This window comes from Gavia stellata, chromosome 7, assembly GCF_030936135.1.
Source record: "Gavia stellata isolate bGavSte3 chromosome 7, bGavSte3.hap2, whole genome shotgun sequence".
In the NCBI taxonomy this organism is placed as follows: domain Eukaryota; kingdom Metazoa; phylum Chordata; class Aves; order Gaviiformes; family Gaviidae; genus Gavia; species Gavia stellata.
The window spans coordinates 46,247,713-46,374,228 of NC_082600.1; the positions used below are offsets into that span (position 1 = coordinate 46,247,713).

At 47.6% G+C, this 126,516-nt stretch overlaps 1 protein-coding gene across 1 annotated transcript; it reads right to left on the reverse strand.

Moving 5' to 3' along the window:
• Positions 1–14,831: 14,831 nt before the first annotated feature.
• Positions 14,832–56,860, reverse strand: CD82 (CD82 molecule). Its single transcript, XM_059819497.1, has 9 exons — positions 56,826–56,860; positions 36,872–36,953; positions 31,242–31,314; positions 27,713–27,837; positions 26,457–26,531; positions 20,342–20,449; positions 17,881–18,066; positions 17,503–17,586; positions 14,832–17,000 (listed from the first exon to the last, which is right to left on the reverse strand). Exons 2-9 carry the CDS (start codon positions 36,932–36,934, stop codon positions 16,923–16,925), a joined length of 792 nt encoding a protein of 263 aa, XP_059675480.1. The 5' UTR covers positions 36,935–36,953; positions 56,826–56,860; the 3' UTR covers positions 14,832–16,922.
• Positions 56,861–126,516: the final 69,656 nt, after the last annotated feature.

The following is a 126,516-nucleotide window of genomic DNA, read 5'->3' on the forward strand; positions in this document are numbered from 1 at the left end:
AACATTCACCCCTCTTTTACCATCACGTGCTGGCTCTGTGCTCACCTCAGGGATGGGGAGAGCAGTGGCATGGCAGAGCCACCCACCACTCCCACCTTACGTATTATGACAGAAACTGCCCCTTAGATTTCCACTTGGAGCATCTAAGCTTTGAGACATCAGTGCTTATGTGACCTTGTGCCCACCCCTATCTTTCTGCTTCTCAGCAGTAAATTCTCATGGCTTTCTAACAGATTTCTCCAGTTTTAAACATGGCTAACAGCCTGCTTATTGCAAGGCATTCTGGAGTCACCTCACAATCATTACTTGATAGGGCTTGAAATAGCCTTTCCTGCCTGGTGTCAGGCATCACGGACATGACCGATGTTTTACCTGAGGTTCCTAGATCCAAGCCAACTATAGTGCAAAATAAAACAAAAAAAACCCCTAGTAGTCTGGGATCTGTTAGTTTCAGTGAAGTGGAAACAGCACATCTCTAGTACAGTCAGCAAAGCAAAAACATTTGCCAGATAATCCTGTAAATAGGGAAGATCTGCAGATCTTCAACAGTTTCATGGCACGCATTGCCGCTGTGGGAAGGATGTGACACCTCAGTAAGAGCAGGTTCTACGGAATGAGATGAGAACATTCCAGTTCAGCAGTCATTTCACTGCATGTCAGCTCTAAAGCGGGGGTTTAATGTGAATACTGTAGCTGAAAGCCATTAGGCTTTTCCCTCTTGCTAGCATCAACCACTTTTGGCAAGGCCCGTTAAATGGAATAACTTGCAGAGTGAGCCAGAAATAGGGCCTGGGGAACAGATTCTTCAGATCACAAACATTAAACTAAGGAGATGGATTGGTGACATGAGGGTGGAGTGGAGAGAGAAGTTTCCACATCCCATTTTTTCTCCCCCATCACCACCACAGATGTGGTCTACACCCCAACATATGTTTGCAATGAGTGTAGCCCAAGAGACATTCCAGATCTTACTCAAGAGTTAAAACTTGAAAGAATCAGCTAAGTTTGAGATTAATCAAAGGGCAGGGTAACCTGTGTGCTAAGGGTAGTGGAGTTGCCCATGTTCAGATTCTGCAGGCAACGGATAGAGATAGGAACGGCCCTGAGCAGTGCCTCTAACCTATAATCTGGGTCTCTCTCCAGCAGCTACAGAAGGGCTCAGCTCCCAGTTTAGGTTAGGTTTTCAACTGTGACTAGACCATCAATTTATGGTTGGACTTGATGATCTTACAGGTCTTTTCCAACCTTAGCGATTCTGTGATTCTGTAATTTAGGCACCTCAGGTATGTTCCCAAAGTTAGAGAGATGAAGCTTACTTTAGGGAACTCTTGGCTTTTGAAATAAGGTTCTTAAACAGTTCTTTGAATTTTTTGGCTCCTTCCTGTCTTGCCTCTACCTCCGCCTCTCTCTCCACTACCACTGAAGTCAGACCCCAAGAGAACCATTTTGGTTTACCAATTTTCACAGAAACTCCCTGAGCATAAAAGAAAATGCCTCCTCATTTAGCTAAATCCAAAGTATGCTGGGATAATTGGTTGCTGAAGAGTGAATACCATGTCAGGTCAGGTCAGCTCAGAAGTAAGGAAGCTAAATGTTATTAGCAAAAAAGAAATTAAATACAGCAAGCAGCCCACAGTATTTCATAGAGTTCTGCTAAAAATTGAACTTATATGTATATGTTCAATGGACAGATTTTGGAAAAATATTTTTGTAATTTGGTAGACTTGGAGACTTATAATTTCTTTAAAATTCCTGAAGAGATATTACAGAAAAGCAGGAATGCAGATCCATGTACTAACACATTACTCTGGTAATATAGGCTAATTTAGGGAACACCCACTAGGAGAATGAGATAGTTTATATAAATACATACGTTTATTTATCACAAATGTTTGTGTACTAGATTTAAAAGACAGCTAAATATTTACTGGGACCTGGGATATAGGCTGGGGATTTTTATAGTGCTGTAAATGAAGAGGGAGTAGAAAGACAGGAGAAACACACTTCAAATTTATATACCCCGTACTGAGACTTGAACTACATACAGAGCAACAGAACAATGTTCCCAACCAGCCACAGCTCTGTCACATGGGGGCCTGGTAGGTAACACCTCCGATATCACTACAGAAATGTTAGCTGGGAAATGACCCACCAATTTTTGGCTTAAGTAGATTTTTTTCTCAATGGAGTAAGTGCAGTAACTAAATAAAAATTTGTGGAATGAGCTGAATGCTGCAGGTTCATATCTTATCAGAGTTTGCGCCTATGTTCAAATGATGAATTAGTTTTGGCAACTGAATTTAGAAATTTATAGCCTTAGTACTGTGACTCTATTTATTGCTGTTTTTATTTTTCTTCAGTGGAGGAAAGGCTAGCAGCTGGGAAGGAAGCCTATAAATCTTAACATTAGAGAGGGGAAAGGGTAAGGTGTTTTACATAAACACAGGGGCTAGACAAGAAATTAGGTTTTTTAGAGACGAAGGGCAATGTGTGACAGATTTCTTTTGAAGACTTTCAGTTGTTGAAAAATAGAAAAAATCTGCAGTGCACATCCCCTTCATTCTTCTCATTCCAGATTTTATTAATTTTCACTAAAAAGTTGTAGGCGTTTCAACAAGAAACAAAAACATTGTTTCTTTTAAACAAAAAAGGGATTGCAGATTATTGCCAGAAAGAAGAAATGACAAAAGAAAGCAAGCCTGTTTATCTCTTTGGAAGATGATATAACCTTTGAGTTTTTCTGGGATGAGAAGAGTTAGAGAATCACCTCACCTTTAGATGAGGTATCTGACCCAAACAGTTGTTTGCCACTCTCCACTATGGATCACCTGTGGGAAATACACAGTCCCCATGGGGAAACAGCCAAGTATGTGGCACAAGGCTGCTGAAGGGATGATGGGAGCAGCGCTTGCAAATGACAAAAAAGCCTGGCATCGGTTGAAAGCAGTCTGAAGAGCTCCAACCTGCGTGGGAAAGCGCAGGAAGTAGCAGCAGATATTTAACTGTTCTCATAAAAACTTTCCATTGGCTATTTACAGGGATTCCTCCTATCCCTGGGTGAGATGAACAAAATTGCCTAATTAAGTCCGCATCTTTGGATGTCCCAATTAAACCAGCTTCTCATCTCCTCTTGCTGAAAGGCACCCCACATTCTCTGATTGAAGCTGGTGGCAGCATTTAATGTAATATGCTGAGAGCTTATGGCTAAAGTCTGAAGCTCTCTCCCATGCCCTTGCATTTGGGATGGAGCCGGTAAGCAGCGGGCTCTAGAAGGAACACGGATACTCTATTTTGAAATGAGCCATGGAGGAATTCATAAACTCTCTGGTGATAGCAGGTGACGACAAGAAGCACTCGAGGGTAATATGGGCTGGCAGTAGCTTCAGAAGAGGATTGCCTCTTACCATGGCAAGCACAAGGGAAACTCCCGCCGCCTCCTCCTCCTTCCCTTAAACCAAAACAACCCCCCTTGGAGTATTTTGGAAAGGAGTATTACTGTACTAAGACAACAACGTGGTCTGCCACATGGGTCTGAGGAACTGGTTCCAAGAAAGAAGTCCTCGTACACACAGATCACACAACTCGGGCCCCTTTTGTATCGAAGCAACTTCCCTAAAGGCCTTCAAAGTTAATTCTCCTTTCCAAGGCCTAATGAAGTTGGAGACCTTCAAGGGAAAAGACGGATTCCTGCCCAAGTGCCCCACTCCCTGGATTTTTAAGAGATCAGAACATTTCAAGCTGCTAGTTCTGCAACTAAATACTCCTTCAAGTCCCTAGTTTGAGAAGGGTTGAGGGTAGGGGGAGGTGAGGAAAGGAGAAAAATTTCTGAAAGGAGAAAAACTGCTAAAAGGCAATGCAATGACATTTTAAATAACAGAAAACTGATTTATCCTGAAATATCATTGTATCATTGGAATGAGGCAAGATCAAATACATTCGTGAGTTATTACCTAGCATGCCTCTTGATTTCCAAGGAGTAGAATCAGCGCTTTGATAAGTTGTGTGACTCACAAAAGAACGGTTTCAGGTCCCAGCTGTAGGACAATGGTGACAGCAAGATCAGCAGCTGATGACTCTGCAGCACCCCATCTAAGCTGTTCTGGTGTGATTTCCACACAAAGATCAGATCAGCTTGTGGCTGAGGTGAAACCTTGGATCACGACAAGCTTTGCTCTGGTGAGTATTTCATGGGAATCACTTAGGAGCAGGCAGGAAGGGCTCTTTAATGGTTAAACATAAGATGAGAAATGTGTGGGATTCTGGGATGAGGTGCTAAGAGTGCAGTACTCAGCTGAGATCTTGGTCCTTATGGAAATGAATACTATGAAGTTTATTGAAAGAGAATTTTTCAGACATTAGGATTCATTTCAACACAAAGAGTATACTGAAGGTCTCATGAGGACTCTAGATTGCCTGCTGTCTCTTCTCTCGAGGGTAATGCTACTGGTCCAAGTCTTGATCCAAACACTGCATATCCTACAGAGCTCGCTGATAAGTCCATCCCTAATAACCATTCCTTCCTGATTTTAGTTTTAAACCTAGTCCAGTGACTGCTTTGCACATTAAGCCTCATGCATTTGCCAAGGCCTTCACCAGTCTTTCTCTTAATAGATCACCAAAACCCCTTTTAGTCCCCAGCTCTCCTGAATGCTGCCCCACCCTAGCCTCACCTCAAGCTGTCCTGACCAGGACTTAAACATCCATTGGCCCCCTCTTGGAACCAACTCTTATTCTTGCCCTGCAGACAAGGCAGGACAGAACAATAAATCTTAATCCCAGCCCAAATCCTGGCCTTGGCTCTGGTGGCAAGACACCAAGCACTTCTGTTTAGGGTCCTGTCGCTTGTGACAAACTTCAAAGCAGCCTGATGACTCCGTGCTCACACTAAAAGATAAGAGTTAGGAATAGAGTTACTCAACGCTGAGTTGCGTTCACGGGCACATCCCAAAGGGCAGGCATCAGCAACATCCTAGGAACTACCACTGCTCTGAGACCACTGGGCTTTAGCAGACCACGGTTTAGCTTAGCATTAGGAGGTAGTAATAAACAGCTTTTACTGCAATAGCAGAAGCCTTGCAGACATAATGAGGCTGTTGTGGCAAAGACCCCATGACTCCTCCTGAGCTTGCAGGGAGGCCTATTTCAGTGCTAAGTGAACTCCAGGGTTCAGATTGGATTTATACTTCTTTTTCCAAAATATAAGCATCAAAGAGTTTCAGTCTGTCTCCTGCATGTACGTTTCCAAAAGTAAGTGTGACCGCATGCCAGAAAGCTCCTCCAAGCCTTGATTACTTTCAGGGACACAGTGCCTCAGCAGCCTTTTATTACAGTTACGATTATGGATAGGAAGTAACTAGGAGCTCCTTTTGTTGATGAATCCCAGAAATTTGCACAAGTGGACAAGAACTGTTGCATGTAGGGCTCCTGGGCTTGTGCTTTATTTGTGGCTGAGCCTGCTAGTGATCTTGATCACTAGAGGTATAGCTGGGGTTAGGCTTTGCTTTTGGAAAAGATGTATGGGCCATGACCAGTTATTATTATGCCCTCAAGGCTTGCAGAAGTAGAACAAGAAAACAGCAGCATTCAAAGGTGTCATTTAGAAGACACAGGGTCTCAGCAGTTATGAAGCAGTGTCAGGGTTTGCAAGAAAAATGAGGAGAATGAGAGTTGGTTTTACATATTAAAGACTTCCATGGATAGTTTATAGAACTACATTCAGTAGGATCTTATAGCTTGCAGTTACTTCACTGACCCCACGCAGTGGCAAAGCCTAGGCCTAGGAAGGAATCAGACGGAACTTTTGTCTCCCCTGACCAAGTCACAAAGTACTGGTAGCAGGTTGAGCACAGCTGCTGGTTATTCTGGGCACAGTCCCGAAGCATTGCTGTACCATGGGTGCTGAGATCACAGCCCAAGGTTGTTCTAGGACCTTGCACCCAGCTGGCATCAGGGTGTTTTATATTTATGTCTAGACCTAAGCCAATCAATAGCTTGACCCTCTCAACCCACTTCACCCCAAACTAAAACATTCTTTTTCCAGTGTTAGTTTTTTAGAATTCTGCACTAAGGTGTTCTTCAATCTATCCCATCCCAAAGCTTACCCTAAATTTACCTGTATATTAACAAGAATTTCCAGTACCAGAAGTTTTCCTAAACTAGAACCTCCTCGCACGGCTACTCATCCTTCATTCTTAACTCATGTCTCATTTCATTCCCATGAACAAGAAGTTACTGAAGCCACAGAATCCTATCAACACCAGCCTTCATCCATTCCTGAGGACTGGGCAAACACCAGCTTCAGTCTTTCTTGCCCCAACCTTCACTGCACTTAACTAACTCCACAGAAGAAGAAGGAAAAAAAAAAGTTGGCTGTTAGACTTTGCATCCACACTTTTAAGTCATCACTGTGCTCTTCAAACACTTCCTGCCCAAATTCTGGATAACCCTAAACCTGACGCAGCATGCCGGGCTGCTCCCCCCAGCAAGTCTCACAGCAGCAGCGTTATCTGGTCAGGCTTAGGCTCAATGACACAAATATACTGCCCCACCACCACCAGATTATCAAGACATTCTCTGCTTCTGTCACCAGTTAGTCCATTATAAACAGGTGAGCTTTACAGTTTTAACAAGCTTTTATTGGTCCTTGCGTGGATCCTAACCATAATCTTTTCTTTCCAGTGAATTAGGTTTTGCCGTACCAATGGAATCTGACAACAGCAGCCGTAAGCACCACAAGCCTTCCAGGATCCTGAAACATGCCATACTCTCAAACCGTCTGGTCCTGGGCTCTCATCCTTATGTGAAACATCTCTGCATATTATAAACCAATTGCATCCCTCAACTGTAATAGTCCTCTCCCTGCAAACAACGGTTAGCTAGTTTTAATGCTGAATTCTAGCATGACCACGCACACAGGAGGACAGGCAGGTAGAGATTGCCACATTAAAGACAGGGTTGGGATTGCGTTTACATGGCGCAGAACTGCTGGTAGTACTAAAGTCCTTACAAGGTCCTGATGGCACTAACAGGAGCACATGACAAAAGTTCTCTTAGTTGGGGAGAACAAAGGGTTGAGTGGGAAGCAGTTATCCTTAGAGATTTCACCATTAAGACAGGAGCTAGCAGACTACCCTTTCCGACCAAGCTGATTTCAGGGTAGAAACAAAGAGACTGCTTTACTCTTCTCTTTGCTATTGGAGCACAGAGGTCCTCCACATGGCTTGTGATGAATTCAAGAGGAGAGGAGAAGAGAAGATCTCATTACCATTTCGCTGCCTATCAAAGAGTGAGACAATCTAGCTGTGGTAAAAAATAAATAGCTGTATGCAATTATGAGAATCGCCAGACATCTCGTTTTGTGTCGGAAGACTACTGTCTTCCTATTAAGCAATGTAATCCTACTGTTGCCTTGCTCAGGCAAGACGGACCTTGAGAGAGAGACAAGAGACAGCCTTGAGCCAATTAGCTTCCACTATAGCCAGCCGTGAAATAGCCAACTTTATGATAGCCATCTGGTCAACGATGTGCTCTCTGCATCTTCTCATCACATAAAAGCTGGCGTAACCGGCTTCTTCACTGCTCTAACAAAGCGCAAGCTCCTCACTAATGACCACTGGGATACTGAGAGAAATTTAAGAGAAAACAAGAGAGGGTTCCCAAATCCCAGACACACCTCTGCTCTGAAGCCTTGCTCCCTCTTAGGACATCTTCCCGCTTCTGCTCACAGCTCACCAGCGCGAGGGGATTCTTTGCAACCAAGAGCCTGCAGCGTTCTGCAGCCAAACTTTCTCATCAAGTTTTGGTACTTTACCAGGCAAAGCAGGAGTTGCTGGGGACTTTGGGAAGAGCCAGCAAGCGTGAGAAAGAACATTCAACCCGGGGTGTTACAGGAGGCAGAAGATTGTTTTCATAACATCTGTGGTGAGATTGTATAAGGCAATAGACAGACTGCCAATACTTGGAAGTACTCAAAAGGCAACTCTGGCAACCTAGTAGATTGTTTTATAAACAATTGGTTTCAAAGGGATCCTGAAATTAATAGGAAAGGCAGCAGAGTTGCTCAAGGATAAAGGTGCTGTGGTTTCTGTATTGCTGACTACTTGCACAGCAGCAGCCCTACACCCGAGCGCTAGCGCTCAGGTGGGGGAGTTGTGTCCGCCCCTCTCACACCGGCGGCAAGAACTGACATGGCAAACCTCGACAGCTGAAATACAGCCGCCGGCCACCCTGCCTGTCTCGTGGTCCCAGTTTCCTGAGAGCAGCTCTTCCAGAGAAACCTGCCCCCATGTCCCCCCCTCCAGGGCTGACTGCAGCCCATCCCATCGCCCTTCGTGACCACAGCGTGGCATTTCCTCAGCAAACCAACCTACCTGGCCATGCCGGCTGGCTCCTCAGGGCAGCGGCTGACTGGCGGGTGCTGCTCCGTGGGGGTCCATTCCTGAGGCTCCTGCGGGCACACCTCCCTCGCAGGCGGGACCTGCCCCTGCACCCCGTTCCCGCCACATCCACGGCACCTTGTAGCACAGGGAAACGAAGCCTTGGCAATGCCGCTCCCGTCCTTCGCGGCCTCAAGGAGGTAAGCGGCTCCCGGCCGCGCCGACTCTGCCGCCGGACAACTCCTGGTTGGTCTACAGCAGGCAACAACCCTGAGGTGGTGGTCTCGCCGTTGCCTTACACACCGCCCTGGTGCATAAAACAGGTTTCCAATAAGAATACAAATTACAGCTCAGCCCCTTCCTAAATAGCCATTCAGATTCGCTAGAGCAAACGGCAGCGGCTAAATGCCTGGAAATGGATCCCTACCCCCTTCCCACCCTGCTCCTTGCAGGGGACTGCCCGCTGCTCCGGCTCCCTCTTGCCAAGGCAAACCCCACACCGCCTCCGTCCGTCCGTCCCCCATGCCTCCCTCGCCTCCAGGCCGTGTGCCAGTGCTCCGCTTCCACCCCAGGTTGTCCCCTCCCGCTGCTGCCCCCCACCTTCCTGAAGCTTCCGGAGGCTTCCGCGCTGCCCCAGCCCACCTTCCACACCGCCTCGCTTCCGCAGGCTCATAGAGACCTGGCACTGGTGTGCGTCCACTTAAAGATAAAACAAGAAAGTAAAAAAAAACACCTAAAAACCAAACCCTGTGAATCTGTATCGATGACATACTGTTGCCAGCACGTCGGACATGTTGCTTTTCAGAGGCACCGAAGTACAGTTGCGTTGTCAGCTCGCAATACAGTCGTACTGTTTACTGATTTTACACACTGCTCGGAGAAGTTACTTCTAGGGGTGTTAAAATAAAAACCAAACCAAACGCAGCAGCAACGGGAGGCCATGATTTTTGTGCATTTACATTTCCACCACGATATTGAAGTATCACCTACTTTAGGCTTGATTTCATCATGGAGTTCCCTTTCCTCTCCCCAGCCAAGCGAACATCCACAGTTCAACGTCTGCAGTGGGAACAACATGTGGCACTCAGATAAACAGGGCCACGGGCAGCTGGGATCACCTCAGGTGGGATTTCAGGTCAGGGTTTCTCTTCAGGCTGGGATTTCCCAGCTATTTCTGTGGTTTTAAAACCTTAACACTGCTTTCCTCCAAACCCCAAGCACGGGCTACACAGCATATGATTTTAAAAATAACTTCCCCAAGCAGAAGTTGCATCTGCCCCTTTACTTAATAGCCTTTGATGGACTTTCGCCCCGCCTCAAGTTGCACCAGGGGAGGTTTAGAGTGGATATTAGAAAAAATTTCTTCCCTGAAAGGGTTGTCAGACATTGGAACGGGCTGTCCAAGGAGGTGGTGGAGTCACCATCCCTGGAGGTATTTAAAAAGACGTGGATGAGGCGCTCAGGGACATGGTTTAGTGGGGGACGTGGCAGTGTTAGATTCGTAGTTGGACTCTCTGATCTTAAAGGTCTTTTCCAACCTAAATGATTCTATGATTCTACGTGGTGTGTCAAAGCAGACCTGGTTTGCACATTTGTTACAGACACCTTTGCTTGAAGGGGAAGTAGCAGGCACCTTGTAGTCTAATGCCACCCAGCCTAGGGGCAGCAGTGGTATCTTGGATAGCTTATTCTTTTGGGTTGGTTTGGGTTTTCCCCCCTTCCCCCCCTTTTTTTTCCTCCAACCCCCAGATCTTAAGAAATGCAGATTTAAAGGCAAAAAAAAAATTACTTCTTTCTCCCAGCTGCAGCCAACACTCTTGACTATTCACATGGAAAAAAATGGACCCATCTCCCCAGTCTATCCCACCTCACAAGACCAATACACTTTGTTAGGTGACATATTTAGAATATGGTTTTATAATCCTATTTTGTCCAATTCCAGGAGTTTACATAATGTTTACTATGAGGCAGCTACTAAGAAAGCAGAAGAAACCTCTCTATCAGAAGTTATCCAACTATTTTCAATCCTGTTTAAGCAGAAGAAAAAACCCTCATAAACAAACCACACTTTTTTTTATAGGAACCTACACCCTCCAGGGAAAAACTGTTTTGCCAAAAGAATTCCCAACCAGCACTAACCAGAGTTAATTACAACATGGTATTAAAAGGACAACTTATTTTCAAATACTTAAGAGCATCATGAAACAACCTCTGCCAAAATTAAAGGTCTGCTCTCTGCTGGGTTATTGTTTCAGGCTGTCTGCAGACATCACTGCATGAGTTATACTATTCTGACATCATCTTGCAAGTTCAGTGCCCAAAGCACATGCCTGTACTATAACATGGTCTTGACAGGACCTCACATTTTCACCCTAGTAAATCCTAAATAGTTTCCAGAAGTGCTCTGTAGAAAATACCCAGGAAGCATGCTGGGTAAGCAATTCAGATGATCACATGCTCTGGGATTCTTGCTGCCTCTGAAGAACTTCCATATGTCCAGTCTGTAACTCTAAGCAGGGCAAAAAAGAAGAGAAAGTTAGTCTGACACACATTCCTCTGATCTCCAGCACTGTCCCAACTGTTGTTTTGGAGTTAGTTACCTGATGCCAGGGCAGCCAGATCCAGAAAGAACTGCAGACTGAGAACTTCCAGGGAAATTCCTTGGACGAGAAGAGACAACACGGAGAAGGCTTAAGGTTATGAACAGCAGGTAATGCTGGCAAGAGTCACACGATGGACAAGGTCTGCCACCATGGTGACACAGCGAGGATCTGGGGTCCTGGGGGAGATCTGGCTCTGATACAGGTCTGGAGCAGCAGCATGATGGCCTCACATAGGTGTAAACCAATAGTTCCTAACCTGGTGAACACTCACAGAGAAAAGAACAATATCAAGGTAACCCCTGAGCTGCTGCCATTGCTCAAAGCAACAGTGTGAAGGAATGGGAGATATAACATCTGGAGCCTACAGGAGGGAAGGGAAATGTTCTCTAGTTTCCTAGAGATGGGGCCTGTTGTGGTTACAGAAGTAGGTTTCTATATTTTGTGCTTAATGCTGGATTGTTGTGGACAGACAAGTCACTTCATGATGCCATTTGTTAGTGGGAGACGTATAGGAAAGAAAACACCGGAGAGAAATTTAATTCAAGAGCATGCAAATACCATCCTTGGGGACTAAAGCAGGATTTTCCCTTCTTGGATTCCACACCTCTTAGAGCATCCACATTGCTACTTGGAGGCTGATCCTTCTCTTAAACCTCTATTTTAAATGGGAGTAGTATTTTTGCCTGGAGAACTGAGAATACCTTTTCTCCAGATACAAAACATGCCATATCCCCCTAATCCCTCCCCACAAGAGCCAAACAGCACACACACACCCCAGCCAGTTGTATTATTAGGAACTTAGAAGGGAGAAACCAGTGAATTCATACCTATGAGAAGTAAGAATGTATGGCTAGGGTTACACAATCTACTTAGAAGAAGGTGATTTCCCATGTTTGGCAGAAGAGATTCTTGCCACAAGGCAAGAAATTGCATGCGCTCTACCAGCACATGCCTGCTAGAAAAGTTTATAATGGCTAAACACCACTTAGTAGCTTCACTAGCAACATTTTACTAATAGCTTTGGTTCACTAATAGCATAGTTTTTGCTAGGGACCTTTTGCCAGCTTACAAGTATTTGAAGACTTCCACGTTAGTAGATTTTACACTGGCAAGTGTTTAGTATCAACCTGGCTTAAGATGTCATTCAGAAATCCTGGCTGCTAACTGAGGTTTATTCTTTGTAATGAAAGGCCAAGGCTAGAGCCAAGAGTCTCATAGGCTAATGGGTTAGAGCCAGACCATGAATAATTGAGAGTATGTTCTCCATTTATGGCATTGAGTGGCAGCAACTGGCTGTGAAAACGCATTTGTGGGAATCCCAGGGTCCTCAGGCTTTTCAGCAATGAGCCCCTGCGGCTGCTGTTCCTCACCTTCCTCACCCAAGTCCCGGAGTCTGACACCACCACTTGCAGTCGGTCCTTAAACAGCCAGAAATCAGACCTTTTCTGAAGTCTACCAAATTCAGCCTCAATTCCTGAGCAAAGCCGCCAGGGACCAGCACACCACTACATGTAGGAGAGTTAGAGAGAAGAACAGCTGCCACACATTACTTTTGAGTACGTGCCACACAGAAACCATCCCAGAAAACAAGATGCATTGCCACCAATAGCCTTACCCACACCCACTCTAACTAATGCAATTCCTCTTCCCTTTCCAGAAGGAAAAAATACCTCATGGGAAGAATTAGAGCAGCTTCTGAGTTCCTCATGATCACATAGAATGAGGAATGTCACCAGTTCGTTACTAGGAGCCTTGCTTAAGGCCACAGGGAGGTCACAGCTATACTCTTGCAATATTAATTACTGGCCTGGGACAGCTATATAGCAGCTTACTGGTTACGCACAAAATGCTTCCATGTGCTGAGCTAGCGCAGAGGCTGGCACTGGGGGTTTTGCTAGACAAACATTACAGCTCCCAAGGAGTCCGGGTGCTATTCTGATTTTAGTTCCGGCAGCAAACCTTTACCTCTGGAGATGAGCTGGGAGCCTGGCAGCAGGTTTCTTGCTCTCTGAAGGTCTGAGGACTTTCTTCCTGGAATCTTTTTTTTAAGATCAGGTTTATAAGCATCAGATGTCCCCTCCTTCCCCCTAGACTGACCACACAAAGGAACTGAGGATGGAGGGAAACAGGAAAAAGATGGGGACAAGGAAAGATGCAGCAGGGGAAGCTCCTCATGCTATCTTCAACTTCCATAGCACATGGGGCAGAAACCCGAGAACCGAGAACAACCCATATACAGTAGCGGAAGACATACAACAAAATATCCAACTGTGTGCTGCTCCAAGAAATGGAAGGGAAAATTATCCCTAAAAATGCCAAGCATGCAGCACAAATCGTTTACGAGGAGAATACATTTGTAATTACAAGTTATTTTAGCTACCCTGCTGCCAGGAGTAACTAGGAGCAGAAGGAAGCCATCACTGTCATCATCTCGTCCCCCAGGGACCAGCCGATGCTGCTGATACTGCAGCACCAAGGCTGAGTTTTCTTGGTGGAACACCTCCCTCCAGTGGCCAAAGGCAAGTGGGTTCCACGGAGCTCGGGCAGTTGGGGACCCAAGCTGGGGACAAGCAGCAGTCCTCCCCTTCCCTCCTTTCTCCTTCCAGCTCCACATCAGGCTGAAGGAGAACCAGCAGCACCCTTCCCCACCGAGCAGCCCTCTGGTCGGGTTTGGCAGCCTTGCCATGAAGCATGGCCCTCCAAAGCCTGGGAAAGCATTGCCACCCGATTAAAGCAGGGTGCTCTGGGACACCAACCAGAAAGAGGGGAGGTCCCATATGACCAAGAACCAAGCTCTCCTCAAGCACAGCCCAGGAGAGCCTAGAAGAATGAGTTGTACTCACAGATCAGACAGATCGTTGCACTCTGCTGTGGCTCCAGGATCCATTTAAGCGCCTTCCGCTCCGCACTCGGCTGGTCAAGGTAACTGAAGTCTTGACTTCAGACCAGTTGCCACCAGTGTTTGCTGGTAGCACCCCAGCACCACCTTCTCTGCAAACTTCACTCCCTTTCTTCAAACACGTATGAGGACTTAGATCATGGTTATTACTTCCTAAAGCAACAACTCCATCAGTGTACTAATGTAGGTCCTTCTAAGGACAGCTATTTTAAATGGCCAAAAACACCACCATGGAGCAGAATCTGAAGGAATTATGAGATCCAGCTCGTACCCACTTCCCAACTGCTCAGCTAAGGGAAGCAAGAAGATTCATACAGTTGCTCTATCTACTTCTCAAAAGCTTTTCAAACAGTCAAACCCAGTGTGTGGCGGCATGACCTACAAAAACGGCTACCTCAGCTTTATTCCTCCTCACAGTGGCAGGGCACAGGCTGAGAAATCTTTTTTTTAAAATAGCAGCCTGGAGGAGCCTACTGAAGGTGAGTAGGAATAGAGGGAAAAATGGTAAAGCTAAGCTAGCAAGAGCTGTACGCACTGTGGGCATAGCAGCAAGCTTATGTTTTGACAGTTAGTCCCCGAGACTTCTGACCTCACACAGTGCAGACCGTACAGATTTGAAGCAACATCTTCAAATACAGTGATCACATAGCTTAGGAGATAGCAGGTAATTCAAAGGAACCACCACTCAGTTAGCTCACCCTAGGACAGACATACTTCATGAAACAAGGCAAAGTTTACTCTAGAATATAGCCTAGGAAAATTGTCACCTCTCTCCGCTGGGCAGTATCTTCACAGTCCACATTGATCTCACACGCGGGCCTCGGAACTGCTTTCAACAGGCCCTTTGCTACCTTGAACAAACAAGGTGTCAGTGATTTGCATGTAAGCAGAAAGGGGTGGAGAGGAAGCAAGGGGAAACCACTGCAATGCACAAGTCATAGGCAGAGATACATTTTTTTAGCAAAGTCTTTATTACAGAAATATTCACCCTCTAGACTTTTATATCTGTACATGCATTTCTTCCAGTAGGAAGATGTTGCTAAAAACAGACAAATAAACAAAAAGGAAACCCAGCGTGGGCTCCTTTTTACTTGCTGCTCGGCATTGGCATCTGTAACTGAACAAGAATCTTACAAATAAGAACACATTAGAGAATAGACTTTATGCTACAAAAGCTAGCAAGCTTTACTGCTAAGAAGGGTGCCTTCTGCTATAGCAAAGCTCAGCTTGAAGGATCTGTGCAGGAGGGGGCAGGTGTCTCAAAATAGCAAAGCTTTATCAGACCTCCATGAAAACCAGTTGCCCAGTCATACCTACTTTCCCCAATCACTGTTGTATCCAGAGATAAGGACAGAGCAGGGACCTGCTGCTGGGGCCCTGATCACCTGCACGAGCCTTTCTTCCCAGAAGGAGAACTGGGTAGTGAAGCCACCCCTTTGAACTGCTACTAGGGTTACTCCTACCAATCCCACCGCTGACAACAGACAGTCCTGGGACCACCTCTGTAAGGCAAAGGCTCTCTCACCAAGTACCTCGGATCTGGTCTCAGGCAAGGACCATCCACTTCTCTCATACAGCTTCCTGCTGTCAGGGTGATTACACGCATGTGCAACTGCTGGAAATCTGTTGCGACCAAGCCACCTCTAAGACTAAGGATTTGCACCCAGCTCCCTTATTTAAGAAGTTGGAACAGTTTTTCACATACATTTCCTACTTTCTTCTGCTCTACACCACTCCTTGCTGCTGGCCACTGGCTGGATAGAGCAAATAGCCCAGCCATTAAGCACAGAAACCACCCAGCCTGCACGATTGCAGAACCAGCTACTTATCTGCTGCAGTGCTTACACTCGAGACAGAGCTCAGGCTGCAGCCATGGCTCCCAACTGCAGTGGAGTCAGAAGACCGAACAACTGAAATAAAAGCCACTTCTCCTTGCACCCAAACTACAGAATCTAAAGCGGGCACTGGTAGCAGTGATATCTCCAATATACAGCGTCAGCAATCCAGTCAGATCCCTCCATATTCGTAATTAAAAACCACAGCTAACAAGTTTTATGTTCATAAAGGGGGCAGGGGAAGAATCAAGTTAATCGTAACCTCTATAAAAGTTGGCAACCCAAGAATGCAACCAGCAGAGCCAGCCTGGGGCTCAGTCCATGCTATGTAGCAGTCTCTGAAGTGTCTCCAAGCTGACAGGAGCCAGCAAAGCAGTGCTAAGGGGAGAGGAAAAGGTAAAGAGGCAAGTGGGAGAAACACATAAGCGTCAAATCCAGAACCCAAGGGACCCATCCGAGAAGCAGCTGAGCACCACCACCACAATCTGCCAGGCCACACTAGGAATAGGCAGGCTCGGCTCCCTCCCAGTGGTTTCTCATCACGCCCGAAGGGAAGAGCTCCGCTGAAGGCAAGGCATAGCTGACTCCAGAAGCAGGAGAAGCAAGTACGAGGGTTGCGCTCGGTATTTCAGATGAGAGCCTAGGCTGGAAGATGCATAGTAGGAGCCGAATCAGGTTAACTGCAAGGGAGGAGAAGGCCTATAAAGCACGACTAGTTACCACCACAAGTCAGTGAAGTAGGTGAAGCTACCAAAGCACTGGAATCTCAACAGCAACCCTGGCTCATGGGACAAAGAGATGGGACTTCTAGGGGTAGGAGGAAAGATGTGTGGGAGGAGATCAAGGGGGGAGAGGAGTTACTGTATGTTAGGCCCAGTGGGTTGTAGAATGGAGATATGAATAGTATTGTTTAACATGGAGCAGGCAGCAAAAGCATTGTCCCCTCAGGTTAATCGGTGTCTCACGTGATACGAGACAGTTAAGTTCTGCTTCTTGAAGTAGAAATAATCCAGAGGCAGGATGCAGGTGGCCCAAGGGCCCTATTGCCAGAAGGTCAGGCTGTATTGCAGCTCTAAGAGTTCTTAGCAGAGTGGTATCAGAAATGGGATGTCACAGGAATAATGGTCAATGGTTGGACAGTCTGGGTATGAGGCAGGAATGTTCTGTTTGCTCCTTTCTCTGTGGTGCTGTAGCTCGGGAGTCAGCCAACTCAAGACTTGGGCACTTTGGTGTAGTCTTCACTGTGTATGTTCTTGCAGAGTGAAATGGACAGTATCATCCCCAGCAGCTGGAATAAGTAATAAAGAACAGGAACAAAAGTCAGCAACCAGACAGGTAATAAGGTGGGAAGCAAGGGTGGTAGAGAGGAGCAGAATATAGTGGTCTCCTTTTAATGACACCATGCAGGTGAACAAGTTGGTCCCCAATGCAAGGAAAATGCAATAATCGAGATAAAAGTATTTTGCTGCGAAGAGATGTGCCTTCATCTGGAATCTATGTTATGGGCTTTTTAAAGGCAACAAGTGGGATCTTACTAGCGGGATGTTGCTTGTCTCATTCTTCCTGGTTGTGCACGCAGTGACAGCAGCAGGAACCATAAGTAGACAGGGCGTTGTTCAATTTTTAATCCAAGCAATGAAAGCAGCAGTTCAAAGCTCCAGGTAGACACAACCAAGAGCTAGAACTGCAATGCTATTAAACCAGGTGTCTATTACTTGAAAAAAGTAGCTTTACCTTTAACAGAGTCTGCATGGTAAGACAGTACAGCTTCACATCAGGGAGTGACTTACCTCTGTAACAGCAACACCGGTGCAGACCCCAAGAATGACACCAAGGTTGTCCTTCAACCACTTCTCTACACCATCCATGCATCCCTATGAAGAAAAACACAGTCACAAGGGAAAGAAGCACAAATCTACATATCTCAAGACTGAAAATCCATAAAACATCTCCTTTCACATGCAGAGATTATCCCGGTTACATGCTATACCAAGTTTCACAGTATATTTAGCAGAAAAGGGCAGGATCCCTTTGCCCCCCTTTACCCCCATTTCCACAGGTACTTCAAGCAATACTGATGTGAAAAAAGTGCTCTAAATAATTCCCGGAGGAACAAAGACACAGCAACTTCAGTGGAAGCTTCACAAGGCCCAGACATACCCACTCACCTGCTCATGAACAGGCCAGTCAGCATACGTTGCAGTGCCGTTGGCATCCAGATTACAGAAACCGCTCTCTACCTGGAAGTCCTTGGAGCTATTGGAGCAGGAGCAGGGATATGAAGTCATGCTTCGGTTGATAAGAATCTCATTATTTTCCCAGTCCTGTGCTCCAGTCCAGCCACAGCAGCCAATCTAATAAGCAGAGAGAGATCATCACGGTCTTACACTTTGCACTGGTAACATACTGCAGGTGAAAACAAACCGGCAGTGGAGGTGGAAGTACACAGGAACTCTCCATGTTACAAAAACAGTCAGGCCATACAGTTTGCATGAATTAGTTACATTAGAACATCACCCTAGTTACCAGATGATAACCTACATGTAGGGCCATCCAGAGGACAGGGGCATTATTTCCTACCAAAGGATCACTCTGCTAGCAAGACAAGAGTTAAAGGGGCACTTGTAGCAGACTTTAGCATAGTAGACTATAATATGCACAGGCCATCCATAAAGTTTTAGCACACCAGTCACGATTGAATATGAATCCTTCGCAAGCCTTGCTGCATGAAGCCTAGATACTCAGATTTCAGCAGACCATGCAGCTTGACATCAATTCTACAGAGTGTAATTTTGTTTAGTTTTTGCAGACTAAATACTAGCAAACCTCATCTTATCTCCAGGTGACGTTAAACAGAAGTAAAAGTGCAAAACAGATGTTGCTGGCGGTCAGCTGGAGGAGGGCAGTTGTCCTGTGTGACACATTTGAGAGATTTTTTTCAGTCCCACCAGTTCATCATCAGATTGATTTGGTGAAGGAGAAGCAAAGCAGGCAAAAGATTAACGTGTTGACAAGACATCCCATGTATTCAAAGACATCTCAAAAGGTTTACTACCTAGTCTTCCACTAGCAATGCCATTGCCATAGGTTTAAATGTTAAGACTTTACTTTTCTTTGAGTCGCATACATTTTTTGAGCAGACGTGAAGCAGGAACTCTTCATTTTCTGGTTCCCAATTGCAAGGTAGCACTGATCTCAGCTGTGGCCCCCGGGGGACACCAGCAGCCACCGCATGATGGCATCGACGTGCTTCCGAGCCCCAGACAGTCACAATGAGTTTGCACCCGCCCAGCTGCAGTTGGGACTGGCTGGAAGATGGGATGAGGAAAGTTTTCCATCCGAAGAAACATTTACATTCCTATACAGCCACGTGATAAAACTGCAGTTGCTGGAGGGGAAAGCACATTGGAAAGTCCAAAGACTAAAATGTTATCTTAAGCATGGATCCCAGTGCTTGCACAGTGGTACAGAGCAGAAAGGCTATCAAACTTGAGGTGGAAGTTTAGGGAAAATCCCCTTCTGCTCAGAAAGGAAACGTAATATTTCAATCTGACATAACAGACGTGAGAGCAGAAGTACAAACAGGCTAACACCCACACCAGGACAAGCATTTGGTTTCTAAACAAGTGTTGAAGATCCAGCCTCCAGAAGGAACGACCTCTGCCTCACAGAGGCTTGGACTTATACTCCCAGACTGGTCTACAGAACACCCACCCTCTTTTCAAATGTTAACTCTAGCGTATGAGAGGAATTAGACTCCTAACACTCGACTTCTCCACCTCTACAAAACCTTCTTCTTCTGTACCTACATAAAAGAAGGGCTCAAGCAGGACCCTCTCTCCACAGTAGACTCAGCCTTCTCTTGATTCCACTAGCAAGGAGAAGCAACTACAGTGATAAAACATAAATAAATCATTCTCCCTCCAAGGAGGAGAAATACTGCAGGTCAGTGTTTTGCAGACTGAAGAACAGACAGAAGAAAAATGCTATTACTTGTGCTTACTACACAACAGTCCCATGCTGGGCATGTGTTTAACCACAACAGCCAGCCAGCTCTCAAGCTTGTGGTTTGGCAGTAAACAGCTATCATGACTCCAGTGTGCCTGAACACTGACCTAGTTGCTCAAGCGCTGACCCTGATGCTAAAACAGAAACCATGGGCGGTTGGATGGCTCCCAAGAACACTCACACTTGCAGAAAAGCCATCACAATAAGCAAGCAACATGCACCAAGTAGTAAGGCAGACAGTGCTGCTGACTTGCCTGGCAGTAAGCTAGGGACTTTACTTGCTACAAAAATAGTATGCGCTGTGGCTTTCACACATGCTGGTATTCCAGAGGCCCTGCAGACAATGAGAAGCGTTGGGGTGGTAGTAGTTAGGACTACTAGCTAGTCCTAACAGCCAGCACGCAGCAATGGTTCAGGATCTTACCTAGTAATAGCAAGCAAGACAGTTTTTCTAGTATGTGGGCACCAAACCTCACAGGCAACTTTGTAGATCAGCCAGATCAACATGCTACAGTATTGCCTCTTGCAATACCTGTTTCCCTGTCCTCAGCCTACTTTCAAAGGCCATTTACTGCAGGGACAAACAGCATCGTCCGCCTGTTGCTGCCCCCCATGACTCACCTGTGTTTGCACGTAGTCCCATGCACCTTGCAAGTTCCTCGCATCATCATTTAAAGGGTCATAATTTTTAATCAGACTTATAACAACGCGGGACAACTCGTCTTTCAGCTGGCAAGAAAAAAAAGGCAGGAGAGTTAGATTAGTTAATTCCCTGTAGCCTCTTTCTTTGGGGCTTAGGGTACATAACACCCCTCCCTATCACCTGTGTTAGTCCTACTGTGGGTCCACCTTGCCCACAGTGGAGAAAACCAGGGGCTCATCATTGTCATGAGTGTGAAAACATTTTGCTTTGCTCTAGCTCCAGTGAATGAGACTAGAGCAGAGACAAACTGCAGATAGAGACTACAAGCACTGCAAAAAAGTGAAACGGGCAATAGCTTCTGCTTAGACCTTCTCCAAAGGATCTGAAGGAAACAGTAATAGGTGCTCAGGCTATCACACTCGCACAATACAGCTATTTTTAAGTTACAGCAAAAAGACAGAACCATGACTAAAATAATTGGAAAAGGAGCATTTAATTGGCACAAAGCGATACTTAAAGGAAAAAAAGCAACCAGGCAGTGGCAAATCCCCCAGACTGACCTTCAAATGCCTTACTCTGCAGTCTTGTCTATGCTTTTGAGACGAGGCAATAAATATGATCAACAGGATGAAATACAGAATGGGGTGCCAAGATAAAGTCCCACTATGATGACCAGGTGGCATTTCTTGCTAAGAAAGTTTTTTTCCAGGCAGAAGTAAACACAACAAATCCACCCTAGCTTTCAATGTTGCATGGCCTGCTGTTGTGTAAGAAGGAAGTTATTCTAGAGAAAATGAGTTAATTCGAGGTCCCCATTTCCTCCACCAATTAGTTTCTTCTCAAGCTTATCAAATGGACAAGAGACGGCTACTCAGGTTCCTCGGAACGTGAGGCTTGGAATAAATTCCTTTGCTTATTGAGTACAGCATTATGCTTGTTACAGTGTTGATGGGAAGCACATTTGATACACAGAGAAGTTCAGACATCAGACCGAGCAATCACGCATCCCCTTAAGATCATAATAGAAAGGGAAATAAATCTAACTCACAAGATACCAAAGCTGGGGAGTCCTGGGCAAATAAGTGTTATAATGTATAGAGGACAACTGGAGATCTACCACGAAAAAACATGGGATGCTTGGTGTCCACAAAACAAAACACTCTATAGGCTCCCGTGGTCCAGAGTCAGAGAACAGAAACAGTCTTAGTATGCATCAGCAAAATTCTTCCAGGAGAGACAGGAAAATAGTAACACAATTGTACAAAGCACGAACTATATCTCTTCAGAAAGGTTATATGCAGCTTTGGGCACTCAAAAAAAGCTAAGTGCAAAAAGTAGCAAGTACAGATAAGGTAATATATGCAGCCTCAGTCTTCAAGGGAAGGCAAGACAGCAGCTTTGCTATGCAATGCAACAGCCAAAGCACCAGTACTTCCCAGCAAGTCCTCACACAGGCACAGAGAAGGGCTACAAACCTGATGAGCAATAAGGAAACAGAAGTGGGTATAGTTATCCTGGTAAGACGCAGGCTGAACAACTGCTGCCTGCCCCAGACGAGATACAGGTGAAAGATATATGCAAGCTGAAGGACAACATTGCCTTAAGTACTCACAGGTAACATATTTCTAACCTTGCACTGTAAGCGAGACTCCGGTCCAGAATCTCAGTCACTGCAGTTCATCTCCACTGCTCAGGGAAGGTATGAGTCACTCTGCTCCTGTATGCAGCTGAGTTTTCTGACATTCAGCTGGTGGAAACTTCCCTTTTTCACAAAGCATTAATCAGCCTCTCCCCAAACTTCTACAACTGCTGCTTCTATATTAAGACAGGAAGTACTACAACTACTTAAACTGATCATTAACAGTCTTATCACAAAGCTCAGGTGTATCAAATCATCCCTTCACCCCCAATTTCTTAACCAGAGATATTTACACCACCTTTCAGTCTGATGAGAGGTGCAACCTACCACCCAGCAGACTCTTTCACCTTCTTCCTCCCACCTCCTTTTGAAGCTCATCTCAGCCAGCCTGTACAGGAGGACATCTGTTACTGCTAAGGACAGACCCAGATCACAAGAGGTTGGACAGAAGTGTCATTAGACTGCTTGAGGGATGGGATAGTTACATCAGCCTGAGCACTAGGATGCTCCCATCCCATGTATTACCTTTTTGTCTGTGGTGCTACAGCATATTCCAGATCAGTGGAAACAGTTTTTCCCTTTCCTTCTACTGTTAGGCATTGCAAATGACCATGGCAAAGCCAGGGACACCCAGCAAGAGGAAGGTATGCCTACGGCTAGAAAGAAGCTTCTCTACATCAGCAGCTCTTCTTCCTAGGAAGACTGCAGCTCAGCTCACTGGGATCAGCTGTGTCAGGCCAGACAGATGGGAGCTGCATGATCTTTCTTCTCATGATGTCTAGTTCTTCCCCTTTTAATTACTTCGCTTCCCCTTTTCCTTCCCTTCAAATCAAGGCAACCTGACCTGGTTCTCACTAATGAGATTGGCCTTGGCTGCTGCCATAAGCCTTATCAGTAACTGAACATCAAGTTCCCACCCTTACCCCTCCCGCACACTGCTACTCCCCATGCACAGAGGGAGGCAAGGAGAGCTGGGTTTGTTGTCCTACCCTGGGCCCATCTGGCCCCTTAGGTATTAGGCCAGATGGAGCCTAGGGTCACTTCTGCAAGAATCCCAGGCAGTGCCTCTGTTCTCCATCCCAGGAGCCCACCACAAGCAGAGGCAGAGCCTGAACTAGATATCCCCAATCACAGATGCATAGGGAAGCTGGATCTCTGCTCTTCCTCTAGTCTTACACAAGAACAGGCCAGAAGTCTTACAAACAGCTCTGGTTTCAAGAATTGAGGCATTTCAGTTACAGAAAATCTCAAGCATTCTTAGGTGTTTCAGAAAGTAGTTGCAGAAAGGGGAAATATTACGCCAACAATAGCACAGCTCTGGAGAGCACACACACAGAGGCAGCTTGTTCACAGGTTTAAGCAGCACAGGAGCCCAAAGGGGAAACACACACACCTGCAGCAGATCACCCTGCTGCACTTGGCAGGGGAAAACTGAAAGAGCAACAAGCTAGAAAGGCATATTGAATACTTAGGCAGGCTTTCAACATCTTCACCCATTTCAGGCCTGTCAGGACTTCGTGCTGTGTGGAGCATGATTGCTCCAAGAAATCGCTACCCTTGCTTTCTGGGCTCCTGCTGCTTCCCAGCTCTAGCTAGCCCGGTGTGAGAAGGCACAACCCTGCCTCCCCACAGCAGGGGCATTCCAAGCCCAGGCACCAAAGCCCCAGACCACTACCAGAAAGCAGCAGGGCTGTCAGTCTCCCCTTCACCCAGGCTCACTGAAGAGGGAGCTGGAGAAAGCAGAACACCAGAGGCAAGAGCATAGGTCTTTGATTCCAGTCTTGGAATGAATCATGCAGGCTTCTTCCACTGTCAGGCACTGTCGGTCATCTATCCTGTCCCTCTGTCCAGGACTCAAGCTAGATCCTTCCCCCAGCATTTATTAGCATCTAGCCTGCACACAAAAATATGCTCAAAAAAATAGGAGGGGGCTCTCACACCCCCCCCCCCAAGTCACTTCAGATTCTGAAACTAATGCATAGTCCGTAACCCCAGGCAAGTCGCTGCACGCAATCACACAGGCCTGTTTGCTGCAAACAATAGCTAGCAAGTAGGGCAATTCCCAAAAGACCACTGCTCTCCTTCGCTCAAGGCATTTAGAGCCAAGCTGCAGAGAACCGTGTGAACTCAGCCAAGAGAGACCTTGCCCAGGCTCTCACATGTTTAGGAGCTTGTGATCCAGTAAGTAGCAACATTCAGCTCACAAAGCAGAATGCAACATTTGTGACATTACTATTTTGTTGTCCCTAAAAAAACCCACCGCACCACACCATTTCAGTTGAAACTGATATAGGGAAATGGATGTTGCTGGGCAATTCCCGTCTGAAGGGGCATTCCTCTAGCAATGCCCATGGGGGAGGCAAAGCAGCAGCCTCCCTGTCAGAGACTCAGCCTTTTACAGTTACGCTAACTCTATTTCAGCATACTTTCATATCTCAGGGGTGGGGAAGGATTTTGACACTGAAAAGGAACAGATATTCCATCAAAGAAACATCAAGTGAATCTGTTCAGTAGCTACTAATCAAGAAAAGGGCAGGTAGAGAGGAGTACAACAACAATCTTGTCTACTCTCCTGCAGCACAGAAATAAATACTTCAGCTACATGAAGTGGAGGAGCAAGTATCACCTTGCTACATTCTGAATCAAAGATCCTTTCCTCCACTCTTGTTATTCCTCATTTTATATCTAACCAAGTTCCTGAAGTCAGAAAGAAATAAACACAAAGAACACAATAGACATCTAGAGACTGGATCTTGAGCAGTTTTCAGTTTGCTTCACTGTGCTCCAAACTGCCCCGGGATGACGTACACCAAGTGAAGCAGAGCGACATGCATAGCATCACTGAAGCACAGCCACAAACCAGTGTGGGGGAGGTTTCAGCCAAGACCTTCCTGAAACAGTTTTTCTTACTGCTCTAAGTAGGTATTTAAGAGGATCCCTGAAATAGAAGGCACTAGAAGAGCTTTTCCATAAGTTTTGTTCACTGAGGACTGAACAGGAGAATCTGTTCAAAGCCCAGCTTCCCCTACCATTCTGCTGGATCTGTACAAGCTCCAAGGGCTGTCCAGAATAACCCCCAGCACTTTTATTCTCTCCCTAGTATGACTGAGGTTCAAATGAAGAGCTACAGCTCAACAGCTGGAGTTTTTAGAGTGGAGTGACAGCTGGAGAAGTACCAATGGAGGTATGGAATTTCACGGTCCAAAAAGTCACATTTCCCCATCGCAGGGGAATGCCCATCCCCACACCTCCTCCTCTGCATTAGTCAGAGCTCTTTGTTGAGAATCAGCAGCTTGTTTAAAGCTGTAACTTCACAGACCAGCGAGCCAATGTTTCAGTTTCTCCTTCAGCTCCAGCCAGACCAGAGAGCAAGCTACATTCACACCACATTTGGCAAGGAACCCAGCCAACAGCTGCTCACAGTCACCACAGCCACTTGCACAAAGCTCATACCAGCTACGCTGGGAGCAAGCACCTTCCGCCTGCCCCCAAACTTCACCACTTGTTCAACTACCTGCTTTCTGTAACCACCTAGCAGGAGGGTTGGCTTAGGAGAAGCAAGCACAGCCGTGCAGTGGTATAGATATACAGTTAGGTGGCAAAGGACAGGGATACTCACAACTGGTACCAGAAATCTGCATACCAGGACAGAAGCCAGCAGGAACCCCACTGTTGCAACTTGTTCCACTGTGTGAATGTGGCTCCCAATTTAGCTGTCAAATGGCTGGAGGCCTGACTGGGCACAGCGCTGGCCAGGGAACCTATAGCCAGGACAGGCTGTTGCAATGCACTTAAGTAGCTCAAAAGTTACTCCCTTTAAACTAGCAAGCTTCTTGGACCTCTAGAAGCATACACTGTGAAACTGCATTCCTGATAAAGAGATCCACTTCAAAATGTTAAACCACTTGGCTTTAAGCTCAAACTGTAGTACAGGAACGGTCAGATACTTGGGTTTGCTCTTGGGGAAAGAGGACAGCTCTTCCAACGAGAGTTTTACATACAGATGCAGAGGACTAAAAGGAGGGAACAAGATGACACAACGAGGGAGGCCAGTCAGAAAAGCAATCACTCAGGCTGGTAACTCCCCAACGCACTAGTGATGGCAACATGGTAGTAATCACTGCTACTATATGCCCAAATAGTAGTCTGCAGCAGGATCAAGAGGAAGTGTGGTCAAAAGCCTTTCAGGAACTTCTTTTTACTGTTCCTACTACCCAAAAATAAAGCCTGCACACCAAACAGAGCTTCATAATCCTTGAGAAAGTAGCCCTACTGAGGCTGGCAGATATAGAAGAAGCAAACTGTACAGCAAAGCTGCTGAGCTGGAGTAGAGGAAAGGAGAATCCAGTTACATCTGCTAATGGTATAGCCCAGTTTGGAAGAAAGAATTTCCAGGTATCTGTTGTTCCCCCAAACCAAGACCAACGAAAACATGCACAGTAAGAAACACTTACCGTTTCTTTCTGGAAGTAGATGACCAGTCCAGCAGCAACCTGAGTTATGAGGATTACCATCAGGCAGGTGAAGTACTGGAAACAAAAGAGACCAGATGACCACTACCAGCCTTTGGAAAGGTCTGTACATAATAGCACAAGTTTTAGTAAGATTTCATATACAGGAGAAGTCACAACACTGAGCCAACACCTTTGCCTGCAGACAAGCTCTGCTATCAACAATGCCCTCCCCAGTAAAAGGCTTAAGTACAAGCATCTACATCAGACCAGTGCACTTCAGCACTTCTCCCATCAGGCCAACAGGAAGACTTCAGGAGGGAGAGGGTTTACAAGCACCCTCTGCATGTGTCATTCCAGCTGGGACTCCCTCTCCCACCCCCAGCTCCATTCTTAGTCCACTCTGACCTCAATCAGTTGGACTCTGCCTACCCCAAGCCTCCATGGCAAGAAAAGTCAAATTTAGAAACCTAATTATTTTTTTATTATTATTTTTAAACTCAATTACCTTTTTAAAAAATGCTATTTAATTTGTTTGAGGATCTAAATTTAAGATACACCAGCGAACTGCTTTTAAGGAAAGTTTGACATCTGAGGTTACTTTTAAACGGTGACAGCTACTACCATTACATTAGGAGATGTTCCTAATGCCAGTACTTGGTTTCCTATGTGTAAGTGCTCTGAATAAGCAGGAGTCAAGTAGCAGGCTGAGATATATGAAGCTAGTGCCACCTCATCCATCATAGCCAGAAAATTTCCTATAGATGAACCATGTGAAGAGAGGCCCTGACATATAGGACATTCCTAGGCGAGTCTCTCTCAACTCTTGCACTTTCCACAAAAGCTGAACTTTGCAGCACAGCAGGACACTGTCACTCTTCCTCTTCTCTCTCTCTGCTCTTGATACTTGTCCTTGCACCATTGAGAGCACAATGCGGGGTGGGGGGATGAGGTACAGGGTCACCTGGGACACCTCTCCTCAGTTGGCAGTCCTCAACCCACTGTTTGCAGAAAGTGTCAGTGACATATTCTCCTATTTCAGTGAGTTGTTAGCTCATCATCAGTAACGTCAACAGGAACTGCTGCTTGCAGCCTGTTGACTGCTGGAGAATTTAATGTGTGCAAATTAAGAACTGGATCTAAGTTGACCTAGCAGAAATACCGTCCCCAGGAGACCTGAGCCCCAGCTACAATCCAACAGATATTTTGCAGGAGAGGTATTAAAGGGTGGATCTAAAATGTAGCATGAATTCTCTCACCAGACCCAAGAGACATCGGATTTCATTGACTGCTCCAAGACAGCCCAGGAACCCCATCAGCATGGTGAGAGCCCCAACACCAATGAGGATGTATGCACCGGTCTTCAGGGAGGGAGATGACATCTCTGTAGGGGCCAGGAGAGAGAACAAAATTACCTTCTGACAAAAACTACATCTGCCATCATCATTTAGAGAACTGCCTCCATATCTCCTTATAATAGTCTGTTGTCTTCTACAAAGGGACTGCACAGAGGCATGTTGAACATGGGGACAGAAGGCTGCTTCTGGGTGTCTTCCGATGAAGGAAGCATTTCAAAGCCAACCTGCAGGTCTCCATTATCTCAGAGCCTGGAAGACTCAAGGTCACTCCAAATAAGTGAACCTTGTTTGGAGAAAGCTAGCAGCTTACTGGATTTTTAACTCCTTCATGAATGCACTCTGAGTGAGAGTAAGATAAAGTATGTTCTACTCCACAGCTACTGCCCATTTGCTTCAATTCCCTTCGCTATCTTCAGGGAAGCTGTTTTTTCAAGTCCTAAAATCCCTTTTTGGTTTGGCTTTTCACTTGAATGCACTATTCCTTGTTCCAGCCATTCTGGTTTTACTTATCCACTTGCAGTCAGTGGGACACACAAACTCCGTGGAGTGAAATGTGATGCATGAGCTACAGCTAGTGTTGAGCACAGATGATGTGACAGGTTACTTGACAAGTCAGTGTTGAATGGCTTGTGGCCAGGGACTCACTGCAGGCTGCTGCAGCACCTGTGTATGACCCCCTGCAAATAGATTCCAGGATCAAAACAGGTATCAGGCCCAAATTAGCTACTTTTACATATCCTCCAAGCTATCCCCTGCTATTGTGTCTGGAATGACTGTGCTCTTGAACACTCAGTTTTTTTCTACCAAGTTTAAGTAGTATTATTTCAGACATGCTGGTGCTGTCAGTCCTCTCCCCTCAACATTTACTACTGTGAGCAACAGAAGAAACAAGCTCTTACATTTGGGTTGGTCACAGGACTATTTCTTGCAGAACAGGATTGGAGGGAGCAAGCATTGTGGCATAAAAGTTGAAGAGATACTCTATCTAGAAACAGGAACCGGAAACCTCATTTATGATTGAGACATTCTTAAACCTGTGAGCTGCATAGCGTAGGGGAATTCTGGATGTCAAGTGATTAATGAAAATAATGTTCCTAGTGCTCAGCACTTAGTTTCCTGGACAGAAGTCCCAGGAGGCAAGCTTCCTCTGAGCTCCTCCTGAAATAGGTTAAAAGAGAGTAACCGAATCCAGACTAACAGTCTCCCCCCAACACATACCTCCCCCCACTTCTGATACCTGGTGCAAGTCACCAGCTTCCGAACTTTTTCCCTAGAACATGCCGAACAGAGGAAAAAAGATCAGTTATCAAGAAATGAACCAGAGCTGTTTGCCACACAGGTCACTTCAGCCTTGATTCATTTCCAGGCCAGGCTCTCCCTGGCTGGACATAGGCCACAGAAACCAGGATCTTGCTCCTCCTTCCTCTCCAGTCCTGGGACTCTCGCTGGGCAGGTTAGGTGCTGATACTGCAAAGCATTTACTGAAGCAGCAGCCTTACAGGAGTGGCCTTCACAAGACTATGCTATTTCCTCCCCCAAAATCTGCTCAGCCATCATACAAGTGTTCAAGTGCCCGGGTTGCAGCACCTCCACAGTGCTTGAAAGCAGTTGCTTAGTCAACTTCTCATTAGAAGAAAGAAAAAGGTATTTCCAACTCAAAAACCCTTCGGAGAAGTGACAGTGGCAGGGGTACAGGAGCCATGCTTGCATTTCTCATCTGCAATGTCTTGTCTTGCAAGAGAAGGCTCTGCTGGCAAGATTATTCCTGCTCTGTTTGCTGTCGCTCCGTGTTTTCCCCTGCGCTGGGCAGGCAGCCAAGCAAGTACAACAGGCTCCTTTGGCAGCAGCTGGAATGCCCTGCTGTGCCGGCCTCCCTCCCTGACGCCTGGGTTACTAAATCAGAGGGAAAGAGGGGCAAGGCATGGGAAAGGAAGCGAGGGGGGCAGGGAGAAAGAGCTGATGCTGGAAATCTCCAGGAAGGAAGCTAAATCCTTAAATGCTCTGTTAGCACAGATTCTAGATAGAACGGGAAGAAGCAGAGCTAAACCCAGGGACTTCGTACCTCCGCAAGTGGCATCAACACCCATCAGCCTGGGGGAACCGCTGCTGGCCCACTGGTACTAAACATGCCTCAGTGTGAGGGGTGCTGAAAATAGCCAGGTCCTGGCAAGCTCCTTTTTGGCTGCCTGTATTAAAAGTGCATTTCTGCTGACACTTTATTAACTAACACCCCTTACTGTGCTGCTTGCCCTTCTAGTACTGCAGTAGCAAGCCAGATGCCACAGCACAACAAACAGAGCAAGCAGCAGTATCTGCGTGGATGGTATTAGTGCAGGTGTTGTCTGCACCCAGCACCTTCCAAAGCCAGGCCAGAGCATTCAGCAGGACTTGGGAGATAAAGCCCTTTGCAGGATCAGTGTAGCTGGGAACAGGGCTACGAATGCCATTACTGTTCACTCCCTGGGGCTGCAAGCAGCATGCAGGCAGCCCTCCTGCAGCGTCTGACACTGGTGCCACTATCAGCAACTCTGGAGGTAGTGGCAATGAGTAACCAGACCCGCCAAGCAGAAAAGTTATTTGAAGGCCCCTCTAGGAAAATGCACAAAGGAAGCAGAGCTTGTGAAAGATGGAGTGAGCTACTCATTTGGTGAGAATCCACTTACAGCCCTGCCAACTCAGGTTTTTTTGGTTGTTGCAGAAAGCAGACCCTCTGTTAAGACTCAAGTTTATGCTCTTGGCCAACTTAACAGGGAAGGAAGCTAGCACCTCGCACGTGTAGCGACACAAAACACCTCTGATGGCCAGGCTAAGTCTCATGAAGTGTGTACGATCCAGCATATTTTAGAAGTCAGAGCATTAAAGACTTCATAGCCCCACATCTTCCACCCTCCTCAGATCTGCATCCTCTACTGCTTAGGAACAAACACACTGGGTATTTCCAATGTACATGAAGAAGCATCAGTAAAACCAGGTATCTTCTTTCTTTGGCATTTGAAGCAGTTGAATTGAAATAGATCAGTACAGAAAGCAGTGAGAACATAAGGGACTCACAGAGCAAAACTACATTAAGGCATTGGGGGCCTTTGGACAGGATGGTCATGCGGAAGCTGTTGTGGAAACACACAGCATGCAGTGAAAATAGCATGAAATACTAGTCCTTAGGTTTAGGATGAAGTATTTGGATTGTTGGCTGAAGAGGCAATGGTCTCACTCAGTCTGACTCTGGTGTTGCAATCCACAAGACTAGGAGGAACGCTGTGTCTTCAGGCTTGCTCCCTTTCACCCTGTCCTTGAAAGTCCTGTCTTGCTATACACTATGTTACTGCTCAGGTCACAGACCGTATATACAAAAGCATTGCCATCCCCATGCTACACCATGATCAAGCACAGCCCTGGACTCGAGTCAATTCAGAAGGAAACACAGTCTTACGTAGAACCGCAATGAAACTGGTTTTGTCGGCCAGAATCCATATTCCAAAACCCAGGATCACAGCGCCCAGGATCTGAAAGAGCAAGAACAAAACTTATATAGCTGGATTATTAGTTTAGACAAATAAGAGGTATTCACTATTCTCCATACTTCCAAAGTAAAAACAACCATTCTATTGCTGTTCCCACCCATCTCACCCATAGTACTCCTCCCAAAGTAAACAGGATTAGTGTGATTCCAGGAAGAGAGCCTCAGCCAACTGCACAGGAGCCCCAGGTTCTGCTTGGCAGTCCTTCACACAGTATTTTAGTAGTACATGATGTTGTATAGAGGACCGTTCAAAACAGCCTGAGGAAGAGACCCCCTGCTGCTAGAACCTTGTTGTCAGAAGCACAGGGTAAGTGCACAGCTTCTGTGAAGAACCGAGGAAGGACAAACATATCTAGCATATGATTTTAAAGATTTTTTGAATAGAGAAATCCTTGACCCTATGGGACCAGGCTGGGAACCAGCTGCCAAAGGATTAGATATCTAGCAGCTGGAGCCTTCCCAGGAAGGAAATCTTCGTCTTGTCAGTCTCTGTTATAACATTATGGCTTCAGCCCACAAACACAAAAAAGCAGCAGCATTCACTTTGCATGCAGGTTCCCTTAAGTGAAGTGCTTTGCCCCTTCCAAAGCCAGGCTTAGGCATTTTGGCTTGGCCCCTACTTTACACCAGAATACCCCAGCCCCTCAAGCCAACACATCTTACCACCAACAGAGAGTCAAGCATTATGAAACATCAGCCACAGCCTCTGCCTCTCACCACACAGTCTTATCTAGGGCAAGGATTAGTAGAGCAATATGTCCCTGTGAGGACTCAGCTGAATCCAGACACTGAATTGAGAAGGCAAGAGACATACAGCTTTCCCACCTCATTTTGAAGGAGGGGGGAAAACAGAAAAAGTATAGCTTCCATATATCACCATGTTTTATATTGCACTGTGAGGTGTTTGCATGTAGATGACCCCAGCTCCCAAATTAGGATCAGAGCACCATTATACCCGTAATAAAGTAACTGCTGAGAAGCTTGTAAGTCTCCAGGTTTGATAAGAAGCTGGAACTTGTGCCATTCACCCAACTAGAAGTGGCAAAGGCTGGAAACCCCTTGCTGTGCAAAGATCTAAAACAGACTTTGAAGAAACAAGGGAAGAACAAGGAGTGCAAGTGAGAGGCTTCCAGCGGACACAAACTGCAGGTGGCAGTTCTTAGACCAGCAGGATTTCAAGATAGGATGAAGTGAAATACTAAATAAACCAACGGGGCTGAAGAGAGATTGCAATTCTGTGCTTCATTAGAGAACGTTCTGATACTTGGGGGACAAGGGAAATGCCACACCACCACCTCAAGCAAGCTGGCAGAGAGGGTTGTATGGACAGGCATTGGCTCCACATTTTCAAAGTTTACACTATGCTTCAGCTCCTCATACAAAGAAGCTTTTCTGAGCAAAGATAAAGCAATAGTCTGAAATAAGCTGCTTGCAAGCTTTCCTGGCTTGGCAGAGAGCACAACATGCAGTTAGCTCTGGGGACAGGATTAGAAAGTCACCAAGCAAGTTCCCATCTATGAAGACAGATAAAGACTGACGCAGCTGCAGAAAGCACATAGCTGTTGTATCCCAGAAAAAAGAAAAAAGACAAAAAGACAAGATGGCAGTAACAAGAATTCCCCCTTGCCTTATGTCCCAACATGCCACACCGCAGCACTCAATCTGCTGATCAAACTAGAAAGGCCCCTTGAACACGCAACAGCTGTGGCACCTAAAAAATTCCTCTCAAACTTGGTATTGCCAAGAACTGCTGAATTTACACAGTTTGAGTCAGTCCCACATTTAAACTACAGTCTTAGTAAAATATTTGTCTTAACAAAGATGCAAACTGAGCTTTATGTGACATCTCTCTTGGCTCACTGACCCTGAAATGTCACCTAAGTTTTGCTGTTGCTGACAAAACACAGAACGGCTGCTGAGCTGAGTTCCTGGGAAGTTATTTGTTATGAGGTGCTCAGACTGTCCAAGGCCTGTTTTCACTCTGATCTTTGCTCTAGTCCACAACTCGTCCGTTTGCCAGGAGCTGCTGTGGAAAACACTAAAAGGGGAAGGCAGGGAGAAAATAAACCACAGGGAGAAAACAGTCCTATTAACAACAGTATATTTACCTCCTAGCAGGCAAGTATCTCTGCTCAGCATCTTCAGAAGTTTGCACAGCATAGCGAGGCTGCTTCTGCCACTGGCTTGGCTTCAGACCCTGCACAGAAGAAATCCCATCTGCCTTCCATAGAGTTTAATTCCTCTGCTCCACTGCTTTAAACTCCTAAAGTGGGGATGATGTCTCCCCTCCACCCTGCGGGTGGAGATTTCACCCCTGGTTTCAGCAAGATCTCCTTCCACACCCAAGCCAGAAGGATGCAGCTCCCTCAAGGTCGGGCCAGCAGTTTCCCTGCAGCAGAGCCCAGTGAAGAGGGGCATGGAAGAACTAAGCTGTGATGGAGCTGACTCACCTTTCTGGAAAGAGCAGCTGGGGGTCCCCAGCTGTCCTCCCCCAGCACTGCCTTCCTTCACGTGGTAGCATTGAGCCTGGCACAGGGACCAACAGAAAGGCTCTTAAACTCCAGGCTTTGTTTTAAGTAATAGCCTCCAGCTCCATTTACAGAAGGGTTAGAAGTAGGACAGACAGTTATATATTCTAAACAAATAGTTTCCAGACACTACTGAATTTGTCCAAGAGAACTGTTTTGCCTTTAAGGAGAAACATCTGCTATGGCCCATGTCTGCTGCCCAAAAAGGTAGAGATGTGTTAAGTTTTGACTACAGAAACTAAGCTTATGCTCCAAGCTTATGGTTTCGGTATCTTTTGTAGCAAGTAGGCACACAGTCCAAATAACCTTCTTCCCTTTAATCAAAGCAGGTCAAACCCCTCCCTGAAGTAAGGCTCCAACGCTGCAAAATACCACCAAGTCCCTGAACTACTTCAGCTATAGCAAGAGACCTTCTCATAGACCTTGAGCTGTAGAGAAGTGCTATTTCAATGACTAAGTTCTAAAAGAGTCACTGGTGTCTCTAAAGGCTTAATTCATCAGCTCCAAGCAAGGCTGGAGAACACACTTCAGACAGCGAGGGCTGGCCTGCACAGGATGCAATCACAGAGGCTCTGCTCAGGGTCCAAAGCAGATAGAGCTCCATCACCACATTTGTGCCAGCACTCTCCTCAACAAAACCTAGCAGCTCTGGAAAACCTGCATGAGGTATGCAAAACCTGTCCACGCTAGGAGCTCACAGCAACTCTACAGAAGCAGTTTCTCCGCTAGATTAATGCTGATCTACCACGTTGTATGAGCTCAAAAATCCCCATTCAGACCTTGAACAACCATAACGGAAAAAGCTTCTCATGTCAACTACTTCCTATGACACTGAGAGACTAATGCATACCACCTTCCTCAACATCTGGCACATGCAAAAAGCATGCCATCAGTCGAGACAGAAGCACACTCAAAAGCTTCACTCTAGAGAAGCATCAAGCTCTCCACCAGAACACAGCAGCTTCAGAGACCTCACTTCCACGGAGCAGCCTGAGGGGAAGACAGCGCCTGGCCTGCATGGCAGGCTTAGCAAAGAGCTCATTAAAGCAGCTTCTCCCTTCGGTCCACACAGACCTCCTCACATCCCACCTTAAAACCCTTACTCTCCAGGCCCAGCTCAGTGCATCAGGTCAGCTTTCCCCAAGAGGGAGAGGGACTGGCTGCTACACCAGAGGAGTTGGTCTGGAGCAGGGTGTGCACAGAACAAAGAACAGCTGCTTTCCATCACTTGCAACACAGACAGGAGGGCTCAACCCTCCCCAAGACCTGCAGAGGGATTTGGGGCATGCCATCCTCCCAGTGTCTTGCAAAATATAGGAAAATGCTTTTCAGCACAGACATGGGTCAGCCCAACGAAGCAGTTCAACTCTGCCTCCTGACAGTACAGCTATCCCCACAGGCTGCCCACGACTGTGCCTGGCTCAGCAGAGAGGGGAGAGGAGGGCAACGTAGAATAGAAATGCCACAAGGACCATTGATAGCATCCAGCAAAAACAGCGGCAGTGTTGTAATGCACCATAGTATTTCCGGCTGTTGCCTTTTCCCTTTCCTCCCATGCTAGGCTGGCTTTCTTGGACAACTTTCTTTATACAGAGGTTAGCTAATGAACTTGGATCTAGGCTCGGGGATAAAGGAAGACTAGACAGTGCCAAGGTACTGGGCTCCAGCAAGACTCAAACACTGCCTTAATAAATGCAGCTCTGCTTCCCAGGGTGGACTGGTTAAGTTATAGGCTGCTTAAAAAGTACTACCTCTTCAAGAGAGGAGATAGCCTGCATGCTAATATGTCTTCAGAGGAGTCCTGCACTAGTAGGAGGACAGGCCTAGACTCAGCTGGATTTTTCCTATCCTTAAAGTGGACCAAATCATATGCTGAAATATCTAACAGCACTTGAAAAACCTCTCCCCTCCCTCCCGCCCAAGGGTCCTTCCCATGGATGCTTTGAGCACCCCTGACTTTTGGCCCTTAGACCAGAGCTAACTACTCTTAGGATGGAAGCAAAACGTGGAAAGGAAAAAGCCAGCAGAGTAAGTCAAGGGAAACCAGATCCAGATGTGCCTCAAGTTCAAGCCAGTGTGCCAGCAGCACAGTGCAGCCATGCAGGAAGCAAGAGTGAAGCTGTGTCCAGGGACAGAGACCAGAAAGCAGTGCTCACCTTATCGTGCTCCATTTCCCTCCCTGCCCTCCCAGCCTAGCCCTTCCTTCCCCTTACACGTTGCACAAGGAGTAACAATATCGGACAGGCTATTTTCTTGCTGGTATGTGGAAAGCTGAGACTGTATACTTCCCCACTACCCCATCCCACTGCAGGAGGGCAGCACCAACAGTATCGTCACTGTCCACGTGACACAGAATATCTAAGCTTCACAAAAGGATGCGTGCAAGAATGTGCATGGTCCTCCCAGACCCGCTCTGATCCAAAAGGAGCCTCACACTTGAAAATAACCGCATGCAGTGGGCTGCCTCATTTCCCCAAGCAAGCCTGTCCCAGTCTCCCCCACCTCCCAACTCCATGTCAAATAGGGGACTTGGACTAATTCATCTTGTTAAAAATCATAACCAGCCACTGGGACTCAAACAAAATTAGAGTTGTTCTTTGAAGCCTGCCTGGCCTATTTAGGAGGGCACTGCCATTGCTTGGCAGGTTTTGTAGCTCTGCTGTTCAGGGGCAACTCAGCTGCTGCTCCAGATGTGGCAGAGAAAATAGTTACAACTACTCTCCTTCCAAAAAGGACCCACAATTCCTGTTTTCCCTTCCCACTGCCACTGCAGGAAGGGAGCTGTGTGCATTGGAGATGGCAGGTGGGTACTGGGAGCGGATCTGCTCAGCATACATGGGAGCTGCCCAGCAGCTCTGATGTCCCTCAGCTTCAGGGATTCCCTCCCTCCTTCCAAAACTCTGGCTGTTTTATTTAATGAACACACTGGGCCAACATCCAGAAGAAAATACCTTTCCAGCTAATTTTAGTCCAGACCTTCCTTTCTACTCTGCAGATGCCCACAATACTTACAAGGAACAGGAGATTGAAGAGGAAGAGGAAGTACTTAGTGACTTTTAGGCAGCCAGACCCCATCTTCTTTCACTTACAGGACCTAAGGGGAAAGCAAACAAACACCCAGTTATGATAGTGTCAGGTCCTCCAGCCAGTTTCAGAGCAACACCCTTACCCTGTGCAGAGCTCTGGACCATATGGTGGGTCTCAGAGCAGACACACAGAAAGCACGTGCTCCATAGACTACCCAAGTTGCCTTTTCAGGGCAGCAAAACAGGACACCGCAGTCACTACAAATACAAACAGCCACTGCTGCCAAGATCTCCTGGAGAGTGACAGAGGGCTATCAGCAGTTACAGAAGGGATTTAATCACAAATACACTGCTAATTCCATCACTATTTATATGGACTTTGCATTAATAGCATCAACCAAAACACCAACTCCAGCTACCACTCCTGGCAGAGAAAAGGGATGCACTTATCTGAAGAAGGCACTCACAAGGCCAGCTCCCTCCCTGAGAAGATCTCATCTCCTCGTGACCCCTAAGCAGCTGAAGGAACACTGAAGAGCAAGGCCAAGGACTCAATTTCAAAGGCAGCATTAAATCAAGCTTCCTGTGCACAACCTGGCACCTGATGCTTTGACAACACATGAGGACCAGCGGGTCTGCTCCACGGTTACATGCTACCAATTCTGCTGCAAGATCAAGACAGGTAAGATTTTGACAAGTCCCAGTTTCCAAAGCCAACGTCACAAGTTCAAGGCAGCGTGGGAGCACTGATAAGACAGGATGCTGGTTTTCATTTGTTGGTACCAACCACACAAACTACACACGTCCATCGGGTGGCTAGCAAGCAATACAGAGAGGGCAAGAGACAAACTCCAGGGCAAGTCTTCACCACAGAGAGAAGGTATTCACTGTATCTGAAGTTAACTCTGCTCAATTACCACGGCTGAAGCCTATGTAAAGCATGAGAAGAGATGACAAGGTTGCTCTTAACACTACAAATTAGGCAGCTTATCAGCAATGGATCCTCACGAGGTCTTTGCGCTATAGGACCCAGGGAGTAAATAGATCTGCATTACTGCAAGCTAATTCAATTCTCATTTGTCTGACAGCAAAGAGCTCAGAAGCTAGAAAAAAGTCCCACAGACCATCCCCACTACTGGAGTAAAACCTCCTCCTGGGGAAGCAGCACAGCTGAGTAACACACAAGGACTGGTGGAGGAACATCTCAGAGGTCAGCTTTCCTGCTTCTCCTTCCTCCCCCATGCTCAGTTCTGTTTCCTGCATAGGCAAGAGAGGACTTCTAAGTTCCTTAAAATTTGCTCTAGCAAGCTCCTTGCTCAAAACAGACCATGCTGCTTTAAGAAGCAACAGCCAGAGAAAGAGCAATACTAGGCTGGGGTCACCAGTCTGGCCTGGGAAGAGCCAGCCCAAACAGAGAGCAAGGTCAGCAGGGTTCCTTGCCACCAGCCTGGGTGTACCTGGGTCACTGGAGCCCGGTACGGTCTTTAGTTCAATCAAAGGCTTTTGCTTAATCCTATTAAATATTTAGGTTAACTCTGAAGCTGAACTGATGTGTGGGCCTTGTTATAACTGGCTCGTCTTCCCACCAAGCAATGGTTAGCCTCCAACTACCAGGAGATAGTATGGGTCTGAACTCTGTGGCTGAAAACAACACTACTGCTCTAACTTCAAGGGATGCCATAGCTACAGGCTGTGCTAAGCCCATCGCTGCACACAGCGCCTAGCAAGATGCTATGAGATGGGAAAGCAGCACAAATACAATCTCAGCCAGCTGTGCTACACGTTGATCTTAAAAACCCCATCTGTATAGCAGTCATTGCACCTAAGGAGCTCTTACTGCACAGCCAGGTTAACTGAATAAAAAGTGACCGAGATGATGCTAACTCTTCAGGTCAGAGTCCATAAAGCCAGCAGCACCCAGAAGTAGGTCCTTCAAATTAGCCGGGGAAAGCTCCTGGAATAGTTTCTGGTCCATGCTTACACCAAATATTAAACACAAAGCATTCTCATCTCCAGTGCCCCCAGGTGCAGCCATCAGCTATGAGCTGGTTCTGTTCCAGCACAGATGCACTATACAACAGCTGCATCACTACCAACCTATGAAAAGTGAGCGAAGGCTCTCTCAGCAGATTTTTTTTTTTACCCTTGGTTAATGACAGCAAGTTTATTCAACAAGCCTTGCTCACATTAGAGCAGCTCTCCTACCACAAATCACATGCCAGCTTGCCACCACAGAACAGCTGTAACCCAAAGACTACTGTGTCCTTTAATGGTATCTGAGAAAAGGGGTGAGTGTTTAAGCAGGAACAGCACAAATGTCGCTTCCTTCAAACAGTGTGCTCTCCTCCTTTCCTCTGCAGAAGAAACGTTCTCTCGGGCCGTTAATCCTGGCAGGCACCAACACCTAAGACTGCCCTTGGAGAGGATAACTAAGACATAAAAGTTTTCCTATCCAGCTGGCTTGCTTACTGGCTCCACCATGAACACATCTCCTCTTAATAGCATCACAAACTGGAGCCTGGCTGTCTAACCAGAACATTTAGGCAGCCAGGTCCCTAGGCGACGGCGAATGTCTATTGTGGGGGATAGAAGTGTTTTTCTATTCTTCAACCTAGCCAAGAACTAAGCTAGATAATAACCTCCTGCACAAGGCATCAGACTTCTTACCTTAAGATGTCTGGTCCCAGGTGCAATCCTCCTTATTTTCAACCTGGAGGGGCAACTCCCAGTACTTGCTGATTTGCTTCCTAGCACTAAGCAGCTATGTGCTGCCTATTTCCAACTCTGTCCACACTACTTTGATTAGCCAGGAAAACAGAGATTTGCAGAGCTGTTAGGATCTTTGCAATAGTTATCTAAGATAATTTAGTAGTCAAACAAGTTGAGAAGAGCTGGTGTGGAAGAAGACACATCCAAGGTGACAAGAGTAAAAGATTTCTTTCAGGGCTCTTCTATGCTCAGCTATTTGCTTAAGGCATACCATCTTCAATGTTTTATAAAAAAAAAAAAATCACAACCCAAAACCAACTGTGCATTACAGCATTATGCAGCATTCTCCTCTTGCCACAGGGAGATATACCTCTTTCATAGCTCCTAGCCATAAAGTAGTAATTCAAAGTACAGTTTTCAAGCCAAAAGAAAACCAGGTTTTTAAGGTTTTGCTTTGAGCTTTTGAGATGCTTCAGGGCTCCGCATACTGAAACGTTACACATTTTCTAGTTCTTCTGTCATCCTCAAGAAATTAAACTTACATTTGTTCACTACATTAGTGAAACTCCTCAAAACTGTACCTTCTGAAATTGCACAAGCGGTCACAAAAAAAAAACTAGCAACAGTGCCGTACAGTAGAAGTAGCAGCTCAGCAAAATCTGAGATGGGTCAGGTTTGGAAGCAGATGAGCTTGGCATTATCACAGCCAGGCATGTCCATGGACCACATAATCCAGCAGTTCATTCAGCAAGCCAGATCAGTCACTTCAGAAAGAGGTGTGACCTACAGTCTGTGCAGTCCAGCCCTCATCCTTACACCCGGCAGCGAAGGGCTGGCTTAAACACCGAGTGTTGCCAGCCACGGCTGCTGGTGGACTGTGGCAGTCAGGGCTGACCATTTGCCTTTTCAAGTTGGCCAACTTTTGAGCCTTAACATCCTGCAGCAACTCGCGCAAAGGTTTAACACATGAAGCTTGCAACTTTTAAATTCTACTGACTATCCGCAGTTGGTTGTTTCCTCCTTTTCCTTTCCACCCTAACTGCTTTGACCATTTGAATTTTCCTCCCCAAGCAGCCGCACACAGTCTTTTCAACAAGCCTGCCCATATACCTCCAAATTTCCCCTGTCATTCTCCAGACTGATGCCAGCTCTGAAGAGGATTTCATAAGAAACCATACCATCAACTCACAAAGTGGTGTTTCTCCCAGCCCCTCATTTCCCATCCTGTAAAGACATGCAGGATTATTTACGCACATCTATCAACTTGCTGCTTTGAGGCACTACTGCCATAAAAACTTGGTTGCTAACACAGCCCGGTCAGCTTACGTGTAGTTGATCCTGGGTCTTTCTTAGCCCAGCTTCAGCCCCAGGACCTGAACAGAGAACTAACTCCAGAAAAACATCAATTGATCCAGGACCCCAGGGTTCCCTGTGGGGGAGCAACGAGATGAGTCCGCACAGGCTAAGCCGGGATCACAGGATGGCTTCCTGCTCCCTCCACCACCTCCAGCTCTCAGGCCTGTCATTCTCCCAGCAGCAGCAATGACAGCAAGATCAGTATGTGGAGCACAAAAATCCAGGACACGTGTGTCTGAGGAAAGGCAGACAGAGGAGCGGCAGCAGAGGAGTCCCATCACCGCTCAGAGATAAACTTATATTTGTCGCAGCAGCCTGCGATACACCCAGCACCCTTCCCACAAAAGGTGACTGCGGCAAAGGACAGGCGATACCGGGAAAGCCGAACACCTCTGCCTCCTGGCCCCACCACTGGCCGGCAAGGCAGGAGCGGGATCATTCGTGCATGGATGTTATAGCCACATCAGTCGAGGAACAGAGAGGTTAAGTTAATTTCTAATTGCAATTCTGCTCTCTCGAATTAAATCCTGTACTGCTTCCACCCAGGAAGAGCTGCATGTTTAGTGCTCGATCAAGTTTATGATATTTGGCTCAGGCTAGTGCAGTACATGCCTGTGCCACGGGTGTCTGCCGGTAAGAGCTCAGGCTTCCTCTGCAGCACCGCCCCTGCTCTTGCAGTGCAGGTTTCTTCCTTGATGAGCTCTGGCAGCCAAAGCACCTCAGCTGCCAAGTTATTGTACCGCACAAATAAGGGGCTCATTTATGAGCGTGGCGAAAGGGAAGGCGACAAGCAGGAACAACCTCAACGCAAACCAGAGTAGATCAGTTGTGGAAAACACCGTCTCAGTACATTTACAGGCAAGTGCAAAGTTCCCGCAAACCCTTAAGGAAAGCACAAGTGCTCCCGAGAGCAGCAGGCTCTAAAGGTCAGCCCCAATACTCTAAGTCAAGTAGAAGAGGGCTCACATTTGAATACAGCTACATAGCCTGGAATATGCTCTCCCCTCTCCCTTAAGGAAAGGAAATAGTCGGTTACAAAGAAGCTGCGGGTTGTTTCTATGTACTTTGGCCAGTTGCTCCCCTCTACCACCCCTCAGGCTCTAACCCCAGGAAGTTTAAAACAAAGACAGACCTTATAGGATGTGCTGCTACTAGCTTTTACCAGGCTAGGAAGAGGTGAAACCAGCACCAGAATCAGTTTTCCAGTTGCTGTTCCCCATGCCCCCTTGAACGCCCTGCATGGCTGGCATACCAGCTCATTTCTGCTATCCCTCCTGCCTGCACTTGGCCAAAGGAGAAACCTCCAACTTGACAGATGCAGAGATGCAGCCGCCAGCGCTGTGATCTAAGGTTCTGCAGCACACCCTGAGGCTCCCGATGCTTTACATCTTGCATCTGATGTGGCAGGTGGGATCTTTGGATGAAAGTCCAGCTAGTTCACTGAAGCAACCTCCAAAGCAGCCTCAGCTGATCACAGGCACTGTAAGTGCTTCCCAACACAGCAAGCAAGCACCACCTTCCCCATGCCTACCTGAGCCTTACACGTTGCAACAGGTTGTTTCCTTCAAGATACTATTACCAGGCTGGACTTTGAAAACATCTAAAGCTTTCCATGACCTGGTCGCACCTCCCTACCTTCTTTTCACACCAAACAGTGACCAACATTAGCTGGGCTCATTTGTAGACAGATCGCCCAAGAAGTCCTGGAGAAAGAGCAGCTCCCACTGACGTACTCGGGTCACAGAACTGCCCAAAGCCACTAGCACCCATCCCTAGGAGGAGATCAGCAAGCTGCTGGTTCCATAAAGATGTTTATCTGCACACTAATTTGCATGAGTTAAGGCCATTTTGAAGGCTAGTGCAGTTACTTTTTGCAGTATTATCCCAATCCAGAAAGCAGAACCAGATCAGCCATACACCAGGCTAAAGACCCACAGGAGCCAGCTGGGGATCAGAAGTCACTCACTAAATGGTCACTCCCCCTTCCAGCTCCAAGCCAGACACCCACATGCAGGAGAGGCTGGGGAAAGGGCAGCCCAGAAAGCCACAATCTTTAATTTAACGGCAGGGGAGGAGATGGCCCGTCTTTTGCAGGGTTTTGAGCCCTTGCACAAAGCCCAGCTTCTGGGAAAGCTTCTCTATCCATACACATGAAGAACAATCACTTGGCAATCAGAAGGTCTCCTGATCATCAGCGATGAGACAGGACAGCTTCACACAGCAGTACCAGTTAATGAACAATGATAGAGTTACTAAGTCTCCTGTTAACCAGGTACAGCACTGCCCTCAGGGCAGAGACTGCAAGTTACAGCCCCGGTAACAAAGAATATGCAAAGGAGTTCATCTTGTTGACGTTAATATTCAAAGGCCTTGGACTTTTAGTACACCTGGGAAGTACATCTTGTCTCTGGCAAGTAAATAACCAGTCTGAATTCACCGAACTTTTCTTTAAGCTACACTGAGATAATACCCGCTGTGTAATGACCTTGAAAACAAACAAGATCATGTTTCTCATGGAGATTTTCCAAACGGCATCTCTTCTAAAGTTACCATGGAGGGATTTGAGGGAGAAGCTGGATCCTAAAAATTAAGGCTGCTAATTAGGGTTACCCTCTCAAACAGGCTACACTTGTGGATGCAGAGGTTATTTTCATTTATTTGTGTGTGTGTGTCACTGATTCAGCTACAGTTTCTTTTTGAAGGAAGGTGTCGGTCAAGGTAGAAAACTGTATTTCTGCATAATACAAACTTTGGAAACAGAAGAGGAGAAAAGGAGGTATGCGGAAGATACTATCTCTTATTCCACCTACTCATCTTAAGTAGAAGCAATTGCCTTCAAGCTAGAGGATATGGTTTGAGAGACTAAGCACAAAGTCAGAGATAGCAGCATAGCTACATGAGCCTGCGAACTGCAGCATGATACTTGTCAACTAACTTTGATCTCACCACTTAGGAGTACAGACATGTACAGTGCCACCCTAACACGAGCACCTGCAAGACATCTGCAAGCCAGAGGCTCAAGGGTGCATGCAGTCCCTGCACATTTGCTATCCCTGGAGTAAGGGGAGCAGACTACAGCGAGGCAACAGTTGGCTCCAAGTACTGCAGAAATACCACTGGAAAGACTAGATACCTCAGGAAACTAGATGAGTTTGAGGAAACTCATCAACTCACACTGCAAAGGTAGATTTGTTCCTGGCGCACCTGATAAGACATTAAGCTTTTCAGTTTGACTTCTGCAGTTAGCGTACTGTCCTGTGACTAATCTGACAAGTGACAGTGTCATCCAACGAGACCCTAGATTAGAAAGCACCCGTAGGACTGTCTAGGATGGCAGAGGTTTTTCAGCATGCTTTACCACAGCAAGCACATGTTGTGCATTTTGTAAAAAGGAAATGCATATTTTAGAAATGTACTTCTGATGCTTAAGGGGAAGTGATCAGGTATTTATAAACCACTATCACACTGTTAAAAAGAAACCAACTCAGAGTTTGTTATCAAAGAGTAGTGCAGGTTTTAGAAGCGCCAGTTATCACCTCTCTACATTTGCAAGGGGTGCAATCATATTTTAAGAACATCTGGACTTCACCCTTCAGTTTGAAAGCCAACATTTAAGTAGGTCTTCAGTCCCTACAACTGGCAAATTGAGAAAGTTCTTTGCTATTTTCAGTCTATACACTCATGCTTGCACAGCATGACAGTATTTGCAGGACAGCATTTCTCCCATTTCAGCAAATCTTTCCATTCAGCAAGACTAGAGATACAAGTCTGCCAAAGAAACTGGAAAAAACACCCCCAACCTGTCCCAGAAGTCATTTGGTTCTCCTCTGCCCACCCCAAAAAAACCAAAACAAAACAACTTACCAGAAACAGCAGACAGAAGAAAAAGCCGAAAAGTACAGTGTAGTAGACTTTTTTCTCTTTTTTATTACCACGTACTAGAATGTTATTTGTGCAGGGAGCACTGCAGGTAGGGTCCAGAAAGAGGTCTGCACACTAAAACCAGCACTCGGTGCAGTAAAAATGCATAGTTTTCAGAAAACTGGTTGGGCAACTCTGTCACTTGACTACACTGGCTCTTTAATGGCTCTCAAAATGAGACCAGCTCAGCTTTGTTTTCTGCACTTGGAACTGTTAGGCTGTAAAATTAACCTCTGAAACGGATGCCTCCGCCAGCTTCCCTGCCCATGAGCAGTGCCTGTGTGTCAAAGGCAGTCCCTCACACTGGCTTGCCCCACATCTCCCCACAGAGAAGTGAAGCCCCTGAGCCCCTGCACCCCAAACTGTGGCAGGGTGGCTTACCCTGCTTGCACTCAGGTAAGCTTCTCCCCAGCGTGGCTCTGCAGCAAGCAGGGGATGCTATGAAGTATTTGGTGTTGCCATCACACTCATCAGCCTGGAAATTCCCGGTGCAAGTACACACACAGGGCGGGCTCCTGAACCTCCCTTCTCATGCAAGCAATGCCTCGGAGGTCAACAGATCCCCTCCAAGGAGTTGCACAACATCCCTCCCAACACCACTTGGCTTGGAGATACCTTCCTGAGACCCTGCAGCCTCCTCTCCCTGCCCAAAGCACCCAGAGGCTACTGCAGCCCAGGCACTCCTGTGGGCAGGACGAAAGTCTTAACAGAAGAGTTAGGTTTTTTTTAATCTTACGAGACAGCACCAGAGATTGCCAGACTCTGAGGTAGGAGCCAGGTAGTATAACTGGTTTTTATCTTTTCCGCCTCCTCCTCCTGTAAGACGCAAGAGGTCAAGGTTGAGGACTTTCTACTGTAAAGTTCCCTTTCAAAACAAACTAGGTATCAGTTACTTCTATTTTCTCAGATGCTAGGGCAGATAACTAGTGGGTGTTCAGATTCAGTACACCCACGCCAAACATGTTTCTGAGAAGTTACAGCATCTGGGAAATGAGGTTTCCTATTCCTTTGGTTCTTTCCAGGAATTAGCAAGGATGTAGTAAATGTGAAGAGGGAGTAGTTTCAGTTCAGGGACAGGAAGTTTTCTCCACCTTAGCAACTTGAACAGCAATTAAACAAACACCCTCTCTCTCCACCTCCCCTCTGCCTGTTGAGCTGTGGGACTGCAGCTGCCTTCTCCACAGGCAGGTGGATGGGGCTGAGCAGAGCCCAGGCACAGCACAAGAAGGAAGCTAAGCCCAGCTAGGCTTATCCACCGCTGCTCCCAGCGACAGCAGGCTCCCCAGTAGTCCGCTCCATAGCTGAAGCCAGAGGCTGCGACAAGCCAAGCCCTAGAGATTGCCTACCCAGGACAGGGTAGGAGGACAAGCACTTCATCGGGCAGGAGCCGCCGGAGGAGCTCGGACACCCTGCCAAGCTAGCCAAGCACTCACCAGAGCACTGAAGTCCCACACTGCTGGGCCTGAGCAGCCCACTGGTGAGTGTAAGTGTCTTCTGGAACTAGTATTCTCACCAAGACCTCTCCCCCTAAGGTCCATCCACATGATCTCAAGTGGCAGAAATGAAGGAAAACAACAAAAAAATCCCTCACCACAAACCAAACAGAAACAAGACCTCTGGCTTGTTATTCCAAATGATTGTGAAGCTTTAGAATTAAGTCAGCTTTCTCGAACAACAGAAGAGACAGGCTATTAATCTACTCTAATCATATCACATGCTTTGTATCAGATCCTTTGCTGATAGCAAGGCACTGATCTCAAGAAGCGGAGGTTTTAACCCTTTAGCCCCACAGGTGAAGCAGAGCTAGAAGACTACTGCAGACCCAGCATGACTGGAAAGTCACAGAAGTCCTACTGGCACAAAAGAGTGCCTCAGCCCACAAAGAGAGGCATCTTTCAGCCTGGTCACAGAAACAGTCCCTTACTATTTGTGGCCTCAAGAATCTTGTTTTCACCAAATACGCCATTTGCTAATTGCAGCACCCTCACCATTTACCAGCTGTCTGTATGCCTGGGGCTACTGAACCACTCCTGTTCCCCTGCTAGTATGTTGACACTGTTATGTGTGATTCTAGAGCAGAAGACCACAGATCAGCAGCTGTAATAATCATCCCTTTTCAACAAGGTCTGTCCTACCCTAACCATGGGCCCTCCACTCTACAATCTGAAGGAGCCCATTGCAGGGCTGCTAGTACCCAGAGTCCGAAGTACAGGATTCCTGCAAGATTCTCACACAGAGTGTCTTGCGGCCTCTCCCAGACATGCGTATCGGGGAGGACAAGGAAAGCAACTCAGCAAATCCATTTGCTACAAAGAGACAGGGATGGCTAAGCCAGGGGTCTCCAGACTCAATGGTACGGAGCCATTCCCACAACAACAGTGCTGCAGCCACAAAAATTTACTGCTGAACTCAGCCTCTGCACTCGCTGCCCTCGGCCCTAGGAGAAGCTTTACTTCCCATCAGACCATCCCAGGGTGACACAAGACCCCGTGTCCCACCAGAGCCTGGTCTGCCCGCTGGCGAGATGAGCACTGTCACAGACGGTCCAAGGAGAAACATTTCACAACATCCCGAGTTTCACGCCACCGATACCACCTGACACTACCAGGGGGCATGAATGAAAAGAGAAAGACAGAACTATAAAAAGCTTCAGAGGGAGGGAGTCTGTCTCAAGCAGTTTTTCCTTCCAAAAAGGTAATTTAGAGAGGTCAGGGGGGCAAGAAAAGCCCTAAAGTACAAGAGTTTAGAGCATAGATATTTTGAGTCTTTCCCTTCTACTCAAAAATATCCACCTGCAACCACATTTTCCCCCTCCAAAATCAATGTGAATAATACAAATAGTTTAACATGTGTAACTGGCAGCACCTGCCCACAACAGCCAAACCCCTCACTGGTCTGATCACTGAGGATGCAGCTCTGAAGCAATTTTGTGCTTTACTCCAGAAGAGTCAGTCCCTGCAGGGGCTGCTGTAGAGTCTGAGCTGTATGGCAGCATTGTCTATCACTTTTTCCTTCCACCTTCGCAGAGCAGTCTCCTCACTCCAAGCCCTTCCTACAGGAGGAAGAAAGTGGAAAAGAAAGCTGCATTGTACAGCAGTAAAGGGCAGCACCGTAAGGAACAAGAATAACACAGCACAAGCTGTTACAGAAGCTGCAGTGAAGCCGCTTCGTCCCCAGCCTAAGCATTTTAGGAAGTGAAATGCCACAGTAAGAAATCTCAGCAGGCAGAGCTAGAAAACAAAGGGGGCCTCTAGAAAACACTTAGCCAGCTGGAAGAGATACTCAAAAGCTTTTGGTTTCCCTTCTATGAAGATGGTCCTGGAGGCTGAGGCCAACTGCGATCCACGCAGGTGTTTTGCTACCCTGCTGACTGCCACATTACCAGGCAGGTAATCCCAGCAGACTTAATTGGAGCAACTTAATTGGAGCAATGTGAGGACATTAGTCAATTATAGACCTGCCACCTGCAGTAAAGATCACCCCTCCACGAAACACCATCCAAAAAAAGAGAAAATAATCAATCCATCCTTCCAAGCACCACATGCGTAGGTTATGGACAGGGCTGCTTTAAGCCAAGAGGAACAGACATATGGGATAAGTTCCCCAGGAATTTGGCAGTTAAAATAGACAGCAAGACTTCGAAAAGCTGGGTCTGTTTTGGGAAAAGGAGGGGCCTCCTTGGAGTCTGCAGACCTATGCACAGCAGTCTGGAAAACGGGTTCAGCTGAACCCGAACCAAGGGAGGCTGGGTGGCCTTTTCTACTTTCTTGAAAGGGTCTCCTTTTCTAAATTTAGAGCACATATATTTCAGGAGACTATTTGATGGAGCAATGCTAGAAGAATGAGATGGAAAAAGAGTAGTTCAGAGGTATTTATCTTAAAAAGAAAGAACTTTTATCCAGAATAACTTACTGAATTACAAATATCAGATAAGCCTCAATGCAGAGATAAATGCTCCCATTTCAGAGGGGGGAGAAAAAAAAGCAGAGCTGTTTCATCTTTAATACGTAAATCACAACAGAGGCTAAGATTACTTTTTAATAGGGCTGCAGACAGATTTTTTTTCCATACTTGCCTCTTTCCTCCATAGCCCACTCCCCAGAGACTGTTTCTACTTCACATCAGTTCTACAATTTTTAATCAAGCCAAACTTACTAATGACATCAAATTACAGCAAGGGGTCTCATGCATGCTACCTGGGCAGGTAAGGGCTGCAATGCAAGGCTCCCTCTGCCCCCAGATAGGTGCCCACCCCTTGCCAGGGCAACAGCGTGAAACCCAGCCCAGCAAAGCCCCATTGCCTGCTCCTCCTCCGATGGGAGGCTGCCAGCAGGAAAGCCATCCACCACAGGACGCTGGGGCTCTCCGAGACCCTGGGCGCAGGAGTAACCATCAGACAGCACCGCAGTGACGCGCCCACTGACCCAGCTCAGCTCACACACCACTGCGCAGGCTGTTCCTCCTGACAGCGAACACTCTGCTGCAAGGGATGTCTCTCTTCTGGGCAAACAAGGAGCAAGTGTTTAGGTTCCCATGGGATAATGCCGGGTGCATGGCCATCTAGATGTATACACGCTGGTAGGTCTTGCTCGTAGCTGACAGCTGGACTAGGAAGAGGTTTCCCATATGCCTGAAGCTATGCAAAGCAGGAACTTACTGTTTTACTACAGGATCAAATCTAAATCACTGCCACGACAGGCTCCAAAACTGCAACAAGATGGATTGGGAACAAACGCAGAAACAACCGGGCTCCGAGACCACCATCAGGACTGCAGCATCAAATCAAAGGAGCCTTTGAGGTCTTGCACTCAGTCATTAAAGCAGCTTGCCATTCCTCAAAATAGCCCTCCCCTGAAATAGCCTCTTCTGCTGAGGTAGCAGCCAGTTTGATTTTACTTTTGACATTAAGACATTCCCACGCAATTTCAGCAATAGCTGAATCACCTCGATTTTGTTCCAGGAAGCCACGAGTCACAACACCTCCCCCAGGGAGCAGGGGCGAGAGGAAACTCCGACTTCACGTCAGGCAGGAGAGATGCCAGCGGCCGTGGGCATCACCTCCCACCCCTGGGGAGGGCGTACAATCACACCCATTTTAGCTGATGAGGTGTGATCCCCCTTGGAGGATCCGGTGGGAGGAACCTGCTGAGCCCTGTGCAGGGGAGCAGCCACCTCCTGCAGAAAGCCCCACAGCAGGGCTGGGGCTCGCTTGCAAGGCTGACCTGCCCCACAGGGCTCCACTTCCCCTCACCACCAGCCTCCAGGGACCCCCACTGTACCTGCAGCATCCCTGGGGAGGTGCAGCAGACCCCTTGGGAGCAGGAGGAGAAGGGCTGTGCCTTTACCTTGTTTCACATGGCTCACCAGGGCTTCTCCGCACAGCTGTGGTCTAGCACTGTCCTGCACAGCAACTGCTGAGCAGAAGTCTCCTCTAATTACAAGAGCTTCCTTCAGGAATAGACAGACTTACTGCGCATGGAATAACTAAAGAGCCCTCTGAGTTGTGCAGTATCTCTGCAAACCTGCATTAGAAAGGGACCTGAATGCAAAGAGCCCAGCAGCTTCTTAGACTGTTGGGAAAGTACATCCAGGCAGCTGGGTTTTGTCTGGTTGGGTTCCCCCCCAAGAAGAGACTTGAGAGATGAGCATAATTAGAACTGCTGCCTGCCTTTTAAGCCCCAGTTTCTTCAAGCATTCAGCATAGATACTGCACAATAGTTCCCATCTCTGCTTGGTCAATGCAAAATTCAAGGCAACAGCAGGGGGGAAATAGCCTTGCTAACCTGCAGCTCAGCAGTCTCCTCAATCCAAGTCCAGCACAGTATTCTGGATCCACACTTCTGTGTGAACAGGGAGCCTAGCTCCATGATCACAAGACAGAAGAGGGGGAATGAGGGGACAGGAGACAGAGTTACTGAGTAAAGCACACTGGGAAGTTGAGGACGTTCCAGCAAAGCCACTCAAGACTGACTCATCACCAGCAGCTTCAGTCCACGCTGACACACACGGCAGACACGTGACGGGCTCCACGGCAGTCAAGAGGGCACTTCGATTGCGCCACACCAACAGCATGAAACAAGCCCCAGACCCGATGCACAATTATAACTTCAGTACTAGAGATGGTGTCCTATCACCACACCAGGCAGAACAGCACCCTTTTATGCAAAGAGAAGTCTACAAATTACTTGAGTACAAGCAGAAAGGAGAAGAGCAAAGCAGTCTGCATGGTGCCTTTCAAAAGCAGGCATGTTAGCTCTGGAGACCAAAGTCCAAAAAAAACACCCACCACTTGATACTGACACCACTGAATACAGAACCTCTCTTCAATTTCTGTCCACATGTATTCCAAGTAATGATAAGTAAGCCAGTTGCAGGACCAAGGAGAAATCAGAAAAAAATCAGGGAGGACAGGAATAAGACATTCCCAGTACAGATATTTTTGCCTCTAAGACTAGAGCACCTAGAAACTGAAATGCCGTGAAAGGTACAGAAACTTCCCTGGAAAGGTCTAACTAGAGCACTGAGCCATTTTGTGGAATAGTAGATGTCCTCTAGTTAATTTAGACTTCACAGCTGATACCCAACCAAACTGCTAAGTGTCTGTCACAGGCGATATGCTAGCTCCAGGCGTTTAGGATTTTCATATTCTTACATTATGGGATTACAGCAGCAGCCCTTGCAGTCCCAGCCAAGTGCCAAGGTGTCACTTCCATGCCTGCCTTGCACCAACACAGCGCAGGCTGTGATCCCACAGCCCCCCGACACAGGAAACACCCAGGGGCAACTCACTCGAACCTGCACTAGTCCAGTACACTGGCCCAAGCTAAATCAGGGTCCTAGAGTGGGTTGCTTTTAGAACTAGACAGGCAATTTGCTGCATGAAGCCTCTCCTGTACAGGCAGGAGCTGAGGGCACTGAGCTCCTGTGTGGCCCCTCGACCCCATCCCGGCAAGGGCACAGAAACCTCACGGATCGCAGTGGCCAAAGGAAGGTGTTGGTGGAGGACATGGCAGCATCCAGTGACCATAACCCCTTCTCCAGAGCAGCTCTGGGAAACAGCCTCCTTCATTCCCAACAGGTAAAACTACTTCACAGCAAGTTGGAGCCACACTATGCAAATCCCTGTAAGGTAGCTCCTCTCCCTCCCCCTTTCCCAAACTGCCTCCAGGGCAATGGATGGGAAGCAGCAACAAAAGGGACAGAAGGCAGTCCCCAATTCCAGCTGTGGGAAGGTCAGCTCAGCTCAAGGTGCACAGCTGCAGCTCTGACAGCCCATCCCTTCCTTTGCTTGCATATGAGAGACCTCCCTCTGACTGAAGCAGAATCATTTGTGCCTACAAGAGGAACTCTCCATTATATAACTTCAAATCTCTGGGCTGCTGGATATCCTCACATATATAGCTCTTCCCAGATCAGCATTTCTCCAGTACACATGGCCATGGGATTATCGTTATACTGGAAGAGATCAGCGATCTGCTTACAGCCGGGTAGCAATTTTGCAGTAAAGGGCTTTAGCACTTTTGTGATGCACCTGTTTGCTCGAGGCTGTGCTGCCGAGAAAACAGCAGCCCGGCAGCATCCTTAGCAAATGCCACCAGTCCTTTGCCGACGTGGAAGGTTCCTGGTGGCACAGGAGCACTTGCCCTTCCCAGCTCCTGAGCCCCTTCAAGACAGACAGGTCACCTACCTCAGCAGCAAGTTGCAGAAATTAAGTACATGCAACACACTTTGATTTGACTTGCTTTTAATTGGTGTTGTCCCAGTTCTGAAGCTCCATCAAGGAGATAAAAGAACTAGAGCAGTCAGCCAGGCAGCTCACACGTGTGCCTCTTCCCACAGGAGAAAGCCTGCCTTCAGCTTCGTCTCCTTCCCCTTTCTCCCCTGTATTTACCTTGGATGTGCCCCAAACCACCTGGCTTCCCTGACCCTGCTGCACCTGAGAACACACACTTGGGTACAGCGATGAGTCCGCACCAACGGTCTCCAATCCCCATACCCATCTTGACAGGCTACTGTTTTATTCCTTTTTCTGCTGTCATCTACCAGGCAGTCCCTTTTGCAGAGCTGCCCACAGTAACGCCTCATCTTTCTTCCAGAAAATTAGCTTGCTCTGAATCTGTCAGTGCACGCAAGCAGTAATTTAAGCAATCTCCAGCATGCAGCTCCTTGTGCTTCACTTATCACCCTGTCTAGGTTCAAGTCAGCCATTAACTGCTTCAGTGTTTCCAAGCCCTGATAACTCAGAGCGCTTTCAGCAAACAGGCTCTGCCACAGCCGACCAACTGTCAAGGAACTGCTGACGCTGGCTGTGCCTCCTGTATTATTCCTTTTACCATGCCAAGAGAGAGCCTGTAATTTTCAGCCTTCTCTCCATTTTATTGCCTTTGAGAATACAGACAAGCCAGGAGGAGACAGAGGTGGTTAGTTAACCATTGTAGCTCATTGCACAGCTCCTAAAGGGGAGGTGGCTCACGCAGCCATCACTTCACGCATGTGTCGTTAATCAGTTGCCCGTGGAAAGCTCTGATCCCACATTCCTCCAACAGAAGCATCGGTGCAAGAGCACAGTTTCTTTCTTAGCCCAACAAAGCTGACAACTGCAGCGGGGGCAAGGCTACTGGGCCCAGCTCACCCTTTGCTGTACACAAGGACTCCAGATCCCAGGATGTCATGATCCACATTCTGGGACAGATGAAGGCAGGGAAGGACAAGGGGATGCACACATGGTGCTCCTATTTTAAAGAGGCAAAGTTAAGGCACTCTAGGGTGAGGACCAGAGCTCCTAGCAGTAATAAGTTCATTTTGATGCACACAAGTTTTTCCGAAGAGGAAACTGAGCAAGAAGCACCACAACTGAGGCTCTGGTCACCCCCTGTTGCACAAGCCCACTGGAAGCATTGCCACCTCCTCCGACCTTCCAAGCCACTCAACCATAGCCCGGGCCCTGCTAGACCCACGCCGCCACCTCCCACTCACCAGCAAGCCGAAACAGAAAGGAGACCTGGAAGAAAGCAGCTACCACGCCACAGGCACCATTGAAGCGGAGCAACAATTACCACTTCAGATAGCATGGGGCATAGTCCACCTCCCATTATCGCCCTGGCTTTCCCGTAACAGATCCTGAACCATCAGTGTCTGAGGTCCTTGAGGCAGCACCCTTTGCCTCTGCTGCATGCTTCCTGCTGTAACAGTGCCACCAGGCACCAAAAACCACAGCCATGGTTTGAGGTGGAAAGCACCTCAGGGCCCGTGCTTACCAGAGGTCTGCCAAACTCCTACCTGCGCCTCCAATTTAAACATCTCCTGGATGAATGCCTGCAGTCCTGGATGGTCCCCTGCTGCCTTACAGCTGTGACCCAGAGATAGAGGAGAGGGATGAAACCTTTCCTCAGCTACAGTCAGATGAGGAATTTCATATGAACACCCCACCCCAGCCCCGCACTTCACGGAGTTTGAAGCAGGGGGTGGCTTGGGGAGCAGGGGCAGGAAAGCTCCGTGGAGCTGCGGGAAGGCTTTGTTGAGCATCTCCTGCACCAGCTTATGGTTGTAGGTCATGCTACACCTGCCTGTCCCCCGACAACTAAAATAGAGACAATAACAGGAATGAAGAGAGTCCAGATGAGCTGCATCACTAAAGCCGCTAAATCCTCTTAAGGGAGGAGCTTCCGTGCAGCAGGACGGAGATTGCCTGCAGGGAGAGCTTTCTCCAGGCACTGAGCTTGCATCTTGCTCTATTTCTGTTGCACACAGGTAAGAAGCTGAGCGAATGCTGCAGGACTTCACCCAGCCACCCCTGCCCTGCAGCACAGGGATGAGGATGTCATCCCAGCGGTCCCCAGAGCCCTTGGCAAGGATAGAGAAGCCCAGGCCAAGAGAGGCTCCAACAAGTAAAACTATTTTGGAAGCAAGATCCTTCTGTGAAAGGTGTTAAACAAAAGGACATTAGGAGTGAGGAGAGGCTACTCACTTCCGTGAGCCACTTCAAATCCGCACATTAGCTTGCAGAGCAGTTGGCAAAGGTTCTTTTCACTCATGTGACCGCCCAACATGAGCAAGCACCCATGGGTTTTGGTTTGTTTTTTTTTTAAAGAAGCACAGCTGGAGATGTGGGAGCTCTTGCTCCAGCCAAAGGACCAGAGACAAGCAGGAACATTAAAAACCACCCTACTGTAGCAACTATGAAGAAGTCCTGCAATAAGGACCCTGGCAGGACTGCCACCACCCGTGCAGTGACACTGCAGAACAGGTCATTGACCGCACACGCCAGTGCCCTTCTTCCCCATTAACACTTTCTTCCCATGTAGTAAAAGCATTTTTACAGCTTGTTTGTCACATCCTTATCTTGACATATGGCAGCACACTACCGAGACTGCTCCTCTCACTAGACACCTCCCTCTAGATTTTCAGAGCTTTCTACACTTGGACCTTGTGGTCCACCAAAAGCATCCTAGCCACACACTTCTGCTCGAGGGTTCTCATGCAGCAAGCAAGCTTCACAGCAGCACACTCACACCTCAGGCTTTGAAGAGAAGGATTTTTCTCAAGCCCAAGGTGCCTGAGAAAGGGGGGAAAATAAAAAGAGTCTTCCATGGAGAGGCGTATCACTGGCAGGAGATTTCAAGACAGCAGTCTCCAGTTGTACAGCTTCATTTGCACAGAAGCACATGGGTGTTTCAAAAGCTACACATCGAGAGGCCTCACTAGCGCTGGGATGGGTTGCATCCCTGTGAACCTCTACTGCCAGCAGCACAAACATCTCCAAGAGCTGCTCTTCTCCCTAGCTGGCACTTCCAAGAGCACTGCAGCAGGACACCCTGTCCCTCCCTCGCACAGCTAGTAAAGTTTCAAGCTCTCATCTCACGCACAAAATGGAAATGCTAGAGTTGGTCCAAGACATAGGAACACTTCATCCTGAACTAGCTTTACAGATTACTGAAGCCAATATTTAGATTCCAGGATGGGTTTCCGACCCCCCCCCCCCTCTTTTTTTTGTACCCAGTGCTCCATTTTATGTTAAAGCACACACAGCAGAGCTTTAATGTTCTGGGGCAGAAACAGCATGCCTGGGTTGTAGCAAGCCCTTATCTCTGTATCAACAGACTTGTTAGCAGTCGCACTGCAAGACAATTCACAGCCAACATCTATCCAGCTGTTGACATGCAACGATTACTCTGAAGCATTCTCTTTACTGGCATCTTAAAAGGGAAGGAAAAAAAAAAAAGAGAGACACAGCAGGCTGGGCCAGTACCAGATTTCTGTAGTGGTAATGGGGGTAAGATTGCTCCAGAGGCATGTAACCTGCATCTTAGGAATCAATCAAGAGAGTCCCACTGAAGACAGCAGCATCACCCAATCTCATCCGTACGCAGCCGAGGCACGTTCAGCCTGCCAAAATCACTTTTAACCCTGAAAAATGTTACGGCAACAGCACTCCTGGCCTGCAGGACTCATTTCTGCGTGACACCAAACCCACTGCACCTGATGATGACTTGTTTAGGCCACGTACCAGCTACACAAGAGGACCCCAGCTCGCCCATGACGCGAGTTTGAATGGGCATAGGCAGAGGCACCCATATGAGCTGGGAGCAACGGGACTCGTCCCCAGAGAGGCTCCCCGCGGCCTCGCACCCACCCAGGGGCTCCCCGGGGCGCAGGAGGGCCGCCTGCCCGGCTGCCCACGGACACCCCCCCGGGAAAAGGGAATGCGCTAACCGCGGCCGGGGCTCCCGCCCCGCCAGGCCCGGGAGAAGCGCTCCCGGCCCCGCGGAAAGCCCCTGGAAAGTCCCCGCCGCTGGGATCCCGGCCGGGACCGGCCCCCCCGCACCGCCGAGACCCCCGGGCCGAGGGCAGCGGGGCCGCCGGGCGCGGCCGAAGGAGTCCCCCCCCTCGCCGCCTCCTCCTCCCGGGCCGCCCCGCTCTCGGCCCCACCGCGAGGGCGGCCGCAGCGCGCCTACCTTTACCCGGCGGGCTCGGCTCAGGCACGGCACAGCGCTCCGCTCCCTCCCTCCGCCGCCGATGTGGCCCTAGCTCGGCTCCCAGCCTCAGGGCGGAGCCGGCTGAGCCGGCCCCGGGGCGGACCGCCACCGCTCCCCGCCCAGGCCCGGCCGCCGCTGGGGAGGCTGCGAGGCGCCGGCTCCGCGCCAGGCGGCCCGGGGGTGGCCGCCCTCCTCCAGAGCGGCCCGGGACTACCACAGGGTACCCCACTCACCGCCCTGCTTCGGGGCCGGCCTCTCGCCCGGCCGCCGCGTCCTGCTGCACTTACGCCTCCCGCCAGATAACACATTTTCCCCGCCCTGTCCAGCCCCTCTCACCTGTTAGGCCTTGGCCTCACCTCTTTGTTAGGCCTTGGCCTCACCTGTTAGGCCTTGGCCTCACCTCTTTGTTAGGCCCTGGCCTCACCTGTTAGGCCTTGGCCTCACCTCTTTGTTAGGCCTTGGCCTCACCTGTTAGGCCTTGGCCTCACCTCTTTGTTAGGCCCTGGCCTCACCTGTTAGGCCTTGGCCTCACCTCTTTGTTAGGCCTTGGCCTCACCTGTTAGGCCTTGGCCTCACCTCTTTGTTAGGCCTTGGCCTCACCTCTTTGTTAGGCCTTGGCCTCACCTGTTAGGCCCTGGCCGCTGCCTCATCCTCTCCAGCTGCGGTCAGTTCACCTTGCTCCACTTGCCCAGGTAGCCCCGTTACTGCTCCAGGGTCATTTGCCCTGACTTGCCGCGTTTGCTGTGTCACCCACCTCATGTAAGACCCTGTGGCCTATCAAGTAGGTGTGTACGCACCTTAATATTCAAGGCCACGCACAGCGTATCTGTTCTCGTGCGCGGTGAAAGCAAGCCTGATGACCCACTCAAAGATTTTTTCCAGCCGCGGCATTGTTCCCCGTCCAAACCCCGTCAAGCTCTTGTTTGCCCCAGCAGCGTGAGGGTGGTGAGGTGCTAGCATGCTGTGGCTGCTGTTTACTCTGCTGACCGGTGTCTTTGCATTGTTTCCCTGGGATTCCCCGTTTTGTGCGGTGTATCCGCTTTGCGCAGCAGGCAGCGAGCTCACGGCGCCAGCTCTTTGTTCTTGGTGTGTGGTGTAACTAGCCCGATGGGATCCTGCCTCTTCTCTCCTGGCAGAACAGATATATAAATAACAGCGATACAGCAATACAATAGTAATAATAATGTGATCCTCTTTAAATCCCCATTTCAACAATACTAAAACCAAGTCAGCCAAGCCAATCCTAAAATGAGGGAATGTCAGGAGGTCCCTCACCCTTCGGAGGAGCGGCAGTCCTCGCGTTCATGGTTTCCACTGTCCTGGCAGGAGGAGGAACATCAAGCTCACGCAGCTCAAGGTCCCAGTCCTCATTCCTGGGGGCAGCGAAAACCAGTTTGGCCTTTGTACTGAGGCAGGTGTGCAGTGGCCACCTTACTCTGTCCTTACAAGATGCCTCTCAACCATCTTTCTGCGCCTGCAGGGTGATTCCTCACTATGCCACCGGGCTTTAAAGAAAAGATTTTTTTTAAAGGTCCTTTTCTATGCTGTGTTTTATTTGTTGCACTTGGTTTTAATTCTTGAATTCAGAGCCCCATCCAGTCCAAACCTTTCCCTGCAGCTCCCATTCTCTTCCTCTGGTACCGGGATTACACACATCCTTCTCCCCTTCTGCAGCAGTAGTGCTCAGCAGCCTTCCCGCGAGCCTGTATGTTATCCTGCAGACATCTTACACTGGTGGCAGGATGAGCGTGTGGTCATGTAATGGGCGAACGCAGGCCACGTAACAAGTCCTCCTTTATGCATCTTGGATAGCGTGAGACAGGAGGGGCTGTGGGATGGGGCTGCACCTGGAGAGTAGGTGCCGCTTGCCAGGTGCCACACGCATTGCATGCAAGACCCTGGGCTGTGCCCTCCTCCGTGCCACCGGCAGATAACTGCAGGCTCATTTGCTGCAGCTGGTGTGTGGGCTTGGCCAGGGAGAAGTGGTTGAAATGCAGGTGCTGAAGCAGAACAGGGAGGATAAGGTGGAAGTGAAATGACTCGCTCTGTACAGGGGATTTCGTAGGTCTGGTCTCGTCACCCCTATTTCTGCAGCTGTCCACAGCGATACCAGGCTATCCATGGCCTGCAAACCATCTAATAAACCTAACTTTTCTCAGGCTTCTCTCTCTTACTGAAAGAGTTGTAAGGTCAGTTGCTAGTGTCTAAGATGAGGACAAATTTTGCATCAGAATTATTTGGGGCAGTATCTGAAAACTCATTTACAACCAGTTTTGGGGACTACGTGTCTCTCTGGAAATTGGTAGCATGCCAGCATCTCTTTTCAAGCAGAATTAACCTTCAGTAAAAACACTCCTACTTTCAAACAGAATATTGAGAGTAATTTTTCTTTCCCCTTTCTCTCTCTGTAATAGGCTTTGTCTTTAACTTAAACATCTGGTCAGGCTTATGCCCGTACTCTGTAAGCCAGACTGCTTACCTATCAAGATGCAAGGCTCTGTGGGGCAGGTGAAATAGTGTCTGCCTGTTCTTATATTCAGTCTTCCTCATCTGTGCACTGACAGAGTATCCAAGCCTCAGGTACTGAGCATGTAGCTTGTTTCTGATTCTTACAAAAAGTGTCCTACTTTGAGGAAGGAAGCCTGGGCTCAAAATATTCCCCCTGAGGATTAGTTTCTTAAAGAAAATGGGTTTAAAATAAGAGGTGATTACAAGGTGTAGTGCAAATGGATTGTGTGTGTGTGTCAGCAGCTCTGGTGCCTGAATGAATTTGTGTCAATGGCTTTAAGAATGGGATAGATGTTAGCAAGGGCGGTGTGGAGGTATATATGCCTCAGTGACTGCATGTATAACTGGTTATGCTTCAGTGCCACTGAGATGTGAATCAGTGAGCCTGTAGAAAAGCATTAAGTCTATACCACTACATTTGCTGAGAACAGGGGATAGGTTTTTAAAAGAGAGCTTGCAAAGAGCCTGAGTTTTATTAGAAAGTCTGAAGTGAATCATGCTCTTCTGAGGGCTTGCAACAGGGACTTGGCAACAGAGGAGAAACAGATCTGCAGAGATGTTGCAGCTGAGCTGTGCACAGATGGAAAACTAAAAGCCCAAGTATAAACAGCATCTTTTACAACGTACACAGCAGGCTAGTGATTAGACAAAAGTGCTTGTAAGAAAACATGCGGGCTGGAGAAACCCACCATTATGTGGCGTGTAAGGCCAAAGACCCAATGCCATTTCAAAGGCAGCCAGGCACCAGCCAATAGGTCATTCAGCCAAGCAATCTGTTTTTGCCTTGGGCCATCTTCACTTCAAACACAACAACCATTCCCTGTCAGATGAATACTTTCTTTTTAGAAGGAATTAATCTCTTTACCCAATCAAGTCATGGCCTATTCTGTGGATAAACACGAGAAGTCTGCACACGAGTCCAAGCCCCTGGGATGCAGCCTCGTACAGGTCCTGATTCATTTGTACGCAAGGTCTGTCTCCTTCAGGCACAGGGGAATACTAATGCCCTGCACAGAGCTGGCTGTGCTGCGCCTTTACAGCCCTTTGCAGCCTTGCTCTGGGTTGCAAGAAGCTGCACGGTCCCACTGCTTTGCAGTGAAAAACACAGGCACTGACTGTGTGGGTGTCTACTAATGACGGGTGGCTGCTCATGATGCTACAGCCCCCTCATTCTCTGTTGGTAAAACCATGCCTAGCTGGGTAGGAGCCATCCTGCAACAGTGGGATGCAAGCAAGCAAGTTCCCACCATTTTACGCACAGGCAGCGCTTCGCGGCTCTCTGTGAAGCAGGGATGGAAGGTCTCAGGGTTGTTCTGCAGCAAGCTGCAGAGTGGAAGGGACCAAACTGCTTTTCTACAGTCTCAGAGGATCTCTAAGAAGAGGTCTGAGGTTCAGCTGGCACTGGTTGCTGCCCCATGTTACATATATCAGAAGCAGGAAATTAGTCCTTGGCATTAGGGAGAACAGAGAAAGACACATGTGGATTTTTAATGTTTGCATATTTCTTTCCCTTAAAAAGTCTTTGAATTGGCCACACATTATGTGACTCTTTAGAGGGGAAGGATTTCTGTGCCGACAGGGCCAAAACATTGAGGGCTTCAGGTGGTACAGTGATGAGTGCTGTAATTATCAATATAAACTGCCTAAATTTGAAAAAAATGTTTTTTCAAAATTGCTTTTCGGTAACACTTCGATAAAGAGGAAAGACTTGAAAAATAGAGCGAAGAACTGCTATATTTGTTCTGTTTAAATGCCAAGTTTAAAAAAACCCTCATGATCAAACAACTTACAGTTCACGGTTAGTGTCTGTTTAATAACACAGTATAAAATAGATAGAATGCAAAGCACGATTTAAAATTACAGGTTTTGTCAAGTCTAATTTGACAGAAGTGCTTTCATGGCACTGTAAGTGGATTCCTCTTTTATTTGCCAAACGCTGTGATTTACTAGCAGATTAATCATGTAAAAAGCATAATGGTTAGAGTGAACAGCAGTAAAAGTGCAGTGGTTGCTGGGGCTTGTGGGGCGAGGGGACACTATCTTAACTTACATTAGGGAAAAAATGTTTATCAAAAGGTATGTTTTTAAAGTAGTTTGGTTTTATTCAGGACCAATTATTTTTACTAATTCTGAAACTTACGCCTTCGAAGTGAACAAGTCAGCTTTAGTGAACTGAATTAATTTTCCTGATGGCCAGTGGCCCTCCCCTGGTTAAAGTGAGAAATGCAGGCAATTGAAATTTTCCAGCAGAAGTTAGACTTGGACAAGCCAAAGGCAACCTGTTGTGCCAGAGACACCATGTAACTGGGAAGCAGATTCCTCTGTAGGTTGGTTATTTTGGACCCTGGTAGAGGTCCCTCACAGATGACTATTACAGAGGTGACTGCACTCCCAAAGCCATTTTTTTGCAAGAGAAGGTTGCTCCCCCCTCAATGGGCACCAGAAAATGCAGCACACAGGGATGTGTCTTCCTAGGCACTAACTTTGGGACTTCGGAACTCTAAGCTTTTGTGATCCATCGAGCATTATCAAGTATGGGAGCATGTGCTCCCATGAGTTGGATGTCTATCTGACCTTTGGGATGGGAAATTTTCTGGAACAAATCAATATTTACCATCCTGTGCTTTCCAGAATTTCTCCCTTTTTTTAAATCCTCATAGAAACAAATCTCAAAAGGTCTTCCACAGAGTATGAGCAGGTCACAGACATCTCTGGATTTAGAAGAGACCATGACTGTTGCCATGGGCTTCCTCATTTGAGGCAGGTAAGACAGAAGATGCCAGATGAGTTTCAAAAAAGCATCCCAGTCACTAAGGAGCTCTTGCTTGTGCTGCTGAGCTCTGTTCAGTACCTGGGCATGCCTGGACTAACAACATCCATAGTGTGACTTTGTGGAACTTGGTGGAGCTAGCATTTAACCCAATTGTACAATCCTCTGCGCCTTTTGCAGTCATCTTTGGTAACCAGAAACTAATTCCAAAGAGGTAGCATTCAGGCTCAGTCCTTTTAAACACGTGTATGATATGGATGAACACCTGAAGAACTTGACCCTACTCCTGATGTTTCCATACTAGACACCAAAATCTTTCTTCTTCCTCTTACACAGAAGCATTCTGCTTCTTCCAGTGTGCTCTGTCTCCTTGGAGATACAAGGTGTCTTGTTTGTGCCTTTTGCAGGAGAGACTTTACCTTCAATCACAACCTCCTGTTCAGAAGGCAACAAGAATATCCACCGTTCCTCCAGGAACCAAGCAGGGTCTTGTTTCTAAAGGCAGCCTGTGGGAGCACAAATAAGTTCCACTTACAACCTTGTTTTGATCTAGTACTTACAGATTGAAGTGATATTCTGGATTTTATGTCCAGCTTTGCACTGGGAGGCATTATGAAATGCCAAAGCACCATGAGATCCCTCCCCTCCCACAAGATTTGAGCTGTTTTGCATAGTAATTTTCCATAACAGTGTTTCTGAGATTAGGCTGCCTGGATGAATGTGTGCATTTTTCTGCCTAGTAGGAAGAAGGAGCCAGAGTGCTGATAATAAGACTACTTTCCTTCTAAGTTCATAACCTGAATGCAAAGTTGCATGGATCTGCCCTTGTCTTTCACAAAGGAAGAACAGAATTGGCACCAGAGAAATACAGGCACATCTGGGCAGATCTCATATGTGATTCACTCCTGGCACCCATGTTGACCTGGACCAGCTCTGTCTGCGATACAAGGCTGAATAAGTGTGTTTAAACACTCAGCTGTTCCTCGACAGTTCTTTTAACTGTCTGTTACCTTGGATTGAGAGGAATGATCATTACGCAGCAATGGGGAAAGCTTCCCTGTTGATCTGCATTGGGGGTGTGCCGGGACAGATGCTGTTGCTTAGGCAGTATTAATTCCACGCCCCACAGCCCCAGAGACTGGTGAGAAGTCATCCCTTTCAGTCCAGTTAACGTAAACGCTTTAGGAAACCCAAGGAAGGAGAACCCAGTTCAAGGTCTGCCAAAGTAAATGAAAGCACTCAGGAGCTGGCACTGGCAGGCTGGATATTTTCTCAGGGAAATGTGTGCAACACTGGCACGATTTACCTGAAGGAGCAAGGCGAGTGGAACAAACAATCCTATGACACTAATACTTCTTACATAAGCTCAGATCCACAAAAGTATTTAGCGACTTAATTCCCTTCAATTTCATTTACGAAGGCATTCAAGTGCCTCCTTGCTATGTAGAGCCGATTTTAAATCTTGCATTGAAAGAAGTCTCTTTTCCACCTTTGCCTCCCTGCTCTGTCTCACCCAGATGCATGTTTCAATGCCCACATGGGCAGTGAGGTGCCCAAATGGGCCCCTGCATCCCTTATTTATGCACGGAAAGCTGCAGTGAACCGCACATAGGGATTAAATCCTTGAGGTCCGCTGATGACTTGCAACTGGTCATGTGCCTTTCTCCCACTTGGTGTCTCTCTTTAGTCTCAAATCTGGGGCTGGAGCCCCAGCAGTGCTCTCTTGGGGATGATTATTTGTTATTTGCAGCATAGAAGTACCCCAAAGTTTTGGTGGGGCACCACGACTCCATAGTGATTAACAACATAAAGAGCTCACAAAATGTGAGAGTCCTTTTTCCTCCCCTCCCAGCTGTATAGCTTTGCTGTATGCTCCCCATCAGTTTTAAATGTGTGTAGGAAATTCAAATATTTATTTTTGGTTGCTGTGTTTTTTTTCATGAAAGTAACATACTTGTTTTCCAACTTGATCTAATTCGTGTTACAGAGAGCTAAGGTTTGACTCACCCTCTAACAAGTGCTAGAGATGTTTATAGGCATGCAAGTGAAACACAAAGTGTTACTTTACTGAATTCACAAAATAGCATTTTTTTAAAGAGATCATTTCAAAATAACATCAAATAAAAGCACAGTCTTTGCCCTTGTGTACAAACAGAGAAGATGAGGGAGAATTAAAAAAACCCTGTGCAATACTTCTAATCCTTCTTTATATTGTAGTGGAAAAATTTGAGGCGGGGGAAGGTGATTTAAGCATTTTTGCACCAGAACCCAAGTTCTTTATGGTATGTAAGACTGACTTGATAGGGAAATCCATAAGCTTGGCTTCCTTTTCGATTTCTGTATAGTGCAAGCCAGTTTTTCAATGACAAAAGCTACGCTGGCACACTCTGCTTTGAAAGACTTCAGATATTTGCTGCTACACATGGAAAACACTGTGGCTTACAGCATAAACGCCTTAATGTGCTTGATTCGCTCCTGTTTCTGGGCCTTTTCTGTTTTGCCAGTTCCTCTGAGATTAAATCTCTGAGAGAAAGTGGTCCAAATCTAATGCGTTTGGCAGTCCCCTCAAATAAAAGCTCCTTTCTCCAAAGACCTCTTGGTGTCTTGCTTAATTCTGACCTGGAGACCTAGAGACTAGACTCTCAGCTAGTATAAACGAGGGAAGTATACCACATAACAGCAGCTGAGGATCTGGAAAATAGTATCTACCAATAACTTCTTACTTCATGTGGGTTCTACCCAAATAATTCGCTAGCCCTCCTGTGGGAGAACAAAGCACTGTATATTTCCTTTTACGAGCTGTTTTGCACATAAATGCTGTTTGCAGTCCTAGTACATCTCCACTGAAACCAGTGAGAGCGAGTTTGCAAAATCTGTGTGCAGCTTATTTTTAAATCCTTTCAAAATCACAGAGGAATGTTCATCAGATTGCAGAGCCCCAACGCAAAATAACTGCAAAGTGTGCCAGCGTTTTCTTAGAGCAGATGCTGAGATAACATTTCATCCTTTTGCGTGCGTGCGTGGGATGAGTGGGACATCCTGGGCTTTCATGGCTGTGGGATACTGAGTTTGGAGAGGTTGGATGTGTCATCTAGCAGCTACTCGTCCCGATTCCTTGGACAATCTTATCCCAAATTCTTAACAGGATCTTCATTTCTCTCTGGAAAGTGGAAAATTAAGCATCGCAGAGTCTTATCTGAAAATCTTACGTTGCCCATCTTTTCTATACAGCATCATGCTGGAAGGTCTCTGTATCAGGCTGCGTCTGGTTAGCGGGATTTGCCCCAACCAGTGTTTCTAACAGGCGACCGATTGAGGGTTTGTCCAGTGTCACTTGCACTGACCCAAGGAAAGGGGCTTCTGCCACTTGCTGTGGGTGAAGGTTTCCCTCTCCAGGAGCTTTTCTCCCTCTTCCACTTGCAAGACTTTCCCCCCCATGCCCCATTTCACTCCTACCCCTTTGGGCTGCCCTCAGCAGCTCCTTCAGTCCCTGGTGCAGGGGTGCGGCAGGGGTGGCAGCACTGCAGAGGAGGCTCTGGAGCAGCTATAAACAAGCCTTTAACTCTCCTCCTCATGCCAAAAACTGACTAAGGCTGCTATGAAAGGGATGTTAGATGTGGGAAAGCAATTTGCAACCCTCAGGATCCTGCTTGCCACCAGCAGAGGTTCCCCAGCGAGAAGAAGAAGGCAGAGAGGCATACTCCATGCTGTCTCTAGACACCCTCCACCGAGCCAGTACTGAGCGATCCCATACATCAGGCCAATATCAAATGCAACCGCAGAGGAGGCTTTCCCTTATCTTTCAGGACAATTACCAAGCTATACATCACTTGAGCAGTCTGGGAACTATGGGAGATTGTGGTTTCTGGTAAAACGGGAAGATCTTTTCATGGTTAGCACTGGCAATGAAATTTGTATCCCACCTCCATCTGGGCTGAGCCACGGGTGATCGTTCTCTGAGAGATGAGCTTCTCTCAATGTCAAAGGGCAAGTAAATAAATAACTATGTGTGAATGTACGTTTCAAGGAAAAATCATGCTTTTTTCCCATCTGCCCCCCTGCCCCTCATTTTGCCTCGGAGAAGTTACGGGTTTCCTCAGGTCCTCAGAGGGGTTGAAAACTGTCCAAAATGTGCTTCAGGAAAGTGATTGCTCAAAGTGAATCAGTTTCCAGGGTCTGCTCACCATCTGTGCGCCTTTAGGAGATTGTCACACTTTCGGCTGGCTTCATCCATCTCTCTCATTCCTTAGTTACAGTCAAAACAGTTTTAAAAGGGTTCGGTTCCCACAGTGGGAAAGTAACTGGGATGCTGCCTGCTAGCATCACTTCACCCAAGAGCAGCTGACGCCTCATGGAAAACTTTGAAAAGCAAATTTCTCTTCTGAGTCAGTTCTCCTGATGTAGCTTCCACTCGGAGAATTTCTCTGCTCCCTTCTACTTCTGTATTTGTAAGGCCATTTGCATGAGAAGGGGATCCTGCTTTCCTGGAAGGATGCGCTGCTTCTGGTGAAGTCACAAGCATCTGTGGCATTGGTTCACCCACCCTGAACAATCTGGACTGGCTGATTTTCAGGCAGAAGGAGTCTGATACGATGAGCCATGGCTTTCTGGTCTGGCATGTTTTGAATTATTATTCCGCCTCTGTTACATTTTTCACAGAAGTGCCCCAAGCCACTGACAGACTCCGTTTAGCAATAAAGAAATAATCATCTCCGCAGCGGCTAATAGGATGCCAACAAAGATGCTATGAGGCTGAGTCATCTTCGTGTTGCAATAGTGCTGCCCAGCTAGCCACCCTACAAGATTTAACAGGCCCAGACTTTTCAGCTGGGATAATTCATCTCTTGCAGTCCCTCTCAATAAGCTTCAGTAACTAGAAGGGTGAAAAAAAGAGCCCCTTTCATTGCGGAAGACAACTGATGGTCTCACCACCTAAGGTGCTGACTGTCCCAATATGTATCTTCATTAAATGTGGCAGTCAGTGAGGAGGCTTGGGAGAAAAACAGTCCTTTCATTGTCTGAGAGCTCGGAGAACGATCCCATAGCACCCAGTCATCTGTTGCAGACAGCTCAGAGTGTTGGCCAACAGCTGGATTCCTAGTGCAGTTCATGGCAGCTAAAAGAGCCCTGGTAAGTCCAGCTCAGCTGCCGCTGTTTCGCAAAGTCTCTCACATAGTTTGAACTGTGTTGGAGACTGGATGGATGATGCTTGAGGCTTGATGTTGAACACTTGTGTCACGTTGCTGGAAATCTCTGCATTTCTTTGGGGGTCAGCATGCTGGTCTTGGGCCCTGAGGCAGTTCTGCACTCTACCACAGATACCATAAGGTACGATTCACCCATCCCACATGCCTGACCCAGCCATTGGGTGGGATTAGAGATACAGAGAGTACTCTGTTGTGAGTAAATGTCTTTTGCTTCTCTGAGGTGCTCTGGAAAGCTTAGGAGGACAAAGGGCTGCTGGTTTCCCTGGTCCTCCTTGGAGGAATAAAAATGAGCTCTGCTCTGCTGGCTTGTTTGTTTTCTTTCAGAGAGCTTATGGATCTGCCAGGGTAGAGAGGGACTTGGAAATTGATAACCTGTATGGTTTTAAGTTCTGTTATCAGTCAACAGAAAGCTAGAGATAGAAAAACCCAAAAGAGCCAGCAGAGATTCAGAAAATCTCTGGAAGTGAAGTTGAGAGATTTGGTCACTTGTAAGATTTGGACAAGGGAAGCGTGGAGGGGATGCGGCAGCCGTTTGGCTTCCAGGAGCTGCTTTCCTCTGAATATGTAGTGGTTAAGAGCTGCTCTTACTCAGGACTTCAGTCCTGGCTACTTTTTCACATTCGGCACAATATGAAATGTCGAGACTACAGTTTGGAGTGCCAGCTCAGTGTTCCTGGAGCCCAAGCACTGGAACTGGGGCTTTATGCAAACTGTGGGCCTTTACATGTTGCCACAAACCATACGAAGACACTTTGGCCATGCATCAATCATCCAGATGCCACTGAACGTACAGAGCTGTCTCCTGATTCGTGTAACACAGAAAGCATCGGCCTGCATGAAAGCAGAGTTTGGCTGTTACCGTCAGTAATGGGAAGTAGGGTTAGCAGATCAAAGAGATTTCAGGGATACCCAAGGAAGGGAATATACTCGAAGGGTTTCAAAGTGCTAAAATGCTCCAGAAATCAAGGAGCCCAACATCATGAAGAGCTGGGAAAAGGCAGATCCCAAAGACGTAACAGGAAATACAAAGCAAAGGGGGAAGGATGCACAGCTGACCAGAGGAGCTGGTAAAGAAAGGGCAAATACGTCTGCTGATAGCTAGACTTTTCCAACCTGCGATCTCAGGGTAGAAACTGTGATGAAGAGGAAAGAGAATGAAGTAAAATGAAAGACGCCAACTGGGTGCTCGAAAACGGGTGATGAAATTATGTCAGAGATTTCTAAAGAAATTCCATTTGCAGAAAGGAATCAGGTTCATTGCTGCTGCTGAGAATACAATTTACCCATCCCAGTATTTAGAGATACCTATTCTTTGAATGCACAACGGCATATGTACCCACTGAGTGCTCTGAGAGCAATGAGCTAAATTCTGTTCTCATTTTCATCAGCAGAAAAAATGAGTTCATTAACAGAAAACGGGGACTGCCAGGATCGCAGGTCCTCTAAAGGATCTAGGCATCTGCCTCCTATTTAGGAACCTTTCATTAACATTAATGGGAAGTATCTGTCTAAAGAGGAGTTAGATATCTCAATAATCCTGGGGGATCTGGGCCTGGATTAGAAAGAGAGAGGAAGCAGGACCCCAAAGTTCAGTTTACTATGAATGAACAATTACACCTTAATACTTGCCTACTCTCTAGAGGGATACTTGCCTACTCTCTAGAGGGATACTTGCGTCCAACCTGCTGATGAGCAGCACCAGCTCTCTGCTGCTTCCACGTCATGAGCAGGAACGGGTGTCTCCATGGCTCTTCTTGTCCCTTCTCATCTATCCACCGCTGCAGCGTGAAAGCTATTTGACTTTGCTCGGTTGGACCATCTATCTATGCTAGATCCATCCTAGCAGGGTAGAGTTGCTGTTGTCTCACTTTAAGTTCAGTGAGGCTCTCTGCGTCCTGCTCAGGAGTGAATTGTCCAGGTTAACTGGGGCTCTCCTCACTCACCTCTCCGGTGGCATCATTAATAGACCGGCTTTTTAGACCTGATATCAACAAGCAGCTACCAAGCTGTGTCCAGATCTCAAACCCTTATGTCACCTGTTAGTAACTGAGGCCGCTACTGAGAGTTTTGGACACAACTGAAAGGAAAGGCAGCACGTTGTGTCCTGTGGTTGAACGCACCACCACGCTCAAAGCAGATGGGGTCCTGTCTAAGCAGCAACGGTAGGCACCTGGCCCTTTCTGCTCTAAGGGTGACTCCGTGACAAGGAGCAAGGATGGAGCTGCTTTCCAGCGGCCTCAGGGGACAGCCTGCTTCATCCTGGCAGTGCAGAGGTCCAAGTGGACGTTTATAGCACGGCTCCCCACAAGGGATTTATGGCTTGGCTCTGCGCTGTGGCAAGCTGCTAAATACTCAGAGTATGGTACAAATTGGTTGGAGGAGAGGCACAGAGCCAGAGCTCCATGAGCAACACGCAGGAGGTCTTGCTGACTTATGATGTGTGTGGCAAAATGATGGCTGAGGAGGCTGCTACCATAAATGTGGGTATCACATGTGTTGCTCTAGTAGATGCAGCATCGTGTAAACATTAACGCTAGGGCTCCTAAAACGGTATTCTGTAAACACAGGGTTGTTTCCTCTGCAAAAGAGGCCATCTCTCTTCTCCATTACCAGAAGGAATGAGTACATCCCTCCATTCCTATTTCACTTTGCCCTGCTATGCACTAAGACAAAACAAAAAGAGTGAGGAGGGAGGTAGTAAAGAAGAAAAATAAGGGCTTACACTTCCATCATTCAAGCAGTTTGGATGTTGCAGCCTCACTTGGACCTTGAAACACACTCTGGACCCTAGCTGAAGGCCAGCCGCTTTTGGCATGTTTGCAAATGGCTACCGGTCCTTTGGGCTGAGGAGGGAACGTCAATACACAGCATTATCCACCTACATTCCTTCCTAAATTCCCACCGCTGGCCTGAGGATTGGTGTGCCACAGCAACACAAGCCCAAGGCCTAGCAGAGCTTGGGTGGGCTTCCAGCCTCATTTCAACGTGTGCCGAGGGGCTCTGGTGACGGGGGGGAAGGCTCCGGTTAAGGTCCCGTTGAGAGCTGAGTGTTACCGGAGGTCATCACCGCTGATGGCTCTTGCCTGTGTGAGAGGAGCGGCTTGGTTTTCATCCAAGCCTTAGACTCAACAGCGCTGAACCCATCACCACATCTGCTTGTGCAGCCGCACAGCCCCTCGCTGGCAGGCTCGGTGGAGAGGATAGTGCTGAAATATGGTGCGAAGACTGATGACACAGTGTCTTTTGTGGAGATAAAGGGAGGCTGATCCCTTTCATCACTGCTTAAGCAATTGTTTCAGATGTCTTTGCCTTGCTTTTGTTCTGGTCAGGGTGGAAGCCGGGGGCCCTGGCAGCTGCAGGACAACCTTTGACAGAAGGTAGAGCTGCCTGAGGGGGTGTGGGCAGCTCCCACTCCCGGTTTACTGGAGGGCAGCCCCACGCCGAGGCGTCTCCGTCTGCCTTGGCCATATTAGAAACGCCTGGTGCACGGGGACATCCCTGCTCCTGTCCGTTGGAGCAGTCTTGTGAAAAGAAGGACTCTTCAGAAAGGTTTCTAATTCTGGCTTAGGAGCAAAAATGCAACACAAACCAGCGACACTCACTCCCATCTGACCCCCGCTGTGGTCTTTTTCCTAAACGGAGGCCCGGCCCCGCTGTTCCCCTGCATGCAGTATGGCAGCCAGGAGAGTGGCTGCAGAACATCAAAGTTAATTAGCATCCAAAAGCAAATAAATCAATCAATACGTTCCCAGCCCCCTTAGAAAATCTCATTATTGGGAACCAACCCAGGCAGGGACTCCCAGGAAGAACTACAGAGAAAGAGATTCTCCAAAGCTGTAATTTTTAAGGTTGTACCACTTGGAGAATAATTATAACCAGCAAAACAATGTTCACATCTCACATTAATATAAAGTAATGACTGCATGCCTGTAGCCAGCTAACCACAGAACTGAGAAGAGACTGTCAACTCTTCTGTCCTGCCATAATACAAAGCATCTTGGAAATGCTAACAGCCACTGCATGCCAGCATCTTGTCATCCCTCCTTCTTAAAGACACAGACCAAGGGCTGCTTCGGCCTCCGAATGCCACTTGTACAGGAGGTGTCGTCACCGATGAGTTGCCTTTCTGTCTAAACTAAAAATGAAAACTAATATGTTTATAATTTTCAGCGAAGCAGAATTTTAAGATAATCTCAGACATTTAAAAAAGCTTTTGTTTCAGAAAAATACTGCTTCCAGTTTTGGAAATGTGTCAAATTTCAAAATACCATTTTGTCTTCCTTCCTTTCTACATTATATTTGCTATCCTTCTTACATCAGTTCCAAGTGTGTCGCTAGCGTGTGTTTATGGTGATGTGCAATGGAATGGTGGAAACAAGAACACACAAATAAATGAAATGAAATAAGATAAAACAAACCTAATCAAATAGTGTTGTTGAAAGTCCAGCGCAATTTCTATAGCTGGAAAAAATTCTAATATGAAGTATCTTTCTGGGGGAATTTTCACCAAAATCAATGCAATTTCAGCGTTTTCCTCCAAAGTTATTGGAAAGTCTTTCAAAGATCCAACCAAAAATCTTCTGAGATGAGACAGAAGAGTTTTCATGGAAATTTAGGTCAGGGTTGGACCTTAACTCGAAAGGCATTTGGGTCTAATGCAGCCAGACCGTAAGATCCTCGAGATGGGGACTGTGTTTTTAATTCTGTGTCAGTGATCATCCTTGAGTCATGAAAAAGACCGTGAGGCAAATAATAAATACTAGTATATTCACGGTATATAGTGAGTATAGTGAGGTTTTCTCTGGCAAAGCCTCGGGAGGGAGGCGTATTGGAGCAGGTCAGCCCTGGGGAGGGCTGCGCTGCCCTGGGCCCTGGCTCTGTGCCGACTGCCCACGCTGTCCCATGGGAGTAAAGCCAGTGACCGAGGCCCAACCCAGAGCCAGCAGATTTTGATGCTGAGTTTAAAAAGGAATTCAAAAAGCACATTAAGTATTAAGCTTTTTCCTTGGCAGCCCTGATCTCTGGAAGAAGAAGGGGCCACGTATAATTACAACCTGGTCCTCAACATCGTATCAATATTTATGACTCTTTAGTCTGATATTTGCAAAAAAGAAAAAGAACAATGTCTTGGCAGGGTTAAACAATAAAACAATGAGAGTGAAAATCAGAAATCGGGGAGTGTGAAATCATCTCCCTTTAGACTGAGATGAAAAGTGAATAAAACATGGCAAGAGTGCTCTGGAGATCAGGATCCGGAGAGGACACCTTTATTGCTGGTAACGTATACCGAAGGGATTGTTATAAGATCGTCTGCAATCAGAAGGAGACTTCTGCACGTCAGTTTGAGCACTCACATGGGTATGGTTTAGAGGCAGTTCCTACTCTTGGTAGTGGAGGAGGTTCAGGTCACCATCTTTATCTGTCACATTAATTAGCTGTCTTAACCAAAGTGTTCAGGAGGTTGCACTATTTTGTCAGCAAATTCTTCTGCTGTGGCTTGATTTGACTCTCTTGGGGAGATATTTCAGGGGTGATGTGGTCCACTTATGCTTTGGCACCTGGGTTCTCATGCAGGGTTTTGGAAGGTTCTCTTTTGTTCTCCCTCTTGACTGTTGTGCTTTTAAGGCTATCAGGAGGATTAGTAAGACAGTTGCTTAGTGGCTGTTGATGGCTATTGATGCTTAAACTCACTAAACAACAAAAGAAAGGAAAAGTCAAAAGGATGTTGAGGGCAGAGATCATGGCAAGATCCGTGAAGACAGCAGAGCCTGCAAGGATTGGGGAAAGATTAGAGCACCTTCACTGTGGTTTTAATGGACTAGAGCAAATCTAGTGGCAAAATTACATCAACAGCATGGGTGCGAGGTTTTGCAAATGGTGTTCTGCAAAACAGCCAAATCAGCAATGATGGGCACAGCAGAAAATCATCCCCAGCCAAGAGTGTGGCATGGAGGAAGGAAGAGGAGCCTCTTCTAAAATTACTTGGAAACCTGAAAGTGTCCTCCTTTCTTCCCCAGGAGATTAAACGCTGACTGGGCACCTGCTTTACCTCCTGGTACAGAGGAGCTGGGAGCTCCTTGTGTGCCTCTTGCCATCTAGGGACCCGAGCCCTGGCCTGAGGGGAGGCCAGCCAGCATCTTGAACTGCGTGGATGGGAGCGTCCCACTTGGCAGCCACTGAGGACATTCTTTGGCTCATCTGCAGAGCTTAACACCAGAGGCATTCATGCCGTATCGGGGAGAGGGAGAGACAGCAAGACAAGGCAACTTCTCCGCCTCACTTCAGTCCCTTTGCACCCTCCAAACAGCCCAGACTTGCCTCATGTCCCAGTGCAAAGCTGTCACCACCAGGCACAGGGAGGGAACAGCTCAATCCTGTGCCGCTCTGCTGGCACCCACCGAGAGACCGAGAGGAGAGACCCGAAGGGGAAAAAGTGGCCTGAGAAATTGTACTCTCACTCTGTGTCACTGGGAGGCCACCCCCGGAGGTCTGTCAGCAGCTGACGTATTTAGGATAATCTTTATGCTTCTGCAATCCGGTCCAGGGTTGAAAAGCAAAATACAGAAGGTGTCGTCAGCTCCTGACTGGAGCCTCACCTTCTTCACTGGGGACTCTGGCCCTAATTTGCAGGACGAAGCCACCAGTCGCTTTGTAGAAAACAGGGGAGTTTCTGTGTGTCCTATGCCTTCCCAGCGCTAGGCAATAGGCAGTGAATCTCATTTATCTTCCAAGAATCTCAGAAAGCCTGGCAACTGCCCCGACACCATCTCGCTCCAACTGAGAACTAAGGAATTTTGCCTCAAGACCCATCCGAAACCCGCTTGAGCTTTCCAAGCCCGCTGCTCCCTTGGGGCAGGGGAGGCGGGGAGAGAGGCTTGTGTTGATTAATATTAGAAGAAACTCCCCTGAAAGAATGATAGTTCATGGCTTGGTGACTCCAGAATCTTTTCTTGTTTCTTTCTTTGATGGGAGGAGGGGGAACTGGAAACAAAAGGCCTAGGAAGGGGGGAATGGAGGGAGGGGTGTGTTTTGAAATCTGCTTCCTTTTGGCCACGCTTGAACTTCCAAGAGTCTGGCTTTGACTGACATCCCTAGGAAATGGGAGAGAAAACTCCATGCTGAGCCAGCTCTCTGCCCAGCAGAGGAAGGAGGAGGCATCTGGCTCCAAGGAGCTGAAATAGATGCCTTTAATGTGTCCATCATCCAGCATCACAGAGGTGCACTTGGGTTTTTCAGCTGGAGCGCTCTGTTCCTGCAGGCTTCCAGGGCCTCTTCATCCCCCTCCAGGGTCCAGTTACCTGGGCACTGCATCTGCACTCCTGGATGGCTCCAGGAGGAGCAACGGAGAGAGCCTGGACACGGACCTGCCGCGTGTGTTCACCGCTAGTGAGAAGGGAATGGAGCCGCCTTTGCAAAACCTGGCTTTGCTCATCCCTGCAATCCTCTCTGATGGTGCAGGAGGGACTGCAGAGAACCGTGACTGCCACCCAGAGCGTTTCAGAGACATCCAGGACCCAGGGAGGAAGTGTGTTAACAAGGGGAGCACCCATGCCATGCAGCTGCCCCCCTGCCTGCAGCCCCAGGGAACACTGGCATGTATGTGGGGCATATGACAGAACAGACCATCACAGGAAAAAATGGGAAAAACAGCCTCGAGAAGGGACATCTGCTGCTCGTGTTGCACGGAGCGGGGATGGGAAAGTGGGAAGGGAGTCAGGGAGAGGTCGGGGGAAATGTCTAAGTGTCAGCATTATCTGGAGCTTGCAAACTTCTGGAGAGACTACAGAGGCATTTACAGGATGGTTGTGCCAGAGTGGATTCTCAGAACATCTGGGAGCACTGTAGTTCTGGCTGTCTCCAGAGAAGCTGGGGTGATGCCTCCTGGGTGGGCACTCACAGAAAACCCACCTGATATTTGTGAGTGGGTCCACAGCTTTAAAAACACCTTTTTGCCTTCTAGTGTCCCTCACATCCATCACCCTGGAAACATCACTGACGTGGTGTTTGCCCTTATGGCCAAGCCAAGTGCTTATTGCTGTTCTCTATGTTAGATATCTCGGGTTGGATACAAGCTAAGGACATGAGCGCTCTCCCCACACCTAGGAGCTTCTAAAAGGCCTTTGGTCTCCAGTTTTCCATGCCTGAGCACACAAATTTCTCAGCAGAGGACTTTGAAGGTTCCTCCCAGCAGAACTCAAAGCCTGCTGCCTTTTACTGCATGTTGAAATGTTTAGTTGTTTGCATTGGCTTTTGCTAACTAGCTGGTTTTTCTGAAAGGAGGAAGAGAGGAGTTCCCATCTTTCTTTTACCACTGAGTTCTCATTCCATTATTTTATACTCATCGCTAGGATATAGGAGGTCGGGCAATGGATCTGCCTACCCACAAGTTTGATGATGTGCCCATTCCTGCTGGTAGGTACTTTCCCAAGGCTCGCCCTAAGCAGGATGCTCTAGCAAGCCATTAACACAGAACATGGTCCAACCGTACTTAATAAAAAGTGAGGGAAGGTCAAGCAGACCAGATCTGCTAGGAGAAGAACAAGGACTGTGTAAATGCTACTGCAATGCAGTTTGGGATCTTACTCACCTTTCTCAAGTTACAGAGATGTTTTCCTGGCATCCTCCTGCCAATGGAGTTTTGCTTAACTTGTATTTTACCATGGCAGTCGCATGACACATTGTCATGATCATGAGTGACATCAGGGTGGCTTAAGGAAGACTGTGGTCTCTGTTACTTGCAGCTCAGGCTTTCTTTAAGTTAAGGAACTATTGGTGCCAAATTAAAGGAATGAAAGTGGCTAATGGCACAAGATGTTGATACTGACAGTCTTCCTTTGTGCAGGTGGCCTGCTGAAGTCCATAACATGTTGGACAAAGTCCTCTGTTACAGGTTACACTTGCAAGCAGTGGACTGGCATTTGTCCAGCTGTTTTGGACTGATGCTGGTGTCCCTGAACGGGTAATGTCTCTGTAAGTTCCTCTTTTCTCCTTGGGCTTGTCTTCCAACATTTGCATCTTCCCTCGTGCCACTAAGGCCAGGCAATGCCTGCAAGGAAGATTTCCCTTTCTGAGGAGATAAAAGGAGGGCAAGTTCAGCCAGCCTACGGCCGAGAGCCACAGAGGGCAGGGATTGCCCCTCGGCAGGCAAGAGCCTTCAGCAAGAGCCAACCGTGCTATATCCCACGGCCCGTCTCCAGTTTCGCATGCTGCCTGTGATGAATAGCAAGCCTGGGGAAGCCCACGAGGCTTTAGCTCCCCATGTTTTAGCTCTCGCAGCACACTGAAATCCTGCCCTCACTGTTGAGAGACAGTAAGCTTGCACGCGTCCAGACGAGGACTCTACAATGATAGATAATACCAATAAACCCCTGCGCTGTTCTGGGCAGGGGAGGGTGATTTATCCCCAGCCGGACGGCTGGGCTGAGCGGAGTGGAGAGCGGAAATCCTACGGGAGCTGCGGGGCACACATCAAAACTGCATGTCACAGCGTCCGCGACACCCGGGGCGCCAGTTCAAAGCCGTCACGTGCTGTGGCTGGAGACTTAAGGTGATGCCAAGCTAATGAGCAAACGAAACAATAAATAACCCCAGCCATCATTACGCGTTCCCCCTCCTTGGAGCTCGCCTGCTCCGGCCCTGGTGAGCAAGCGCTTCTCACACCCAATTACTCATGCCGAAGCCCCTCGAACGGAGCCCGGAGCAGGCTCAGCAAACCATTCATCTTTGCAGAGTGGAGCCCTTTCAAGTTTCTCTGCGGCAGCCGCTCTGTTTATTGTTAAGATGAGCACACAGTTTACACGGACTGTTCTTATTTATCTTTGACTTTTACCTTTTAGGTCATTTCTTTGCACGTCCGGCACTTTCCAATGCTGTCTCAACCAAATTTTTATTTATGTCCTAGGCTTTGCTGTCTGAGACTCTCCAGCTCCCAGTGATGGAGAGGCGAGTTGAGCTCCTGACCGAGGCCTTTTCTCCAGCAGAACTGGAGTCCCTGAGGCAAATCACTCCTCAGGACGGAGATTTAGGAAGCTGCTGAAGGGAGGGGACGGGTGGGGGTGTGTGTCGGAAGGGGGTGCTCGGGTAAGTGCTAGCAGCTGAGTTTTGCGTGACTTTGGGCTGAGGCTGGACGTGAGGCTCCGTTGAGAGAGAGGATGGACGGGTACATGGCTTAGGCATGATGAAGGCGCACTGGGAATTGCTTGGCCATGGTGTTTGCTTTGCAGGCGGCTGAGATGCCTGAGGGGAGAACAGGCCCAGCTATCGTCCCCAGCGGGCTTTGCATGTCGACCACTGCTGCGTGCAGATATAATCCTTCCCAAATTCCAGGTCTTCCTCAGCAGTCACCCCAGCCACTGCTCCCCTGCCTGCCGTGCTGGTCCATGCCTCGCTGCGCCCATCTGCTCTCTGCCACCAGCCTCGCTCCTAGCATAGAGCAGGGCACAAATTCTGCTGCTTTTCAGATCTACCCTGTAACAGCAACAAGGAGCGGGGAGTCTCTCCATGCCTTAGTGGTGGTGTATCCAAACCATGAAGAGCTGGATTTTGATTCTCCTCAGAGCCAGGAAATGGAAATATCTTTTAAAATATCATTGTTTATGGTCAAAGACCAACAGGCCAAAACCTCTACTGGGACAAGGTCTCACCAGACATGCCCCAATTTACAAGAGCTGGAGGTCTGCCTGGTTTGTGTTCACACGGGAGGAGGAGATGCTAACACGCAGTCTAAGGAGCACTGAGAGAAGAGAACCTCTCCAGCAAATTAATCACTTGGAAAGACAGGCCAGAGTGTGAATTGCATTGCAGTTATCTCACAGACTCAGAGACCTCGAGGCAAGCAGCCAGAGTCAACACGGCAGAGCTGCCGGTACCATCGCCTCTCCGGAGGGCTCGGTTGCAGCCTGGGATAGGCAGCGGTGAGGCAGCAGGAGCCGGAGGGACCAGCGCTGGGCTGGCCGTGGGCTCTGCGCGGGACTCCTGGCCTTCGTGCGGCTCCTCCGGCTCCCTCGCCTGTGGCTGCGGGAGGCTGGGGGCAAGCTGGGCTTGTCCCCAGCTGCCGGCGAGGGAGCCGGAGGAGACGCAGCCCCGGCTTGCAGCCCCTTCACACAGCAGAGGAGGCAGCCCGGGAGGAGTCACTGCCCTTCACGCCCAGTTTGGCCTTTCTGTTTCAAAGGAACTTTGCCAAAGCAAAAATTCACACATTTAAATTTCCTTCCAGGGGTTAATAACTCCCGCAGTGATTAAAACGGAAAGAATTTTTAAAACTACGTATTCCTTTTCAGTGTTTGTTGCCTTCTCTGGCCTGGCCAGGAAAATGCACAGAAAGCTTTGCTGCTTCTTCCTACTCATGCTCTCTGAATTTTCTTTCTGTCACCAATGTCATCACTTACGTTAGCCAGTGCCTCTTTTTACCTCTGCTCTTTGACCCGTGAAATAGCTGAAGAGCCTTTGCATCTCATGCGTCAAATTGTTACGTGCCAGTGGAGTACTGTGAGCGCTTTCTGTGGGTGGTACTAAAGAAACGTGATGTCTTCGCAGCGTCAAGAATATTTTCTCACCCGTAAGGGTCAGCCTGCAGGTGTTTCAGTCCAGAGCTAGCCTATTACAGAACTGCTCAGAAGTATGCAGGGCCAAATTCTGCTCTGAATTACACCCACCCAGCCTGGGGGGAGCCCGCAGGAGCCATGCAGGTTCTTCACAAGGCAGATGGAGAGGGAGCAGGAGCTGGACCCGCTGCTGGTACATGGAAAAGTATCCTAATTACCGGGGTCAGGAGGTGTAAGAGCGGTGTCCCAACCCGAACAGTTGCAGCGAGCCCTTGAAGGAAAGGAGAGCAGTAGCAGGAGAGGCTGTATCTTTTGAGAGGCTTTGCTGAGCTGGAGAGTTATCAGACATAGCCGGGTTGTGTTCATGTCTTTCTTCCTTTCCCCTGGGGATCAGAAAGGGTTAAAAAAACCTGTGATACAGGTCTGTGCTCACATTGAATCTACACCCATCATATATATCGGGTTTTGAGGGGGGGGGGGTGGTTTACACATGTCACTGGCCATAACTCAGACTTTTATTATAATCGTGACCATATGGTTAATGGGACTTAATAAACCACTGTTGACCTGGACTCTGTGCACACAAATCTCTTGCTCCCTTTCCTTTTTTCCTCGCTTGTCTGGACACGCTATGCCAAGCAGCTGCAGTTTAGTGACTCTAAAATGCCAGTTTCAGTGGCCAGCAGCTAGTTAGTTTAGAAAGAATAAAAGCCCAAGAAAGCCACGTTGCACCATGGCCCGACGGAGACAGGGACCGACTTTCCCAGGGTGACGGGACAGCTGCTCTGTGCATTGGACAGACACGAGCAGCGTCTGGATGAAGCAGGGGACACAGCGGGGACATCAGGCAGGCTCCTGCCCCGAACACCAGAGGCCCTGGGTGAGTTCCAGTGATTGCTGTGGAATTAAATCCATGCTTCTCCTGGTGCAAGCGAGAGGAGCGTTTAGCCAAGCATCTCAAAGAACCCTTGCTTTCTGGTTTTGGCAGGCACAAAGCCTTCCACTTAATGGAAATTAGAACTGGGGGAAAAAGCTATTACATCCTATCTCAAGCTTTCCCCTGGGAGCCCAGGGCAGGACTGATCCAGGCCATGTCTTCTTCAACTCCTTATCTAATCCAGTTTTAAAATGACCTACATGGTGGGCATGTGACCCCAGCCTTGGAAGGGCATCTATTTTCAGTCAGTGCCATGCTACCATCTCTCCCACTTTTAATAATGCTGCATTGTCACCCATCCGTCCCTGACCAGCCTGCTCAGCCACCTCCGTCCCCGAAGGGGTAATGCAAACCCTCAGCAGGCACGGCTGGACATCTGCTCACCAGTATCGGTTACCCGAGCTGCGCTGCTCCTGGGGCTTTTGCCTAGAGCCCTTTACAAGACCTCACCATCCAAAAATTTCCCCTAGCTCGGTTTCATTGCATTACTCCCAGGAACGCCGCTGCCGACTGATTTTACAGGTGGGGGCCCAGGAGGAGAAGCTCCTCAGCTTTCCCAGAGAGCTGAACATATGTGCCTTGGAGGAATGAGTAATCTTGAAGCTATAGGTATTGAGGCATGTGGCTGACACATCAGGCTGAGCCAGGGTAGAGGTTTTGGTTCATTCTTTTGATCTTGAGCTGAAACTTAATGTTTTTATTATTTGATTGGTGTTTTTGTGATTACATGCACCTGCCAATAATGATATCCAGGCACACGTGTAGGTGGGGTGCTGCTGAAATTAAACTCTCTTCCTTCCCTAAAATGACTGTGTAAACACCAATTCCAGCTCCTTGTGTCATGTTTAGGAATGAGGGCTCCTGGTACTGTGTTACCCTTTCTGAGCCGTACAGAACAGACACAGAGGAAGCCTGCACTCTTCTGCTCTTCTGGCCATTTTTTTTTCCTTTTTTCTTTCTTTCCTTTTTTTTAATCAGTTTGCCTGCTGTTTGGGAAATGTCGTATCTTTGCCACATCGTGCACTTAGGGCTGCGTTTCTTCTGTCCACAGATAGTTCACATGGCTTCATTTAGGACCTGATCCAAGGGCTGGTGGTCACAGCTGGAGCCTTTATGCTATCTTTGATGGATTTTGGAGCAGCCTGAGTAGATTTTGGTACATCTTCAATCATGTTGGGTAGGTATCAACTGTTACTCTTCCCAGAGCTCTGTCTCTCCTGAAATTGGAGGCGTTTTTTCCTAACCAGTGGCAGCCTTGGTACTTGGATAGCCATAGGAAGCATCAGAGACAGACGGACAGATAGACTGCGCAGTGAGTCAGAAACATAAAAGGATGTGCTTAAAATGCAAAAGCCAAAGACCTGTGTGAACGTTTGGCCTTCAACAGGTGAGATATGAGAGGTGAAACCTTCCATGTCATGAAGAACCTGACCCCAAAATGGAACCAACCCCAGGACATCTCACCTTCTGCTCCATTCCACTCTTCACACACAAAACACCCTTCCCACAGCAGCCTCCTCTAGCACCACCCTGCCCGTTTCCAGTACTGCCTGGCTAAGAACTGGTCGAGGGCTGGTTGCCAGAGGTGGACGCAGCCTGTGTTAGCTGGGGGGAAGGTGCAAGTGGCAGCACAGCCACCCATGGCACGGGCTGGAGATCATGGTGGGGGCAGTGGTTGCCCCCCAGTGTCCTCTCCAGCAAGCCCCCGCGGGTCAGGTGCGGTGGCCGATACGAAAAAGCAACCTCCGAGAGTGTAGTACCGTCTTTGCCCATGTTGGATCTCCCTTTTTCTCTATTCCTCAGCACGAGCAGCCCTGCACAGGGCTGCCCAGGGGTGCAGGCAGAAGCATCCACAGCTCAAAAAACCTCGCCGCAAACAGGAGCCTTGCGGGCAGTGTCAGCAGGGGAGGCAAGGACCAGGCAACGACGGGGCAGCTTTGGGGCAGTGCTGGGGGACCAGGGGCAGTACGGGCACCTTCGCTGCCATTACCGTGCACTACTTACAGATGGGAAGCATTCAGCTCCAGGTGCATCCCTCCAGCAGCTCTCCCTTACTTGAAAATCAGCCTGAGGAGAGCAAACAGCGGAGCAGCGTGCACGGGGTCACTGCAGGATTTTACCAACAAAGCGTGATCTGCCTAGTATTACTTCGGCCCAAGGTAGCGTGTCACGCTATGCCCTTAAAACAGCATGAGCGTTGCTGCTCTGAGATAATTTCAGACATGCAAGAGGCTGTCAGTCACACCGAAAAAAGCCCTTCAGAGCAACACATAACAGACCGGTGGCGTGCCGAACGTCTCTGCCCGCCGGCGGGGAAGCAGGAGGGCTCCCCTGCGCCCCACGGGAGGAGCGTGCCCAGAGGAGCGGGAGGCATGTGGTCTTCGCTCCGAAAATGCTGGCAATGTTTACAAAGTCAGACACGTCAGCGCAGTTACAGTCAGCGAAGTGAGTGTAAAACTGGCCTTGTTACTTCCCAGATCTGAGGGATACGAGTCAAACGCGCACAGATGGTCGGCCACTTTCCATAATGAAACACGTCTTTATTGTCCCGAGGAAGCTGCGTTTCACAACCTAAGCATTGAGGCTTGCTTCTTTTTTTATATATTTTATTTTCTCTGCAAACTGTGGGCAGTTTTGCCCCTTTCCTTAAATCAAAAATTGTGGACGATAAAGACGTGTTTCATTACTGAGAGCTGGCCAAGCATCTGTGTGCAATGGACTTCATTTTCTTCTCTAGGTTGCTGGCACAAACATTCCTAGCCGAAGCCAGAGAGGAAACTGAAGCGAACACGGGGATCTGAGTACTCCCAAACTTGGGGAGAGTTCAGACTTTGTGGCTGCTTCTTTCTGGTACGTGCCCAACTGCCAGATCCCAAACTTTAAATGATATGGTGAAGTTTAGGCACAAACTGGCTTTGCCAGTCATGAAATATTTGGGCGCCTATGCTGTCACGGTTCCCAGAAGCAGCACAAGCTCGCAAGAAGTGGATACTGTCCTTCAAAGGATGACTAAATTGGTGCAATCTAGAAAACACATTGTGCTAGTGATCCCCGGAATTTTTGTCATGTCTGCCCTCAGTAGCGCGATTGCAGCCCTTACTTCTGTTTGCACGCCTGGATTCATGGCCCTGGCAGGGCTCGTGAGTGCTAGTTTGGGAACATCTTCCCATGAGCTGGTCCTGAGCTCCTCCTCACCGCCACCGAGGGGATGTGGTGTGACGTTCGGTCCCCATGACTGCCATTCACGAGGCTCTAGGATCCTGCTAGGATCCTGCCTGCCCAGCAGAAATGATGCTGTCCTGTTCTGATTTACGGTCCTGACAGAATACTTAACAAATACAGTACTTTAAAGCATTACCGTATTCACCTCGGGACGAATCCATTCAGAGACACAGTACAAAGCATATGGTTGTGATGACAGCTCTGGGACCAGGATGTATTTGTCCCCAGTGCAATGGGGTTACGCCGGCAAGCATATATTTTGTGAAAAGTAGTTGGCTTTAATGATGTTTAAACAGCCAGTTCTCTTTCTCAGGAAAGACAGAAAGACTAAGAAATAAAAACAGAGGAAGGAGGAAGGGAGAGGGCCCCAAGAAAAAGAGGAGTCATTTTTACCACAAGTAAAAGTGTGGGGCTTTTGACCAGGCACCTGAATAATTAGAAGCATGTTTTAAAAGCTTCCCTATCTGCATAATTTGTTGCCTGCCTGCCTTCTGGTGGGTTCCCAAAGACGGTAAAGGACCGGTCTGGGAGGGAAGCAGCCGAGCGGGATTCTTGAGAACCGTGACTCTGCTCCTGGCTTCGCTGTCAGCTCGCTGTGTGAGCCAGGACTGAGCCAGGATATGTGCTTTCCCTTCGCACTGCAGCACGGACATGGGCTTGTGCTGCTTGCTTGGCGAGGCTGAATCGATTCATGTCTGTGAGTGCAGTCACAACCATATCTTACACCGGAGTTAGACCCCAGGGCTAAAGCCTCAGCCTGGCTTAATTTCTCCTTGCTCATATCCCAAACCTTGGTCCTGGCTTCCTCTGTCCCGGTTTCAAAATCTGCTCTGCCCCAGGGTTAGGAAACAGCCAGCACAGCAGTGCTATTTCAGGTCCAACTCTTACTGCAAAAGGCAAAGGTGATGAGACACATTCCCGCACTGCGTGACAGCAGCATGACATCTCATGCAGTACCTCTGCATGAGATCCGTATCTCTCAGGATGCTCAAAATACAACTTTGAATGGAAAATTCAGGCATTTTAATGTTTAACCTAAACAATTAAAAGCAAAGGTAATTGAGTCACTAGAAAAAAGTAGGTATTAAGCACTCTTACTGTGCTATTGGAAAACTCTCCTAAATATAGCAAATGCTTGCAAAATACAGCACATGCATGTTCCAAATCTATATAACTCATCTTCTCCCTATTTAAATCCCATCTCCAGCTTCTTAACTTGCAAGGACAATCAAGGGACTTAATTTGCAAGTCCCTTGACTGTCCTTGCCTAAAGCACCCAGCTTCTAGGGGACCTGACCACCATAGAGTTTTTGGGATCTTCTCCTTAAGACATGTTTGGGACAGAAGAAAAACTCAGCGAATTTACTGTCCTGTTGACAGTTTTGTTAAAAACCCAAGCGATTCCTGGTGACAGATTTGAGGAGCAGCTGGTGTCTTGGCTGGGCATGATGCAGAGCTGAAACGTCACTGAAATGCTCTGGTTGCCCTTCGGTGGAGCCTGTCTCCATCCCTTGACTACACGAGTGACAAAGAGCCTGTCCTCCTGGCTTGGCTTGGCCAGGCAAGGTGCGTGGTGGTGTGATTGAGGAATGAAGTAGCAAGAAGCTATAACGCAGCTGAGCATTGATCTATGTTAAAAAGCCAACCTACGATCTCAGCAAAGTGGTTATACTACTCGGAAAGTAAAACAAGAAAGAAAAGCCTGCTCCCAATTTACTTCTGTGCTGTCCTCCTCTGTCCCACCTCTTGCTACATCATAAGATGTCCATATGGCAGCCCAGGGGGGGTGTTTGCAGCATATCTGCTACAGCTCTGGTGTAGTTTTCTACACCTATGGTTACCTCCCAGGTCTTAGGCTTCAGGACGGGCTATCACCCAGCCAGGTAGCTGACCAGATTCCTCCATGGTTTTGTATGGCACGCGTATAAGGCTCTGCTGTTGATTCTTCTCTGCCACTGGAACTGGGGAAGCTACACTGAAGACAACAGCTGTATGTCTACACGATGGTCCTTGAATTGCAGTGTAGCCACTGTGGGGGACAAAGATAAACCTTGTGAAGTGCCAGTTTTTAAGCTGGAAGTCAGAGGCAAGTATAACCTGCAGCTAGAGCCAGGAAAACCACCTGGCTCTCACAGCAGACAAGTCTTCATGCTCTTTTTCTTCTTAAAAACACGTACAACGCTAGATAAAGCAGGGAACCCAAACAGTTCCCAAAGGCATTCAGTGTTTTCACAACACCACCATCAATGAATGAAAAGCCAGTTGGGGTAAGAGCAGCAGGTCTTGTGCTTTTTTAGATTGCGAGCCTTGGCTAGATATAATTGCATGAAGTCTTCTTTCATTGGATTCCTTGTGTTTGTAAGATCAAAGCCCCTCAGGATGTAATAGGAATCTCTGCAATAGTCCATGGATGCTTATTTCAATAAAGAGTTGCTTTTAAAATAACCCAAAAAGGAAAAAAAAAAAACCACAACCAAAGTCCAGATCCTGATGGGATAACATATTTATTCTCTCTCAGTTATTTTCAGCTCTGCAAGACAAGTCTCAGAAATGCCTTTCCCGCATCCAGTTTGTCTCATATAGGGCTGTATTTACCAACTACTGAAGTAGAGGTGGCATGGAGCAAACAAGGGTTTTAGATGGACTTAGAAGTAGACCAGATGGAAGCAGAATTATGCCAGCAGCCCAATAAGTTCAAGTGCCATACCATTCTGAGAGGGAGACTCAGCAAGGGGTGTGCTTGCAACCTCAGTGGCATCAAAATGCTCCCTCAAAACCCCCAAGGGAATTCTTGGTGTCAGGCAGTCATTTGGTGGTCCAGCGCTACTTTCTCTAATAGTTCAAACCCATACAGTCCTGTATGCCCTCAGCTCTTGCTCCTGCCACTCAGCCCTTCCTGACATGCCGACGGAGATGCCCCTCACGTGCCATGCCACCCTGCTTGGCTGCCCTAACAGCACTGCAGCCGGGGGAGCGTGAGAAGAGCAGCTCTGCTTGCTTTGACCATGAGTTTCCCATCTGCCAGAGCTGGCTGGGGGAACTAGAGGTGTTCAAGAAACACCCCGTGTTTGGCAACATGGCATCACGGCATCACCCGTATCCACAGCTTGACATTCACCTTCTTGTCACAGTGTGGAGCTCGGGGTGTCATAGAGAGAGGTTAGGGTAGAAAAAGCTGTTGATAAATGGTCTCTCTCTGAAGTCCTAAGCAGACAGACTGTGCCTGAGTGAAAACCGTAAAGAAAGCCCTTCTTCCACCGCTAAACTGACAGCGAAGCACGCTGAGGGTCAGGCATTTGGTGGGTGATTCATGGCTCTGGGGTCACACGGGTTAAAGATTCTCATCTGAAGGGGATTAGGTGTTTCCAAGGAAGCACAGTTCTTCAGTGCCTCCAGCATTTCCTTGAAGCTTTTGGAGTCTCAGACCTGCTTAAGACCTACCTCATTATTCTGTCTCATCACATGAAAAGTCCATCACGGCTTTGGCAGAAGGTATGGAGGGTGTGTGGTGCGGGGGACACGAAGGGAAATCCTTTGAAAGGCGCCAGTTCCTTCTACCAAATCCAAATACATCTGGGTTCAGGGGAAGCCAGGGGAAGCCAAGCTCCTGGGAGTCTCCTTGGTGCCCAGATAATACGTTATCCGTCTGAGAGCCTGTCAACAGAGCACGCACCCTGCTTGGTGCCCTCTCTGCACCCCATACTTCGCTGTGCAACTGCACTTCCCACCCTGCTCACTCCAAACCAGCGCAAATGTTTGTTCGGGTGGGGAGAGCTGACCACGAGGCACATCCCACGTGGTGACAGCTCCTCCGGAGAAGACAAACACCTCCTGTGGACACCGCACACAGGGCTGGCTGCTTCACTGGTGAGACCTGGCTCTCATGAGACTGCCTGGGGACAGGGCTGGAGCGGGCTCCGTTGGCCCTCGTTTGCCTCCTTCTGAACCCTCTCCCTCTGCTTCTCTCTCCTTATCGACATCAAAAGCTTCTCTCCTAGCAAGGTGTTTTCTGATGCTTTGCATTAAGTTCACAGTGTAAAATTAGAATGTATCGGGCCACTACAAGATGCTGAGGTTGTTAAAGCTGTGTGTGCGTGTGTGCATGTGCGCACGCACATGTGCGCGTGTACGTGTGTGTTTAATGCAGGGCTTTACAAAACTATCAAGCACTCTTTAAAGTGCCATAAAATTTAATGCTCAATAGGGAAGCCTAAACAAATGAAGCTGCACTATAAAATGTTTAGTGTTTCTATCGGTTTCACTTTGAACATGAAGACTTACTGCAACCGACAAGAGGGATTTCTCTGTCCTTTTCTCTTCCTTATCCTTTCTCCCTTTGCCTTTTTTCTTCTGTATTCCCTATTCCCAGAGAATTTACCATGGATTTTGTATGGGAATATCTCCAAATCCCTGTGTGCTTGGTTCCAAAAAGTGCGGCTGTCTGCCACTGAAGGGAGCTGCCTATTCTCTGATTGTTCCTTGGAAATAGTTAGTTGAGATTAAAAAAAAGAGCAATACCCTATCATCTACCCCAAAAGCCACTAAAATAATTATTTTACTGTGTAAAGTGGCTGCCAGAAGCACCTGGTACAACTCTTCTCCTTGGCCTGCTGTGATTTTGTCTGTTCTTCTTGTGACGTCAAACACAGATCTCAAAGCGTGATCGATGGAGAGCCAAAGTGTGCCCTAAGGTCTCCTAAGGCCCAGGCAACAGGGATGTTTTGTAAGTGCCCAGCGAAGACACCGAAGTTGCACATTCTTGTTATCGTCAATGAGCACAACCATTGTGTGACTCCCACCTTACCTGCACATCTCTCAAGACCCTCTCTCTGAAGTAAAGGTAGAACACGAGCAGGTGAGGTGCCCTTCTTGCTGCTGTGAGAGGACCTCTCAGCTAACCCTCATGGAATGACGTAGTCAAGTACTGGTGAAGAAAGTTAGGCAGTTAAGTAAATTGCCTATGTTCAAAGGCAATGGAGATTAGATATTACCTCCAGCACCCCAACTGAACAGTTCCAGATCATTCTTGGCCTCATGGTCCTCACCTGTACTCCAATGCTGGCAATGTTCACCTTCTTCTGGTATAAAGCTTTTAAATCACTCATGAAGGTTTGTGACATTTGGCTTCTCAGGACTGAGATCCGGGCTGAGATTGGCAGGGAAGAGCAGGACACGCTTCTAGCTGGCATAGCTGTGTTTCCGCCAACAGGCAATGGGGGATGAATAAGAGGCAATAAAGACTGTAAGCTGTCAACTCTATCTCTTCTGGATTATGGCACAATATTATGTAAATGTATGGTTTCATTTCTGTCCATACTATAATCCCTTTGGAGAAAAGATGTAGCCAGATGCCTTTGTCCAAATAATTTTTCCAAGTGAACATCTTCAGATTATTCAAGAAATTGAATGGCTCCTCTTCTTCTAGACTTCGGAGAAGCCACAGCTCATGGCCTGTCCTATTATTGCAGCCATGTACTTCAGTCTCATCAAGGGAACGTTGCAAGGTCACAGCCTTTCCTCCTGACTGGAACCCAGAAGAGTGGGGATTAAATCCTGCGCATACTCTAACACTCCTGTATTTGGACACAAGTGGAAGGAACTTGTCTGTTTTCTGGTTTGCCTTCCATCTGCCCCGGGGCCTGAACTTAGCTGCAGGTTTCAGCATGAGAAGAGGCATGAAGTTCCAACGTGCACATCTGGAATTAAGAGCTGAAAATTGGGCTCGGTGCTGATAACGCTTTATTGACAGGAGATGAAAGTCTTGATTCCAATAACTTTCCGAGCTCCAGTTCCCACTGCTTTACGAGGTGTTACACACTTTGGTACCTTTGAGAGAGAGTTTGCTTCCCCTCCTTCTCTCCCACATCTTTATTGCTTCTGTTCCACAGACTTAATCATTAAAGTCTGAAATGCTTCAGCCCAGGAGGGTATGGAAACCTCCTTTTCCTGAGCCCCAGTGAGAAAATGTCAGCAACCAGGTTATCTGAGAGGGATGGGCATGAGAGAACCCGAGGCCAGAGCGCTCCCAGGCTCCCGGCATCGGTCGGTGGCAGAGCTTGGTGCTAATGGCTCAGGTCAAACTCCACTTGCAAAGACGGCAGCCACCTACGATCCGTACTCAGCTCATCTTCTTTCCTCTGCGTGGCACCAGCATGGAAACTCCCACGCTGCCCAAAGAGGGCTCACGGTGCCAGGGAGGAGAAAGCAAAAGCAGAGGAGGAAAGGCAAATCAAGTGCCGCAGGAGACATGGTGCCACTCTCATTCCCCACTGCCACGCGTTCCTGCACGAGCAGCATAGTGGGTGAGGCAGAACTCTCCTGATCATGACCTTACCCAGCACCAAGGATCAAATTGATCTCAGAAGGCTCCAAAGTCAGCGGGACACCAGCCACTTCCATCAATCCTGTCTTATAAAGCCCAGGTCGTCTGCATCCATTGGACTTTGGAAAACCAAGATATTATCTGTGTTCTTGTTTCCCTTTGAGCTGACCTGAGTTACCGTTCTCCTCTGTGATCTAGCCATGGGTTGAGGGGCTTCCTCCTGCTTGTCTTGGGCTACCTGGTCATTTACCTTGCTCTCCTACTGCCGGAAACAAGACCTAATAAGAGTCAGCTGCTGTTAGCGACCCCAGTCCCTAAAACAGTTCTGCATTAACAGCAAAGGCTCCATAAAGGGAAAGTCAAAGGCTGCAGGCCATTATAATTACAACTGTCAAAATATAACATCGCTCAAATTGGGAAATATTTTATAACGTGATTTTTTTTTTTTTTTGTGCGGAAAATGTGTGCTTGCCTTCAGAAGGGCTTCTGTGTTTGTAAGTATTCCTTTCTTCCTTGTATTAATTTATTTCCTAACAGATACTAGCTGTCCTTAAAAATCTTGCCGGTGCTTTTCCAGACAATTTCAAATTTTCTTTAGAAAGGAAAATGCCTGAAAAAATGAAGTTTGGTGTTTTCAGCCAAAAATAAGGTATTTTGTCTCAAAAAAAATTGCAGTAGGAACTTTAGCCAACTATCATAAGCCACTCTTCACTTTTAAGAGCCAATGCCTTCAGTTACTCATCATCACATATTGCTATATGGGCATCATGGGATCTGTAGTCTTATTCCAGCATCTCATCTGTAGAGTTGAGTGTGGGCATGAAGAACTCTCACTGCAGCTCCCATTAGGTAAGGCCATGACATATACATAAAACAGAAAAAGGTAAATGTTTTCAATGTTAAAAATAGTTCAGATGAAATGTTTACATTTTTAATGTTAAAAAAACCCCTGTTTTCAGATTGGCTGTAATCGCAGCTCTGTGATGGCACTATTAAGGCCCCTGTCGTAACTGCGGGCAGTCTGTCCCCCCTGCAGGAAGCTGCTTCAGTATTTATTACAACACTGGGGCTGTCGCTAGTGTTAGCTAACAGCTGTCCCTAAGGGTGGGCAAATTGTGATCCAGAAACCTTATCTCCTTCATTTGCTGTCTCTTGCTCCCCCACCTTTTTCTGACTTTGACTCTGAGTTGAGCCAAGCTGCGACTGAAGCCTCAAGGCTCCTCTGGGCTTCCCCCTCACTGCTGAGCATCTTGTCCTCTGGTGGTACCCATCCGTAGTGCTTCACAGTCCACAGCTGAAGCCCATGGAGAAGGAGGCAATCAAAAGTGGCATGAAATTACCAGTTTCCTGGCTGGATTCAACAATGTGCACCCTACGGCAGGTCTCTGGGATGCTGCTTATCTGCAGGTCTCCCTTGTTTGATCTGAAGATCCTTTTTGCCTTTGGTGATTTCTTCTTTCTGCAGAGGAAAGGAAGCACTGAGCCTTCAGGAAGCTAACCATTTTCTCCGACTCTCGCTGATACTGCAAAGCCCCTCAATAGCTGCCGGCTGCTCCTACCTCTCCCCAGAAGTTCGAGTCCAACAGTGCAGGACTGTCACAAATCTAGACTCTTAGAGGAGGTTTCCCTAGGTTGCTTTCCAGTTGACACAGTCTTGATGCATTTGGGAAATAGATGCCAGCTCTTTGGACTGCTTTTCCTAATGCTTTCTGAAAGAGTTGGGTGGCTTTAGTTTTACACCAGATATCAAAGAGCAGCTCAAAATCTGGGAAGGTCTTGAGTGCTCACTTGAAAAGATCCCTGGAGAGCCTGAGAGTGGAATCCTTTCCCTTCCTTCACAGATTTTATTTTAAGCTTTATAGTGAGCTTTTTGCTCTTTTCTGGACCTGAATTGTCTCTGGTCTGTCAGCCACATGGTGCAGATGTCTGCATCCCCTTCCCTGCCAGCATTCTCCCAGTCATTATTCCCAAAACCTGATCTTCTCGTCTGAGCCTCCATGTGTTAAGGATCCCCTTGGGACAATGTGATTATTTCCTTCTGCCTGCTGTGTATCCCCTGACAGCTTGTCTGGTAAAAGCCACGCTTTGACCACTGGCAAATATCAGTCTTAGAACTGGTTCCTCTTGAGGAGAGAAGTACCATTACATGGAGTTGCAGTCCTTTCACCAAACAGATCTTGTCACCAGCCTCCAAAAAAAACCAGAGAAAGAGATGGTAACTTTTGAACTTCTTCACGTCATAGAAAGTGCAATCATTCGCTTTCTGTCCAAACTGACTTTTAATTCAGAATGAGAAAATCAACAATGAGGAGAAACAAAATTAGAGTGTGTGTAGGCCAGTAAGGGGGGTGTGTGTACTAAAATTGGGGTCCCCTGGCTTCCTACCAGGTGAGTCAGCTACAGACCCAGCTATGAAATGTTGTATCCTCCATTGCCTGTACAGAGAAGCCTGAGGAAACATAGGACAAGGGCCTACACAGTAATGATTGGCCTGGGTTAATCACCAAATCTTCTATTCCGTCACCAAATCTTCTATTCCTAGAATGGAAGAGACTCAAACAAAACCAGCCCGTGACAGACTCAAAACACCAAGAGATACTTCTTCATCCAGCCTAGAGTTAAGCCATGGAATTCCTTGTCACGGGATGTTTGGATGTAAATAATGTACTTACTAGAAGGGTAAGTTGAGGCAAAGAATCATCTAGAGCTGTTAAACACAAGGATACTAAATTGCTGGAAGTCTGGGTATACGTGCTTAAAATCTGCCTTGTTCGCCCTTTCCTAGGCATCCATTATGCCGGTATCAGGGGGTGGCAGAGTAGCTGAACCTTTGGTCAGCTACTGTGTCGAAGGGCCACACAGTCCTTTGTATGGTTAGATCATGTTGCGTTACAGCCTATGTTGCTCTTTCAGAGGACCTTGCTTCTATCCCAAGCTTACTGCTTTTTCTCCTTTCTAAAATGCAACCACAACTCAAGAGAGAGACAAGTTGCTGTTTGTGTACTGGGGAGATTCTTAGGGTTACAGGGTGCCCAAACACGTTTTCCTGCTGAAGGCAGGAGGATCATCTCTCCCAAGGCTTGGGCTTCTGCTGTAACCAGAAGGCAATACTCCATCTCATGCTGCTTCTTTCTTCCTTTGCATTGCACCCACAGTCATATAATACTTAAACCTGGACAAGAGTTAGGAAAACTGTGCTCAGGCTTATGAAAGTAAAATTAACTAGTAAGCAAGGTATACTCTCTCTTGAACTCTTCAATCAGCTCCCAGGACTCCTCTCAGCCTGCCCTGCGGAAGAAGGGCTGCGTTATCCCAACTGTGTTGACTGCCAGGTTGTACCAGAGCTGCTCGGTAACCCATTGCTCAGGGACACTCGGCATTTCTTCGGGATACCCCCAGCATTAGTCTCTGTATGAAGTATTCCAGGTGCAGATATTTTATTAAACATGGAATTCTGATTTCAGCTCGCACAAAAATAACCCCCTCAAAATACTGGCATGAACTTGCTGTTTCTGCAAATAAATGTCTCAGTAAAGGAGACAAAATTAGGTGTAGAATTGGTGAATCTTGGACAATTCTGTGTTGCGTACCTTGGTTCTCCGAGATGCCACGAACGTGTCTCAGTTCTGGTGTGAGACATTCCCTTTCCTTCTAGCTCCGAGAACAGGCAATGCATTACACAACTTCTAACGAGCCTATTTCCTTCCCTTGCCGGTCCTGGCTTTCCACTGATGAACGAGGGAGCAACAGGTACCCCTGTGTCTGCCCTGACGGCCAACAAAAGATTTTAACCCTTTGCCACCGGGATCTTCTCAGGTGAAAACGAGGAGCACGAAGCTGAGCGTGTTGCACCTCTGCCGTGGCTGGCTGCGATCTGATCCCCTTTGACAGATAGTAAACACCCTGGAGCAACATTAAGAGGAGCCCTGTTTATTTTGGGACTGCAGATTACTGTCAAATATGAAGAGAGACAATTATTTCCGTTGTGGAAAATGTGCCATTAGCGAACGAGCGATTCCCTCCACCTCAGCTTTGTGTTTTGCTTTTCTCTAAGGAAGGTTTCCCTTTTTTTTTGCAGCACAGGCTTGAATTAAGTGGGTAGAGAAGCATTTAAATACAAATATTTGTAAACTAAGTGGTTTTCCTGAACAAAGTAGATCCAGATGACAGACAGTCTGTCGGCTGCAGCATCCCGATGCCTGTCGCACGACGGCCCCTTTGTTCGGCGGCTGGGTGCCCGCGGAGGCATCCCGGGAGGGGCACGGCGGGGCCGGCAGGCAGCACCCAGTGCTGGGGGACGGCAGTGGGAGAGCCCAAGCGGGGTGTGCTCCAGCGGCGGGACGGAGGGAGCAGGGCATTTTTGGCCGCAAGCACCAAACTGCCAGGCCTGAAGGCAACGAGGACCGTGGTAAAGCTGATGATAGAGAGCCCAAAGGTGCAGAAGATGCTACGGAGGTGCAGAAGAAGACCTGATGGGTGTCTGATGGATTTGTCAGGGGGCAAATAGGCCCTAGCAGCTTGGTGGCAGTGCGGGAATGTGGGGGACAGCGTGGATGAGCGGCTTCAGAGGCAGCATCAGCTCTAGACAGCTCAAGCAGTTCCTTAGGTCATGAGTGCAGGGCAGGAATTTTCTTGCATAATCTTCTTCTGCGAGGAAAAAAATGGTTCGCCATGTCCTAAACCTTCTGAAGGATTTGGTAAAACTTAATTAGGAAGAGTTTCTCATGGGTCAGAAGGTCAAAATCAAGGTGGGTGCCCCTTCTCGAGGACAGCCAGCAGCCAAGGCCTTCTCTGGGGCCATAGGTGATCCAGAGTCAAAGCCCTTTCTTAGAGTAGGTCTAAGCAGTTCCCACCTCGTTCCAAAGCTTATTGAATGGGTAGTTGCGTTTGCATTGTTTTTCGTTGAAAAGCCTCGAATAAGCCCTAATCCATCCTGAAAAGAAACAGAAGAAAAATCCTGGAAGCACAGTATGGGAAACGCACTTCTTGCCCATCAGTATGAATTATTATCGCAGGCTTGTACTTGCTAACACAATCTCTGCCCCGTGTCGCTCACCTCCCGCGGCTCACCTCCGCAGCAGTGGGCTCTGACCGGCCCCACGGTCCCGCGGAGTTCTGCAGGGCAGCGCCGCACCTCGGGCTCCTGCGGAGCTGCATATGCCAAATGCCAGGAGGGTGCCAGGTTCGGCTTCTGCTAGCTGTTATTTTTAATTCTTAATAATGCCCTGAGGCTTCTGTTACTTTCCATTGTTCGTTTCTGGGGGGAACTGTACTGCCAAGGTCTGTTCACTTGTTCTGGCTTTTTCTGCAAAGGCCTGAAATGCCTTTTTTCTATTTGTTCTCAGAAATAAAGCTTCTCTGCAAATGGCACGTACCAGCTTTCCACCCTCCCTGTTTCTTAACCACAAATGTCTGCCTCCTGACAACTTCTCTCCTGCTAACTTGGTCTTTCTGCAGCGGCTGCTTGCGCTCTCCCAGTCTGTCTGTGCGGCTGTGGCAGGACATGATGGGGAGGAAGGAAAACTCCTGGTACAGAATATCTGCATGGAGCAGCCTTCCAGGTCATCAGGATGGGCATCCCCATCTGCGGGGGGCTGGCCCTGGACCCTCTCCCCCGATCCCTGTGAAATATATCCCACGTTAAATCGCCTGTCACATTACTGAAGGGGGCACTGATGTATTTGATTAGTAAGGAAGCTCTGAAGGAACCCATCTGTCTTAGCATTTGGATGGATATTTATCTCTTTCATTGGTTTCTTTTGTCCAAAGGAATCGTTACTCTGATGTGAAATAATGCAAGATCTGGTCTCTTTGGGGATTTCAGCAGGAAGCTATCCTCCCTGAGCCTCATTTTAATCTCCTACTGTCGTAAATCAGGAATAACCGCAAGAAAGTCAGTATAATTAAGCTCGTGAAAACTGATGTACAAGGCTCAGGGCCTCTGATCTCCACCAGCAATGGCGATGAACTCACTCCCTGAATCTCTTCTCCCTCTGTCTGCAAATGCTGCTGGTCTTCTGAGATGCTCAGGTGTGGCTCTGAACCTTGTATGCTGGAATACAGCACCCAGACTTTGGAAAGTGGCTCCTCGCATGATTGTCCTGACCAGGTAGAAGAAGGAGATATTAGGACTTATGGGGAAAAATTCTCTTTCTGGGGGAGGCTCAATAAAAATAAGAGATTCTGGTTGTGCAGAAAAGCTTTTGAACCTACTCTCATCCCAACCAACCTGCTGCAACACACTTCCTACTTGCATCAATTAAAATTATGGGTATGGATCAGATTCTAAAGGAAATTTCTGTGGTATCAGTGCAGCCTGTTTCTAAAACTTGTGTGGCCATAGGAGCTCTAGGAAGCAACGTTCTGTGTTTTGTTCTGCCTACCCACCAGATACAGTCAGGAAAAATGTTTTTATGTTTTCTTCTCTTTCAAAATGGCTAAAATCTGAGCTTAGTTTCTTTCCTGTTTCAGAAAAATGGAATGGATTCTGATTAAAAGCTATGTTTAATTGGAACTGCCAAGACAAGAAAATATTTTAAGATCTTGCTATGTTGAAAATATGAACTTAAGAATAGATAGAATTTCAACAATCCGCCCTGCAAGATGCCATTTTTGATTCGTTTCCCTTCAGCATTGTATTTGTCTCAGACAGTAAGAATGGTCTGCTCACTTTCATAGTTTGGGGAGATGTCGAGATTTCAGACCAGGCAGGAAATACCTAATAATGCTGTTCCTTCTTGCCATTCTCATGCTTTTGCATTAAGCTTTGGCATGAGACCAGGTTTTAGAGTGAAACACTGCCTGTCTGTCAAAGTTTTACGGTTCTTCCAGTGATGTCTGGGCACCTTATTGTTTTTGTTAAAGCTTGAGAGATACACAGAGAAGCGACCTTTCTGCTTTCATAACTTGTATAAATAAAGGGGCTTGTGAACTGCTTCTGGCAGCGCTGGATGATGGAAAGCTAAAATTCCACTTTGTGAGAAATTTTCACTTTTAAAACTGAGATGTTATTCTGAGTGGAAATGAAAAGTCAGTCTTCATAAATTTCCCTTGGAATAAAATGCTGAAACATTTCAATTCATAGCTGTCAGTCCATCGTCTTCTGCTGGTGTGGAACTGCTCTCGTTTTATAGCATCAAAACATGGAGCTGTGTGTTAAATGTGACACCTGGTATATCCAGGAATATTTCCTATACTTTGCAAATGACAGTGAAATTAGCCAAAGCACTGAACATCATTTTGAAAACGACGCAAGGGGCGGGGAGTCACGGGAATTGCTGTGCCGGGGCTCGGCATGGCTGCTCTGCCCTGGGCTGGCAGCAGGGCAGCGGGCTGACGGCAGGCGGGCCAGGGATGCCTCAGCCGTGTCCTGATTCCTGCTTCAAATGCCAGCCAGTCACGGTAAAGTCTTGCTCTCGGCAGGAGATCTTGCTGCTCACGGAAGGCTAGCGTAATGGTAACAGCCCAACCTCACTGTAGCCCGCAAAATTGGACACTGGCTCTCTGCAGCCTTTCGGAAAACCAGCTCCCTTTGTTGAGTTTGCTCCTCGGTACGAGAGGGGCAGCCTCAGCTAGGTTTCCTGATGGAGTTTTGAGATGCTGCAAGGTTTCATGAATCCCATAATACTACCTGAATAAGGGCAAGTCCTAACAACTGGCATAGCTATATTTATTTTTAAAAACTCCTAGATTAAGAAAAATAAAGTGGCCGCTGACATAAGCATCTGATCAGAACACCTACTTACGCCCATCTTAGCAGTTTATAAACTGCCTGGTTTGAAACCTTCCCTTTACATTCACTTAAAACCTCCCGGCAAGAGCAGCCGTGTCTCCCAGCACGTGCCGCGCGCTTCCCCGCCTGTCCCGCTCAGGGCTGTGAAGTGGGAGCCACCCGCGTCCCCGGCGAGCCCTCGGCTCGTGGCCCTTCTCCGAGGGGACAGGCTCCGCAGCTCTCTGCCGGGCGCTGCCAGGGACTCGGTCTCTTTTGCGATGGTTGTCATCGATTTGTTCCTCTCTAATTCCTCTTCCCTCCCCCCTCCCCGATCACCGCACAGACATCAAGAGGCTGCGATAGGCATGTTTGAATAAGACAAATGAACAAAGACATTCCCCCTGCATTTCCCACTGGATAAATTACAGATGGGCCCGAATCAACCCCCCTCTAGATCCGTTGTGTCGTTATGTATCTGCCACTATTGCTTTCCAAGAGGAAGGATGAATATAGCTTTAAATGATTAGCTGCCTTATGTACTACCATGTCTCAAAGCAATGGGGGGTAACACGGGCAAATAACTACACAGGCAAGGAAGTACATGAAGGCTGAGCGTTCAGGACTCTCTAACAACTGTGGTTTCTTTATAAAGAGCAATAAAGATGGTTTTAATGTACTGTATATGATGCAACAGATGCAGGATGCCTCTGGCAAAACTCCTCTGGTCCAAAGCTGACTGAAGACAGTTTGATGATTTGCAGGGAGCTACAGATCCCAGCAGAGGGATTGTACGTACCTGTCAGCTGGTAATCAAAGCTCTAACTGGCCTTGAAAAACCTTAATTAGTACTGACACCAATATAATTCTGTGAGCTTGGGAACAGCCGGCGATGGTGGGATTTGGTGCCTCTGCCCCGCTCTCCCCCACCCCGATCTCAGCCCCGCTGAATTTCAGGGGCCAGCTCATTCTCACCTGTGCCCACGCCTCTGACACCACACGCCGCACTGGCCGTGTCTCCGGGCTTAGCAGCGGCAAGCGGCAGTTCTGGTTCCTGTCTATACCTGCCGCCAAAGATGACCGCAGCAACTTCGAGGTTGCAATGACGTTGATAAATGCAGGGCAAGAGCACGCTCAAGGGATAACAAAACACATTCTAGGAAGCCCTAAGAAGCACATGGAAAGTAAAGCAAGAGGCTGCAGCCTGTCATCTCCCAGAAATACAACGATGCTTCAACCTCAGAAGGTTTATATCAATTAGGAATAGATTTAGACTGAGCCTTCAAATTCAAACCGTGACATGGAGTCCCTGCCCCTTTCCTTTCTGTACTGAAAGTTGCAAACATCCCTTTCCTTTACAAGGACTTCAGAATTCAAACCTGGTTTACGTATCATGATGACTGTGATGCTTGCCTTCATAAATAAATTCACTCATTTGCTTTAATATCCCACTTGAAGTCCCACCTATAGGTTTTTTGACTTCCCTGACATCTGTGCCAATTTCTCCATATTATCTGGCTACAAAAGCCTTCCCGAGCTCCCGTAACTGATTCACTAGAGACAAATTTTGCATGGAAGCCCAGAGTCAGAGCAGGCACTGCGGGGAGAAAGCAGGAGTTTCACTGCATGTGGCTCGCAGGGAACAGCAAACAGTGGAAGCACCTATTTGGGACTGAGATGAGCCCGTGTCTTCCACCCCTGGCCCAGAACTGGATCCAAAGCTGGATTTCCCCACAGATTTGCAGCTCTGTCAATGTGATGCTCAGGACTTTAGAGAAAACTGGAATGTCCAGGTGTGGGCCCAGCTCCAAAGTCTCTCAAAGTCCTGGGAGAAGATGAAACTATCGCTACCTCCAGTTTTCACTGGAGGTCACAGCATGTCCTCCATAGACCCAGCCTCTTTTCAGAAAGACTGAAGGCAGCAAGAAACTTAGCACTGAAACTTCCAGCAGCATCAGAAAGAAAGGGAATATTTTCTCCTTGCTTTCTTAGAACTAGAGAATCACAAGAGTTATACCTGGAGATAGTTGGGCGGAAGATAGAGGGCCTGTTAATCCCAGCAGGTGCCGACCACCACGCACATTTCAAGGTGATGCAGTGTGACCCAGTGCCAGTCCTGAAGATGGCTGGACGTGTCTGAGCGCGGCTGTGTCAGCACCGCAGGGTCTTTCAAGTGCACTTAGCGTGAGCCTGGTGTGGCTTCAGAACTGGACGGGGTGAGATTGGGCAGAACCAGCAGCTGAATTTCTGGACTTGATTTCTGGACACAGTCAACAGGATGCTCATGGGATGGAGTGAAGAAAGGAATTGTGCTCTGTGCAACAGGAGCTCTTCCAAAGCCCCTATTATGTGAAGACTGAATTCTAATCTATTTTTAGAAATTTCCCCCCAAAATCCCAACAGCAACTCAAAACCAAATGGAAAGCTGTGCATGTCTTGAACAATGACGCAACCAGAATTTATTTTCTTTCTGGAGAGAGACGTACATAAGTGGGGTAATCTCAACGGTCATCTGGCCAGGAGTGACCAAAATTCTACAAGCCCCATATGAAAATGTCCATTTGTCTTGAAACCACAACAGCCCTGGTAGTGCCAAGGAGGAAGATCTCCAGGAGCAGCTGCCAGACAGGAGATGACATTGTCCCCAGGGCTCCCATTGTTCCACGAAGATGGCAGCTGGCCTGGGCTGGGAGCGACACAGGATCCAGGACAATGCAGTGGGGTTGGTCCCGGCATCCCATGCTGGTTTGCTTCCTCCTGCTTCTGCAATTCGGACTCCCCAGCAGCCCTCCTGTCAGCGCAGCACTGCTGCCAGTCGCAGGACATAGCCCCACACATTAATGGCTTCTAGCACGTTGTGGGTTACACCCACAGTAGCCTGGGAACCTGTATCACAGAGGTCTTACTGCAGCCTGTCATCTCCCAGAATACAGGTCTTCCTGGAAGCATATCCAACCAGTCTGGAAATTACAACCATCAGATATCATCCCTGAAACTGCCAAGAGTATGTACATTCTTAAAGCACCTTACTTCTCTCCTCTCTGTTTGAATCTAAAACTAATGGCGAAGCATCTTTTACCTAATACTCCTAAATTTAGTAATGGCCAGGACTGGGTTCATGACTGATGATGCCAGTGGTTCATGATGCATTTACTGGTGTTCCGTGGAGAGTGCGTTGGTCACTCCCTTGGCCAGATCTCTTCATTCTTTCTACGTACTAGCTTGCATGAAAAACAGCTGTAAAGACAGTAAACGTTTTTCTTATGTTGGCTTGCCAGGTGAACAACTTCAGGATGGCTGGAGGAGAGCTAGAGAGAAGGAAGATAGTCTATGCACTGAAGGAGTGCAGTCAGGAATGGAAAGAATCATGAGGTGCTATATTGAGATCTGATGCGAGTGAGGGAACTGCTTGTAAACTCCTGAATTAGACCAATCGTACTAAATTTATGGGAATGCAAAAAAATAGTCGCATCCGTTGCTGTCTCTTGCCAACTGTAAGCTTGCCAGTGCAATTTTTAGACTAGAGAGAGGAAGTTACATATATGCTCACTTTTTTCTCTTCCCTTTCACTCGGTGTCAGGTTTCAGGCAAAAATGCCTTTTGTTAGTGGAGGTTCATTTTCTACATTTATGGGGTTCATGCAAATCAGCTCAACAAACACTCTCAAGCTTGATCCAGGCAGTTCTTCATCCAAAACAGGCGTGGTCCTATTGCCTGTGCTTGTCCAGCCTTTGATGGACTGTGAAGGGAGTAGGGCATGTGATCTACTCACCTCCTGTCCAGAGGGGCAACCCATGCATCTCCTGGCATGGCTGAGGCTGGATCACACCTTGTAATGCCACGCTTTGGTCTGCCCAGGCAAGCACAGGCACACCGCACTGCGTGCGCGCTGGCTACACCTGAAGCCATGCACTTTCAGGTTCCCTTTCTTGCCGTAGAGGCATCCCTCAGAGGACAGCCTAGCAATAACCATGGACTTCAGAAAGAGTATTTATGTCTTTAGAGTTCGGGATGCTGGAGTGCTGCCAGATCAGGTCTACAATGCTGTAAGATCAGAGCAAACAGCACTGAAAAGATGAACCAGTGCACTCACTATACGTCCGTGCTCGTTCCTGAAACGAGAATTCTCCATCCTCAGCTTCCTAAAACTCCTGCTCTTCTCTCGCAAGAGAAGCCCTGCCAGCCTCCCAGTGTAACTTGGTACTGCTGGCATCTGGAATCCCACCTGCAGGAACATGCACGGCGCGGTGCCACGGCTGCCCGCAATGGGGGCACTGCAGCCGCCCTGTGTGGGGGCTCGAGCGGGTGTCCGGGTTAACACCTGGGAGTTTTTACTCACTCTGCAGACGTTCCTCAAAGAGGGAAACATCAAACTGATAAAAGAAATTTCAATCAGTTTGAGCACTTAAATATTACCCAATAATCCATAAATTCATGAAATGAAATTTGACAGAGGCAATAAAAGTTTCTGACTTGTACCTGATTTCTAGCATCCAAATGCTTTTCTGATAGCTCTGATATCTACCAGTGGAGAAATGAGAGTTACAGGATATCTGGAAACGTGCAATTTAAGCAGCCAAAATGAACAGCAGCTGAATTCAGGGCATCCATGCCAATTGTCCCTGATCTTAAACCTCTTCTGTGACAGAAAACTGCCCCGCTTGCCACAGAAATGCCCAGTAATGTCACATACTTCACACCTGAGTGGAACTGGGGAAAGGCAAACCTTTGGAGAGAGGAGATACCAGAGGGATCTCCGTCAGCCGAGGGAGCCGTCATTTCCCTGCTCTGGTAAAAACTGGCACAACCCTGCAGCCATCGGACATGGCCACCAAGGACTTGCAGACTGGTCCGTATTTTTATACAATGGCATGCCCAAGCTCTGGCTGGGCACAGCAAGCAGAAGAAAATGGTTTCTCTGCTCAGAGGCACAAATTTTGCTGCCTGCACCCATCCGAGGAGGAATCCCCTTTCTAGACAGCTATTAAAAACCACAATGTTATTTAGCCTTCACTGTAGCAAATCAGAGCATTATCTCATGCTCTTTTGGAACCAATAAAAGGAACATTAAACCAGCACCATTCCTTCTGGCTATTCCATTATTGTCCTATTTCCCTCGCCTTTAACCCAACTACGACGTGAAAGATCCCCTGCCAGAGCCCTGTTTGCCAGGCAGCTGTCACTGTGACGGGAGCAGCTCGTGCAGGAGACCAGGGCATGGCCCAGCCAAGTGCGGGAGGTGAAACACCGAGGGTGGATTCCCCTGCCTGGCTTCAGCCCCTTGCAATATTGATGTTTAGGCTGGCGCTAGCCAGCTGTCCTCACTAAAGTGTCCCTAACTGGAGAGAAAGAGTTGTTTCCAGGGTGTAATGCATCTCATCCAGAGACAGACATCTAAAATGAGTGAAATAGATTGTGCTCTGGAAGTGCTTCTTTTCCCCCATTGATTACAAGAAGGGTCTCAGATGCCTCCGGTGAAGGTGTCTAAGGTTAGGGCAGGAAGGTCCAGTTACTACTAGCAAAGGCAGCTCTTCACTGGTCTGTTCGTTGCTGCTTTCTCACTCAGCATAAAATATATAGCCTCAAATTATGAACCTCTTCTCAGAGTGGCTGTTGGATTGGAGACGAAGTGTATCACAGCAGCAGTTTTCTCCCTCTTGGCCAGACCTCCCTTATTCTAGTGATAGACTGAGTCACCAGGCTCAGCCCAGGGTCTTCGGCAGTGGAGGAGGGTATGACCTGCCCTTCTCCTGGATAAAACTACCTTCAAACAAAATCCATGTAATACAAGAAGAGGTGCTGTGCCTTCAGTAGCTGACATTGAGACTGGACCAACACCTCCTGGGCTATTTGAAACGCCACTCCCCAGGTGCCGTGCCAACTATGCAAGGTCATCAAGGGTTGCCATAAGATCTGAGACGACCCAGCTCAAACAGCTCCAGGTCTGTTTTCCTAGACCCCCGTGCCGTTTCAACTCAGTGCAAGACATTGCGCTCCTCCTCTTACAAAGAGATATTTACAGCCCACAGGAGCACAGTAGGTTACCCATGGCAAAAGCTTATACCGTGACCTTCTACGAGGCTGCATTGTATGATCAGAAAATGGGAACCCTGCCACCTCTCCAAACAGGGCCTCTGGGCCAAACTGCCCCACTGCACTTCTCTCCCCGCTCCCCCCCACCTGGCACCCCAGCGGGCTGCGGGTGCTGGGAAAGCCCTGCCATGCCTGAGAATGGCCCCTGCAGTCCAGAAAGCGATCGGGTTGGAAAAGCACCAGGGGCACTATTAAAATTAGTGAAGAAGGAAGATAGTGTGTCTCAGCACTTCCAGCGTATGAGATTTGCCCCCTCTTCTACCGCCTTGCAGCTGGTCCTGCAAACCCACACATTTTTATTGTCCAGGGGCAATCCTGCCCAGCCTGAAGCAATTCGAGGGGAAGAAGGGACCTAACATGTCCCTTCAGCCTCCAGGTAGCCATAGGGCAGAACTGGACAAGTCAGCCAAAGAGAGCAAAAATCCCAGTCTTCATCCAAAGTCGAGTCTGGAGCTGTTTGGGCACATCTTTAGCTTCCAGCAACAGCCTTTATGAATTCATCTAGATGATTCCGCACCCAAACACACCCACCCACCCAGATACATTCTTTAGGAGGCTGTCTCGAGCCTCCTGAGCACGTGACATCAAAACCAATTCAACCTCGAAGTGTGATGTGCTCAGCTCTCTGCACCGTTCTGGACATGTGTGTAACAAGGTGGATACTTCCAAGGAGCTCTTCTGCTTCAGCTTCCAATTACGCATGCAGAAGTCCCTAACTCTTCATCAGCTACTTTTCACATGCCTTTGCGGCTATTACAAAATCCCCCTGGGGTGGGAGACAGCCAGAATGGTTTCTCCATGTCCCAAAGCACTAAAAACCCTCAAAGCATTGCCGTGAGTTGCTTTTCCAATCCGCAACCTCTACCACCCAACCGTTTTTGTGCCCTGTGTGTTGAGTAGAGGGGTATTAGATTACCAGGCAAATACAGTAATCACGGATTTTTTGTTTCCTCCGAGGTTGCAAACTGCTTTCTGTTTCCCTGATTACTGCACCGTCCCAAAAGGAACAGCTGAGTGTAAAAGTCTCATTCTGAAACAAGGCAACTAGTGTAAGTTTTGTTTCCTGCTTTATTTCATTCCATTCTCCAAGTCCTGATTGGAGCTAGAATAAAGCCATAGTTACAGAGAGGATCTTAGATGTGTTCGAGAGCCCCATCCAGCTGACAGCGTGAGCGCGGAGAAGCCTTCTCCATAGCCATGACCTTTAAGCACTGCTGTGCTGATCTCTGGAATGCTAAAAACAAAATTGTCCATTTTTTCCAGGGTTTTCATCAGGAAAGAATTACTTATGTGCCAAAGTCTGCCTTTCACATACATTTGGGGTGGGATATATTTGGCATGACCCTTTTTGACTTTGGATACAGCATTCCCCCTCCGTGGCTCCTCTGTGAGCGGTGGTGAAGCAGAAGGGGTGCCAAGCTGCACCCAACCGCTCTCCCGTCCCACGCTGACGTCCGAGGAGCTCCTGTTTCCCCACTTGGTGAGCACAGCTCTCCAACGCTGGTGCTTCTGCTTGGTGATTTCTGGTGCTCGCGGATCCAGAATTCACTTTCTGTCAATGTGATGAGTGGATTTATGCGGAGACTGGGGGGGTCTGGTCTCCCACCCTGCCCTCTGCTCCTTATACACCACCCAAATGTTTTGAGGCATATGACACATGGCTACACAGCCTCTCCTTTCCCAGCCCGGCACCTCCCCAGTTCACAACAGAACTGTGTCCAGCCCTGGATATTCTCTAAATGCTGCTGATCCTGCCAACATTCCTGCTAGCAAATGCATTTTGCTAGAATACTTGTGAAAAGCGAGCGTGAAAGGAGGCAGACAAAGCCAAAGAGAAATGGCTTCTGTTTTCAGGCAGAGCTTGTGTTTCCTCAGCCCCCGTTGCCATCCTTGCCCATAGGGCTCTCGCTCACCCCAACGGGCGAGGAGTCGCCTGTAGCAGGGAGCAGACTGCAGGCTGAGGCTGATGAGAGGCAGCCCCAAACGGGAGGATGCGCGGGAGGGTGCTTGGGCTGCGCGCTCAACATGGGCCCATGGCAGATGCTCCCAGCATGGACCACATCAGGAAGGGAAGCTCGGTACCGGAGCAATGGGTGGGCAACGCGGCTCCTGCGTGGTGGGCCCCGGCCAGGCGTTCCCCACCGGCCAGGCACTGGCAGAGGGAGCTGGGGGTCTCTCCACGGCACCACCGTGGACCCCCAACCCGCTCCTCCCGCCCCACAGCCCCCGGGGCAAAGGAGAGGAGGAGAACCTGCCCTCTTTCCAGATGGGTTTTTGCACTGAAAATTCTTCATGTTCCACGATAGTCGCTCAGCACAATGGAGGGCGGGTGCTGCGCCGGCCGTGAAATGCCTGCTCCTGGTTTGGGGGAATTTTTCACCAAATCATCAGTATTTCCCTTCAGTTTTTTATTGCGATCATTACTCAAAATACCACTAATAAAAATAGTAATAATGATAAAAACCTGTTTCCTGGTCCTCAGTTTTCCCCTCTGGGACACTCAGACTTTGATAAATGAAAAATGCTGCAGTGATAACGCACTGACAAAATCGACAACATAAACAAAACATTGGAACTGTAATTCAGGTACTTTGGTGCTTTGAAAGGAGACAAGCTCACGTCTCTTTTCAGTCCTGTGGAGTGATAGCAGCCTCCAGAAGAGCAGGTTTCCCTGCAGATGACCCCTTTGCAATACTGCAGCCGCCCCTTGGTGTAACCCCATGGAGGCAACAGCCTTTCCACCGCTGCGGTGGCTTAGCTGTGCTTTCCCAGGGGGACATTCTCCCCTGGGAACCCCCTAGTATAGACGAGCCTTCCTGGCCACTGCAGGTATTTCTCTGTCTCATCTGTTCAGCTCCTGTTCCTGTCCTGTGCGGGCCTTTTGGGGTGTTTATCCCACAACGCGCCTGTCAAGGGAGGGGATGCTCTTCAGCCCTTTCCTAAAATGGGGACCTGTCACAAGGGATGACAGATGGCTTGAACAAGATCACCCAGGAAATGCGTAGCAGGGCAAGGAACTAAAACCAGAACGGCAACCTGACCCGCAAGCCATCTTGGCTCTGAAATGTGGGGTACACCACAGAGAATTACTGCACTATTCAGGCTCAAGAAAGGGCAGCGCCTTAACCCAGGGTTTGTCTGAAAACAAAACCGAGCCACCTCTGAGGCTCAACGACCGTGGGTAACTCTTTCATTTCCCTGCCCTCTTGCGTTATTTGCTCATTGGTTTTCTTCTTTCTTATGTTTTGGTACCTCAGGAATAGTGGGATCCAGGCGGGTTGGGAAACAGATTGCCAGAATATCCTGAGAACAGAAGATCGTGAGTTATTTCTGGCCCGAGCAGGAGCTGGAAGTATCTGACATCTCCCAGTGCCCAGAAAGCTTGTTCTCATGAGAACTGAGGTTCACACCACACGCTCAGGAGGGCCAGCGTTCAGGGATTTGGAGAAGCCCCCAATGGCCAAACACAACGGGAGCTAGCGTGTGGTAGTACTGAGGTCACCTTACCTGGGGTCACCCTACCTGGGGTCACCCTGGAGAAGGTCTCAGCTCACCACGACTCCTGAGCTAGCACGGCTCCTGGACACCGCCGCGGCTTTGCAGTGGCTCTTGGGTGCCTGCTCCTTCTGGGGGCCTCCCCCTCTTCTCCCACTCCCCCGTTCAGGCACTGCCCTTGGGATTATTTTTTTTCCCCTCTGACAAAGCACATGCAGATGGTGTGTTGTCTGCCACAATCAAGGGGCTCAGGTGGGTAATGGAGAATGGCAGAACTTGGCATGTACTTGTTTGCCTTAGTGCAATTTTCCCATAATTGCACTTCCTAGCTTTTCGGCATCTGCGAAAGATCAGCTCATGACACAGCAAAATCGGCCTCGTACTTTTCTGGAGTTTGCATCAGGTTAGGAATCAGACATCCTTCTTTTGGCTTAAATCATTTTGGAAGGGTAGGGAGGGAACCGCCCCATTTTTGTGCATGGTCAGTACTGGCTGGACTTTAAAGCCCAGCAGGAAAAGCATAGCCTGTCAAACACACTTAGCTCAACCCTCGGGTGTTGCTTTTTTGGATTTATTTTTAGAAAGGTATTGATGAATCTGGCACAAGTTCTTTTAATTTGCCCAGTTCTTGAGGTGAATTCGCTGAAGATTGAACAAGGGGGGACCCTGGAGCAGAACAAAGCCAAAACTTGGGACTCAGAACAGTTCAGAGATGCAAAGAACAGGCAGAGGTTGTGCAGACGGACAGCTTTTCTGTGACAGGCAACTCTTTCTTACCTTTCCTTACAACCTCCATTTCTTTCCTTTAGACATATATAGATGCCAATAATGCAACAGAGAAATAGTGAGGAATAGAAATAACTTTGGGACTGAAATGACTGCCCTCCCTCGTCACCTGGGAGAGGGCAGAAGGAGGCTGTGGCGCATCGAGGCGCTGAGGATGACGAAGAGCAGTCCCTGCCTCAAGGAGCCTGCAGTCGCAGTGATGGGAAACAGAAAACAAACCTCGGAGGTTTGTGGGGAAATACCTTCTGCTCAGACAATCTAGGAGACAGCTTGGGATCATGCTCTGCTATTTATCAAGAGTTGCAGGTTTTTGTACTGGAACAAGCATCTATTCTTGTATCTTCCCCAGTATATTTCAGATTTGTTCAAGCTGCAGCATTAAATTGAGTTGTTGGAACAAATACTACGCTGAAATTAAACTTAGTTCTAAACAAATGGAAGAGCAAGGTTTATTTTTCTGGAAAACCTCAACTTTAGTGATCCTCTTGCACGTGTTTGCAGCAATAGCTGTTATTCAGCCAGGCAGCATTTTTCAAAGTTCCTGCAGCATTTTGTTCCTTAGTGACCTCTCTTTCTGGCCCCTGAGTACTCTCAGGGGGTAGTTTAGGTTCCCTCTTGTTTTCAGATAACTAAACCCCCTATTTTGTCAGTGGGGCTTTCCAGGTCAGACAAATCACCCGTTCCCCTCCTCTACTTTAAGGAATAGATTTTTGTCCGTTTGTAATCAAGTTTTAAAGAACATCATCAGCTTAGTTTAGGCTCAGAATAAAGTTTTATCATAAAAGGGAGAACAGAAGCTATTTTTTTTCCACTTTTTATTTTGTTGCTGTTGCTTTTGCTCTCATCATAGGTGAAACCAGGGCTGCATCCAAACAACTTTAGTAGTGTCAGACACCCAAATGAAACAATACCTGCCTATGGCATGAGAACTGCTTTAAACTGCCAGGAGAGGAGTTGACTTTCACCAGCGAGCCAGAGCAAAAGGAATAAAATAACCTTACAGAAAAGCACTGAAAAGAAGGAAGGTTTGTGAGTTGTTTTTTTTAACCAGCCTCAGCTCAGAACGAATTTTATTTATTTCCAGTTTGGTCTTATTTTGTTCTTTCATTAGGGACTGTAGCTAAATACACACCTTTAAGTCATATCTCAGTGCCTGCTCTGATGCTCAGGATGCTCAGGTTGAGGTTTTGGGCTCACACACATACATACACACACTGACAAAAAACCACGAGAGCACAGATTGCTGTGGCTTTTGCCAGTGAAGGAAAAGCTAACCAAAAACTAACTACTGTCTTAGCAACAGAGGGCTCTTCTGTATTCTGAATTACATCAAGTAATTGGAGCTAAATCTCTTTCCACTTGAGTTATACTCCAGACCTGCAAAGTGATACCCAAACCACTACTTCATCCAAATATTCTTCCCATCCGATGAGTAGCAGGAAACAATCTTCACAGAGCTGCCTACGTTAATACTGAGCATGTGGGTATGCCTAAGGAATGATGCTGCAATCCCTTCTAAATCCTCCTCTTGCAGGAGAGCCAGGGAGTGAGTTAACTCTTTGTCTGCAAAGGGTGAGATGAAGCCCCTACAGTGCAAAATCCTGGCACAGCTCTTTCAGCCTCAGCTGCGCAGACAGGCAGGGCGTGGGGACAAGCAGCAAAGGATGAATGTAGACAATGCTGAACAGGCTGGAAGAGGCTGCCCAGGGAGGTGGTGGAGTCACCATCACTGGAGGGGTTCAAGGAACGTGTGGACATAGCACTGCAGGACATGGTTTAGTGGGCATGGTGGGGTTGGGTTGGTGGTTGGACCTGATGGTCTAACAGGTCTTTTCCAACCTTAGTGATTTGGTGATTCGGTGATTCTGTGATTCTTCTCCCATGCCAAGCCAGCAGCAATACTGATTCAACAGCCAGGCCCAATCAGTGCTTTTCGGCCCTGTACATAGTGCTAGGTAAATACAGCAATTTACTGATCCCAGGAGGCAGGGACCCTGCCCGAATGAGCTTATGCACTCTAACGGCTGATGTGCAGGGCAGTGAAGTGCTGCTGCAACAGGAGGAGCCAAAATCATCGGCAGGAAACAAAAAAGGAAAGTTAAGATAAACAGATGAGTATTGGAGGGGTTAGAAATAAAAGGGCCACTTGACACTTGGTATTGGCACAAACTGAAAAATGGTATAATACCGGGAAACAACCAGAACAGCAAGGGAAGAGGGGTTTTCACCTAACAGGATCTCTGTGGGAGCAGGAGGTGTCTGCAAGGGACAACACAGTCCTCCCCATGGAGCATGAGACACTCTCAAAGGCGCTGAGGTCCAGGGCTATGGGCTGAATCTCAGTCCAAGGAAAGTTAGTGGGTATGTTCCTACTGATTTCCAAGAGGACAGGATGGCTTGACTTTGTCAAGAGATGCCAAATAACGAACGTGGAGGGGAACAAGCCGCGATGATGTGACAGCACTGTAGCCCAGAGAGTGATGCAGGAGCAGCAGCTGAGCTGGCCTCAGCATCCTCTGTTGGGAAAAAAAAGTTATTTCATCCTCTTTTCCTGTCCTTTGGGTCTTCCTCCCACAGAAAACAGAAGGCTTCCATACACACGGGGTCTGATGAAGCAGGTAGAAGATGCACCGTCTTGCCACTGCCAGTAATTAGCAGGTTCCTTATTATCCAGGTAGTTCTAAGTACTGGGACTGGGAAACCTGGCTGTTGGCTCCTGCCCACTGTGCTCTCACACGCCCCGTACGGTAGATCAGTATGTTCTCCTGTCTGCTTTAAAGCTGCCAAACTAAAAACCAGGTCCAGATTTCAGATAAAAGCAGCAGTCAATCATTATTCCTAGGAGTAGCTGAGAATTTTTAGAGGTTTCTTCCATTAAAAAAGGGTCTGTCTTTCATCTCGCGGGGTTTTTTTGTTTGTTGTGCTGTTTTTTTCCTTTTTGGTGAAAATGGTGTAGTTTAAGGCCTTCCTTTATTGGAAAGCTAAGGATTACTTCTAGTAATAACAGGCTATTGTTCTGGGGTTTATTTGAACAAAACTGAGAAATCACAAGGTATGGGCTTGGAAGGATACTGTATTTTTTCCTTTTTGGCTGTCAATTCTGCACTTTTTTGGCTCTGAAAACTACCTTGTCCTTCTGCCTTTCCCTAAATAGAAAGGTTTGAGGGAGGTGAAAAAAGAAGGGAAAGAAAGGATGGAATGGAAAATAAGAAAACGAAAAAGTGTATAAAAAAATGAAAAAAACAACAAAACTTCTCAAACTTGCAGAACAAGAATGACCCCAAAATTACCTCTCTTTCCCAAAGTGCTTTTTTGATGAGCAGCGATGCTCCTTGCCACCGTGCCTTCATTGGAGCTCAGTTGTCTCAGAGAGAGGGCGAGAGGAACCCTGTGAGCCCCTGCTCCTCTGCAGCATCCATCCCTGCATGCATTGAACCGTGTGTCCCGATAACGGAGCGACATCTGGGTGGCTTCTCTTCCAGCCCCCATGCCTCGCTAACATCAGCCCTCAGTATGTACACTGGATCCCAACCATTTCAGCCCAACCACTGATACCGTGCTGGGGTGGGTCTTCCAGCAGAAGCTCCTGTGTTTCACAGCGTGGTTACCAGAGAAGCCCTGTTAGCACTGGTGGCTTGGCAAGACATCACAGAGATGGCAATCGCATTCTGCAGTCTTACAGTGATGGAGGGGGGTTGCAGTGTGGTCTGCTGCTCCGGGTGGATTTTTGATTTGGGCATATGTATGTGTGCACATCTGCTGAACTTGGTTAGCAGGAGAGGTGGGAAAGAGAAGGCGTTTGCATCTCACCCTGGGTCAGAATGTCAGAAAAGCCTTTCCAATGGCCTGGCTGAAAATCCCAGTTCAAAACAGCCTTTAATTTTGGAGAGAATCCAGTCAAGATCTGCCTCACTTTAGATCGTGTCCATCTCTAGCTAAAACTGAATTCTTGCCCAACAGCCTCGCAGTCACGTCGCAATTAAAAACACGCTTTTTACTTTCAGATGCAGCTTGTAGTGATTTTGTCCTCTCGCAGTCAGCTATGAGTTTGGAGGAGGTGAAGAGTATTATGTGGCTGCCACATCCTGCATGCTTTCCGACCTAGATATTGTAAATTATGTGTGCAATGGGCCTTGTGACTGTGCAATAACAAGGAGGAAATCCCTGCAACGTACATCTTAATGCATCATCTTCTGCAGCCCAGTTCCACAGGCAGATATGGTTCTGCTTTCCTTTCCGACTTGCTGTCAACAGCCCTTCTCCATATACGTGCATAATATATTTTTTATAAGCGGGGAGGTAGTCGCTTCAAATCACCCAGGAGATTCTCACCAAGCTGCTCCGTCTGAGCACCAGCACTTGCCCAGGACAAGGGGAAAGCGGGCTGTCGCTTTCATCTCATTGCCTCAAGCCCCCTCCACAGATTGTCTTGCTCTGTGTCAGGCAAACCCTTGCTCCAGCCAAGAGTCACCTGGAAACAATCTTTCGCAAAACCAGCTCCGTAAAAGCTACAGCTACTCACTTCGATAGTTCCCAAATTGCTTTTCTCTCTCTCTTTTATTTTTCATAGGACCAGTAAATGGTAAACTGGTCCCCAGTAATCTACTGGAAGGAGCCAAGAGGTGCTCAGAAATATTGTCCTATTCCGGAAACGCAGCTAACTGCTACTGCGCATGAACAAGGGCCTGCAGAGTGACCACCCCACCCTGTAACTCAAAAAGATGAGCAAAAATGGCTTTTCTCACACTCCTTGAGAGATGGTAGAGCTTTCAGCCTGCTCTGATCACTGCTGGGTACCCATGACTTCAGCCTTGGGAAGAGCAAACCACCAAGGGACTCCTTCTCCTGGGGACAGGCCACTTCCAAAGCGAGATGATGTTGATGGCACCAGGCAGCTGACCTCTCTGTTACGTCTCCTTTGGGGAGCGGGAGAAATGAGATGTCTTCTGCTCGCATGCAGGTTTTATACTTCTTCCTTGCTCAGAATTAGCGTCAGGCAAGCCGGAGGGTCCGCACGAGAGAAGCAAGACCCTAGAGAGGGCTGTGATCCTGTAGGTAGGTGGGAACCCCAAGGAACCCAAGCTGGCCAGGGCACCCAGAGCTCAGGCTTTAGCTGCTTTCTGCAAAACATAGAAACCAAAGCAAAAGTCCTCCAGGCTCTGAAGCGCAGAGCCCATCCTGCGGGAATGCATAGGTGGGTTGGGAGAAAATGCGTGAAAGGAGGTAATGTCTATTGGGAGATGAGACCTGCCAGTCCTTGGAAGAAAAAGACACAGAAGATGTGTCTGAAATAAGAACTGAAGGAAGGGCCGTGAAGCAAGCCAGGGACAGCAACGAAAGCAGGAGTCTGGGTTTGTGCATACGCAGACCTGAAGGAGGCACGCATGCTGCCCAAGACCTCTCTCTTGGCCCGGAATACCCAGAAAACTGGCTATCCTGGCCTTTTTCCATCCTTTCCCAGGCTGGGTTTTTGTGATCTGTTTCCTTGGCCACTGGAAATTTACTATAAATACCAGGTACTGAGCAGCCGTTGTATATGAATATCTCCTAACCACCCTTTCTAGCTGCCCAAGGCTGCAAATGATGTGAAAATTGCATATCCCAGTCCCGGACCTTAGTAGCTATTCAGGGTTTTGGCCACATGTCATTTGTTATTCTTGACTTATGCATACATTCTTCTTATTTATTTTTTGTAAACATTTGTGTATAATTATTCACTCCAGAGTTTCCAGTGATTTTCCCTGGCTCACAGATGTGGCGAAGCTTGTTCCCTGCATCCGGGAAAGGAGGGTTTTTTCGACTACTGCAAAATGGGATCTTGACAGATTTCAATCTGCCGCTTCCATGTCCGTTCTTCTGATACTTAGCTACCCACGGCAAGAGACAATTAGCTTTTTAAATATAAACCAGAAATGGTCCCAAGCCACAGATTTCACATCCAGATCCAAATCTGGGGCAGTTCAGATTTGGCCTGACATTTTGGGTTTGGGGCCAGGCATGAGTCTCCTTAGGACGCAGTTTGACATTTCCAGTTCTGGGAAGCTCCCCTCCCTAGACGCGCAGCCGATCCCCTGTGCAGAGCCACCCCCGGGGTCCGGCCCTTCGCTGCCGAAAGCTGTCCCGCTGGCCCAGGTTTTTCAAAAGCCCCCGCATGTCATTACTGCAGCTAATTCAATTGCTGCAGTGATGGGCACACGCCTTCCATGATGCTGCTGTGGCATTTTGGTTCCTGCGAGTGCTAAAACCTGGACGGATTGTGCTCTCTGCAGCTATGTGTTGCCGACGGGGAAACACAGGCGATCAAATGGTAAGAGGTTCTTGGGAATTCAGGTTAAATCTTTGGCCATCTGTCTGCAACTCAGAACTCCACAACCATCCTTACATGTGGTGATAAGGTTATGTTCACAGTACGGGACACAGAAGCAGGATCCCAGGGACCAAAGCTCCTGGCTTTACTAAAAATTTAGTAAACGGCCTTAAGCACATTACTCAACAGCCATGCATCACCAAGGTGGGGAAAACTACACCATATACTACGTATTGGCCACCTCTCCAGGGCAGGCAACGTCTCCTGCTGTGTTAATACAATGCAGCACTGATTTCCACTGCTACAACAAACTCTTAAGTTCAGTGTAATTAACTTTCATTAGCTGCTGGAAATAATGACCTGCTCTTTAGTTCACGTTTTGATGAACTGAAGTGTGTTTCCCTGGAGAATACTGAGCTCCTGACCCACCTTTCCCCTGGGTGAGCAAGCTGTCACTCAATGCCTGATATTTGTTTTGTGGAGTGTATTTTGGATGTGAATTTTCCGTTCAGATTTTATTCTATTCTGCTTTTTTTCCTCAAACAGCTCAAAGTCTCCTTCAGTCATTTTATAAGCAGGTGATCAACAGAACGGGATCCTTCCATATGAGGGCTGAATTTGGCTTTCAATTTATGTATCCTCCAAATATATCATACAGACACACTATCCCTAATGTTTAATGAGCTGTTTTACGTATAATTTGAGATGGACACACCATCACACTCAGCTTATAGCTCATCTCCTTTCATCAAGATTGAGGTGCTGTAAGAAGCTCATGCAAGCAGAGTTCGCCAAACTCAAAATCAAGCTATCAAATCAAGAGATCTCTTAAACATTGAAGTTAAACGCTTCTCTTCATGAGTATTACCCAAGAATCACTTTACAATTACAATATGTTTATCTCCATAATTTCACCAAGAGGTGATTACTGCAACCTTGGAAGGGAGAAAACTGAAGCACGAAGAGATGAGGTGACGTACTCAAAATTACACAGGACTTTTTATGGCAAAGCTCAGAAAACAGTTAAGAGCTCCTCAATCCTCTTGGTCTTTGTCCATGAGACCGTCCTTCCTTTGATATGCAGACCATTCATAAGCACTGAAGTTGTATTAGGAGATCACAGAACGATCCCTGAAAGTATTTAGCCTAATTTTAGCCCTGACATAAACTTTTAGAACATCCTTTTAAGAGAAAATGCCTGGCAGCAATGACACTGCAGTGAGCTTGATGGAATGGTGCTGGCTTTACAACCGGCTCCAAATGGGCTCATAATGTCTGAAAGAATTCATTAAACAAGGCTCACAGATAAAACGCACATATGACACAGTTCTTTATAAAGAGAAGCTTTTATAGGCCAAATGCTGAGGAGCCTCCTGAGATTACTAAATAATCCAAAGGGAAGTGCTTGGAAGCCTGTTTCTTGGGAGACAGAGAACCAGTCTGGAAAAATGCCATGGAGACAAGACTCTGGGGATGGATCAACCCTCCCCCAGGTCCTGGTTATGAATCAAGCTGGTTTTTCCATCCATCTTTTCTTCCATGAAATATAGCCCCTCTGGATCCAGTGCAAGGAGTGCCAAGGAGCAGGAGGAGAGGGGAGGTGCCACCTGTACTCAATTCCAGTTGTTTCATCAGTTCCTCACAGCCCACTTGCAAGCCAAGGTGACACAAATGAGTTAATTTCCATGGTATACTGAGGCTAATTGGAAACAGCTCTCGGGCCCTGTAAAGCATTAAGCTAGGCTGCAAGTGATAATTGCTCACCTGCTGCATGGGCCTGTAAGAGGCAGTGCATTAACTAGCACATGGGGTTTTATCACTTCCCTGGGACAGCAGGAGCTGGACTCTTTCCAGCACCCATAGCACCGAGAGCAAGATGCTGGATTAGGCCTGTGGTTTATGGGCACTCAGGCAGAGAGAGCTGGTGATACGGGGCCAGAGTCTAGCTTTCATTACATGTTCTCTTGGGTCAGGGAAGCTTTTTTTTCCTCTAGCGCTGTTGTGGTATTGAGTTGGCATAAATAGCTTTCTTCTTGCTTGAAGGCTTGGAAGAGAGGTTTAGTACTGTGTTGCAGGGTAAAAGTACGGATAGTTGAAAGTATAAGGAGCCTAAGTACTTCTTAAGGGTCTAGACCTCTCTATTGCAGGAGTTTGGGCTGCAGAAGTCTTAGAAGGAATCTCAGTCTGTTTATTATAACTTCCAGCAACTCTTATTTTATAGCTATTCATAATTCTCTTCTATCTATCTCCTTTTCTTTCTCTCCACTTTCTCTTTTTTACTAGAAAAGGCAGATATTTCTCAGAAGATATGAGCAGTACTTTGCCTGAGAATGGGAGATAAGATTGTTTGTTGTTGTTTTGGGGGGTTTTTGGTAGATTGAAATGAGATTTCATTAGGGAAAGCCTCTATTTTTCGAAGTGCTGGCCACTCTCTGTAGCCTGAGTGGGAACAGAACTGCTCCTTTCCAGAGCCTGAAACAGTAGTTTTCTCAGGAAAGAAAGATGAGAAATATCTAAGAATTGCTGGAGGACTTCACTAGGGGCTGAAAATGACAGAATAGAAGAAAATTATTAGATATATCCATCAGTGGGATCCTGGTACCATCACTAATTACTTGAGCTGTTCAGCAGCTGCAAATCACGCAAGAAGCAATGGGGATTGGTATGCTGTATGACCCACGTATCCCAAAGTTTGACACGAGGCTTAACTTTTTACAGAAGCTGTCAGTACTTTGTACTGCTTGCAACCCTGGGAGTTTCTCTCATGGACTGGGACCTGAGACCAAGTCTCCCAGCCATGTTCTTGGATGACCATAATATGTTAGCACTAGTTTTGGCTTTTACTGAACAGGCGAATGGGTGGCTCAGGCATCAAATAGAGTTGTCATGGCTTAATAGCATCAGCTGAACTGTGCTATCTGAGTATTTCCTGAAGAAGTCATCTTGACGCCCTCAGAAACAGAGGAAAGTGGTGTGGCTTTTCAGAATGACCAAGTAGCTACACTTTCAAATCAATGAAAATGATGCCAGGGAAAGAATTTAAACATCTACAGGTAATTAAGTCTGTGAAAAACACCAGGAAACCAGGCTTTTTCCATGAGGTTCTTACCACTTCTATTTCTGATCCTGGTCTTGCAACATAAAGACAAAAACAGGCTAACTTCCAGCCTTTTCCACTGGTGCCTTGACACTCTGGGGCTGAGCCAAGATCCAGAAGCTCAGGGGCCAGCAGAAATGTAGCAATGAGTATGTGCCAGAGGCTTGAGACCATATTAGACTAGCTTGAGCACGAGGAAAGGGGAAAAAGTTGTGAGCTGTTCTGTCAAAGTGAAATGGAGCATCCTTTTCCCTGGGATCTGTCACGTCCTGGCAGTCCCTTGTTAACAGTGTGTTCCCATCAGGGGGTCGCCACAGGAATGTGGCTCTTGGAAAAACCCAGATACCAGTTTCTAGCTGGTGGGAGCTGAGAAGGTGCTCTTACCTGGGCAGGCTGGTACAAGGTGGAAACTGTTTCCTTCTAATGAAGATGTTTAAACAGCTCCTAAAGAAAGCATTGCTGTAAGGAGAAAAAGGAGTGTCCTGTGATTATTCACAAGTAGGAAACATTTTATGGCCCATGAACTTCTCGGGAATGACACGTTTTTCAGGTGGTCTGACTGTCAGATGCCTGATTTTGATGGATGATGCTAAGCATGGACATAATCACCATCTTGGTCTCAGAACCAGCCAGCAAGATATGTTAAGATTTTCCAAATGTTTCTCCAACAATAAAAGGAAATGTAAAGTTAATCAAATTGTCATGAGAGATCAGAGCCCAGCAAGGAGGGACTAAGACTGACATTTGAAGTAGAAGCACTAATAAAACAGACGGCTGCTTGCTGATCCTGTCCGTGCTTGTGTTTAATTTAAACAAGTTAACGATGAATGGGGTTTGCAGAGGAGGGGCAGGGGTGCTGTCGAAATCGATGTATATACCAGCCATTTAAAGAAAGCAGAGAAGTGGTAAATCTCTAGCTGCATGCGAATACCGTGCCTCAGCGGAGAGGTTCTGCAAACATCTCTGTTGGCATGTTTGGAGCAAGAGGCCATCCTGCTCCCTGCTCTACCTTACCTATGGCTGCTCGCTGCCCAGACAGAAGCTGGATAAAGTTAATCCCTGGTGCCTTTAGATTGATTTATTGCATTGTGCTCAGCCAAATTAATTCCAGCACCTAAACACCACCAAGATAATTTCAAAAAAGAAGTAAGGTGAGCTCACCTCATTTCCTAGCTTTCCAGTTACCAGTCTCTGATATTCCATGCACGCACGTGTGTGGCTCGAGCAGCCATTTCACTCTGAAGATCTCCTCCACTGTAAATCCGCTGGACACAAGGATGCTGGGATGCTCTTTGGAGAAGGTAGCTGCTACTTATTGAACAACGACGTTGAATGTCGAGGCCCTGCCTGCTCTGTACCACTCAGACACAACAGCTTGTCAGGTGTCTTTCACATTAGGCTGGACTGTTATGTGCCAACGTGCTTTTTCCACCCAGCACTGTTGCCAGGGCAGTTGGAAGGAAGTAGCTCTGTGCACGGCAAAGCCGTGAACTGCAGTTTTTCTCTCTTTGGGATACTAATCCCCACACACTGCTGGCAGTCTCTGCTCCCTTACCCCAGGAACCATTTTGCCCACAGAGGGACCATTTTACCCTGAAATCCAAGCGTTCATTTCCTACAGAAACCCTTCAACCACCATCAGGTGGCAATGAATTTCAATCAGCGCTGCCCTCCAGGCACCGGTCGGATTAGGGGCCTGGAGATGAGAAGCTGCTCTGTTATCCATTACTCATCCCCCAAGCCAGCCTACGTCGTGTTTTGTTCTGGACAAATACGATCAGGAGGCAGAAGCACTCCTTCTGTTCCCTGATGCCTTTCATTAGATCCCACCTTGCAAGTGTTGGTTCTGCTGCGGGGCAGCGAGGAGGTCAGGACGGGCAGCCAGGGTGGCCGGCGGTTCAGCCCCAGCCCATGGGCCAAACAGATGAAGCGGCTCAACCCGTCGCTTCCCTTCGTGCCCTGCAGCGGCACGGCTCCCCGGCCACAAAGCCCTCTCTCTGTGGCGTGCCGGGTGACCCTTGCTCGCCTGCCTTTTTGCTCTTATTCTTCTCCGCAGTTCCTTCCTTTATCAGATTAACTTTAATTAGTGAAATCAGAATCACATGGAGTAGGGAGGAAACGCTCCCAACGCAGCGGATTTATTTTCAGCCAAGGAAAAAGCGAGGTGCGTGCAGGCTCTTGGGAGGAGTTGGATGAGGTTTTGTCTAGAAAGCTGTCTGTGGGTGCCAAAGCACTGAGGGGCTGGGAGTGTGTGGCAGGGCGAGAGAAAGCCAATGCGTCCTTTGTGAGGTGTGTGTGCAAAGGAGCTGCGCCCGCACATGAAGCGTGCACAGCTACAAACACATGCTAGCTAACGCTTACATGAGGGAGGCTGGAAATGTCCATGCAAGTCCCTTGTAGGCAGCATGAACCAAAGGCTAGAGTGGTGCTTTGCAGCCTGCGCTCCACAAAACCCTGGGAGTTAGTCTATGAAATGACTGCAAAACACCCATGTGAATCTACGCATGATGCACAGGGAAAAATGAAAGCAATAAACCACTTTTATTTGATAATGTGGCAACATGGTGCGTGGTAATCCATACAGTGAGATTTTTCAGGAAATCAAAACAAGTTTGACAAACAGCAGGCCAGAGCAGAGGGCTGGGACGAAGACAACCTGAGCTCTGCTCCTGGTTCTGCCCCAACCCTGTCTTCCTGGAGCATTTACCTGGGGGCCAGGGCACATGAGCATTGCCATTAGTGCCTCTCGACACTGTGCTTGTGTCCCGCTAATGCGGCACAGGGACCGCCACATAGCATCACGATCTTTCCTCATTCACATTACTGCTGTGTCTGCCCCAGTACCAAATCTCTGAGGTTTTTTTGTCTCCCTCATCTCTGGCCCAGGGCTCTTGCTCACTGCATGTATTTTCAGATTGGAAAATGTATTTTCAGACTAGCGTGGACAGATATGTGGCCTCTGGTTGCTACAATGACGGTCATTTTTGAATGCGTAATATTGAGAATCTCTCTGACTAAAGAAATTCTCCATTGCTGTTGGCCAAACTCTGCTTCTGACTGAAGTCTCTGCATGCCACACCTTCATAACACCTCCACATTAGACCAGGCGGCCAGTCCTGGTTTCTGAGCCCCGCTCTCCCTGTGTGTTACCTGGACTGAGCGGCTGCCCTGGATGAACAGTAAAGGGCCTCTGGCTACAAGACGCAGCACCACGTCTTTGCTGTCACTAAAGACGGGCGCATCTTCCAGGGAATCCACACGCCCGAGTGCTGACCCTCTGCTCTCGGGCACTGGAGCAAGCACTCAGCTGCAGCCACACTGGCTTCCAGCAAGTGCCGTGACGTGCTCAGAGAGTGAGATCTCATCCAAAAAACTTTCTGGGGAGTTGCTGGGACTGGGCCTCCTGCCTGCACTGCTCCCTTCCCCAGCTCAGAGTCCTACATGGGATACAGTCAATGGGAGCACATTAGGATAAGGGGAAGCATAGGGAGATGAGTACCATTTTATTGTAAAGATCAGAAGGGATGTGGAAGTGAAGTCTCCCTGTACCTGTTCAAGATATGTAGCATCTTCTGAGAAGAACTGAAGTGGATGAAGATATCTTCCAGTGACAATATACAGCGGCAATCAAAGCCAGTGAGAAAATGAGTCTCCCTGCATCTTTTTCAGTTCATTCTCATTTCTCTGCATAAATATCTGATATTTCATCTACCTACTATTCACCTGCTGGCACCACTGTCTGGCTAATGCGTTGGAAAAAAAAATGTGGCTTAATCTCCCCCTCCTCATTCCTTTCTCAATCTATTTTGCTAATTGCTTGTTCCCCTTTGCAGTTCTGCAGTGCAAGCTTTGGGGTACACTCTGCTCCCACCTCCCCTGCTCTAAGCTCCTGTCCAGGGCCACTCCTCTGCAGCTAGTCAGCATCCTGCCCACCTCAGGCACTCGTCTGCTAAACTGCAGCTGTGGCACAGGGCAGGAAGGAAAATACCTAAATAAAAACATTCAGAAGCTTGGAAGGAAGATGACTTTGGTGGCATGGACAAGTAAGGGTGCAGCAAATCGGAGGAGACAGTAAGGGTGAAGCAAATCACAGCCTGATTCAAAATCTGGTAAATGAAGGACACGGTGAATGGATGTTGGCAGCAGCTGTCCTTCACCAGGTTTAAAATAATTCGTGAGACCTCTAGTGGCTCTGGCTGCTGTCCCCAGCTCAGCACTCGACCGATGGAGGATGAACATGAGGCACCCAAACTCCCCCTGCCTGCAAGGTCTCTCTCTCTCTCCGTCTTGTATAGGGTGCAGAAGAAGGCAGTGGCCCGTAACACTAAACAAACTTTGCTGCTGACGAATAGTTGTGGCTTCTCTTGGCCGCATAGCACCACCGAAATCCTCTCAGGCAGAGTCGCAAGGCTCAGGCACATAATCGAGCAGCTCGCTGCACATCAGCCAAGCCGTCTGGCTGCCCTGAACCCGCAGCACACCTGGGGAGGTCCCCAGGGCTCGAGCTCCGGGCAGGGAGTGTGAGCGGGCACACGCCGCCTCATTTGAGCGGTGTCCGAGCGCACATGCTGGACCAGGAGGGCTCGGCTGATGTGTGGTAACACCAGTATGCATCTGAGCCCTCCACGTGGGTTCCCCACTGCATCAGCCCATGACCCTTTTTACGCTGGCTTTTGTTAAGGTGGTTTGTGGGCCTCTCACAGGTGCATCTCATATAGAAGTGCAGCAAACTGCCTCTGGCTCCTCCCAGAAATCAGTTCCAGATGTACTGGAGCAGAGGTTCCCTTCAGAGGAAATACATGTTTTCAGGTAGGGCTCAGCCTATGAAAACTCAGAATACTTCCTACACTGATGAACAAAAACCTTTATTGCAATTATTCTTCTTTTTGACCTTTCTGTTTCCCTCCAATCTTTGTGCAACATGCTAATATGAATAGTCTTAGTTTCTTCTTACCATCCTTGTTCACGTAAGGTTCAAAATTTCCTTTGTTGCTGAGAGCAGCTTCCCTCGATGTCTCTCTGTCCGTGTACTTCAAGGCCTTTCGTCTTTCCGTCTGCTGAGACACCCCTTCCATACCCTTCTCCCACCATGTGTTCCTGACGATTGAAATCATCCTTTGCTTCTTGTGCAAACAAAATGATTCTCTTGCTCTGTTCAGAGCTCTCCTTGACAAGTTTCTGACAATAATATCAAATAGCATAGATTTTAGATTATTTTCATGATCTGTGTGAATTTGATATTGAAATTTGATCATGTATCATAAGCAATTCCCAAGGCCCCCACCACTCTGAGTTTTGACTGTGCTCCACCAGCTCTGTTAATGCCATGCCAAAGCTACAGAAAAGGCTTTAAAATCCACTCCTGGCTTTGGAACTGGGACCTAAAATTCGTGGTTTTCACTTCATAGCAGAAGGCCTTCCTCCCATTTGAGCTTGACTTGGCTGTCCCGTGGAGGGCTGCCCAGGGGAGCGCTGATATGCACGGGCAGCTTGGTGGGAGACCAGAGCTGAGGGGTGCAGCTTGCCCTGTTCATCCCGGTGACAAAGGGGCATTAACACTTTTGTCTGCAGGCTTCCAGTTATCATTTTTAATTGACACGATGCCATCATTTTGCGCGAAAAGCTAAGCGATCTGTTTATCGGTGTCCCACACTGCCTTCCACATGTCACCAAATATCAAATGCTCTGGTTTCTTGTAGCCAGATGCCTTAACTTTTCCATTTTTCACCCTAACCACTTCCGCAGTACCGCTGCAATGTTAATGCAAGAATCTGTAAGTGTAAGGGCAAAGTAAAAGGAATGTAGCTTAATATCCAAGCAATTAGCACAAGGGTTATTGTGCTGAAGGCATTATTCATTTTTAATTATCTGAAGCTGCTGAAAAATTCCTAGGACTGCCTCCAATGGGGTGCATGAATCAAAGCCCACACACAGAATGGTAGCATGCTGCAAAGGCAAGAGGAGAAGCAGTTGGCCCACTTTCACACAAAGTTTCTCAGCCCTGGCCTGGGACTTCTTGCAGCAGTAGAGAGCCAGCTGCTTGCAGCTGAGACCTGTTTATTTCTGGTAGGCATATTCCTGAGCTCACAAAAGGAAGATAATGAGGAGGAAGGAAACAGGAAACATATCCGCATGTTCAGTCGCATTGGTTAATTTGGGCCATGTTTCCTCTGATTAAAAAAAAAGATAATAACAATAATAACTTCTGGGTCATATTTGGGGAGGGAGAGTAGGAATGGGGTTGGATTTTTCAAATAGAAGTGCCACCCCCAAGTTAAAGATACTTACTAGGCATATTTTCGGGGTGTTTACTCGAACGTGTATATTGATTCACCACACTTGAAAGAACAATATACATTGGGCATGTCAGCTTCCTGCAGAGAACACAATAAATTCTATATAATTCAATAAATTGAAATGGAAAGATGAATTACAACTCTACTTTCTTCTGTCAAGGGTAAGGCAAAGATGGCAATGTACAGAAACAAGGAAATAATGTTTGGGGTTTGCTTTTCTAAGTTTATTGAAATTTAGTTTTCTACTTCCTCAGGATTGTTCTCTTTCAGCTGAAGAGAGGAAAGACTCCAGCTCCTTTGCAGCTGCTTCTTTTAGGGCCTGCCTTTGCGCCACGGATGGGCAGGACTGCGGGCTTGACGCCCAAGGCCAGGTCGAGCATCACACCCCCAATATTTGTACGCACTCCCTTGAAGAGGAACTAGTGAAAGGTCTGCTTGACATGGTGCTGAGGAGCTGCTTAAGAAAATCAGCCTCTCTAGCCCTAAACATTGCTCCTCAGAACAAAATTCGCTGGAGTTTGATTGGGGTCTGATTCCCAGCTGCTTCTTGCACCACAGTTTTCTGTGCAGGAGGAGAACTGTCTTTGCTAGCTGAGACATTCGTGTATTTTCTGCTTGGAAGATGGGCTCTTTCACATTACAGGGCTGGCTTGTCCTAGGAAGGTCTCTGAAATTCGGTGCCATTAACAGCCCCTTCAGTCCCGTGACGGGGCAGAGCCGGACTCTGTTCTGATGCAGTCCTGATGCTAAGCATCATTTGGGAACTTCTGTCCACTGCGGTTTTCAGAAAGCAATACATAAATAAATACAATGCATTTATTTTAGGAATGAAAGATTTTTCCTCAAGTCTAACTGCAACAAATTCCCATCCTCCTATGTTCCTTGGAGTTAAAATGGACACATATAACTAACCCGCTCTCTCCGCTGCTCCAAGTTCACAGCGGGACTGGAGGCTGCTCCAGCAGCCACGCTACCACGTGTGGCATCCTCTCAGGAATTATTGTGAAATACAAATAGTGCCGGGTTTGGGAAGCAGGTGGCAGCTTTTAGTCCATTTAACAGTGGAAAATGACTGGTTAGGTTTTATATTTTTTCTAAATAGAAGTTTGAACAGGGTGCTGTTGTTCCAAATGTTCCACTTACAGGAATTCTCTTAACCTCTGTTTACAAGACAAAACGTGTCCTAGCAGTGAATTTTAGAAAACATCATATTTTTTAATGGAACAATTTTTGGGCTTCTCTTTCTCCAGAAAGAAGACATTTTTATGGGACAAAATGTTCGTATTGGGGGGAGAGGGAAGAAGGCAATATTTCCTTAAGCTACAGATTTTAACCAGCTTTTTGAAAAAGATGTGCTTTTCTGAACTGTTGAATGGGGTACATCTCTCTACCATTGCAAGCCAAAAAATAGAGAGAGAAAAGGCACTTTTTCTAAGAAAGAAAAAAAACTCTCTTCACCATTCCAGAGGAAATTGTTAGTGACAATGAGCCACAGTCTGTGAACTTAAAATTCCTTGCATTTGAAATGGTTTGATTTTTTTTTTTTTTTTTAATGTTTTACTTCCAGCCCTGACCACCCACAAGGGAAAGGAAAAGTGGAGAAGAGCGTACAGCTTACACAAAAAGATTCCTGCAACAAAAGGACCCTTTATTAGCTGTACTGATTATAAGGTATCTCTTATGGCAGTTTCCAGGGTATGTCCAGCACTGTAGCTTGGAGGTAAGAAGATCAGATCAACATTACCAATTCTGGAAGTAAATCTTCAACATCACTGACTGGAACCAAAGAGTCAAAACTGAAAAACACCAAATCTAAAAGGCTAAGCTTTTCTTTTTTTTTTCCTTCTAACATTGAAACAGGAAATACAAACTATTAAAGATTTTAACGTAGAAAAACATTGCATTCTGGTGTCACCATACTGCTAAACTTGAATTCCGAAATCACACTCCATTGCAATTCACCTGAGTGCCCTGCACAGAAGAAATGTCGTTTTCACTTGAGAAACAAGTACATTTGCAGAAGTCTAGTAGGATTGTCCTCCGATCTCTATAAAAACAGCATTATCTCTGCATTCCTAGATGAAAAAAAAAGAGTCTTTGATTTGCTAACCTCACTTCAAATTCTAATGAAAAGCAATGAAAAGACCTGCATCAATGACTAAGCATGCACCTGTTTTGCTTTTGAGAGAGTGGTTTCTATCCAAGGCTTTGTCAATCACTATCCACTTTGGATGCCCTCATTCTGAGGTTTCTGCCTTGTGCCCCTCCAGCAGGGCTTGACTTCTCACAGCTAAAGTGGCCTAGACTTTCTAAAAAACAGACCAAGTAATAAGGCATGGATGAAAAGAATCTTGTACCCTTCTACTAATTCCCCAGTTAAGTCTTCATCAAAGACATCTTTTCAGTCAAAACTTAAGCTACAATTCTTTCTTCTGTTTCTCTCATAACAGCTGTGCATTTTTTACTATATAAAAGATTATTCCCAAGCTTGTGTTGATGACTGTGGATATTCCTACCCTGCAAGGGAATGAACTGCAGAGGTGTCTGAGCTGCTGTTGTCCGGAGTTGGCACATCCCTACCTCCATGCAGCACTGAGGAGATGTTTCCAGCACAGACCTTGAAAGCCTTGTTTAGGAGGGGATGTCCTTGCATTTATAACCCCTCTTCCCTCAGGCAGAGCACACCAGCAGTACTCCCGGACCACTTCTGTTCGTGGGGGAACCTCAGTGTGGGACCTTTGGTGTGCTCCACTCGGTCACAAGGACAAGCTAGCTCAACCCACTTGAGCAACAGCTAAGCAATGCTTAACTCAAGCCTGCAGCACTGGGGCCAGCAGACCCTGTCTGCAGGCACAGCTTTAGCGACAGTACAGCCCACCCGCTCTGCTGAGCAGCAGCTCCCCAGTGACTGGGCAAGCAGATGTGTTTCCACATGGAGAGTTGAGGTTCGCTTGCATTCTTACTTTCCAGGCTGCAAACCAACCCATCAAGCTTGCAGTGACCATGTGCAAATTGCTGCCACCAAGGGTTCACCTCTTAGCTTTTGGTTTTTTCCCCTTCGCTCAACAATGTCAGTCCAGCTGGGACTGTGTCACACTCACTAGTGTGTTACATCTCTTCAGAGGAACCCTGAAGACCTTTCATCCTTGCAGAATGAGATAGGCTTGAAGCTTGTCTGGAGAAGAGGAGGCTGAGGAGAAACCTTATCGCTCTCTACAATTACCTGAAAGGCGGTTGTGGTGAGGTGGGTGTTGGTCTCTTCTCCCATGTAACTAGCGATAGAACGAGAGGAAATGGCATCAAGTTGTGCCAAGGGAGGTTTAGGCTGGATATTAGGAAAAATTTCTTTACTGAGAGAGTGGTGAAGCATTGGAAGAGG

Bases quoted from the DNA above. Each gene is read 5' to 3' on its own strand.
- CD82 (XM_059819497.1), bottom strand. From the start codon at position 36,934: ATGGGGTCTGGCTGCCTAAAAGTCACTAAGTACTTCCTCTTCCTCTTC. The intron at 26,532-27,712 runs GTGAGAGAATTC...TTTTGTTTCCAG, and splicing joins TCCGATGTCTCTTGGGTCTG to TACTTCACCTGCCTGATGGT. The intron at 20,450-26,456 runs GTAAGTGTTTCT...TTTTCTTGCCAG, and splicing joins TCTACTTCCAGAAAGAAACG to CTGAAAGACGAGTTGTCCCG.